This window comes from Miscanthus floridulus, chromosome 14, assembly GCF_019320115.1.
Source record: "Miscanthus floridulus cultivar M001 chromosome 14, ASM1932011v1, whole genome shotgun sequence".
NCBI classification, from domain to species: domain Eukaryota; kingdom Viridiplantae; phylum Streptophyta; class Magnoliopsida; order Poales; family Poaceae; genus Miscanthus; species Miscanthus floridulus.
Window position 1 is genome coordinate 23,025,224 of NC_089593.1, and position 121,896 is coordinate 23,147,119.

Sequence of the window (121,896 nt, forward strand, 5' to 3'; positions counted from 1 at the left end):
GCGGCGCCAAGACTTTGCATGTACTAAAGAATCTTCGCCATCCTCCGCTGCTCGGCCTCCCGCTCGGCCTCCACCCTCTCCATCTTCGCCTGCATCTGCTCTCATATCCTCCTCTCTTGTTCTAGCTGGGCCTATAATATATTCACCCTAATGTTACAATAATGCAAAGGAAATGTATGAAAAAACCAATGAACGACGAATAAACCAGGAATAACCTCGAGTGCCTCCACCTGGTGGTGTGAAGTGTCCTGCCGAGGTCGTATGGCCGGGCTCCTGCTCGTGCTGCTTGCTCGAATCTGGGAGAGACTGGGAGAAGCGGCCGAGTCGATTGCGCCATCGCCAATCCAGTACTGTCCATGCTTCTTGCCTCCTCTCACCCTCATGACGACTTCTCCATCAAGGTCCTCGGTGCTCGGATAGTACTATGGCCCATGGACCTCCCTTGCCATCGATGTGTACTCACTGAGGTGGTTGTGGACGGTCGCATTGCTGTACGCCTCGGGCTCGTCCTCTAGGTTGTAGTCGACGTCGAACGTTGCCTTGCACTTGTGGGCCATAGCAAATGCCTTGAAGATGGAGCAAGGCTGGCCACCATGTGACGCCGACTGCGAGAAAAACAACAAGATGATTAGAAATCATGTAGAATTGAGCGTTAGAATAAATAAATGAATTCGCGTACCCATGTTTCTACGTATCCGCTGAGGTTGCGGCTGCCTTGATGGTGTGCTACACCTAGCATCATCAAACGCCGCTCCCAGCACAAGTTGTGCGTCTCCTCCCACTCGTGTGAGCACCACTTGTCCACCATATGTTCCCAGCACTGGGGATGCGCGGCGCACCAATAAGGAATCATCTACAGGCCATCAAGTACATGACATATCAGAAGATGAAATTAAGCCTACTTAATCTCAAAAGGAATCAGTGTTAATGTTCTATATTTACCTGCAGGTACTGGTCCCGGGTCAGCGTCATGGTTCTTGCGTCCCTTTTGGTGACCTTCGTTCCAAGGACGGTCCCGTGGTAAGTTACGATGGCCTGGATGCGCGCCTCGTAATTCATGTCCACGACGAGTTTTTTGCAGCATTTGGTAGCCACCGCATCCGCCCTGGCCTCATGTCCGTCCTGGCATCTAAAGAAATCCTGCATACAAACACGATGTATCCACTCATTATTTCAAGAATATCCAATGAATGCGATGTATTGAGCAATATAGTGCGAGGAAGACTTACCCATAGCTCTTGTTTCACCCGCTCCGCCTTGTTGTTGAATACCCTGCGGGCCCGATCTGCAGCATCAGGGGCGGCGGCGTAGTGATCAAACGAGTAGGCCGGCCCTGTCACTCTGGCGTACTCAACCAGGCCAGGGAAGTGCTCCTTGCACAGAAGACCGAGGATGCCATTGACTTGGCGTGTGTGACCACCTCCACTCGCCACAATCGTCCAGTTCCTACCCAAGAGATTAAGAAAAATTATTAGTTTCTATTTTAATTTTCAACATATCTATAAAGTAGTGATAACATCTAAAGTTACTTTTCCCCCTTGGGTTGAATCAGCGGGCGTCTCTCATGAGGTATCGATCGCTGAGGGAGGCTCGCGGGACCTCGCAAGTAGACGCTCGACGAACTAGAGGAAGCGGAACCCCCTGTTGTCGCCTCCTCCTCGTCGTCCTCCTGCGCGTCCTCCTACGCCTCCTCGGCGTCCTCCTGGGGCACCTGCTCCTCCTCCTCCTTGCGCGACGGGACGGCAGGCGACGGCTCCCTCCCGCGGCTGCTCCTCCTCCTACTCCCACCGCCCACCATCTTTTCTGTGGCTTATAAGTCGGCTGATGCTGTTTTATTATGAGAGAAAAACACTGTATCATGATTGATAAGCATGACTGATACGATCAAGCGAACATGGTGTATATATTCGAAACAGTATCAGAATGGGGAATGTTCGAACATAGTCATTAAATACTATGCTATAAATTGATTTGTTGAAATATATACATGGCTTGGCAAGAACTGTATTTTTTACTCTACAAAACAATTTCTATACTCGCTAATACTTTTTCTGTTCCCATGTCTATCCATAGAAGCACGGTCATGTTGCTATGATAAAATTTTGAATTTGCAAGAATATGACTAATATTAGGTTGAGGATTGTGGAATATCAAATAAGCACTCATACTAAATGGGATTTTACCATAAAATAGCATTCCTCTAATTACTTTTCTTAGGACATGGAAAATAGAATCAACCTGGGTGGACACTTGAATCGTAATTATCAGTAATTAGTTTTGGATATTAATTTAAACTTGTTGCACATCAAGTACTTTGTTTCTTTGATTCTTATCAGGCACTATGCTATTTTTTGTTATGTACAATGATGGAACAATTTTTTCTCTCCAACTAATTTTGAGTTTCAATACATATCAGTCAGAGAAAAATTACTAAAAGATTAAGTACCAGTTGTGCAATTAGAATTACAAACAATTTAAGCATAAAACATCAAGAAAATATAAGAAATTAGTTGAAAGTGGCTATTAAACAGCGTCGATGGCGGCGGGGCGGCGACGTACCAGTGGAAGGGCACCCCGCCAGACTCGATCCGCGCGACATCCACGATGAGCTGATGTTAGTGGCTGGGGCGTCTCCTCCTCCTCCTTCCTCCTTCCTCCTTCCTCCTCTCCTCCTCCTCCTCCTCCGGCGGTGCGGACGGCGGCGGCGGCGGCGCTGGCGCAGGCGGGCGCGGGAGGCGCGAGCGCGAGCGGCGCTGGCACGAGCGGCGGCGGCGGCGCTGGCGCGGTCTGCTTGCGTGCGTGTGTGCGTGTGTGCGGTGTGTGTGGGCCGGCTGGGCCGACGGAGTTAAATCCCCCCTTTGCCGAGTGCCCCCGATCTGGCACTGGGCAAACTATTTTTTTAATTTTTTTTAAATTCTTTGCCGAGTGCCACCCGGCCTGGCACTCGGCAAAGAGGGGTTTTTTTTAAAAAATTAAAAATTCTTTGCCGAATGCCCTACGTCCTGACACTCGGCAAAGTGGTGATTTGCCGAGTGTCATTTTTTTGACACTCGGCAAACCATATTTTTTCATTTTTGACCTTCAAATTTTTTCTGCAGTCCTCATACAATACCTGGTACTCCATGTTCCAATGTGGCATATTTCTCGGACTTTTTCTATATTTCTTTAATTTATTTCATTTAATTGAATTTTCTTGGATAATTCAAATTATAACCGCTAGTCATTCGAATAATGAAAAAATAATATTCATGTTATTTAGTATAATATGAGGCCGTATCCAGGAACAGACCACTAATTTTGAACATCTTGTTCACGAAATATGACCACGAACTTGCGGTCGAGTTTTTTTAAAATTCTATAAAAAGCAAACGAAGACCGAAAATCTTGAAACTTGTCGAGATGTCATGATATCATATGTGGAGGTTGTGATAAAAAATTGAAGGGTTTCGCGCAAGTTTGTCACGTACTATGCTTACCACCTCGTCGGCCTCTTCACGAAATCATGAAACTTCTTCGGAGATTCTTCGGTTTGCAAGCATCGTACGTGACAACTTGCGCGAAACCTTCTTAAATTTTTATCACAACCTACTCATATGATATCATGACATCTTAACAAGTTTCATGATTTTTGGATTTCGTTTGATTTTTATAGAATTTTAAAACAACTCGACCGCAAGTTCGTGGTCATGTTTCGTGAACAAGATGTTCGAAATTGGTGTTCTGTTACTGGATATGGCCTCACATTATACTAAATAACATGAATATCATTTTTCCATTCATTTTTTTCATTGTTCGAATGACTAGGAATTATAATTTGAATTATCCAAGAAAATTCAATTAAATGAAATAAATTAAAGAAATATAGAAAAAGTCCGAGAAATGTGTCATATTGGAACATGGAGTACCAGGTATTGTGTGAGGACTGCAGAAAAAGTTTGGAGGTCAAAAGTGAAAAAAAAATATGGTTTGCCGAGTGTCAAAAATGACACTCGGCAAATCACCACTTTGCCGAGTGTCGGGAGAACACACTCGGCAAAGGGTTAACGGTGGCTGTCGGCCGCTAACGGCGGTGGCCTTTTGTCGAGTGTTCTGGTTTGCTGAGTGCCCGACACTCGGCAAACCTGGTCTTTGCCGAGTGTTATTATTTGCTGAGTGCTCGGCACTCGGCAAACCACCTCTTTCCGAGTGCCAGTTGTTTGCTGAGTGCTTTCTCTCTGGCACTCGGTGAATAGACTCTTTGCCGAGCATCCGATAAAAAACACTCGGCAAAGTCTGGGACACTCGGCAAAGAAGACATCTCCGGTAGTGTATATGGGTTCACGGAAAAGTCCGATTGTATCTCATCATATCACACGAGCAGATCAAATGGAAAGGCTAGAAAAACTACAATTTTGATTCTTCTCCATGATTTCGTGCATCTTCACTTATTCACGAATCGTCAAATTGAAGGCGATACACATGGATCGAGATCGAGCACTTAATCAATACTTGATGAAGAGGTTGAACTCAATGGTGGCGTCGCCTCATCTGTCTTGAGGTCGAAGGTGTGCGTCCAGGCCTGCACGTACCAGCGCGCCGTCCTGAACACGCTGGTGCCGCCCACGACAGCCATCTCCCGGACGGCGTGGAACACTGCGTTTCGGCCATGATGGCGACGGTGTTGTCGTTGTACCCTTGAAATTTGTATGAGACGACTTAGAGTTATAGGGTTCAAAGGGGAGATAACCCCTGAAGTCATAGCTCATGATCGTGATCCTGAAGATCACAAGCGAGTCCTGAAGACCTAAGATGCATGAACTGGTCTAGAAGATCAGTTGGTCTTGAAGACATGATCCGAAGATCAACTCTTATACTCTTTTTCCCTTAATGAGTTTTCTCACTGGGTTTTCTCATGCAAGGTTTTTAATGAGACAACAGGTGCAACATAAGTAATGTATGTGATGTACTCTTTTCTAGTACCTTTCTTTCCACTGGATTTTGGGAGGAGGGAGTTATACATAGCATAAATTTTGGCAAGGGGGAGTGTTGTAAAATCAAAATAAAAAAAGCAATGTGAACAAAGACTTTGAATGGTGGCCAAACTAATGAGAGGGAGGTGAAAGTCAGGTTCACACCGTAAAAACCTGAGCTCAGTCTCCTTTTTCTATATATAAATAGGTGGTCACTTTCACCTTTGTAATACCCCCTCCGTCCCAAAAGGAATACAACTATGGGTTACGTGTTAGGTAAAGTGGGTCACGTTTGACCAAATTTCTAGTGAATGATATTCACATTATGACTCTAAATCAATTTAATATGAAAATACATTTCGTAACTAATCTAATGGTATTTATTTGATATCATAAATAATAATATTTTTTATCTATAATTGGTGAAACTTAAGATACTAGAACATGACACTGTGGTAGAATTGCATTTTTTTTTTGGGACGGAGGAAGTACAAGTAACAGAAGTGAATACAAAAGAGCTCTCACCTCTCTCTCACTTTGTGTTCTTGTTCTGGTGCATGTGTTCTTGTGCGTGATAAGAACTTACTTTCTAACATAACCATACATAAACATACATTATGACATTTTGCTACTTTTTTTTTAGCAAATGTGACATTTTGCTACTGTGATTGTAGCATTCATCTTAGGACATGTTTGATCCCAGCGTTAAAAATTAGCCCACCTTATAAAATAGATTAAATATGAGCTAATTATGAGCTACCAAGGGCTATGGACTCTAACCACCAATTAACCCTCATTAGCTCTTATTAGCCTAGAATTAGGTGGTGTTTGGATCCCGTGACTAAAATTTAGGAGGTGTGTCGGGAGGATGTTGCATGAGGTGTTCGGATACTAATAAAAAAACAAATTACATAATCCGTCATTACTCCACGTGACGAATTTTTTAAGCATAATTAATCCATCATTAGCACATGTTAATGTAGCACCACATTGTCAAATCATAGACTAATTAGGCTTAAAAGATTCGTCTCGCAAATTAGTCGCAAACTATACAATTAGTTTCATAATTAGTCTATATTTAGTACTCCATGCACGTGTCCAAACATTCGATGGGACAGCGACTAAAATTTAGGAGGGACAAAAAAAAACACCACCTTAGCTCATATTTAGGCTTTCTAGTTGGGCCTTGTTTAGATCACCTCCAAATTCCAAGTTTTTTCATTCTCTCTCCATCACATCAATTTTTAGCCACTTGCATGGAGCATTAAATGTAGGTAAAAAATAACTAATTGCACAGTTTAGTTGAAAATCACGAGATGAATCTTTTGAGCCTAGTTGGTCCACGATTGGACAATATTTACCAAATAAGACGAAAGTGCTACTATTCATCGGGTTAAAAATATTTGCAATCTAAACGTGGCCTTAGTATAAAAAAAACATGAGCTAATCATTAGCTCCAAACACCCCCTAGTCTCCTCGTACGGCCAATAGTCATACCATCTCCAACTCTGAACGCCTGATTTTCTTAGCCCTTGTTTAGTTTCACCCTAACTTCTAAAAAGTTGCTACAGTACCTGTCACATCGAATGTTTGCGGCCCGTGCATGGAGCATTAAATGTAGACGAAAAGAAAAACTAATTATACAGTTTGGTGAGAAATTGCGAGACGAACGTTTTGAGCCTAATTAGTCCATGTTTGAACACTATTTATCAAATAAAAACAAACGTGCTACAGTAGCCCCAAAATCTAAATTCCTGCAACACAGCCTTAGTTCGGTGAGAATAATGGCACCTACCCGCGCAGTGCTATACCGTACATCCGTACTGTACATCGACACAAGCGTGGGAACAGCTGGTCCTTCCCATCAAAACATCATGAGGTGAAATCATTATTCATTCCAGTTCATTCATTATATATCATTCCAATGCCAATAGTGCAGTGGTTACAACAAAAATTCTCTGTTCTTGACTCCCCGCCTAATACTAAGGGCCAGTTTAGTTCCAAAATTTTTGGCAAAATGGGCACTATAGCATTTTCGTTGTTATTTGGTAAATAGTGTTCAATCATAATCTAATTAGGCTTAAAAGATTCGTCTCGTGGATTTCGTCTAAACTGTGTAATTAGTTTTATTTTTTATTTATATTTAATACTTCATGCATGCGTCTAAAGATTCGATGTGACGGGGAATATGAAAAATTTTGCAAAATTTTTGGAAACTAAACTGGGCCTAAGATTTCACCGAAAGCAAAATACAAACAGGTTTGTCCATGAATTTGCATAACCGATTACCTGTAAAATTAAGTTTATATGCGGCTTCGCGGTAAGTCCACTTGTATCTAACACAAACAGATCAAGTGAAGAAGCTACAAAAACTACAGTTTTGATTATTCTTCATGCATGTTCATGTATTCACTAATCCTGAAATTAACGCCTGTATATGCACGGCGGATCGAGACCGAGCACTCGATGATCAGTGCTTGATGTAGAGGTTGTACTCGACGGTGGCGTCGCCGGTCTTGAGGTCGAAGGCGTGCGTCCGTGCCTGCGCGTAGCCGCGCGCCATCCTGAACACGCCGGTGCCGCCGACGACGGCCATCTCCCGGACGGCGTTGAACACGGCGTTCCGGCCCATGATAGCGACGGTGCTGCCGTTGTACTTTCCCGCCTGGAACACGAAGTTCATGTTCATCATGAGCGACACCTCGTCCTTGCCGGCGCCGATGTAAGTGCCCTGCGCGCGGCCCAGGGGCTTGGAGGACTTGAGGTCGGGGCCCTCGGTGAGCGGGTCGTCGATCACCACCACGGCGCCGAAGCCCGTCTTGGAGGTGTTGGTCACCGCGGCCCGCGCCACCGGCACCGCCGTCGGGCTCGGCCCGCTCACCACGTCGTGCCAGTATAGCTTGATGTGCGTGCTCTTCTCGCCGCTGCTGGACGCCGCCGACGCGGCTGGTGCGGCGGTGGCTACCAGGATTGGCAGTAGCAGGAGGAGCACGGCGGCGGCCATGGCGTCCGGGCTGAGACTGAGACGTGTGTTCTTGGTGCTGTGCTCTGTTGTGTTGTGGAGGTGTGGTACGTGCTGATGGCGTCTGCGGAAGCGACTATTTATGCGCGCGCGAGATGGAGTGGCAGGTGCTAGAGAAGCTTTGGGAAGTTGACAGTTTGCTAAGTGGGCGGGGAGAATTATGTGCTTGGCGTGTTAGGGTGGTTGCTTTCGCTGAAATATCTGGTGAGATGCCATAATGCTGCTGGAGGATCCGGGAAGTTGGGATGCAAATGCCGCTGTGGAAGGTACACTAAAGGTCTTGCCATTCAGACGAGGCGTGCATAAATGTTATATTAGTCATGAGTGTAGTCAATTGTTTAATGAAGTGTTGATCGAACTAACCCACCAACAACCCCCTCCGTAGTTATTGATACAATGCACTACTACATTAATCCAACTTCACATATAAACAAAAGTGTTTAACAGAGGCAGGCATCACTGTCATCTCAGTCCCTTCATCAATGTAAATTATAGAAAACATAGACGGGCTATGATGCTTGTCTCTGTTAATAATTAAAAAACTAAAAAAAAATGAGGCACATCGTCCAAGCCCACTACTCAGGCCCGCTGGTTGAGCCTAAATAGGCCGCAGAGTCATAGCGGGCTCAAGCTTATTAACAAAGGTGGGTCATTTAAGAGGCCCACCTCTGAAAATGTTCTATGATTTACATAGGCGGTTGATTATATATTGGCCGCCTTCGAAAATAATTTGCCCACCTTTAGAAATAGTTGTGCATTTTAGGAGACACGCATGTTTTTACTGCCTCTACAAATTAAAGGGGCAGTCTCGCAAAATCTTTTTATAGTATCAGTTATACTTATTTGTTATAGCACCACCTCCGGTTGTCTTCAATATACATTTCCATGAAACCTTAGTTTAAATTATAGTGGTTTTTATTGTAGCTCTTACTCATAACATAATGATCTAGATTTCGAGTTTTAAATTCTGGTCGTCGTGTAATATTACTAGTTGCTATAAATTTTTCATCCTTAAACTAAATTAGAACTTATTGTACCTATAATGGCATAGGTGGGTAATCTTGATGCCGATTTAGAGGTTAGCGCATATTGTTTGTATAATGACGGTATCGGGTAACTTTAAAAAAAACACACCTACTAAGGCTATTATTATCAATGCAGATTATAGTGGACTAGATTATAATCTCCATAATTTTTGCAAGAATTTCTAGAATTTGTTTCATTGTCTTCTAGCTAATATCATGAAGGTTAAAATGGAAAGTCTGATTGGGATCTCCAACTAGTTACAGTAAGATAGTCAACGGATGTAAACACATGAGTACAGATCAAGCGGATGAAAAAAAAACTGAGTTTCAGTATACAGTTTGCAAAAATCTGAGTACATATACATGCATAGACCTTGTAATATAAACTGAGAATTGCTCCATATACACACACACACACATGTGGCCGTGTGGCCATAATGAGCCAAGAACAGAGCGATATTTGGACACTGTGTCCTCGTGGTAACGTGAAGTTACAGGCAGGCAGGCAGCTGAATGCATGGTGTGCCGCACCGACCCGGGCCACCACATGTTTTTTTCCCCTGTTTTTCAGCGTGTTGCTGGGGGTTGCTTGGTTTGGTGGCCGCGCAGGTCGCTGGAGACTGGCTGGTCGCCGGTTATTAGTGGCAAGACCATGCTGTACTGATCACAGGCCAGGCCTTGCAGGAACGTGGCAGAGACGACCGGCGTCGTCGTCAATAAAACCCGTCCCGGACGGTAGGCGTATGTGCTCAGCAAATCCAGGCCGTGTTTAGTTGGAGGCCGCTGTTCATGCACTGTAGCGTTTGTTTTTATTTGGTAATAATTATTCAATCGTTGACTAATTAGGCTCAAAACGTTCGTCTCGTAGAGTGTAACCAAACTGTGCAATTAGTTTTTGATTTCGTCAATATTTAGTACTCCATGCATGTACCACAAGTTTGATGTGATGGGGAATCTTCTTTTTATATAGTGCCAAATTCTGGAAAATGGGGGAACTAAACATGCATGGTAAAACCCGGCAGAGTTTTTACATCACGTGGATTGAATTGAAATTCGAGCTGTTTAAAGTTTGTTGAAGAAGAAGAAGAAGAAGAAAAAAGTAAGGATGGGAATGGGACGGCAGCTGCAAGTCAGACAGGCAGGCGTGTAGCACGGATATGCAGGATCCTGTTTGTTTTTTGTGTGCCTGTCAAATCAAGAAGTACATGGCGCTTGTTGACATAACTGATCGAGAGTACATGGCGCTTGTTGACATAATTGTTTAGATTGCAAGTTTTTTTACTCTTTCTTCATCGCATCAAATTTTTGACATATGTATGGAGTATTAAATGTAGATAAAAAAATAACTAATTACACAGTTTGATTGTAAATTACGAGACGAATCTTTTGAGCCTATTTAGGCCATGATTGGACAATAATTGTCAAATACAAACAAAAATAATACAGTGCCAAATACTGATTCCTAGACCTGCTGGCTGCTGTAGTCCTGTAGATACGGCCGACCACAGCTTCCAACACGCATGTTCGATGCTTGCCGGCCAATCGATCCAACACCATCCCCGGCGTGCTTGCGTTGTTCCCACGTCATTTGGGAGCTAAACATGTATTGGTTACGCCCTCCTCATGCATATATTAACATTCCGTTCAAAACAACCGAGCTCGAATTAAGCGCAAGCATGCTGAGTATAGGAATACATGTATAGAACATAGGATCGAAAAACATAGGAATTTAATGAGTATGGTTGTTTGGATGACCAACAGGAAAACACAGGGGTTTCTAGATACGAGTGAAGTCAATGGTAGATCACTTCTGTTATTAATCAATCATCTGCAAGGATCAAGCAACCTGGGCCCCACCTATCATATCTCATTTGGGAGGCTGACACATCCTATGTAGGATCTCTTGCAAGGACGACAGAGTTGTTTGCCTCGATCCTACGCGCAGGAGCAAAAAATGAGGTTGAATTGAATGGATCGTTTCCTGTGTTTTCATTATAGAATCAGCCATATAGGATTTTTTCCCCTCTATTTTTCCTATGGAGCATTCCTATGAGCCAAATGCTGCTACAGTACTTCAATCCTAAAGAATCTCAATCCTGTGTTTTTCCTTTGTTTCACCTCCATTCCAAAGGAGCCCTTAGTTGTTGTCCCGTTTGGCTATTCAGTTTTGGAATTTATACGTGGTTGTAATGACAGATCAAATACTGTTAGGGAGCTCTCGATGCTGAAAATGTGAGATGTCCTTTCTAATTTACAAAGGACTATAAATGATAACGAGATGAATCAGTGGCTTGAAGTAGTTCAGTTAGCTTCCACCATTATGTTTATCGAAGAGCCAGACTCACTAATTTGTCAGTTTAATTCAAACAGGGTATGCTCTTCCCGGCTGGTCACTAGGCACATTTACTGACCGGCTCGCGGTAATGCTATGAACCGGACGTTCGTCAGCCTGGACGCTCTGTTGCTGGGTCATGACGCCAACCCAACAACCCACGCTCCTTCGTTTTCAAAAAAGATGTTCATCCACTTATTCATATCCACTCGTTTCTCTTCTTATCGCTCTTATCTGCTCGCCTGCTACCTCCGAGTGCACGACCACTGCGTAGCACGCGACCGCCTCCGAGGCGCACCGCCCAGCCGTTGGCCTTGCCAGGCATGGCGCGCAGCCGCCTCCGAGTCGCGGCGCTTGGCTGCCGGTCCTGACAAGCACAGGGCACTGCAACCCTCTCCAAGTCATACGGCCACGGCCTCCCCGCCGCTCGTGCGGCCGATGCCTCCCTTCCACGACATGCAGCCACTGTCGCTGACCCGCCGCCTACAAGCACCACTGGGCCACTGCCTCCGGTGAACACCACACACCGACGAGCCTCCATTCTGCTGAGCAGCAAGGAGATGTTGCGTTGAAGGCACATGTAGCAAGAGTATGTTTTAATTGTTTCAGAGGTATGTTGCAAGTTATGGATGTTGCAAAAAATTGATCATGATGTTGCACATGTTGCAATTGTTGTACACGTATGTTGCAAGCATCTGTTCCAATGTTTCATCTGCTTTTTCAGATGTATGTTGTAAGTGTGCTTATTTTGATGTTGCATCTATTTTACACCTATGTTGCAAGAATATGTTCGAAATGTTTCAGCTATTTTAGTCTTTATGTTGCAATAAGTGTTTTCATGTTGCAAGTTGCAAGTGTTTTATCTGGATGTTGCATATGTTTCACACATATGTTGCAAGTATGTGTTCCAAATGTTTCATTTGCTTCATACTTATATTGTATTCAAGTGTTTCATGTTGCAAGTGTTTCGTGTGTTGAGAGGTATGTTCACGGAGTCATGGGAGCACGGCCCGGGTGCTGGGGAAGGGGCGTGGCGAGCCAAGGGCCGGCAGATGGGGGGCGCAGCATTCCTGGGGTCCTGCGGACAGGGCGTGCTTGTCCTTATCCCGTGTCTCGGGTCCCGCCCGCATGGAGAGAGGAGGGGGTCAGGGGGAAGGAGCGGCGGCCGCAGGGCGGGGCGAGACGGGCGGTGGCAGGGCACACGTGCATGGAGGGACGAGGCAGATGAGGAAGGACTGCAACGATACGGTGGGTGTGCGACTTGTTTCTGCTGGGCTGTTCGGTACCATCCAATGGAACCTATCCCATCGGACGTCCCGACGCCAGCAATTCCCCTCCGCAAATGGTTAGACGGCCTCCACGCAAATGGCCACCTCTAAAAATCGCTATTGACAATGGCAGGCATTCTAAGGGTCTACCTCTTAAAAAATTGATTAACAGATGAAGACATCTTAAGAGACCTGCTTTTAGAAATAGTTGCATGCAAAAATAATTCATAAATTTTTCATATGAATTTATATGAAGACAAACTTTATATTAAACTTATAAATCTGGACACAATCTACAACTCTGTAGCTGAGATGTTTATTGTTTGATACTTTTCAGAGTCCAAAAATATTGTTTTAGGTTCTTAGATTTTGAAATATAGAATTTAAAATTTTCAAACAATCTAAGGTGTTGATATGGTATATACAAAAGTTGTATTTTTCGATACAATCTCCAAATTTATATTGGAAAGAGTCCCAAATTTATGTTTTAAATTCTTATATTTAAAATTTAAAAATTTAGAATTTTCAAACAATCTTGAATTTTCCGTTCAAAAGTAATCTTGAATGTTCACATGGTTAGTACCAAACAACATATGTTTCTGGCATTTGACTCATGTTTAGTTCTCAAAAGAAAACGTTTGGCTCATGTCTGAGTGGCGCATTTCGTTATGCAAGCTTGCCTTTCCGAAATCTAGGATTGTTGCGCAGGAACCTTTTTGAGATTAGGATAGATCCGTCGTATGATGAAAAATTAAAAATTACAGCCCAGTCCATTCATGCAGCAGGAAACCAAAAGTTGGCATCATATCAAAAGGACTAGAAATGCTATGGTCGTTGATCGTGCAAGAAAAGGCAGAGAGGTAGTCTACCACTACCCAATGTATTTTCCCAGGCGTGCTAGCTGCATCGCCACTTCACCAGCAGTCAAAATAAGCCACTTTGGCACGTCCAGGCACTACAATATTTTCCTCGTTTGACTTATTAGTAGTACAGTTGACAGCATAAGCACTCTTTCGTACCTGATTAGTGAAAACGACGCATCACACTCATCAGCACGTCGTCATAGATGTGTAATAACCGAGACCTGGCCTGACGAGACCGATAATTTCCTGGAAGAATGTTTTGACTGTTGTATGAATATATATATATATATATATATATATATATATATATATATATATATATATATATATATATATATATACACACACAGTAAGACTATTCTGCAGCTGGTCATAGAATAACTTATTCTATAGCCACCTTGATTTACGATAATAACAATACACATTTACGATACATGGGTTACTATAATTCAAGATGATACTTACCATAATGTTATAGTAAATCACTTATGAGGGAGTTACCATAATCTTGTAAATTAGTATAGTAATTATCGTAACTCAAAGTGACCACAGAATAACTTATTATGTAGCCAGTTACAGAACATATATATCCTCATGTAGCTGGCTACAAAATAACTTATTATGTAGTCACTTTGAGTTACGATAATTACTATGTTAATTTATGAGATTATAGTAACTCCTTACTAAGTGATTTACTATAACATTATGATAAATATCCTCATGTGTTATAGTAACCAAACTATCGTAAATATGTATTGACATTATCGTAAATTAGTATATAAAACTATCGTAAATGGATGTGGCTACAGAATAACTTATTTTGTAGCTGGCTACTTAATATACTCTCCCTATATATATAGTCTCTAGATTGTGCCAGCTGTATCACCATATATTGCATATATACTAGTTGTTACCACCATATATTGCATATACTAGTTGTTAGTTGAAACAATAAAGAATGTTACAAGAGCAATCAAATAAGAGGCCAAAATTAAATAATTATAAAATATTGGTAAAAGGTGACCTGTGTCTTACTATTGCTCCTCAAGGCATCCGCACTGGTATAAGCTAGTTATTAGATCTAAGCCAACTTCTTCGATAGTGCTAACTTTTAGCATATAGCTCATAACATGAATGACCTCACATGACACTCTCACGTGATCTTATAATGTGTGTATGAGCCTAACTTTTGATCAAGAGCTAACTTTTCTCCTTCTGCTAAAATATGAAAAAAATGATTAAAGCTAGCTTATGAGTCACCCATTGCAGGTGCCGTTAGGTGAATGAAAAGATAAAAACAAACATCATTAGTAGGTACTCCCTCCATCCCTCCACCCCAAAAAAATGAATTCCTAAAATCACACGAAGGCAAACTATCTTAACTTACAATAATATCTATGGCATTAAATAAGTACATTATAAAAATATGTTCCATGATGTATCTAAAGATACTAATCTGATGTCATAAGTATTATTGATCTTTTCTATAAATTTAGTCAAATCTAAAATAGTTTGACTTATAGGAACTCTAGAAGTTGATTTGATTTGAGATGGAGAGAGGTAGAATTGAAATAATTTAGAGAAAAAAATTGGACCAAACTTTTGTTTGGGCCTCATATGGACAGCTTGAATTGTTCAAGTAGTAAAATAGATTTTTATACTTATACACCTACAGGAATCGTGGTTTGTCTATTTCTTGAGAGGGTGCGCACACACACGTGATACACAGAAACTAGTGAACCAGCCTGCCAGAACAAGAACGAGAACCCAAGGACGAGGAGCCCGTGCCCCGTGGTCCAGGAGGAATGTCCCCATCTTTACCACCTACTACTCTTGGTCCGTTGTTGCATGGATGGGCCGATTTTTATGCAAGTAGACACGATCAATCCAGTTTATAGCCCAGTTAGACTTTGTTTGTATGCCATGGTTTAAAGTTTAGTTTGCCTAATAAATTTTAGACTATTTTTAGCACTTGTGTGGTCCAATGAACTAATAATATTTTTTAAAAAAAGTTTAGTTGGCTAATAAATTTTAGACTATTTTAGCACACTTGTGTGGTATAATGAACTAATGATATTTTTTGTGGGGTTTGCTAAACTTTTATTAGACAACAATTTAGACTATCTCTAAATTTAGTGGCTAAATAAAGCCTTTTTTGGAAGAAAAAAAAACCTAGTTTATGTAAAAGGGGAAAAAGAAATCTCAGTAACCTGATTTATATGGCCTATTTTTGGGATTCAATCACATTAAAAACAAGGCATTGGTCCAATAATGTTACAAAGAGGTAGCTACAGCTACAAAACCAACTCACAATAATTCTAAGCATATCGTGGAAAAGAGTCTGATATTATAAATACACGATTATTCATGGGAGGCAAAAAAAAAAGCATACCCTCTCCGGTTCCCTAAAGGAAGTCGTTTTAGATAACGACACGGTCTCCAAAGCATGCCTTTGACTTCTATTTTTCTATAAAAATATTTATCGGAAAGTGACATATGCATATTTGTATAAAAGTATTTTTCAAGACAAATATAATTATATGGTTTTCATATTTTAAAACTCAACAACTTAAAAGTTATCCATAATTTATATTTCTAATATTTAACCCAAGGCTCGTCCAAAACAACCTCTCTGTCCTACTAGAGGGAGTAGCTAAGTTTCGAAGGACTAAACTCTGCTGCTGATCCTCCTGTTGCTGCCAGTGCCAGACCTACATTGCATTTAACCAGCCAGGGCGGTTTGGTTTTCTTGGTACAGTACTACAGTGATCCAGGTATACGCATTGTATAGGCTTCACACGGCGTGTCTACGGTCTATTTGGTCATACTCGGGCAGTAGGTGGAATTTCTTTTTCCCATGTCAATGGAGATCTGTATCGTCATTTATTTATTTATAGTTTGGACAAAATCCACGAGTAGGGAAAGTGCTCCCTTCATTTTCAGAATACGTTGTTTGACTACCCAATAAAAATCATGGTTTCGTTAATAATGAGTCCATTAATATTTAAATTATCTCAAGCCTACCGGTCATCTCCACCCCTCACTGGTTGTCGTCCATAGTTGGCCACGTACTGCAGGTTGTTGCTAGGTTGGTGAGCGTGGCCACTGGCCAGTCACACAGCAGTAGTCCCAGTCCCTCTGACACTGCAGCGGCTATGCATGTCTCCGTGGCAGTGCTTGGTCAAAGCATTTCACAGTCAGACGACTAGCCAGGACGTGTTCGGACGCAGCTCGGGGCCATCCAATTCCAGAAACAGGAGCCGTCCGATCTCAACGCATAATAACATAAAAAACGAGCGCACATGTCCCTCCCCCACGTAACGGAATAGAAGGAACACGTGCCCGCGTGTACTCGCGGTGGCCTGTCCCCCACCGCGCCTCCATCCCAAGCCACGCCGTCAGCATCGAGAAGAAGGGGAGGGGGCGGCGCCCGCCTACGCCTCTGGTTCGGATGCCCAACCGGCGCCGAGAAAAGGTGGAGACACCGAGGCGAGGCAGCCGAAGACGAGGAGGGAGCGAGATGCACTAAATCTACTTTTGAACATCCAGATACAATACTTGCAACATACGTCTAAAGACAGATGAAAGACTTAAACATACACCGCGGCGCAATGCGTGGGATGGAGGCGCCACGCGTAGTGGAACGAGCGGACGAGGATTATTTTGCAGAAGCACGTCCGAACCGAAGTCACGAGACGAACGTCCTCGTGGTATCGTTATCGTTTTACAATGTGCGGGTGTGTATTTTGGATTCGCTATGGTCCATGAGGATTGGCGCTGTGGTGACTGCCCATGCTTGCCACTAGGCATGATCGCTGCAATAGCGACAACCTATAGTCGGTGACCAAGTATGGATGGCAGCCTTTGAGATGGTGTTCGGAGCAAAGACTACAAAAACAATTTTTAGATATGAGAGGTTTTTTTAAGAGGCAAGTCAGCCGCCTCTACAGCAACCTCTAAAATGAGCCGCCTCTAAATCCAGTCATGTCTAAAAATGTCCCTGTTTTTAGATGTGGTTTTATTTTTAACCGTCTTTAAAACTAAAAGATACGTAGTAAATTCAAATTTCAAAACAATCTTGGATGGAGAAACCACCAAAATAAAAGTTGTAGATCTCGAAAAAGTATGCAACTTTATAGTTGAGAACTTTTTCATTTGAATTCATCTATGCATTGAAAATTATGTTTGAATTTTTTCGTATTTAAAATTTGAATTGGCCTCGAATAGAGAAACGGTCAAAATGAAAGTTGCAGATATCGAAAAGTTAAACAACTTCGTAGTTGATATTTTTTTTCGTTTCAAATCATTTATGCATGGAAAATTATATTTAAATTTCTTCACGTTTGAGATTCGAATTTTTTAAATGACCTTAGATGGAGAAAACGACCAAAACGAAAGTCGTAGATCTCAAAAAGTTAAACAACTTTGTAATTATAGAACGAAGGGAGTACGGTTTAATTTTGTTGGAACAGTTCACCCTGTCAATGATAGTTCATCGGGGGGTACCATGTGGAAGGAGACGACGGGCACATGGACACGCCCCACCCTTTCTGCCGGCCGGACCTGTCTTCCCTTGACCACTTGCGAGATACTAGTAGATCGCCCTCTCATCAGGAGCACGCATGCAGCCAGCAGCCATCATGATGCTGATGCAGTGATGCAGCCCGGCCGGCGGACGGCCAAGTAGCAGCATCAGCCAACAGCAACAGGCGTGCATGTAGTACAAATGATCATTACATACATGGTGGACAACGTACTACTGCAGGCTTAAGGCTGGACCCATTACGAAACTCAAATCTAAAATGGGTCTTCAACACAATATCTATGTCCTTCAATAGAGTATCTATGTGGAAGACTAACTCAAATTTGAGTATTCTCTCTCTCCTGAAGACCCATTTGCAGAAAGAGTTGTCTTTTAGATCTTATTGTTAGAAAAGACCAAAAATAGATATTGAATTCTTTGTTTGTGACGCTAACTAAAGAATGAATAGATCTTGTATTTTTGGTGGGTCGCGGTGAGTGAGACGAGACGGCGGCCATGCATTATTCATGGTACAGTGCGCGCCAAATCTGTTGCTGAGTTTATGGGGTGACATATGTATATGGCACCTACTGCTACTGCTGAAGTCGATGGTAGGAACAAGCTAGGGCCTGTTTAGTTCCACCGAAATCCCAAATTTTACACTATGCAAAAAGAAGATTTCTCGTCACATCAAACTTGCGGTACATGCATAGAGTACTAAATGTTGACGAAATCAAAAACTAATTGCACAGTTTGGTTGTACTTTACGAGACGAACGTTTTAAGCCTAATTAGTCAACGTTTGGACAATTATTACCAAATAAAAACAAAACGGCACTGTATCTACAGTGCCGCTACAGTGTTCCTGCCGGCGCCAATTCGGCGGAACTAAACGAGCGCCTAGCTAGGGACGCCATTATTCCATTCTTTTGTACTATGCCAGCTCTGAGTTTATGGGGTGACATATGTATATGGCACCTACTGCTACTGCTGAAGTCGATGGTAGGAACAAGCTAGCTAGGGACGCCATTATTCCATTCTTTTGTACAATGCCAGCTCTGAGTTTATGGGGTGACAAATGTATATGGCACCTACTGCTACTGCTGAAGTCGGGACGCCATTATTCCATTCTTTTGTACAATGCCAGCTTGTGCTCTGTTTTCGCATGGCATGGTGCATGTCATCACATCTGCTGCGTGGTGATGTTTGGTGCCTGTATGCATGGCGGGCAGTTTGGCACCTAGCACAACAACCTCATAGACATGTTTCTGCTCTTATATATAAAATCAAATTATTAACAAACGAAGATCAAAACAAGCAGATGCTCGATCGATCTGAAAATGACCAAAACTTTGGTAGCACACCTCCCCTTACAGAATTATTAAATCAGGTACTTACAAAGGAGCAGCAGCAACATGAAGGTTGATCATTCATTCATTCATCAAGCACAAAGCTCAAATTTAGAGAACGAAACACACTAATCTTACATAGCTTGTGGCGTCTGAATGTCTGATCATATATGTTTCAGTGTTCCCAATGCAAGAACGTCAACGGAGCAATTATATTAACACTGTTCAGACGATGATGGAGGTGATCCGAGTCCGATTCCTCCATCAGTACAAGAGCATTACCCAATCCTTTCCACCTCATGATGCATATATATCTACACCTTAATTAATAGTACAATTATATAAGGTTTCATCAGATTGACACCTCTGTTACTTTACTTATCTTGAGGTTCCCCGGACGACCGGCGGCCTGGGATCTGCAGCAGCGACGAGCCGGCGGGGGTGGAAGGCGCCGTCAGCGACAATATCCACGGCGCTCTTGCACCCGTGCATGTCGAGGAAGGCCACGAGCCCGCCGCCGGCGGCGGCGATCCACCACCGGCGCTCCGCGCGGCCGGACGATACTACTGCTGGCTTTACCGGCAGCACCGGCACCGGCCACAGCTTGTTCTTGGTGTCGTCCTCGGCATCCTCCGCGGTGTAGTCGTCCTCCCTGGTGCACTCGGCGAAGGCGGCGACGAAGGGGTCGTCGTCCCTGGCGTCGGAGGACGACGACGCGGCAGGGGGCTTCGCGCGCTGGCGCCGGTGCCGGCGTCGAGGGGCCGGGCGGAGCAGCGGCGGCGGAAGCGGGAGCGGGAGCGGGGTGCCTGCTGTGGGGGAGCCGAGCCCGCCGCGGAACGAGTTCTTGGGCACGCCCGGGTGGCGCTCCCACGAGAATGGCACGAGCGAGGTGGTGGTGCTGGCGCGCGGGGACGGCGACGGGCAGAAGAAGGTCGACGCGCTGGAGATGGAGGAAGAGGACGAGGAGGAGGAGGAGGAGGAGGAGTGGGAGCTGCGGTGGCGCCCGCGACGAGGTGCCGCGGGCGGCGACGGGAGAGACAGCGGAGGCGGCGGCAGCGGCAGTGGCTGCGGTGGTGCGTGGTGCTGAGATGCTCGCATGGCTTGGCTTGTGTTGGGGAATCGGAGGATGGTGGTGTAGCGAGGAGCGTTTGCTGTAGTTTCCATCCGGCGGGCAGTTGGGGGCCGGTCAGCTGTGCCTGTGCGTGTGGATAAATACTGTTGGAGTATTTGCAGCAAGGCCCCTTAGATTTGCATCCATATAATTTTTATAAGATTTTCGATTCACGGCTTTGGTTAAAACTTTTACAAAAATAGCTAATCTTTCTTTCTTATAAACTATTTGCTCTCGGCTCATTTTCCTTTTTTGGTGGAAATTTGATGCCAGTGCTGAAATTCAATAAAGTTGCGGTTGCGGGGTATAAATGAAGAGAACGGTGGCCTGGTGTGAGAATTTATTTACTTTCGAACTAAAATTCATCATAATAAATTTTTATTAGTTTTCATAAGTGTCCTAGTTTTGTCTACTACTAACTCTTAGCCACATGCAAAAGGAAAAGGATTCATATAGGACCATACTTGGCCATGCAGCCCGAGCCCGTCAGCCCGGCCCGAGGCCCGTTTTTTTTTTTTTTGCCCGACCCAAGCCCAGCGGCTAGCGGGCCCGGGCTGGCACGGCCCGGAGGAGCTGGCCGTGCCTGGGCCGGCACGGCACGGCCCGCTCCGGAACCGGCGGCCCGCTGGAGACCCGGCCTGCCGCCTCCCCGCGCCCCACATATATAAGCGGGGACTCCCCGCTCGCAGTCCCTTCCCCCTCCCCGCTGCCCCGCGTAGTCCCCTCCCCACGCGGCCGCGCCGCACTCACTCCTCTGCACCGGCAGTGCTGCACTCCGCCCTCCTCCGCGAACCCTCCCCCGCGACTTTGCTCCCCCGTCCTCCGGTCACCGGCAAGTGGCGCCGCCGGCTCCTTCCCTCCTTGCGGCCGTGCCTCGGGTGCGCTACAGCGGCCTGTGAGGCCGCCGGATCTGGCTCAAGCAGCAGCCTGCCTGCCTGCCTCGCTTTCCCCGCTCTCTCTCTCTCTCTCGTCTCTGCGGCCTCCTCCATGCACCGTCGTCGGCCTCGAGCGTGGCAGACGGCTTCGGGCGACCGGATCTAACGTCCCGTCGCTTGCTTCGACGGTTGACGCTGTGGATCTTCCTCGAGGTCAGGACGAGCGCGCCGGCGTCGACCGACACCACCGCGCTCCCGTGCTACCCCTCGCCCCTACTGCCCCTCCGATTCTTCCCTTTCCTCTCTCTGATGCCGCCGACGTGGCCGGCGGCCTCCTCGACCTCGACGATGTCATTGCCTGTTGAAGCGGGCCTTGGGCTGGCCCGGCCTCCCTGACAGGTCGTGCTTACCGGGCCGGCCCGACATGAAAAACAGCCCAACAGGCCATGCCTGGGCCGTCGGCCAGGCACGAAGCCCAGCTCGGCACGACCCGGGAGGCACGACGTGCCGTGCCGACTCGAACCCCATCGGCCCGTGCCGGGCCGGCCCGTTGGACATCTATATATAGGACTCAGTGGCACCTCTCACCAAGGGTTTATGAATGAAAATGGTTGGTTCCATCGATGAGAAAAAAAACTAACTCTAAAATATAATACTAGAGCAGTGAAATGGTGGTATATGAAAATGGATTGAAAGTAGTTTAAAAATAGAGAAAATATTGCACCTAGGTCATCGCACTAGACAACCCCCAAGGCTGCAAGCCACATAATTTTCCGTTTGCATGCATTTTGTCGGATTTGAAAATTTCATTCATCTCTCTCAATGTGTATAACCCTTACCACATCGCCACAAAATCACTTCTTCACTAGATGAGGGATTATTACTTTGACCTAACCTCTTCAAATCTTGTGTTGCATATATGGCATTATCAACACACTTAAATTAAAAAGTTGTCACCTACAAAGTTTTAGACCTCATCAAGCAGTACAACTTTGATGTGAGCATGTCTCCATCCGTGGTTATTTGAAAAAATTCAAATAGATCTGAGAACTTTTAATGAATTATGGGGCATTTAAAAGTGCATCTAGGCCCTCTAGTGGGTTTTGGTGGTTGAATGACAAAGCAGTTAAAGGACTAATGAGTTTTGGATAGATCTTATTGCAAATGATCCATTCGCAAAAAAAATTATTGCAAATGGTCATATCACACTAATGTCATATCTCAAATTGAAGAAAGGGCAAGCAAAATGAAAAAGACGAAAGACACAAGGTTGTAGTGACTATTATTTGCTCTCAATGGTAGCTTGGTTTCATGAGCAAGAAGATATTGGTATTTGTGAAGATTGAAGTATGAGTAAAGAAAAAATGTAGGGTTTTAAATGATCATATATCCATGGCGTTTTCAGATTAGTGTAGCAGATATTTCCTAAAATATAGGGTTTTCTTCTCCTTTGGAAATTGATGGTTGGCTATGTTTTTGGTTGCTAATTTGTTGACACACTTGTTGAGGAATATCCAAGTTTCAAAGACCTGCTGAGTAATTAAGAAATAAAAAATGTAAATAATAACAATACATAACCTCAACCACTTAAGAAAAAATTAAAATAAAATTAAGTAAAACTTTGGGTGCTATAGCAAAACAACACTAGAAATAAATATTCTGAATACTCTCTCAGTTGTTACAAAATAATGTACTCCCTCCATACTCAAAAATAAAGTCGTTTTGGACATCGACACGGTCTCCAAAGTATAACTTTGACTTCTTGTTTTTATAAAAATATTTAACGAAAAGTGATATATGTATATTTTTATGAAAGTATTTTTCAAGACAAATCTATTCATATGGTTTTCACGTTTGCAAACTCAACAACTTAAAAGTTATTCATGATTTATATTCCCAATATATTTGACCAAAGCCTTGTCCAACCGACTTCATTTTTTAGCATGAAGGGAGTATAGTCCAAAGCTTCTAAGAAACAAGGTAGGTCCGCCTATATAACATCTACATCATCAAATTACCTTAATTAAATCCACCATGGAGGGATTTATGTCTATATATATCTTAATGATGCATTTATATGCATGGGGCATCACAGATGTTAACATGTTTTCTGTTGTTGCCGCTCGCTCGCCGCAGCAGCACGAGGGGGTTGTTCTGCTCTGTATCGCCAGCAGCACGTGGGTGGATCGGGACTAAGGATGGCAACGGGGATATACCCGTCGGGTATCGCCGAAACGTTCTCTTCCTCGCTACGGAGAATTCATCCCGTCCCCGTCCCCGTTAACTGTCTCGGGTATAGATTCTTGTCCATCCCCGTACCCATCGGGCATCGGTCGGGTAACAGATACCCGACGGGTACTGCATACCTGATAAACAAGGACACTTGGGGTCGCGGCTTTGCAATCGGAGATGTTTCTTCTTCACCCGGGTATAAGTGCAGGAGTCTCGGAGATGCCGAGGAGAAGGAGCGAGGTTGCGAGGAGGACGAGCAAAGGTGGCAGAGAGACCGAACTGAGGAAGCAAGGGGCACGAGCGCTCGTGAGGCAGGCGTGCTTGTGCTGCTGGCGGAGATAGTGAGGAAAAATTGAACTAGGGTTCCTAGAACACATAAACTATATATATGATTGTTCAGATTTGGGCCAAAATATCTATGTTGAGCTTCTTTGGGCCTAATACTCGCATGACAGCTCATATACTCGGTTTCCCCAACGGGTAACGGGGACGGATAAACAGGGAACGTTCCCGTACCCGCTATACCCATCGAGGATAGATTCTTGCCTATTTAGATGCCGGCGGATAAAGATAGAATCTCATCCCCATTCCCTAATGGATTAAATACCCGTCGGGTATCAGGTATCGGGGCCGTTGTCATCTTTAACCGGGACTGGCGGTCGTTGGACCCGTCGTCGACGTCCATGGCGTGGCGGTTGCGCATCGTCTTCTTTGCACGCGCATGCACGCACGTCTCTCGGCACTTCTCCGTTCCATGATTCGTCCGATCCGTTACCAACTTACCATGCACCCTTCCTTTCTGACAAAAGTCTTGTACAAAGGCAGCATGCAATGACAGATCGCCAAGGTTGGTGGATGGAGAGACGTCTCTCTCTCCATTCGGTTCATGTGGGCGCATGTTACTACTTGACTTGGCAGGTAAGAATGATTGCATATATAGAATTATATATATGCCGGTCAGTTCCTCCATAGCTTTGCAAAATAGTTGGTGTTTGAAATATTTGAGATGCTGAACGAATGTGCCAAGTAGTTTGAAAGCCATGCATGGTATTGTTAAAGTTAGTTTTGTTTTTAATAAAGCACTATAGATATATATAAGCATATATCAGGGTAATAAGATTACTCGATCACATATGACATCCCGTTGGGACATCAGAAACGACGGCGTCGTCACTATCCAATAATATATGCAACCGATTCCCATCCCTTGCATTATCGTCATATCATATGTACCAACAGTTTTCAACTCATGTTGCTCTTTCGTTTCGACACATGCTGCCCTCTGCTGGCCCACATAGTTAGCATTTTGTGATTTGTGTGACAAACAAGCCACAGTACAAGACAATACGTGCTAACATGGGTGGGCAACAAGCCGGCCGGCCAATGCAAGAGCACGTACTGACAACAAAGAATGAACAATTAAATAAAGGTTCCAAATGTCCCACGTACATCGTCTCAACTAATGGTCCTATTCGTTTTTCTTATAATTCATACTTTTCCGCTTGTTTTTTCAGCCGGAACAGTATTTTCTCTCACAACAAATCAGATGTGTTTCGGTTTGTTTTTTTCAACTAAGCTAACAGGGCCAATATATCTTTTTTACTAACTTCGCCAGCTTTTCCCTCTCTATAATGCTATATGCTCCTAACCAACGCCACCTTTTCTGAATGGTCCTATACATACATACTCCTATGCATGGGTGATCAGCTAGCCACATGATCCCATCATTGCTCAGCTTGAGGCCACTACTTCTCAATTTCCACCCGCGGCCTGCACGGACTCCTGCCTGCGCCCCCTATCGCCACCGACAACCAGATCTGCCTTCCCGGCCAGCCGAAATCAGCTTGTCGACCTCGTGCGCCTCTCCCTCTGTTTCCTGTTTCCTTACTAGATTTGTGCTGCTATCTGGATCTGTACCTACACCCATGCATCTCCTCCACCTCTGGTCTCCCCTGAGCTCGAACTCTGGCTAGACAACTCTTGTTTGTGTTGAGCTTGGAAAAGTAAGTGGACTTGAATCATGTCCACATGGTGTCCAAATTAATTAAGTTCTCGACACATTCCAACGCGCGTTGGATGGTCGTTTAGCAACCTAGATTGTTGCATCGGGAACAACAAATTAACACCAATAAAAAATGCTGGTCTTGTAGTTAAGACTTTTTGGTCACGTCTGATTCGATCAAAAAGGCTTGTCTCTTGCCTTGATGACTTAATTTGTTTAGCCAAATGTCAAGAGGCTAATGGTGATATGGATAAGCCTGAGAAATGATTCTATCCTATCCGACTTTCCCAGGACGATGAAATCTTGGCACTCAGAATTAATCACGACCAGCATATATATCGTTAAGTTACGTCAAGGCCAGAATCAAGGCGATGAGGAATGAAGACGAAGGGGGTATATATGTAGCCTACGATGGCCGACTGGAACAGCTTACAGCTGCCACGGCTTTTGTCGCGGAATAAGGCTTAGTTCGGCTGTCATTATAAGCCGGCTTATCAGTCATGGTACAATATTTTTCTCTCCCAACAAATCAGCACAAACGGTTTTATAGACCAGACGAACATAGCCTAAGATTTCGCCGCTGTCTCTACATACATACACTGTCTTCATACGCCGCCTATATATGGGCCCGTCGTCATATCGGTGCAAGCAAAGGAGAGAGGGGTGTAGTGTGCTGCGACCCGCCTGCTGCAGACCTTCTCATGGGCCATGGCCCAAAGAGAAGGCGGCCCAGGGTACTTTGGGCTTGAAGGATTCGGAAGGCCCAGGGGACCGCCAAAAGCACCCACGTTGTTTTGTTCCCGGCACAGGTGCACAGGGGGCAACGGAGTGGGAGTGGGAGTGGGAGTGGTGGTGGTCTTTGCCGGTTCCCATGTGGCTGCGGGTTAGTTGCCCATGATCCGAAAAAATAAGTTATCCGCATGATCCGAAAATATAAGTTATGAAAGACTTATTTTATTATCCTTTTATCTCTGTTTCCTCTTTATAATCTGGCTTCTGCGATCGCACGCAACCAAGTCTTACAATGTTGTTAGCTTATTTGGTGACAAAAAAAAAAATTGTTTGTTTTTTCTCAAAAACAAAGTCATTACGAGTACACCAAATTGTCCAAATAATAGCACCAGCCCCCACAAAATCTGTCTTTTATATATCATCCACAATGGCTAATGGCTAGGTATCTGATTATTGCAGCATTAAATGCTCGTTAAGTATACCCTTTTCCTCAACATTGTGGATGTCCTAAGCTAGAGTGGTGTGATCGACAAAGAAACTAGGCAATGGATCATGATATGTTAGTTCTTTAGTTTGGATGGGTTCCCAGCAGGGGCAGAGCCAGGGCCGCTGGAGCACCGGCCTTGTCTCTAGAACCTCATATAATGCACTAATGCTAGGAAAAAAATATTCCTCTAAAATCAAAATGTAATCTAGTTTCAATTAGCTTTCTTTTGTCTGAAACTGGAGGGGCTTGAACCCCTACTGGTAGTTTCAATTACTTTACCCTCCCTTGTCTAGTTCAGCGCCTCCTTTGTATCCTTTTCTGGCTCCGCCACTGGTTTCGAGTAATCCCTTCGTTCTCAGATAACCGCAGATAAAGCGGGGACCGGAGTGAGATCTTAAAGATGAGACGTTAGGATATGATGAATGTGACGGGAGGGAGGGAGCATCAGCAGGCCAGCACCTACTATTACAACAAAAATAAATATCATGACGAGCCGGCTAAAGGAGGATGAAATCAGATGGCGTGCCCATGTCCGCGATCGACCCCTTCTCCTCTGCAAGAAAAGCAAGAAGATCCCAAGACGGCGACGCGTCAAATTTAAAGGCCGGAGGGGCATCGAGCAAACAAGGAAAAGCCCAACCGTCTGCCACAAGCAACGCCTTCCCTTCCCCTGGTTCAAGTGAAGAAAGCTTTGCCGCTACTCGGCTTCGATTCGAACCCCTCACAGGGCACAAGCCAAGAAAAAAAAAATCTCTACTTTCATTTCATCCGTGCAAGCAAAGCAACAAGCCTCGGGTACGTCGTCGTCGGTTTTCTTCCGGCCGGGAAGGAAGGATTGGAGACGGATCGGATGGGCGGCGCCGGGGCCGGGTCGCCGCCGACGGCGTCGTCGTGGCGGGCGGTGGCCGCGGCCGCTGTGGCGCTGTGGTTGGTCCCGGCGGTCCTGGCGCTGGCGGTCCTCTGGCTGCCGCTGCTCTGCTGCGCCGTGGCCGCCGTCCGCTTCCTCAGGGTCAGGAGGAAGCTGGTGGTGGCCGGCAGGAGATCATCGCGTGGCTGCTGCGACGGCGATGACCGCGGGCCGGAGGAGGCGACTGTGGTGGACGCCGACGGAGGCCGGCTCCGGCTCCTGTTGCTGCACCAGTACCTCGACGACCAGATGGAGCTCGTCGGAGGAGGCCACGAGGAGCAGCAACAAGGAACCCCCGCTTCTTGATGTTGATCCGACGGCGAAACAGTAGTAGTGTGCTAACTGTTAAGAAGAGACGGAGAAACTGAAACCCAAAGCTTTCCGTTTTTTTCATTTCGGTTTGCAGACTTGCAGTTCGTAGCCTGTAAAACAGGGGAAGTTAGCAAAATGAGTTCGCAATTTCTTCCTCGATTGTTGACTTGCAGCTCTTCCCGCTGACATGATGTAAATGTACCCGTGTTAGACCTTTCGCTGTCAGTGTCATACTAACTGCATAATTCGGCGAAATTTTGGGATCCGGTATCGAATTGTAATAGTGTCTCAAACTTTATTTTTCGCTGTCAGTGTCATACTACCTACAGCCCCCAAGTCCATGGAGCTTATGGCGAGTTACGCATTTACGCAGCGGCGCGGCGCTTGTGGCTGTGCGGCCCTACAGGAGTTAGCTGCTGGCCGTAAGGACACGGCCTGTCCAAAAGTACAGCCGAGGCCCTCGCACACTCCCTCCACTTGATCATCGTTCATGGGATCTCCAAGAAGATCGCAGCGGCTGCTCACAAATGGAGCAACAAGCAGCATTGGCCTTTCCTAAAAAAAAAATTCTGTCATGACTGTGTTGAGAACGTTGAGAAGCAGTCTAAGCAGGGGCTCTGAATCCCGTCAGGAGGTTGAGGACGGCGGCGCTTCAGCAACAGGTCATGGGCCAACCCTTTCTCTACTCAATCGACCGAAATTCCAGCCCAATAAGATCCGGTTTCCAAGGCCCAACAGGTCACAAACTTATGGCAGCTGTCTAAGTGTGTATCAGAGGAAGGCTCATGAGGCGGTGGCGGCGGCAACTATCGATCCATCACATATTCTGAATTTATTATATTCAGTTATCACATATGATGATATATGAGCATGTTCTTCATTTGATTATTTCTCTAATATAAGTACGACCTTATTTTATTTGGCTAATAAAGCTGTCTTTGTTTGTATCTAAGCACACCGTTTTGACCTTCATTTGCTGTAGTACCTTTCAAATCTTGCTCCTAGTAGCAGCCAAAAAAAAACCTTGAGTTTATTTCATGCTCAATCTACCACCTAGCGCCTTTTAAATTCTCCGGGACATGTGAAATACAGCTATTTTATTTATGCATATATACAAATGGATATTGGTTGTTGCTACAGTATAAAATATCGATCGGATGCTTGCTTCAGAATTGTAACAAGCACAGTCGTGCATTCGTTAAACGTTGAACTTGAGCCCCCTAAACATCCATCCTAATCCGTCCCTGATCACTGTGTCAGTGCGGTATGGCGGTATCTCTTGCAGTGTGCCTACTTTTCATGCTGTTAACACTGGATTTTGGTCAATTCTGGAAGATGACAGGTAGGCCCACATGCGGGGAGAAGGGTGTTCGGCAAACAACGCAAGCGGTCGGCTAAATGCTTGTGCGGTCGGTTATTCTGGAAGGCGGTAACTCCATTCGGGAAAACAGAAGATGGCAGGCAAGACCGATCGGAAAGATGAGAGTTGTATTAATAAAGGAATTTATAAGTTTAGGGTAAGGAATCGTAAGTTTCCAAGTTTGTTTAGAAGTTCCTTTGTAGATCGTAGTCCTTTGGGACTCACATTTTGTCTAGGGTATAAATATTGACCCTCGACCATTGTAATAAGAGAACACAATCAAATCAATACAACCGGCCCCGTGCCAACTTTCGAGTCCTCTTGTCGTGTCGTCGAGTTCTTCGAGAGGAGTCATCGATCCGTCGACCTCCGTAAGTTCCGACAACCTTGTTATCATGTTTAGTATCATGCGGTGGATTTAGACATGGTGCAAGTAGTCTTGTTTGCTTTCAATGGTCGTGCGGCGGATCTTTGCTTGACAATCAAGAAGTCTTTGCTTATGCTTTGTTTATGAGTGGATACCGTGCGGCAGGCGTTTACTCACATGCTTAGTGAAAGCGAGATAGTTATCGGCTCTATATTAGATATGGCAAATCTAAATAGATTCATTAAGTTATCCAGTGTTGCATGTTCTAAACTTCTTATATATTTGTAACACACTTCTGCCCAATCTAGATTGATATTGTTCGGCCTTCTTTCTCTTGTGGTTTTATTCGTGCTTCAACGATCATTGTTTATCTTTATATTACCCTTGCAAAATAGATAACATGCTCATAGTGGCTGAATTGTCTTAATCTAGGTTGTCACATGTTGCGGGTTCATGCATGTTAATCACGTTTAAGCTTTAACGAAACTAGGTGTCGTGCGGCAGATGCAGGTTTTAGTTTAGTTTAATCGCTTTTATTTGTATGTTCCTTCTTCATGGATCCCAATTCGGCTGGATTGCCGAGTTTGGTTATGCGTTAACTCATAATTAATTTCACTTGTTCAAACATGTCTTCCCATGCACATGCATTCGGCAATTAGGTCTTTACGTGCATTTACCCTACGATTCGCTGAATGGTTTATGAACTTGTTGGCAGACAGCTCTCTATAGCCGTATGTCGTTGTAAGTGGCTTCAGGGCCGTATATGTGGAACTGTCCGGTATTACCTGACATGTTCCGGTTTGACATTTAATTGTTTTATCTCTTGTTAGTTTTTAGGTCAAACTGACTGGCACGCTTCCGGATCACGAAACACCCGGGAACCCGATTGAAGCTACGCTTTTCGGCTTGCTGTGTGTGAGACACAGTGCGTCACATTTTGTGTCAACACACTTTTTGGCACGCCCGGTGGGACCATCTGCTAGTTCAAGATGGCATCTGAGATCAACAATGATCATGTTCTGGATGTAAGCATGGCAGAATTGCCAGATAATTACAAGGAGTTAGTGCTACAAGCATGTGAGCAATACCAACGGAAGTGCTTGATGTCTTTTTCCAAAAACAAGAGCAATAAAGTATTTCAAAAGCAATCAATGCCAAGAGTTCTTCTTCCGCATCAAACTGATTACACTGAAGAGGAGGATGCTCAGAAGATGGCAGCCCTGGTTTATAAAGCTATGGGAGAAACCATGACAAACCATCACACAGCTTTTCTGAATACCTTTCGGGCAATCATGATCAGTACTTTTGGCCCAATGGTTGATAAATACTTCGAGGAAAATGTTGGACCACTCAGTGGGCCGACGCTTTTCAATGTTCCAAAGCATCAAGAGAAGCCTGTTGGAAAAGAAGTAGCGTCGCCTTCAAATATAGGTGGATTGACTCACACTGAAAAGCAATCACATCCCACCTATGGCCAGGTGACATTTGGTACCACAGGAGAAGTGCCACTTTCAGCTTATAGAGTTTCTCCAGCATCAAACAGATTGCAGAAGAATATGTATGGAGATGGATATCAAGAATTTACTGATTACAGTGCTATCAATGCTGTGCCAAATCCAGGGTATAGAAGTGTTTCAGGATTGCCTTCTGGAGTGCAAGTGCAAGGAAATCAGGATCCAGGCATTGATGTTTTGATGCACAGGATGGCTGATATGATGCAAAATCAGTTCGGCTTGAAGCCAAAGAATCAATCCTATTCATACAAATCTCCTTATCCAGAATGGTACAACAGAGTGGCATTGCCTCCAAGGGTGAAGCCTCCAACAGATTTGACCAAGTTTTCTGGTCAAGATGATACTAGTACCATAGAGCATGTCAGTCGGTACTTAATGCAGCTTGGAGAAGCTGCTTCAGATGAAGCATGGAGGATTCGATATTTTCCTTTGTCTCTTACAGGACCGGCTTTCACGTGGTTCACATCTCTACCAGCTCATTCCATTGGTACGTGGGCAGAACTAGAGCAGAAGTTTCATTCATATTTCTATACGGGTACTAATGAGAAGAAATTGGTTGATCTCATGAGTCTGAGGATGAGAACAAATGAAACACCATTGGAGTATCTTCGTAGATTTAGAGAGACCAAGAATATGTGTTATTCTCTAAATTTACCAGATGATCAACTACCTGGGATTGCTATAGCAGGAATGCTGCCGAATATCAGGGAGAAGTTGTTCGGTTTAGAGTTTGATGATCTTGGTCAACTTGCACAGCGTTTAGCAGCTATGAGTAATCAAGCCCAAGGATTCAGGAGAGATAATCGCTTTCAGAAGAACAATGCCACTAATGAAGTGTATCAGGGCTTCCTGGATGAAGCGACTGAGTATATTGATGAAGATGAGATAGCTGCAGCTGAGTTAAATTGGGCAAAGGAACCCACTCAAGTTAGTCAACGATGGTTGAAACAACAAAAGGGAACCTATGATTTTGATGTTACTAAGGCAGATAGACTTTTTGCATTGTTGATAAAGGAAGGACGCATCAAGCTACCAGAAGGACATCCTATGTTACGTCCTGAAGGAGTGAAAGATAAAAAGTATTGTGGTTTCCATAACACTAATTCTCACTCTATCAATGATTGCCGAGTGTTCAGGATACGGATCCAGAAAGCTATCCAAGAGGGACATTGAGGTTTGATGGCAAGATGAAAATTGATGATCAGCCTTTTCCACAAAATATGATTTCTTTCTCTGTGAATATGGTCTCTGCCAATGATCTCAAAGGTAAAGGCAAGGTGAAAGTGTTGACTTCCGATAGAGCAAAAGAAAGTGGTGCTGTTGACCCGGATCGGCAAATCACCAGTAGAGAGCTGCAAGCATCGAGTTCGGTTTCAGAATAGCCGAACCGAGAAAGGTCAAACTTCCAAACCCAGAGTCACATCACATATCTTGCTAAACAAGTGGCAGAGAGAACAAGAGAAAGAATACTGTAAGAAGCAATGGTTTATGGAAGAATGCCGGAGGTATGAAGAAGAAGTATACCGAAGGGAACGAGAAGAATACATGACAGAACAGGAGCAGTCTCATTGGGGTTGTTCGTTCTTTAGGCATTGTTGGAATGAAGGTTTGAGGTTGCCTGCAAGAAATAATTGTCCGGAGTGTAGTGCTCAGTACTCCGAGTATAGGCAATCTCGAGTCAACCGCCGTCCCGTCTATGAAAGACTTGGAACGAAGGTTCCTGAAGATGATCGGCGCTTAAAAATAGGTGGCTTTGAGAATCAGCAAAGGAAAAGAGTTGCAGGTTCAGGTTGGATTCATGATAGAGTGCATGATGAAGAAGCTAACTTCTGTGAATACGTGTGGCAAAAAGGACAGTGGTGTCCTCCAGGCCTAAGGAAAAGCCAGAAAAGAAGAGTACAACGATTGAGGAATAGGGAGTTGGGACAAGAAGTTACCGAAACAAAACAAATTTGGCGTCCTAAAAAGAAGCCTGATGGATGTGGTCCTTCGGCTAATACTTGCATGGCTTTCTTCCTCCCATCAGAATTTATAGCTCCCGAAAGCCAAGATGTCCAAGAGGAGGTGTACTCTGATTTTGATGAAAGTGAATGTCAGGATTTGATGGCTCAGCTTGTATTAACACAGCAGGCTGTTTTTGATAAACCAATCAAGAATCGTCACTTGAGGCCACTCTATTTAAAGGGATATGTCGATGGCAAGCCTTTAACTAAGATGTTTGTCGATGGAGGGGCTGCTATCAATATCATGCCTTATACTACCTTCAGGAAACTTGGGATGACTAATGAAGAATTGTTGAAAACTGACATGGTGCTCAGGGACTTTGCTGGCAATCCTTCTGATACCCGAGGTGCTGTCCATGTCGAGTTGACTATTGGATCAAAAACTCTGATTACCACCTTTTTTGTCATTGATGGCAAGGGGGCATATAGTCTACTCTTGGGCAGAGATTGGATCCATGCTAATTGTTGCATTCCTTCAACTATGCATCAAATTCTCATTCAATGGATTGGAGATGATGTTGAAGTTGTACATGCTGATAATTCGGTGAGTGTTGCTGCCACAGAGTCTACCTATTGGGAATATGAAGGCGTTGATTGTTTCTCCGGAAAAGTGTGGAAAGAAGGTCCTGTGAATGTTTTCAGCAAGGACCAACAGCCGATCCAAGCAGTCGGCTCTCATAGTAATTTTTAATGGGAAATCCTGTCGATGGCAACAAAGGAAAGTTGGGACGTGGTTTCATGTCGGCTGATAAATTGGAAGAAATTGATGTTGGTGATGATTCTAAGCCAAGGCCGATGTATATTAGTGCGAAGTTAGACCCAGAATATAAATCAAAGTTGATAAACCTGTTGAAAGAATTTAAAGATTGTTTTGCTTGGGATTACACGGAAATGCCTGGATTGGATCGTTCCATTGTTGAGCATCGATTACCCATTAAACCTGGATTTCGTCCTTACAAACAACCTCCACGGAAGATATACAAAGAGGAGGTATTGGCCGATGTAAAGAAGGAGGTTGAAAGATTAATAGAAGCAAACTTTATTCGGCCTTGCAAATATGCAGAATGGATTTCAAATATAGTACCGGTATACAAGAAAAATGGAAAAATGAGGGTTTGTATAGATTTCAGAAATCTTAATAAGGCAACTCCCATGGATGGTTACCCAATGCCAGTTGCCGATTTACTAGTAGATGCATCGGCAGGATATGAAGTCATTAGTTTTATGGATGGTAATGCTGGCTATAATCAAATTTTTATGGCAATAGAAGATATTTCTAAAACAGCTTTCAGATGTCCTGGTCATATTGGTTTGTTTGAATGGATAGTCATGACGTTTGGATTAAAGAATGCCGGTGCAACTTATCAAAGAGCTATGAATTATATTTTTCATGAGCTGATCGGCAAGATTGTAGAAATATACATCGATGATGTAGTAGTCAAGTCTAGAGATCATGAAAGACATTTAGCCGATTTAAGAAAAACTCTGGAGTGCACAAGAACGCATGGTTTGAAGATGAATCCAAACAAATGTGCCTTTGGAGTTTCGGCTGGTGAGTTTTTGGGATTTTTAGTTCATAAAGGGGGAATTGAAGTTGGAAAGAAGAGCATGGAAGCAATAGACAAAGTTGTGCCGCCAACGAATCTCACAGAATTACAATCATTGTTAGGCAAAATCAACTTTGTAAGAAGATTCATATCCAATCTATCAGAGAGAGTTTTACCCTTTTCTCCGCTATTAAAGCTCAAGAAAGATCAAAAATTTATATGGAGCGACGTGCAACAAAAGGCTTTTGATGAGATCAAGCAATATATGAAGGCACCACCTGTACTGGTACCTCCACAACTTGACAAGCCTTTTAAGTTGTATGTGGCGGCCGACAGCCTAACAATAGGATCGGCCCTTATGCAAGAGTTTGAAGGAAAAGAAAGAGTCATAGCTTATCTTAGCCGAAAGCTGCTAGACCCGGAGACAAGGTATTCGGCTATAGAAAAACTTTGCTTGTGCGTGTATTATTCATGTGTCAAATCTCGGCACTATTTATTGAATGCCGAATGCGTGGTAGTTTCTGGTTTTGATGTGATCAAACATATGCTATCAATGCCAATTTTGAATGGAAGAATTGGTAAATGGATTTTAGCATTGTCAGAATTTAATTTGAGATACGAATCGGCTAAGGCGGTAAAGGGTCAAATTATTGCCGATTTTATTACCCAACATCGGGATCTTTCTGTTGAGGCGATAAGCATTGTGCCTTGGGCCTTGTTCTTTGATGGATCATCTTGTAACAAAGGTGGTGGTGCTGGTATTCTCTTGATTTCCCCACAAGGAAAGACTTTTGAGTATGCGGTTCCTATTGACTTTCATGTTACTAATAATCAGGCAGAGTATGAAGCGTTGCTTAGAGGGCTTCGGTTTCTTATAGAAGTAAAGGCCGATGCTGTTGAAATTTTTGGAGATTCTGAGTTAGTGATTAATCAACTGAATGGTCAGTATGAATGCAAGAACAATGTATTAAGAGAATATTATGAGGAGTGTAGAGAACTGTTGAAGAATTTTCTGGTAGTGACCTTGCATCATATCCCTAGAGAGTGCAATGAAGAAGCAAATAAGTTAGCTCAAGCTGCTTCTGGATATCGAGAGAGTCGGGAAATTTTTGCTATAGAAGAATGTGTTTTAAATACTGATCAAGTGGATGGTGATTGGAGATACGAAGTTACCAATTATCTGAAAGATCCATCTCAAAAGGTTTCCCGAAAACTCAGGTATAAAGCTCTCAAATTTGTGTTTCTTGATGATCAGTTATATTACAAGTCCATCGATGGAGTATTGCTCAAATGTTTAAGTCAAGAAGAGGCCAAGAAAGTGATGTATGAGGTTCATGAAGGATTGTGTGGTGCACATCAGTCGGCTTATCGGATGAAATGGATAATTAGGAGAACTGGTTATTTTTGGCCAACTATGCTGGAAGATTGTTTTGAATATTACAAAGGGTGTCACAATTGTCAAAAATTCGGCAATATTCAAAAAGTTCCAGCGTCTGCTATGAATCCTATAATCAAGCCTTGGCCGTTCAGAGGATGGGGTATGGATTTAATTGGTCAGATCAATCCTCCTTCTAGTAAGGGACACAAATTTGTACTCTTGGCCACGGATTATTTCACCAAGTGGGTTGAAGCTATCCCTTTGAAGAAGGTAACGTCAGAGAATATGATCAGTTTTGTTAAGGAACATATAGTTCACAGATTCGGGATTCCTCAGACTATAACAACTGATCAAGGAACTCAGTTTACTTCTTCAGAATTTTGTGACTTTGCCAAAAGTATGGGGATTAAGTTGTATAATTCTTCTCCTTATTATGCACAAGCTAATGGTCAGGCAGAAGCATCAAATAAGATTATGATTAAAATTATCCAGAAGAAAATTGATGAAAAACCAAGGAAATGGCACTTGGTTCTTAATGAAGCATTGTGGGCTTACCGAATGGCTTGTCATGGGTCCACTCAAACATCTCCCTATGAACTGGTTTATGGACATCATGCTGTGTTACCATGGGAACTACGGTCAGGATCAAGGCGAATTATTTTACAAAAAGAATTGGCAGAAGAAGACTATAAGAATCTGATGATGGATGAATTGGAAGATTTACATTTGATTCGTCTTAAGGCATTAGAAAATATTGAGAAAAATAAATTACGCGTCGCCAAGTATTACAACAAAAGGGTTAGGCTGAAGCAATTCGCAGAAGGAGATTTGGTTTGGAAAACTGTATTGCCGGTTGGAACAAAGGATAGAGCGTTCGGCAAATGGTCTCCAAATTGGGAAGGTCCTTTCCGAATAGTAAAGTGTGTACCTGGCAATGCATATATATTGAAGACCTTATTTGGGGAGGAATTTACCAGAGCTATCAATGGAAGATTTATTAAGAAATATTACCCCAGTGTTGAGGTTGGTTCATGAATGTAAATCAGAAAAACCGACAAAGAGAAAATCGCCTTTAGCCTAAAGATTGGATACAAGACTGAGAATAGCCGATATTGTTCATATCGCCTTTAGCCTAAAAATCAGATACAAGACTGAGAATAGCCGATATCATTCATATCGCCTTTAGCACAAAATAGCCGATGCAGTTTGCATCGCCTCTAGCACGAGAATGTTTATCCGAAAATGGGTTGTTTTCGGCATTTTTACAATCGCAAGTGGGATTTTACCGAAAAGAATCAAAGAAGTAAATGTCATTCCAAAGGATGAGATTATTTATAAAAGTTTATCCTAATACAAACTACTCCTCAAATAACTTATTGAGGACGGATTGGGGGTTTGTGATTTCGGCAAGGACCGCGGCATGATTGTCGTAGGCCTCCAGACGCTCATCGATGTCGTCGACTTCATCCGGGCGTCCTCCAACAAAACCAACTGGATGGGAGGAGTAGTCCTCGTTGGTTTGGGAGGTCATTGCCGCCAGCCCGAGAGATGCGCCGAGGTGCACACCTTGGATGACGGCCTGATCAATGCGGCCGTCCACAGCATCAAGGCGTGCCTCGGATGTCTCCCCCTGAGCATTCACCTTGTCGGCAATCTTGTTCGCCGCCGTCTTCAAGCGGTCATTCTCCGCGGAAAGAGCTGGGCATGAAAGAAGAAATGAGTCGGCAAGCAAAGGAAGTCAGGATGATAAAACTAAATGAAGATATCAAACCGGTAATGGCGTCGCAGAATTGTTTCCGCTGATCCTCCCATTCGGCTTGATCGATGCCGAACTTCTTGGAGACGTCGCCTAGCTCCTCCCGGGCTTCGTCCCTCTCCTGACGAAACTTGAGCGCCTCCTCGTGGGAGTATGGATGGTGTGCATCTGCTGGCTCTGCCGAACCCCAAGGGTTGGAATGATAAGAGCTTGAGGAGCTGGAAGACCCGGAGGAGCCGGATGGTGGAGTTCCCGGTTGAGCTGCCGACACCGGAGGAAGGAGATGATATTGGCTGGAGCTGATGACTCTTATCCTGATGAATGAGGAAGGAGAAATCGGAATTAAGGGATGAACGAGGAAATTGCAAAGGGGGCAAAGAACCGAATCATACCCACGACGCCGGCAGCGCGATGCTCTGCTTCCTTCAGCCTCTCCGTCGGCGGGACGCTTGCCACGGTTGCCGCTGTTCGTCATTTGCTTTGATGGAGGTTAGGGTTTCCTTCTGGAATGAATCGAACGGAGGAAGTAGAAGAGACGGATGTGAGAACGCTGAGGCAGAGATAGTGATGAAGGCCGGTGAAAAGGTCTATTTATAAGCCGAAGCGAAAGACCGTGGCGAATTCCACGGGGTCGTGGGACGAGAATCCCGAACGGCGGAGTAGGTTTGTTCCCTTTCGAATGGGCCGTTACTGGATTGGGCCAGGCCTGAGTTAAGTCGAACGCCGCTTGAATATCTCCATGATTTATTGGAGCCAATATCGTTCGGCTATACCCTCACAGTATTTGGATTGGATTCGTTCGGCTATCGGAAGGATGGAGACAATCGGCTACATTCTAATCGAGTAATTTAAGGGGAAATGGCCGATTACTTTTTTCCGAACGAATGAAAATAAATGAACATAAGGTTGTTTAATCAAGGACAAAGGGTATCACACTTAAAGTTTATTACAAGCCTAATGTCTACTGGTTCAGAAGATGATTGATTGCTTCTATGGCCTCGGTCCTGATTCGGCTAACATTATCTAGCACTTTTTGATCTTCATCTTCAGAACTCTGGATGCTGGATAACTTGTGTTTGATCTGCTGGTCTTCTTTGATGGTCGAAGCTATCTTTAGTGAAGTTGCTTCTATGTTCTTCGGCAGATTGGCTATATGTGCCCTGTGAGATTGAATTTTGGCATTCAGTTCGGCTAGTTGAGCTTCTAGTCTGATTTTTTCATCCTCCATGGATCTCAGTTCAGGCTCCAAGGTTGCCAAAGAATTTCTCGTAGTCTGGATATGAGAATGAAGATCTTTAATCTCCAGTTTTTTCAAGGATCTATCCTTCTGCAGAGCAGCCCTCGAAGATATGTTCTTGGTTGCCCTTCTCACCATAGCGAAGTGATCATCAAGATGGGCTACAGATTCTAGGGGAGCCTTGAGAGCAGAAGGAATATCTTGATCAATGAGTTCAAGGAGGTCTTTTATCTGGTCTGCATCCTGAACCAGACTAATGGTATCCTTATTCAGCAGAATAATCACTTCTTTTAGCCGAGCCTGATTCTCCAGTGACAAAGTTTGATGAGAAGTGATCTCTTCACCTTTCTCAATAATGTAGTCCTCAATAGAGAAGGAGTAACTGGTGGTCGGCTTAGTGATGTTCTTCTAGACAAAGAGGAAGAAAAAAGGTGTTAGCCGATTGGGTAATTTTGCTAAAATATAGTATGAGACAAGGCATTACCTGTTGGGCTGATTGGTCATCAGGATGGGTTATACCCTGGCTTGCTGGAGGACTTGATTGAAGGTTCAGAGGAGATGGATCTGGAGATTGATCAGGAGAAGTTTCCCTTGCTAGTTCATCTAAGATCTCATCTATTCTCAGTAAAGTAAATGATAAAGTGCATAAGGGATAGATGTTGTTGAAAAAGAAAGGGAAGGAGAATTGGTTGAACAATGTTACCTATAGTCTCATCAGGTTTATGAGCCTTTAAACCTTCAGCCTCATGAGTCTCTGAAATTTCTCTATCATGAATTTCTTCATCTTCAGTAGAGACTTCAGGGGTTGGTTCTGCAGGTGCTGAGGTATTGCCCAGTGTTGGAATTTCAACTTGTGGCTGCAATGGAAGTAATGGATATAAAGGTAGTCAGGCTTACTACTAAGTGAAATTGTTGACCTGATATAAAAATAAAAGATTCATACCTTAGGAGGTAATCTGGCTTTCTTGGTCCTTGGTTTCTTGGGTAAGAGGAAACTTTCAGGTGTTTTCCTTTTGCTTTTTCCTCTTGAAGATGCAGCAGCTGAAGTAGTAGGAGTTTTCATGAATACCTTTAAAGGTGCTGAATCCAAAGTTACAGGAGTTTTCATGAATTCCTTTAAGTCTGGAGCATCAAACCCCAGAGCAGGTTTGGGACCAGCCGGATAATACTGAATTGCTTTGGCAGGGGGAGTGAATTCAAGATCCTGTGCATGACCAGATGTTAAAATAAGAAGTGGATTCAAGAACAAGAAATGATGAGCATAATAAAATTACCTCACTGTCAGAAGTAAAATCGGGTTGCAAGTTTTTGCATAGAGAATGAGCTGATATATTGAAGATATGAGCATGCCATTCTTGCCACCAAGAGACAAAGAGGGGATGAGCAGCATCTATTAGCCCAAATGGAGATGGTTCATATATGGGTAATTCCCATCCTAGTTCAAAGACCTTCTTGGCTTCCATTCCTTCTGTTATTACTTTCCTTGATTTTATGATTGTTGAGAAGAGGAATTTTGGAGGCAGTTGGCCGCACCCTAATTGTCTGGCCACCATGTTTGGATAATAAAATTCATAGGTGGACTGTACTAATCTCCCATGATGAAATTCGGCTGGCAAAGTGCAAGGTTTGATAAAAGAATTGAAGATCTCTGTGGATTCTTGGCCTGAACAACCAATTTCATAGCTAAACTTGCAGGGTAGAGTCAGATCTTCATTTTCTCTGTAAGGAAACCAGAGCACATTGCCGAATCCTTTGAAAAATAGCTTGAAGAGATGACCAATGTCTATATCAATGCTTATAGATGCTGCTGCTTCCCCATAAGTCTGGCAAGCCTTAACCTTTGCTGTGCTGCCTTCAGCATAGTTAACTGAGGGGAAACTTAGGTTGATGAGGCTCACAGGGGTTATCTGATGCATATATAATTGGAGCCACATTTGAATTAGCCACCAGGGACCATTCACACAAGAAATTTCTCCACTTTGGCGCATCTGAAGGGTGATTTGATGCATCATATGATAGGCCGACCCTAAAAGATATTTGCCTAATGGGATCTGGGTGCCTGCAGCTAGGTCTTCAGCCATTACCATGTGATTCAGGGTTGGTTCATTGGATTTTCCACAGAAGATGAATCTGCATAACCACATGTTCATGAAGGCTTTCAACTCTTTGTCAGAAACGGTGCCGGATGCATTCATATAGTTCTGGATATGTTTGACCCATCCACATCCAGAACTGACGGCTCTTTGATTACTCTTGCTCTTGTACTTATGAGGATATACTGGCAATGACACATTCAAACCAGTCATCATGAATATGTCGGCTAAAGTGATGGTCATAATACCATGACCAAAGATGAAGGCATTGGTAGCGTCAGACCAAAAATGAGAAGCTGCTATCAGAAGGGAATCATTCCTGGGTGTTTCAGCTAAAGATAACTCCAGACAATGGCTGATGTCCTGACTTTCCCAGTGGCTGCTGCTCTTCTCCAACATTCTCCTGTACCAGTTGCGCCATCCGGTGATTGGGGGAAATGGCCAATTCTTGAATGTGTTTGGCCATCGGTTTGGTGAAGTAATCCCAGACTTGAAAAGAATCCTTTGGGTTTCCTTCTCAATGATCTCGGAGGGGTCAGGATTTCCCATTGGGCCGAGGAAATAAGAATCGGGATTGGCAGCATAAGGGATCAAAATCTGGCTCTTGTACTCCTGTAGAAGATGATTAAAATCAGAAGGGAGTAAATCAAGAAAGGAGCGGAAGAATGAAATGAAAAATTGCCGAATATAAATAAGGTTTACCTCTGGGATTTCATCCTGGGTCGCCATTGAAGATTTGAGGAAGGTCCGAAGTTGCGCTGAAAGCTTTTCTTGGGCAGCGACTGCGATTTTGAACGGTGATGACCTAAGAGGATGAAAGAGCTTGTGGTCAATTTCAGAATAAAACAACTTTTATCCCGAAATTGAGGGGGCATGTGTTAACACTGGATTTTGGTCAATTCTGGAAGATGACAGGTAGGCCCACATGCGGGGAGAAGGGTGTTCGGCAAACAACGCAAGCGGTCGGCTAAATGCTTGTGCGGTCGGTTATTCTGGAAGGCGGTAACTCCATTCGGGAAAACAGAAGATGGCAGGCAAGACCGATCGGAAAGATGAGAGTTGTATTAATAAAGGAATTTATAAGTTTAGGGTAAGGAATCGTAAGTTTCCAAGTTTGTTTAGAAGTTCCTTTGTAGATCGTAGTCCTTTGGGACTCACATTTTGTCTAGGGTATAAATATTGACCCTCGACCATTGTAATAAGAGAACACAATCAAATCAATACAACCGGCCCCGTGCCAACTTTCGAGTCCTCTTGTCGTGTCGTCGAGTTCTTCGAGAGGAGTCATCGATCCGTCGACCTCCGTAAGTTCCGACAACCTTGTTATCATGTTTAGTATCATGCGGTGGATTTAGACATGGTGCAAGTAGTCTTGTTTGCTTTCAATGGTCGTGCGGCGGATCTTTGCTTGACAATCAAGAAGTCTTTGCTTATGCTTTGTTTATGAGTGGATACCGTGCGGCAGGCGTTTACTCACATGCTTAGTGAAAGCGAGATAGTTATCGGCTCTATATTAGATATGGCAAATCTAAATAGATTCATTAAGTTATCCAGTGTTGCATGTTCTAAACTTCTTATATATTTGTAACACACTTCTGCCCAATCTAGATTGATATTGTTCGGCCTTCTTTCTCTTGTGGTTTTATTCGTGCTTCAACGATCATTGTTTATCTTTATATTACCCTTGCAAAATAGATAACATGCTCATAGTGGCTGAATTGTCTTAATCTAGGTTGTCACATGTTGCGGGTTCATGCATGTTAATCACGTTTAAGCTTTAACGAAACTAGGTGTCGTGCGGCAGATGCAGGTTTTAGTTTAGTTTAATCGCTTTTATTTGTATGTTCCTTCTTCATGGATCCCAATTCGGCTGGATTGCCGAGTTTGGTTATGCGTTAACTCATAATTAATTTCACTTGTTCAAACATGTCTTCCCATGCACATGCATTCGGCAATTAGGTCTTTACGTGCATTTACCCTACGATTCGCTGAATGGTTTATGAACTTGTTGGCAGACAGCTCTCTATAGCCGTATGTCGTTGTAAGTGGCTTCAGGGCCGTATATGTGGAACTGTCCGGTATTACCTGACATGTTCCGGTTTGACATTTAATTGTTTTATCTCTTGTTAGTTTTTAGGTCAAACTGACTGGCACGCTTCCGGATCACGAAACACCCGGGAACCCGATTGAAGCTACGCTTTTCGGCTTGCTGTGTGTGAGACACAGTGCGTCACATTTTGTGTCAACACATGCATTCCGGGTCACGCTGCGCACAATAATCAACCTACAAAAGTGGGCGGTGCGGAGGAGAGGAGCAACGCGGCGCCAACTGATTCCAAACCATGCATGCATTTTGTTTTGTCACATCAGTGTTCACATTCATTCATCAAAGCCTCCAAAGGTGGCCACCGATCGACTGACGACGGACCTCTAGTCCTTTGCCAACCGGCCAGCCAGCAACCACACTGTCTGAAAGTGATGAAGCACTACTTCGCCGCGTTGAATTTTGGTATTCTTTCTTCACGCTGCGCCTTTAATTTGCGCCCTTATCTTTTTTCTTGTATGTGAAAATTAAAACGCAGCTGTGCCATGTTTTACGTAATGATGCGTTGAAAATGTCAGGACTTACACCGAAGCGGCCATGTTAGCTTTAAGGAGAGCGAAAGTACATAATACATATATGCATCATATATCCGGACTGAAACTCTGAAAGCTGCTAAACACTTGTACAGTACAGAGCCCGTATATATGATGAAAGTGAAATACGGGCAACAAATATTAAACACTTATGACCCGCTACTGGTATGGATGCATGCATCCAATGGTCCTTGAACAGTTGAGAGAGGGACCATCGTTACTCTTGAGAAGCAAAACACTTTTTTTTTTTTTTTGTATCCAGTGTCCTTGAACAGTTGAGAGAGGCTCTTCCCTCTCGGTCTCCAGTGATCAGCGAGTGAGGGACCGCATTGAGAAGGCTATCTTTGGACACTATCGATCTCGACACGGTCTTTACGATTTTGCGTCAAGAAAAGCCCGAAGAAGTCTCTCTTCATAATGGGAGTTTGATTTTATTCAGGATTTTGAGGTAATCAAATTGTCACGATCTGGGGATGCAAGGAGAGGTTGCCGGCGTATACACACGGCGAGGAGCACGGCAGCGCCGCCTCAGAACTGGTCAGCACCGGAAGGAAGAGGAAGGATTAGGAAATTAGGTTTTTCTCATTGCTGGCCTTCCAACCGCCCACACAGCAAGTTTTTAGTCCGAGTACCAAAACGATATTGGGCCAAGCCCATGAAATACACCCCTGCGACATACAAGTCGTCTTACGGGCCCATTAGCTAGTGCAGCCCAACACTATGCATGGCATAAGGCCCATTCCGTGACAATCCCTCTCCTTAAGTTGCAGCGCGTCCTCGCGATGCCGTAGTCGCCGTGGCCAGTGCCCTAGGGATGAGGTCAGAGATGGTAGCAGCTGGTTCCCAGGTCGCCCAATGCATCGGACAGGACTCCCGCTGCACAAGCAAAGAAGGAGTAACATGACGCCCAACCAGACTTAGACGTTCAGCCAATACCTGGGAGGGTGGTAGAGTGTCCATAGTGAACAGCAACGGCAGTTCAGCATCCGTGGACAGAGACACATCTGGAGGCAAGGCCTTCTTCAGTTGAGATACATGCAAGACCGGATGAATCTGACTGGTGGCTAGAAGTTGGATCTTATAAGCAACCTTGCCAACAGTTTGTAAAATCAGATAAGGGCCAAAATATTTATAGCTGAGTTTGTGATTGGATCTTTGCAAAACTGAGTGTTGAATATGAGGTTGCAGTTTAACATAAACCCAGTCACCCACAGAAAATGTTCTTTCTTGGCGATGCTTATCTGCCTGATGTTGCATGCGCTGCTGTGCCCGAGCTAGATTCTGTTGGATGTGCTGCATCATAGTATTTCTGGACGGAAGCCAGTCATCTAGATCAGAAACTGTGCAAGTGTCGGTGGCTGTGATGCCGAAGTGTTTGGGGGGATGGCCATACAAGGCTTCAAAGGGTGTGTGCCCATGTGCCGAATGATAGGTCGTGTTATACCAAAACTCAGCCAATGGAATCCATTGTGCCCACTTCTGGGGACAGGAATGCACCATGCAGCGGAGATAGGTTTCAAGGCACTGATTCAATCATTCGGTTTGACCGTCGGTTTGTGGATGGTAGGCAGAACTCATATTGAGTGTTGTTTCTATGAGCCTAAATAGTTCTTGTCAAAGGGCACTAGTGAAAATTTTATCTCTATCAGAGATGATGATGGAAGGCAAGCCATGCAGTTTGTACACATTGGCCAAGAAGGCTTGGGCTACAGATAAGGCAGTATAGGGGTGGGCTAAACAAATAAAGTGTGTATATTTTGTGAGTTTGTCAATGACAACTAGGATAGTGTCAAAGCTTTTGGATTTAGGCAAGCCCTCAATGAAATCCAAACTAATGGTGTGCCAAGTATGGGTAGGAACAAGCAGTGGTTACAATAAACCAGGTAATTTATAGTGTTCAGGTTTAGCTTGGGCACATACCTCACAAGCATTAATGTAATCCGTGATAGACTGCTTCATATGTGGCCAGGCAAACAGTGACTTCACCTTGTGATATGTGGTTGTAATGCCACTGGGTCCTCCCAAGCCACTAGAGTGAAGAGCCAATAAAATAGCTTGTTGTGCTTCCTTATGGTTTCCCAACCAGATTCTATTTTTGTACTTGATCAAACCATCACTAAGAGTAAAGACCTTTGTCATTGGATCTAGTAATACTGAGCTCAGTGAGCAACTGTTTGGTTTGGTCATCTTGCTGATAACCCTCCAAAATGATCTCCAACCACTTTGGAGTGCTTGCAGTGATAGCAGTCAAAGAGACAGGCTTAGCTTGTCTGGATAGAGCATCTACAGCTTTGTTTTCCAAACCCTTCTTATACAGAATTTTGTATTGTAAGCCCAACAGCTTGATAAAAGCTTTTTGTTGCATACCCTCATGTAGCTTCTACTCCCCTAGGTGAATGAGGCTCTTGTGATCAGTGACAATGGTGAATTCCTTGTGCTGGAGGTAAGGCTTCCACTTGGTGATTGCCAAAATGAGTGCCATGCACTCCTTCTCATATGTTGAGAGTGCTTGAGCTTTGGGGCCAAGGGCCTTACTGAGGTAAGCCACTAGGTGTGTGTCTTGGGATAACACTGCACCAATACCAGTGGATGAAGCATTGGTCTCAACTGTGAAGGCTTTGTTGAAGTTTGGTAATGCTAGCACAGGTGCTGAAATGAGAGCTTGTTTCAAGGTGTCAAAACATGTTTGCAGTTGTGGTGTCCAATGAAATAGAACATCCTTTTTCAATAGGTCAGTAAGAGGTCGACTTAGGATGCCATAATTCTTGATGAACTTCCTATAATAGCCGGATAGACTGAGAAATCCTCTCAACTGCCTGGTGTCTGATGGTGGGGGCCAATTAGCCATAGCCTCAATTTTCTTAGGATCTGTTGCCACACCATGTCGACTAATGATATGACCCATATATTCTAACTGTTGCTAAGAAAAAGAACATTTAGACCTCTTAAGCAAGAACTGATGATCATTTAGAATGTTGAAGACTTGCTGCAGATGATCCAAGTGAGTCTCCAATGTTGGACTGTAAATAAGTATGTCATCAACAAAGACCAGGACACATTTCCTCAACAGTGGCTAGGAAGATATTCTTCATCAAGGCTTGAAAGGTAACTGGGGCATTTGTGAGTCCAAACGGCATGACTCAGAATTCCCAATGCCCACTGTGAGTACGGAAGGCTATTGTTGGCCTCATCTTAGGGGCCAACCAAATTTGATGATAGCCTGATCGCATATCTAACTTGGTGAACCAAGTTGCTCCATTCAACTCGTCCAAAAGTTCATCGACCACTGGTAATGGATACTTGTTTTTGACAGTTATGTTGTTGAGTTGCCGATAATCAACACAAAAACGCCAATTGTCGTCTTTCTTCTTGACTAAGATCACTGGGGAAGCAAAAGGACTTTGGCTTGGCCGAATGATGCCATTGGAGAGCATTTCTTTGATCTAACGCTCAATCTCATCTTTCTGTGTCGGTGAGTATCTGTATGGCTTGACATTTATAGGCTTCACACCAGGTAACAGAGGAATTTGATGATCAAACTCCCTAGAGGGCGGCAAGGAATCTGGGTCCTTGAAAAGATGAGCCTGACTATCCACTAACTACTGTATTGGCATAGGAATAGTGTCTGGAGGCAAACGTGGTGTTACTTGACACAAGTGAATCATCTGAGCTATGCCACCTTTCCTGATAAGGCCTTGTAATTTCCTAACTTTCACTTTGGGACAACTGGATAAGGTATCTTTGACGCCCTTTAAGCTGATTCTACTGCCCTGATAAGAGAACCTCAACAACTTCCTTTTCTAGTGTATCCACATGGGACTGTGTTGTTCTAACTAGTCCATACCTAACACCATATCATAGTACTGCAAGGGCAACACAAGAGCATCAGTTGTGAATGTGTGCCCCTGAGACCACCAGCTGAAGTTGAGGACCTGATGGTTGCTCTAAAGTTTATCACCATTTGCCACAGCTACTTGAATGGGAGGAGCAGGCATCAGGACACAGTTGAGTGCGGTAGCCATTTTAGTGCTAATGAATGTGCAGGTGCTGCCCGAATCAATGAGGATGAGCAGTTCTTGATCTTTGATGCATACTGTCATCTGAAAGCAGCTCCATGAACTCTTCCAAGACGTGCAGAGCTACTTTATCAGGGCACTTATGGTTGCGACCCCATTTCTCGCCACACTTCATGCATAGGCCTTGTGCACGCTGCTGAGCTCGTAATGTTGCAAGCTTGTCTTCCCACTTTGGCTTTGTGTCGACGGCTGGTGGGGCTCCCAGAACACCAGGTGTTGCGGCTGGCGGTGGTTTGCCGGGATACTTGTTGTAGTCGCGATAATTGCGCTTGACAAAATACTTGGGTTCAAATTCCAACACATCGGCCTGCATAAAAGCCAATGACAAGGCCACATCAACTGTTCTCGGCTTATGTAAAACAATAGCAGCGCGGATGTCAGGATGCAAGCCTTGAAGAAATTTACTAACAAAAAACGCATCATCTAAATGATTGTTATGCACCAGCACTTTATGCATGACAGTTTGAAATCTATCATAATAATCCTGAACATCAGAGATTTGCTTAATGCTCAGTAATTCTTGCATGGAGTTATGATAGAGGTCTTTCCTAAATTTAGATTCAATAGCAATGCAGAGATCAACCCAGTTATCCACCCCATGTTGTGCCTCATAGGTTTGTAACCATAAGGCAGCATGCCCTTTGAAATGTAGGGTACCATACTGAGCCCAGCGATGGACCGAGACATTGAACATATCAAAGTATTTTTCTGCTTTTTCTTTCCAGACTTTTGGATGAGACCCATCAAATTTGGGAAACTGGGCCTTAGGTAAACGAGATTCATTGTGTGTAGACGCAGTAGGATAATGAACTGGGGAGGTGAAGGAGGATAACTGACCATTGGCCAGGGGATGAGTGAGGATCAGAGTCCCCCCTTCATTCCCCTAGGGTGATGTGGCGACGCCTGGCCCATGGCCCGCCCCTCTTCCTCGCGCTTCGGGGCCGATGGCGGAGCGTTGTTCGCTTCCAATGCCTCCACGCGCGATGTGAGAGTCCGGATCTCCTTGGTTAACTCGTTGGAGAAGTTATCAACCTCAGGACGCCAGCGATTGAAGGTCTCCATGAGTAGGAGCATGGACTTCATCTGGGCACCGAGCGAGTCGAGCTCTTCCTTAGCTGTCGCCATGCGGGAGGTGAGGGTTGGTGGTTTGGGTTTGCGTGCCAGCGAGTGAGGTGACGGAAATGGAGGTGGTGGTGGATCGACAGGAAATTAGGGATCGATCGAAAGCGGTGGTGGGGAAGTGATTGGGGTGGAAGGAACACTGGTGGCATAGTGGAATCGATGATGGTGGAGGTAGGGGAAGGAGGTGGTGGACAAACTGAACGGCGACAAGGATGAATCGGGCAGCTGCGGCGATGAAAAAATCTGGTGTATGACCACGCGACAACTCTGGATCCAACCATTGGCGATGGGATTTTATGGATCTAGTATCGACGATGGATCGAGAGGCTCTGGTACCAAATGTCCTGATCTAGAGATGCAAGGAGGGTTTGCTGGCGTATACACACAGCGAGGAGCACGGCAACGCCACCTCAGAACTGGTCAGCACCAAAAGGAAGAGGAAGGATCGGGAAATTAGGTTTTCTCATTTCTGACTGCCCAACCGCCCACACAGCAAGTTTTTAGTCCAAGTACCAAAACGATATTGGGCCAAGCCCATGAAATACACCCCTGCGACATACAAGTCATCTTACGGCCCATTAGCTAGTGCAGCCCAACACTATGCATGGCATAAGGCCCATTCCGTGACACAAATTAGTGTAATTTTCTTGTTCTTCTAGTCATTGTATGTTTCCTGATATTGTCATTGCTCATCAATTAACTCCTCTGTATATATATATATATACCTTTATACAATTGCATATTAGAACATATATAATTATAAACATATATGTAGCCATAAGGGACCATTGTCAAGTTCGCCCTAAGGCCTGGCCCCTCCTCCAAGCTGCACAAAAGTTGGAACTTGTAAAGCAAAACATTGGTGGGCTTTAGTATAGGACAATGTCGAGCAAATGTTGAATGCAGTCCCGGTTTCATATTGGTATCTCAAAACTGTCCGACGTGATGGACATTTTTGTTGTCAGTGGTGCCACGATGGCTAATGGCTTGGCATTTGATTATTGCAGCATTAAATGCTTATAACTTTTTATTAACATTGTGGGTGTCCTAAGGGCCTATTTAGATACCCTAGGGCTAAACTTTAGCCCTGTCACATTAGATGTTTGATACTAATTAGGAGTACTAAATATAGGCTACTTGCAAAACTAATTTTATAAATGGAGGCTAATTTATGAGACGAATCCATTAAGCCTAATTATTAGTCCATGATTTGCTCATGTGATTCTACAGTAGACATGTGTTAATCATGAATTAATTAGGCTTAATAAAATTTGTCTCACGAATTAACCACGGTTTATGCAATTTGTTTTATAATTAGATCATGTTTAGTCCTTCTAATTGACATCCAAACATCCCATGTGATCCGGACTAAACTTCAGCTAAAGATCCAAACCAGGTCTAAGGCTCCGTTTAGATCCAAATTTTTTTGGATTTTGGCTACTATAGCACTTTCGTTTGTATTTAGCAATTAGTGTCTAACTATAGACTAATTAGGTTCAAAAGTTTCATCTCATGATTTCTCACCCAACTGTACAATTAGTTTTTTTTTCATCTACATTTAGTATTCCATACATGTGCCGCAAGATTCGATGTGACGGATACTATGCAAAATTTTTTGGAATCTAAACATGCCCTAAGCTAAGCGGTGCGATCGACAAAGAAGCAAACTGGCGATAGGTCGTGGTACGTTAGTCTAGATGGGTTCCAAGCAAGAGCGGAGCCGGGCGGTGATGCTAAGGCTGCAGCACCGGCCTTGTCTCTAGAACCTCATGTAATGCTAAAAAAAATAATCCCTTAAATCAAAATGTAACCTAGTTTCAATTATTTTAGCCTCCCTTTTTCTAGTTTAGCACCTCCTTTGTATCCTTTCCGGCTCCGCCACTGGTTTCGAGAGATATGAATATCAATTACTTTAGCTACAACCCGGACCGGAGTGACATTAGAGCTCTACAAAATATGGATGTGGAGCATAAATAAATATCATGACGGCCGGCTAAAGGAGGCTGAAATCAGATGGCGTGCCCATGTCCGCGATCGATCCCTTCTCCTCTGCAAGAAAAGCAAGAAGATCCCAAGACGGCGACGCGTCAAATTTAAAGGCGGGAGGGAGGGGCATCGAGCAAACAAGGAAAAGCCCAATCATCTCCGTCTCGCCGTCTGCCACAAGCAACACCGCCTTCGATCTGCTCGCCTGCGAGAGAAAAGAAAGCTTTGCCGCTACTCGACTTCGATTCGAACCCTCACAGGGCAGCCACAAGGGAAAAGCCCAGAAAGGAAAAAAAAATCTCTACTCAGAAGCAAAGCCCAGGGCTGTGGCTGTCCATTCCATTATATTCCATCCGTGCAAGCAAAGCAACAAGCCTCGATCGGTTCGTCGATCGTCGGTTTTCTTCCGGCCGGGAAGGAGCTGAGAAGGATGGGCGGCGCCGGGCCGCGGACGTCGTCGTGGCGGGCGGTGGGAGAGGCCGCTGTGGCGCTGTGGCTGGTCCCGGCGGTGCTGGCGCTGGCGGTCCTCTGGCTGCCGCTGCTCTGCTGCGCCGTGGCCACCGTCCGCTTCCTCAGGGTCAGGAGGAAGCTGGTGGCCACCAGCAGGAGATCGTCGCGTGGCTGCTGGGACGGTGACGAAGGCGGCGACCGCGGGACGGAGGAGATCACGATGGTGGACGCCACCGGCGGAGGCCGGCTCAGGCTGCTGCAGCAGTACCTCGACGACCAGATGGAGCTGCTCGTCGGAGGAGGAGCAGGCCACGAGGAGCAGGAAGAAGGAGGAGCCTCCGCTTCTTGTTGATCCGACGTCGAAAACTGTAGTAGTGGGTAGTGCTAACTCCTAAGAAAGACGAGAGAGACTGAAACCCAAAGCTTTTGTTTTCGTTTCGGTTTGCAGCAGTTCGTAGCCTGTAAAACAGGGGGAGTTAGCAGAATGTGTCTGCAATCTCTTGCTCGGTTGTTGACTTGCAGCTCCTCCCTCGAACATGGTGTAAATGTAACCGTGTTATGCCATTCACTGCCATAGCAACCTGTCAGTTAACGAAGCACCCAACATTCCACATTCACCCTTGTAGTTAACTAACTGTGTATCGTTCGGCGCAAATTTTCTATCCGGTATCAAATTGTAATACAGTCTCAAACTTTCAGTTTAAAAAGCTAACCAGCCTGCTGGTGTAACAGAAGCAATGAGAATGTGAGATATGATGGGCTTCCGCCGGCCATTTCTTTCTCGTTATGCTTTTGAGAAGCCTGCATGCATCTTTGTGTTGGAACAGTGCATTGCACTGTATCCATGGGCGGACCTACAGTTGTGCCCGGGTATTCCCGGGCATACCCTACATTTTTGGGCAAAATTTTAATAGTTTTTAGAGGTATATGTATGTATAATATAGTTAAGGTGTTAAAATTGTGTTTCTTTGCCATTTTATTGCTGTAATTCACGTGTAAATGAAAGCAGCCCACAGGTCATGCCTATCTGGACGGCCCATGGCCCATCTAGCCTTTCCACTCACTTCCCCACTCCCCCAAATCCACTGTAGGGGTAGGGCAGCCGCCAGCAGCTTCGTGCTTTGACCGATTCCGCGAATCGACGGACGTAGAATCGCGTCGCGCCACTCGCCCACGCTGCCGCTCGCGCCGCCGCTTGCCACTGCGCTCGCCGCCAGGCCACCCGCTCCACTGGCCCACGCGGCCACACCTCCGGCCTCCCCCCGCTGCCCGCGCGGACGCTCGCATCGCCGGCGTGCCCCACGCGGCAACGCCGCCCCGCTCCCCGCTGCGGGCTGCGGCCGGCGGCACCCGCTCCCCCCGACAGCTGCGGAGCTAGAGCTGCTCGCCGTCGCTCGGAGGTAATCAAAAATCAAATCCCTTTGTTGTATGCGTTGGCAGACTAGTATTGCAATCTTCTAGTATTTTTTGTAAGACCTTATATTACAACTAAAGAATTTGTATTGTTATTTATGCAAATTTCAAACTTATTTGTTAGGCATACCCTGGATTTAAATCCTGGTCCGCCACTGACTGTATCTTATACTTATTATGTTACTGTTGCCACAGAGAAGCCTGCATGCCCCTCGCGCCACAGCCCACTGTAGCACGTCGGCCGGGAGTTCATATATTAGACCCGGACCTTCCTAAGATTGCAGCACATTCAAATCTTCGACAACAATACTTGGAACCACTCGAGAGATGTCGTCTTGTCTACGGCAAACGCAGGACGGTGTGCCGAATCTGCGTCGTGTGCCTCCTTTTCATGCACTCCGGGTCACTCCTGTTTTACACATGAGACGAGTCCAGATCGACCTGTCTCTTTGGTGGTCTCTTATACTAGTATATATATATATATATATATATATATATATATGCGTTGAAAATAATGTCAGAATTTATCAGCCGGCTTATCAATTAGAATTACAGTATTTTTCTCTCACAACAAAACAGCTTCAGCAGCTTATCAACCTGCTTTAATACCAGTTGAACAGGCCACGAGAGGCGAAAGCACATGATACATATACATTGTATATCCGTGCTGAAACTTTGAAAGCTATGGAAGAAGATGAAAATGAAATACGGGGCAACAAATACTAAACACTTCACGACCCGCCACTGGTATGCATGCACGCGTCCAGTGGTCCTTGAACGGTTGAGAGAAACAAAACACAAGATTTCTTTTCCAAGCAAAATGCTTGATCAAGTGCAAGAACAAGTAAATCGGAAAAGCCGCTGAGCTGGCAGCGACTGAGGCAATGGGACATGGGCTCAACTGAACCACCACCACCTTCTTCTTGTAGCAGCAGAGTAAATATACTACCTGATCCTATATCTATTGGGCCTTGTTTAGATACCATCCAAATTCCAAGTTTTTTCACTCTCTCTCCATCACATCAATTTTTAACCGCTTGCATGGAGTTTTAAATGTAGGTAAAAAAAATAACTAATTATACAGTTTAGTTGAAAATCACGAGATGAATCTTTTGAGCCTAGTTGGTCCACGATTGGACAATATTTGTCAAATAAGACGAAAATGGTATTATTCATCGGGTTGAAAAAAGTTGCAATCTAAACATGGCCTTGATGTTGGATTGGGAGCACATGGAGATGGAGGGTTCTCCTCCTCCAGATCTGACTCCTGGCAGGCATTGAATTGCACTTGCTGCACCCATGAGGAGCAGCAACTGCTGCAGCTCTGCAAGTCAAGGTGTGGATGGACACAGATTGCATTGGGCCTCGTCGTCGTCGCGGCAGCCGGCAGCTGATCATGGTTGGCTGATCGCAGCTCCAGAGCCTCCCAACTCCTTTGAAAGCAGAACAAAGAAACGAGATTTGATGAACTGTCAACACTTGGAATTCGCATTAAGGTAGAGGAGATAAAAATGAAAACATGGTGAACTTGAGATCCGTCTCCCCTGGTCTGAACCCTGTTCTGCGAAAAGGGTGGTTGGACTTGGACGGAACGAGGAGGGTCAGTGAGTTCGGCCGCACATCTCGTCGTGGACTCTACTGCTGTGTATTGTCATATCATTCATCTATTGCGCTCGCGGATCATTTTTAGTTTTGACGTTTTGTGCTAAACCAAACTCGTTGAAGCTTTCAAACTTCTACATTTGTATTAGATTTTCCACCTCTCATCTTGGTATGTTTCTGTTGTTCTTAAAAAAAATGGCATATGAGATGTGTTGCCGGTTCCCGTGTCTTCAGATTGAAGGAAATTCTACGGCCTGTATGTACTTTCGGTTCAAATTGAGTGCAGATGGCAGCTCTTATGGCCTCAAAGTGTTTGAATTTACATCAGACGGGATAAACGTAATATGTCTGCGGAGTGCAGGGGGAAGACGATGTCATTCAGAGAAAAGACAGTTTGTTTCCTCCCCCTCCTCTATTGAATTGATACCTATGGCTATATATAAGAAGTGGAGGGGAAACCTCAGAATTTTCATAACGAAAATTCATCCACTTGTCTCAAAACTAGGAAGCAGCAGTACAATACAGAATCCTGTACCGTGAAATATAACAACAATTACTCAAGTTAATATGATGAGCCGTTGCCCAAGAGCAGCATCTGCCAAGATTCCAGGAACAAGATGAAGTGTAATGTAAGAATAAGTAAATTCCATGGTATATTATATCAGTAAGTTTTTGTTTAAGGGCGGGCCTGGTGCAAGCGGTAGAGTCTTACCGCCTGTGACTGGAAGGTTCCGGGTTCGAGTCGCAGTCTCCTCGCATTGCACAGGCGAGGGTAAAGCTTGCCACTAACACCCTTCTCCAGACCCCGCACAGAGCGGGAGCTCTCTGCACTAGGTACGCCCTTTTTTTTTAGTTAGGCGTCCCCTTTACATATACAATCAAGAAGGTCTCACTTTGTCAGAAGCCCTCTCTCAAGTCAAGTGTGCTGGAATTTAACATCCACGGCCCAACCCAACCCCCAACTGTATCTCCTCTACAGACCACCCTAGAATAGTGGAACCAACATGAATCAGCGAATCCCTGGTCAATCTTGCTAGCATATGGTGACACTACCTACAGGTTATGAATGTACAAGATACCTGCCTACGCCAACCTATCTGTGTGGTATTAGTCTCAAAACCAAAACACAAAAGGATTTGCCTCGTATTTATGCTGTCAGGCCTATATCATCCCATCTTGCTGACACATGCAATCAGGCATTGGGAATGTGTACACCGAATCGTTTGGTTTCCTGAATGCAATGCTCTTCATGTCGCTGTGATGCAGTATTTCCTGCATGTTCTGCTCGAACTAATCCCATCTGAAATTTCAAAAGGATTTAAAAAAACATTTAAATAAAACGCTTCTAAACAAATTATGCCACAACAAAGATCACCTATCAAGCCATAAAATTGAAGGCCAAATCAGAGGTACACTACAATTTGTTGACTGGACTATACATTCAGAAAAGTATGTAAGGGTGGGTGGAAAGATATATTCATTAAAGCAGTTGTTAGGTAATAACAGGAACAACAGACTAATTGGACCATTGGTCAAAACATATTGTTTTAAGCAGTTGCTTTAGTAAAGAATTATTATCTGAATGGAATCAAAGATGAAAATTATTCTGTGTGATTTGACTGTAACTAGCAACAAGTGACAGACTGACTGCTTTACAGTTACTGATAACGTGTATGATTGCATACAGTTACTAAATAAATTTAAGATAACTGCTCAAACTGACCTGATATTGCGATCATCAAAAGATAAGACCAGCTTCCGCTTGTCTGGTTTTATTGTCTTCGCATTCCCCCCAAACAGGTAGCGCCTGTGCCCCCATCAGAAAGCGAGGGAAGTTCCCCCCTTGAGTTGTCACAAACACTTCGCTCTGAACGCAGACAGTGTAATCTAATGCTGCTAGCTGAGACGAGTGCCCCTATAGAGAATTGGTAGGTGAGTTGGATCACATAATTCATCAAATAAAACAGCAGTATTTAATCTACCTTCTGTCTCAACCAAAACAGATACTTTTGAACATCAAATGGTTTCAAATTTATATTAGTAAATGTAACACCATCATACATGCATATTTTGTTCAATATTAAAAGGACTTCAGAGTGCTGGTGCAAGAAATACCTTGAACTGAGCAAGTTCTTCAGGCGAAGCAAGAGAATCCTTCGTCGTTAAAAGAGGGAACATCTGGCGAAGAGGAGCCATATATTTTTCAGAGTTGTATATTTTACCGGAAGCAACATATAGGGAGGTTGTATCGTCAAATCCCATGCCCCGTAGCATCATGCCAACCTGCATAAATTCATTTAGTGAGGACATATATCATCTCCAGTAAACCCCTTTTACATATTGAAATGTTTTTTAAAAGGCAACTTCCACAGTGATAACCTGAAGCTTAACCAACTAAACTGACTTGTTAACTGAATACAAAAAAGCAGGGGGAAATGCAGTAACCAAGGCTATAACAATTTTAAAGGAATAACTTTGAAATACTAACTGCATGATTCAGTGCATACGAAGCAACTGTCTGTCCAACATAAAAAATGCTTGACTCCCATGAGCTGATGTACTATGGCTGTACAGCCTCAGAGGCCTAGACTCAAAATGTGTTTGTAGTAGACAAAGACAAATACAAAAAGGAAATAGGAGGTGCTAACCTCTAAAGGAGTAAGAGGACACTTTCCATCCCTTCTGTTTGCCTCAGGATTTATCACTCGACCATGCCGACGAAACTTCCCTCTCCAGCTCCTTTCACGAGCATTGTCCATTTCAGTTTTCTTTCTCCCTCCAGCCACCATCATATTGTCACCGTTCCTCACCTGGGCCGTCCCCAAGAGGCCCAACAGCCAAAGAGGAGTATCCAAGGCCGCCAGAAGAATGCCAGGTTCCAGGGCCCAGAATGGGCGTGTGTCTGTTGTGTTATGAGGGTAGAGTAGATAAGAGAAGCAGGAGAGAGACGCAAGGGTTATCATCCAAATTGTAAGAACAAACTGAGATAATTGAGAAGGAACTGGGACCTCGTCGGTCCGTGGCGGCAGAGTTGCCGGAGTAATCTGAGTCGAAGTCGTCGGAGAGAGAGTGGGTTGTTAACATACTTGGTATCAGAGACAGGGTTCCTTGCGTTGCGGCGTCCTGGATTCTGCGCCGCCCACCCATCCCCACTTCACCCGCCTCCAGCGCTCGCGAGGAGTGATGGATCCCCTTTGCAAGTCGGCGTTCGACGATCTGATCTCGCGATTCGAGGCGATGGATGCGCGCTCCGCCGACCGCTGGGAGCGGATCGACCGCCGCCTTCAGGACGCGGCCTCCGCGCTCGAGCAGCGCGACATTGTCGTCGAGTCCCGCCTGGAGTCGCTGGAGGAGTTCGCCTCCTCTCAGTATACCGCCGCCGTGGTAGCGGACAACTGGGGAGGCCACTTCGAGTCGCGCGTCTCCGACCTCGAGCACCGAATCTTCGACCTTGAGTGCATCCGCATCGTCGAGTGCGGCGACGAACGCGACGAGCGCGTGGCCGATCTCGAGAAGGTGGTGGAGGAGCTCCAAGCCGGCCAGCCCGAGATCTACGCCCACCTCGACGATGTGCGCTTCGACCTCCGCGCCCTGAAGCACCACGATAACCAGCGCCCGCCGCCTCCTTGGATGGCGGCGCCCCACGAGTTGACCGCCGCACGCCCACCTGCCGGATCCACGGTCGACTGGCCCAGCGGGCACCACGTCGAGATGACTACACGGGTGAGGAACTACGGTTCGGCAACGACCGTAGCTCCGACCCCGGCCAATGGTATGTTTGCCGCTCCTCACCACGATCCCCATTATTCTCTGCATTTTCCGCCTCCCAATCCACCCCCGCCAGCCCCAAACCCACGCAATTCCAGTACACATCACCCAGATCTCGGCCATCTACCGAAAATGCATTTTCCCCAATTCAACGGCGACGATCCTCAATATTGGATGACCTGCGCACAAAATTATTTCGATATGTATGGCGTTCACCCATCGATGTGGATCAAGTGTTCCACTATGCAATTTACCGGTCCTGCGCGTCGCTAGTTTCAGTCCGTGGAGCGCAATCTCGTCGGAGTGGACTGGCCCTCCTTCTGCCGTATGATCCGCGAGCGCTTCTGCCGCGATCAGCAAGAGCTTCTCCTCCGCAATTATCTCCACATTCGCCAAACCACCACAGTTCAGGACTATGTGGATCGTTTCGTCGACCTCATAGAACAACTCTCTGCTTACACACCAAACCCGGATCATATTGCATATGTCACTCGCTTTGTCGATGGGCTTCGTGACGACATCCGCGCTGTTGTATTCGTTCAACGCCCCAAGGATTTGGATTCTGCCTGCATTTTGGCTTTGTTGCAGGAGGAGGCGACAGAACCGCGTTGGCGTCGTGAGGGGCGCCAGCTACATGCTCCGCCGTTCGTCAAGCAGCAAGTGCAAAGGGGCGCTCTCCCACTGCCCCCTCCACCTGCTCGTGTCAGTCCCCCACCTCAGGGTACTGCGGGGCTGCCGGCCCAACCTCGTCGTCCTCAAGATGATCACAAGACCCCTCCTCGGCCGCTCGAAGAACGTTTCCAGTCTCTTCGCGACTATCGCAAATCAAGAGGCCTCTGTGTCCGTTGCGGGGAGCGTTGGCAGCCGGGCCACAGATGTGCCCCTCAAGTTCAACTTCATGCCTTGCAGGAACTCTAGGATGTTCGTCAGGATGAGTTCGAGGCACCTGGAAGCTCAGCAACTACTGATGTTACAGAACCAACAGATGCAGTCCCAGCCCAGGCCTTCATGTTGTCTGCCACAGTTCATTCTGGGATCGCTACTAGGAAAACAATGCAGTTCCAAGGCTCTCTTCAGGGTCATCTGATCTTGATTTTGCTGGATTCAGGCAGTACAAACTCATTCGTCAGTTCTTCTCTGTCTACTAGGCTGCATGGTATTTCTGATCTGAGGAACCCAATCACTGTACATGTTGCTGATGGTAATTCTGTTATGTGCACTCAAGAGATTCCTATGGCAGCATGGTCGGTACAGGGCTACGAGTTCCATTCTAATCTCAAGGTTCTCTCTCTAGGATCCTATGATATGATTATAGGCATGGATTGGTTAGAGGCCTTCTCTCCTATGAAAGTTCACTGGCTGCAGAAGTGGATTTGCATCCCATATGGCTCAATTTAGGTCTTGCTCAGGGGTCAGCATCCTCATTCGGCAGCAGATTCTTTAGTCCAAGTATATCACATTGCAAGTGATGCGTCTGACAGTCCTCAGTCTGACATTATGCTAGAAGTACAGCTCATATTGGACGACTTTGCTTCTGTGTTCGCTGAACCGTCTGGTCTGCCTCCACGCAGAGCTTGCGATCACCAGATACCACTTGTTACAGGGGCACAACCAGTGTCAGTTCGCCCTTATCGCTATGCTCCTGCACTTAAGTCTGAGATCAAGCGGCAAGTAACTGAGATGCTGCATTCTGGATTGATTCGCCCCAATACCAGTGCATTTTCCTCTCCAGTCCTTCTGGTATGTAAAAAAACTGGGGATTGGCGACTCTGTGTCGATTACCGTATGCTCAACGCCCTGACAGTAAAGTCTAAGTTTCACATACCCGTCATTGATGAATTGCTCGACGAACTAGCTCATGCCGAGTGGTTTTCTGTGCTGGATTTGAGAGCTGGTTTCAATCAGATCAGGCTGGCGCCCGGAGAAGAGTACAAAACGGCATTCCAGACTCATTGGGGTCAATTTGAATACTATGTCATGTCATTTGGTCTCACCGGCGCACCAAACACGTTTTAGGGCGCCATGAACACTACCCTGAGGCCTCTGCTGCGTAAATGTGTGCTAGTCTTCTTCGATGATATCCTGGTATTCAGCTCCTCACTCGTAGACCATCTATGTCATATCCGGCAGGTGCTGGACCTGCTTTCTCGGGATCAATGGCAGGTCAAATTATCAAAATGCAGATTTGCTTAGCAAAGCATAGCTTACTTGGGTCATGTCATTAGTGCCATGGGAGTTGCAACGGATCCTAGCAAAGTCGAATCAATCCGCAAGTGGCCGATGCCAACTGACAACAAGCAATTGCGCAGCTTTCTAGGCCTAGCTGGCTACTACAGGAAGTTCGTGCGTCACTTTGCTATATTAGCACGACCATTGACAAATTTACTCAAAAAGGGCACTCTGTTCATATGGACTACAGATCATGATGCGGCATTCTTCACCCTGCAGCAGGCACTCATATCAGCTCTAGTGCTAGCCTTGCTAGATTTCTCCAAGCAGTTTCAGATCCACACAGATGCCAATGATGCTGGGGTCGGTGCAGTGTTAATTCAGGAGGCTCACCCGATTGCGTTTGTCAGTAAAGCTCTCGGCCCTCGCACTCGTGGCCTCTCCACTTACGAAAAAGAGTATTTGGCAGTTCTTGTGGTAGTGGAGCAATGGCGATCATATATTCAACATGCTGCGTTCATTATCTATATAGACCAACATAGTCTTGTCCATCTTACTAACCAGAGATTACACACCCCATGGCAACTCAAGCTGTACACCAAGTTGGCAGGCTTACAGTACACAATTATTTATAAGCCGGGCACTATGAATCAAGCAGCTGATGCTCTCTCTCGTCATCCCTCTCCACCAGCTCAACTAAATGCCGTCTCCTCATCAACACCGGTATGGCTGGCTGCGGTGGTGTTAGGCTATGACAAAGATCCCGCTGCTACTCAATTGATTCAAGAACTACTCTTGGCCCCAGAAGCTCATCCCCCTTTCTCTCTGTCTAATGGCATCTTACGCAAGAAAGGGCGCATCTGGGTGGGTCATAACCCTGGTCTTCAGCAACAGTTGATCTCTGCCCTGCATTCCAGCGCGGTGGGCGGACACTCTGGTTTCCCAGTTACTTTCAGCAAGGTCAAGAAACTGTTTGCCTGGCGTGGGATGAAGGCTGATGTAAAGGATTATGTCCAGTCTTGCACTACATGTGCCCAGGCCAAGCCGGATCGTGCTAAGTACCCGGGTCTGCTGGCCCCGCTCCCAGTTCCCTCCGAGTCTTAGCAAGTCATATCTATGGACTTCATAGAAGGTCTACCTCGGTCTGGTTCTACTAATTGTCTGCTAGTGGTGGTGGACCGGTTCAGCAAATATGCGCATTTCATACCGCTATCCCACCCATTCAGTGCTCCTCAAGTTGCCCAGGCATTCTTCGATAACATATATCGCCTACACGGGTTACCAACTCACATCATCAGCGACCGCGACAAGATCTTCACAAGCTTATTTTGGTGAGAGCTGTTCCACCTCTCCCATACAACACTTGCTATGAGTTCGGCATACCACCCACAGACGGAAGGCCAGACCGAACGTGTAAACTAGTGCTTGGAAACGTTCCTGCGCTGTTTCGTCAGCTCATGTCCACGGAAATGGATCAAATATGTTACTTTGGCAGAGTTCTGGTACAACATCAGCCATCATTCTTCCATCAATATGTCTCCGTTCGAGGTATTGTATGGACATCCTCCTCACCATTTCGGTCTTTCTGTTGATTCGGTATCAGCTTCTACCGAAGTGGATGCCCTACTGGGCGACCGTGCCACGATGCTGTCTTCGGTGCGTCAACACCTTCTCCGAGCCCAGCAACGCATGAAGCAACAGGCCGACAAGCGACGTTCTGAGCGGTCGTTCCAGATCGGCGACTACGTCTACCTCAAGCTCCAGCCGTACGTGCAGTCGTCGCTGGCACCTCGCGCTCACCAGAAGCTGTCCTTCCACTATTTCGGCCCATACCAGGTGATTGACAAGATCGGCTCTATCGCATACAAGCTCAAGCTACCTTCTTCGTCGATAATCCATCCGGTCTTCCACGTGTCGCTGCTCAAGCCTGCTCCCTCAAGCAAGTACATGGTGTTTCCTTCACTCCCCGACGTCGACGACGAACGCCAGGTGCCAGAAGCTGTGCTCCAACGTCGTCTTCACTCAAGGCATGATGGTGAGGTTCCACAAGTGCTCATCAAGTGGTCTGGCTTCGACACCAAGCTGGCCACGTGGGAGGACGAAGCAGCTCTCCGCCAACAGTTTCCGGCGGCGCCGGCGTGGGGACACGCCGGAACTCAAGGGGAGGGGGATGTCACCGTTCCTCACCTGGGCCGTCCCCAAGAGGCCCAACAGCCAAAGAGGAGTATCCGAGGCCGCCGCAAGAATGCTAGGTTCCAGGGCCCAGAATGGGTGTGTGTCTGTTGTGTTATGAGGGTAGAGTAGATAAGAGAAGCAGGAGAGAGAAGCAAGGGTTATCATCCAAATTGTAAGAACGAACTGAGATAATTGAGAAGGAACCGGGACCTCGTCGGTCCGTGGCGGCAGAGTTGCTGGAGTAATCTGAGTCGAAGTCGTCGGAGAGAGAGTGGGTTGTTAACACATATGTACAACATGAAAAGGCTACCATATCCTGAAACATACACCGTATTAGTAGGATGGAAAAAAATGTCATAATTGTGAATGCATAAGAGAGACTTGAAACCTCTTCAAAGCGAAGATGCACTAAGACATACTTCCCAACATTCAACAAACTCTTTTCTGTCTTTCGACCAACCAAGTCATCTGAGAGAGTTCTTATGGGTTCAGCAAATCTTAATGCATGGTAGTTTACCAAACACTTCAAGGCCTGGATGTTCAATGGAACTGACTGGGCTAATCTATTTGAGAATGAGGCTATGCGCACAACCCTGCAAAGAACAGAAAATAAAATGAAACTCATGCTTTGGCTTTGCCCCAGCTAAATCAAGCTCTCTTTATTTTTTTCCAGGTTGGGTACGGGGTGTTTTTCGTACCCTAACTCCAGCAGTTTTGGAAGAACATTTTGCACATAGTGGTTTGGAGATGAGTAGGCTTTAGTTCTCATATTTGGTATGCTGCTGATATTATGATTGAAGCGCAGCAAAACATCTTCAGGAAGTTTCTTCACAACCCTTACATGTTCTTTGAGAGTCTGAATGAAATGATCTTCATCAAATATATGACCAAATTTGCTGAAAGAAATACATCAGGTCAGATGACAACATCTATATCCTCATGAAACTGTTTGATAAGAAGTGCAGAAGCAATACCAATGATCATTCTCAAATCAGAATGTTAAAAATTCCAATTTAATGTTTAGAACCGAGACAAATTGCTTCAGACAAAAAAGACAGGAATCATAAATTACAAGGGTGTTCAATCATTGCAAGGAAACAAAGTAATAATCAGACAAATAATTACCTAGGATCACGCCAGACGCTGTTCGGATGAAATGCAACAGCATCACAGATCTACATTAAAAAGCCTGAGTTAATTATTCAAGAGTAAAATGCACCAGAGGTCCATTAACTTTCATTGGGGTATCATCTAGGTCCATCAACTTTGAAACTGCATTTTTGGATCTATGAACTTTTAAAATGGTTCACTGCAGGTCCATACCCATTTATTTAACCTTAAATCCAACGTACATTTGCAGAAACCCCCCTACCTATCTTTATCTTCCACGTGCTCACACCCTTCCTGCTCAACGCACCCTGCTCAGCGCACCCAAGAAGTGAAGAATGCGTCCTCGTCCCCAGTGAACGCTCACCACGACCTGCTCCTCGGCGGGCTCCTCTCGCCAGACTTCGACACAGCGACGTGCCTCAGCCGGTACGAGGCGTCCAAGCGATGGAAGACGCCGTCGCCGTTCCCGGTCTCCCCTTACCTCATCCAGAAGCTGAGGCAGTACGAGTCAAACCATCAGCGGTGCGGGCTACCGCGAGGCCATGGCGCAGCTCACATCCGACCACAACGGTGATCGCGCCGAGTGCAGGTACGTGGTGTGGTTCCCCATCTAGGGCATGGGCAACCGGATGCTCAGCGTCGTCTCCACCTTCCTCTACGTGCTGCTCACCGGCCGCGTCCTCCTCATCTACGAACCCCCCAAGATGGAGGGGCTATTCTACGAACCGTTCCCGAGGACCTCGTGAATCCTGCCGCCGGACTTCCCCTACAAGGATGGCTTCTGGGTCAGCTCTGTTAGTTAATCTCCACCAATAGGCCCAATGGCCTATTGGGCCCTTGTATCTGCTCCCTGATCGGGGGAGCCCAACCCTAATATGGTTGGTGGATCCCTGTCACACAGCACATATAAAAGAGAGGTGGGGATCATGGCTTGGGTTACGAGGTTCAATGGAGCCGCCGCCATCCCACCCACAGTAAACCTAAACCGATCAAAGTAGTGCTGCCAACGACAGGAAGCCCATCAACCTCACCGTCGCCACTGCAGCGCCATTGGACTTCATCTTCATCGCGCAGGATGCCTACTACACCGTGGCACCGGCGTCCACGTCGCTGCGGTGAAGCTCCAAAGGGCAAATGAGCCTTACTACGGATCTACGGTTACACAGAAAGGTACACCCATGATCCTAACATTGGTACTAGAGCCAGGTTGTTAGTGTGTAACCCTAACCCTAATCGGGTAAAAGAAACAGAAAAGGGACCGGGGGTGGCGGACGTCACTAGAACCCCAGTCGCCACCGCCACCGTGCGGGGAAAAGTGCCGGTGCGGCAAGAAAAGAAAAGAGTTCCTTACGGATCTGAACAGAGAAGGGGTTCACTTACCCTAAACCCGTAAAAGCCTTCAATGGGAAGAGAAATAGTAGAAAGAAGAAGAAGAGTGGGTTCGGATTTGGCCGAACCCTAAGACCTAACCCTAATTTTAACCCCATCCCAAATCGGGTTGATCCCAAAAGAAGAAGGGGAAGGGGGAAGAAGGGGAAAGAATCAGTCTCGGGGAAGAACAGTGAACCCTAGCATCTCGATCTCAAATCAAAACAAATCGGGTTCAACCGAACCCAAACCCTAACTCGCATGGAGAAAGGGAAAAGGGGAAAGCCATTCGGATGAACTCCAAAAAGAAAAAGAAATCAAAAGAAAATGACACCTACCCCAATCGGTTGAATCCGTAGAAAGAAGCAGATTCAAAAAGAAAAGAAAGAAGATTCAAAAGCAAATCAAAGAAGGGGAAGGTCGGATTCCGAACCCTAACCCTAGAACAAACCCTAATCCTCATCACCGGTTTGGATAGGAGAAAAGAAATCCAAATTGGAGAAGGGGAAAAGAGGAATGGACCTACCTCACCGTGCGTCGGGATGGCCCTTCGCCGGTGCGGGAGAAGAAGAGCCGAGCCAGGGGCAGCTGCTCGCTAGGCTCGGCCAAGGGGGTGCCACGGCCAGGCCGCTCGACGGCGGCATGCTCACCCGTTGGGGAGCACACGCGCCGGCGAGGGGGCCGACGACGGCGCCATGGTCGCTCCACCGCCATAGTTGCTCGGTCGCCGCTCGGTGCTCGCTGCGCTGAGAGAGGAGAGAGCGGCGAAGACAGAACGAAGAGAGAGAAGCAGACAGAGCAAATGAGGCTAGGGTTTCTAGCTGTCGCGGCCGAGCGTGGTTTTGACCCCGTGAAGCCTGCGGGTGACCGTCAGATGCGATCCGACGGCGGAGCATGATCGGGCCGACCTGCAGCCTAGGCGGGCGAGCGCACCGACGCGGCTTTGCCGGCCTAGGCCCAGGTTGCGGCCTGGGTGCGGCAGCGCGCGCGGAGAGTAGCTGGGCCGGGCTGTTTTGCTGGCCGGGCCGAAAGAACAGTGATCAATTTGAGTCATTTTTTGTTTTGTTCATTTTCCCGTAAAGGTTTTATTTCCTGGAAATTGATTAATGGCTTAAATAAAATAGAAAAAGTAATTTTTCCCTGTGAGTAAAATTCAAGCAATTGAGTAAGAGTTTTTTCGCTGCCAAAGAAATTGTTTATCCTCTAGTTAATTTATACCAACGTGATATTTAATTGGAGAAAAAGAAAGTTTTTCCGCTGCTAAAGAAAATGTTTATTCTCCAGTTTTTTGAACCAATGTGATATTTAATTGGAGAAAAAGAGATTTGACATGATTATGATGTTGTTATTTTTTGACCAACGTTGTTAATAACAATATCGTAATTTTAATGATTTATATATTAATTCTATTTCTGCCCAACGGTGATGTAGAATTAGTGTGTAAGAACAGTTGTAAATTTTAATGATTTATGCATTAATTCTATTTCTTCCCAACGGTGATGTAGAATTAGTGTGTAAGAAAGTTGTGAAAGTTAATGTTTTGATTTTGACTAACGTTGAAATCAAGGTATGCAAATGGTGTTATTTATATGTTAAAAAAAGGTTTGACCTGGTTTTCATCTTGGCTAAGATGGACTAGGTAGTCACCTCACCGTGTCCCACTGATTCTGTGGCACCGGTGAGGAAGACAAAGAGAATGATGCCGATTAGGCAACTAAAGAAAGGGATTTTGAATCCCAAAAGATGTCATATGACTTTGAGCATAGGATGTGGGTCACTGTCAACATGAAATGTTTGGCTGTGATAAAGAACACAATTGAGCCTACAATTGTGGGCTCAATCCCAGAGTGTGACACGGTCACTGAATACCTCGATAGAATAAAGAGTCAGTTCACTAGCTCTTCAAAGACATATGCTACCCAGCTGATAAAGCAACTAGTGATAGAGAGTCACTCTGGAAATGGTGGCATAAGAGAGCTCACGATGCATCGTCGAAATTATGGCACTGTCGTTTAGGCTATATTTTGAGGGAGAGAATAGAAAGACAAGTTAAGAATGATATTCTTTCTCCATTATAGCTCTCAGATTTAAAATAATGCAGAGAATGCATAAAAGGAAAGTAAATAAAGAAAAGTAAGAAAGATGACAAACGAAGCGTAGTAATTTTATAGATTATTCATACAGACATCTGTGGTAATTTTCCTATAAAGCGTGTGGATGGTTATGATTCGTTTATAACATTCACAGATGATTACTCCCGTTATGTCTACATTTATCCAATCAAAGAAAGAACAGAAGCATTGGATAAATGTAGATATTTAAGGCAAAAGTTGAAATCCAACGCAATTTAAAGGTAAAGATAGTCAGGTCTGACCGTGGGGAATACTACGGGCAGCATACCCCATATGGCCAAGTTCTTGGACCTTATGTAGGGTTCTTACAAGAGAATGGCAAAGTAGCCCAATATTCTATACCGGGCGAACCTTAGAAGAATGGAGTAGCTGAAAGACGCAATCGTACAATGAATGGATATGGTGCGCAGTATGATAAGTTACTCCACCTTACAGTTGAGCCTGTGAATGGTGGCGTTAAAATCACCATTCATATTCTCAATAGAGTATCAAGAAAGTCAGTACCCAAAACACTATATGAGTTGTGGACAGAAAGAGTACCCTCACTAAACCACTTGCGTGTGTGTGGGGGAGCCCTGCTGAGGCTAAAGTATTTTAACCCAAACATTGGGAAGTTAGATCCCAAAATAGTAAGTTGTCATTTGTTTGGCTACCTAGAAAAGTCAAAAGGTTTTTGTTTTCTACTGTCTAGAGAGACATACAAAGTTTATGGAAATGAGACACGCTGTCTTCCTAGAGGATGAATTGATGAGGGGGAGCATGGTAGCTCGAGAAATTGACCTTGAAGTGAAGCGGGTATATGCGCCCACTCCAATGATTCATGAGCTATTTTGCTCACTACCTGCTGTCGCTGCACCGATAGTGCAAGACACTATGATGCCAGCACCTGTTGTTATCCCACCTGTGGCAGCAATGAATGACGATGAGGAACCTGTTCTTCAGGATCCTATAGAACCTATTGCCACACATGAGGGGGAGCAACAACAGCCTCAAACAGAACATGTGCCAAATGTGAAGGCCCTTAGAAGGTCTCAAAGAGTTAGAAAATCAGCTATTCCTGCTGATTATGAAGTGTATAACACTGAGAAATTTCAAATGGAGGATGATCCCACCTCATTTGAAGAAGCCATGAGAAGTAATCATTCATCAAAGTGGCTTGAGGCCATAGAAGATGAAATGAAATCAATGAATGCAAATAAAGTTTGGGATTTGGAAATAATTCCTAAAGGAGCCAAAATAGTAGGCTGTAAATGGGTCTACAGAACAAAACTTGACTCTGAAGGGAATATAGAGACATATAAAGCGTGACTTGTGGCAAAAGACTTTATGCAAAGAGAAGGGATTGATTACAATGAGACCTTTCTCTAGTCTCATGTAAAGTTTCCTTCAGAATCATAATGGCATTAATGGCACATTACGATTTAGAATTACATCAGATGGATGTAAAGACGACATTCCTCAATGGGGACTTAGAGGAAAATATTTACATGGCACAACCAAAAAGTTTTGTCATAGAAGGAAAAAAAAACGAATGGGATGTCGCCTAAAGAAATCCATTTATGGATTAAAACAAGCTTCAAGACAGTAATGCTTGGAGTTTGATCAGATAATAAAAAAATTTTGGGTTTAAAAAAAATATAGAGGATAATTGTGTCTATACAAAGTTTAAGAATGGAAAGTTTATCTTCCTTGTCCTGTATGTGGATGATATCTTACTTGCTAGTAGTGATGTCAGTCTACTACTAGAAACAAAGAAGTTTTTTCCTCAAAATTTGATATGAAAGATCTTGGTGAACCTTCGTTTGTTCTAGGGATCGAGATTCACCGAGATAAAAGTAAAGGGGTATTAGGACTGTCACAAAAGGCATACATAGAAAGAATCTTAAAGAAATTCAGTATGCACAAATATAGTCCCTCACCTGCTCCTATAGTCAAGGGCGACAGATATGGGGATTTGCAATGCCTTAGGAACCAATATGAGCTCAATCAAATGAAAGTGGTTCCATATGCTTCAGCTATCGGAAGCTTGCAACATGCTCAAGTATGTACGCGCCCTGACTTGGCATTTGTTACCGGATTTTACTTGGCAGATTCCAGAGCAATTCTGGAATAGAACACTAAAATTGATAAAGAAAGTCTTGCGTTATTTGCAAGGAACGAAAGGCCTCATGATAACGTATAGAAGATCTGATTCACTCCACATAGTAGGAAATTCATATTCTGATTATGCGAGAGATGATAGAAAATCCATGACGGGATAGTATTCACTCTCGAAAAGGGGAGCTATTTCATGGAAAAGCTCAAATGCAAACCGTCACTACATCGTCCACAATGTATGATAGTTTATAGCGTGATATGAGGCAACGGGGCAGGTGAACTAACTAAAGAAGTTCATACCCGGTTTGAAGGTGGTTGACGACATCTATAGACCACTTAAGTTATACTGCGATTATAATCTAGCAGTACAGTATGCTCACAACATAAGTCAAGTGGTGCTGCCAAACACATTGACATATAGTATTATATTGTGATAGATAAAGTCTGGGATCAAGTCATAAGTCTTGAGCATATAAGTACAGAAAAGATGCTCGCGGATCCGCTTACAAAAGGCTTACCACCCAACGTGTTCAGAGAACATGGTGTTCAGAGAACATGTAGCTAGCATGGGTTTAAGGAAAAGCCTAAAATTTCTGGACAAAAGAAGGCCCAAAGATAAGTATCTATTTCCAAACAGAGTAGTGTGTTGTAGTTGTTAAGTCTATCGGCAATGGACCGTGACGATGAGACATGCTCTATGCGCTAATCTGTAATGGAATGAACAAAAGTAAATGAAATTGAAAGATGGTAGTGAGATCAAGGGAGAGAATGTTAGTTGATCTCCACCAATAGGCCCAACGGCCTATTGGGCCCTTGTCTCTGCTCCCTGATCGGGGGAGCCCAACTCTAATATGGTTGGTGGGCCCCTGTTCCACAGCACATATAAAAGAGAGATGGGGATCATGGCTTGGGTTACGAGGTTCAACGAAGCCGCCGCCATCCCACCTATAGTAAACCTAAACCGATCAAAGTAGTGCTACCAGTGACGGGAAGCCCATCAACCTCACCGTCGTCACTGCAGCACCACTGGACTTCATCTTCATCGCGCAGGACACCTACTACACCGCGGCACCGGCGTCCACGTCACTATGGTGAAGCTCCGAAGGGCAAAGGAGCCTTACTACGGATCTACGGTTACACAGAAAGGTACACCCACGATCCTAACAGGCTCAAGTGACAGCTACCTGCACATGCTTGAGAACAACGTCGTCCGCTACGACGATAGCGGTGGCGGCGACGACGCCAGCACGCTGCCGTCCTATGTCTACTTCCACCTGGAGCAAATACAGCTCCGGCTCTAGAATCACACATTCTGCGAGGAGGACCACCGTGTGCTCGATAGGTTCAAGAGACTTTTCCCTGTGTGCCCTTATAAAAGATCGTAATCCCCTGTGTGCCCCTGAAAAAATTCAGCGGTCTTCAGCGCCACTACTCCAACTTTTTCGTGTCATCCATGCCACTTCCGTCAGTTTGGGCTCTAACGCCGTTAACCTGCAGGTGTGAAAAGACGAAAATGCCCTTAAGTTCAAATATGTTATTAATTTTTTTTGAGCATCTTAACGACTTCAAATGAAAAAACTCAAAACTAGAAAGTTGTAGATCTCGTCGAGATCTATAATTTTCATATAAATTTTTTTTTCATTTAATTTCGCAAAAAAAATAATATGATTTTTCTAAGATATATTAATCATATCAAATCATATTTTTTTTTGTGAAATTAAATGAAAAAAAATTTATATGAAAATTATAGATCTCGACGAGATCTACAACTTTCTAGTTTTGAGTTTTTTCATTTGAAGTCGTTAAGATGCTCAAAAAAAATTAATAACATATTTGAACTTAAGGGCATTTTCGTCTTTTCACACCTGCAGTTTAACGGCGTTAGAGCCCCAAACTGACGGAAGTGGCATGGATGACACGAAAAAGTTGGAGTAGTGGCGCTGAAGACCGCTGAATTTTTTCAGGGGCACACAGGGGATTACGATCTTTTATAAGGGCACACAGGGAAAAGTCTCATCCATCTACCTGTTTCATGGCCAGCTTCTGAAGAAACTTCTGCCAGATTGCCAGTTGCCTAGAACTATTTATTAGTTTAGTGAAGCAAAACTTATTAAGTCCTCAGTTCAAGTAAACTCAAGCTGATGAGCTGGTTGCCTCCAATATAGCACAGCATAACCTAACAATGCTGCGCATGGCTTGAGGGTACCCTTACCCTCATCCTCCACCCCATATGTAAGCCGCTAAAAAATGTAGAGCTTCACAAGATATTGGTGCGTGCCTTGAGTTCTGAGGCAGAACCACACTCAACTTCTTTGACCAGATCTTCAACGTCTTTCTCATCGATGCACACCTGAGAAAATTCGCTCCCTGTATCTGCAATTCACTCCCTGCAGTTGCAATTATGCATACATCATACATGTCAACCTGACAAGCTTCATCTAAAATATCCAACAACCAAACCTACACACACTTCAACAAATTACATAACTTCACGCAGCAAAAACTTGAAAAAGAAAAGGGATTCCATAATATAAAGATCCATTCGATACATATAGCACGGCAGCCTTAATATATAAAGATCCATTCGATATACAAATAGTAAACTAGGTTCTTCGACCAGTAAATTCTGCTTTTGCCATTAAGGAGTGAAACCTTCCGTTTAGCTACTGGGCACCACAAAATGTTTTTGCCATGCACACCGAGGCAGGCCTTTCCCAGACAGAAGCCAACGGAATTTCATCACTCTTTGATGGCAAAAGCAAAATTTAGACCTTTTTATATGTTACAGCCACAAGGACAAGCAAGCAGCCGCATGATGAAGCAAAAGGAGGACCACTTTAAACGGTTCAGATCCTAGTACTAGACCTAATAACCTATAATCTAATTTGCTTGCAGCTTCACGGTTCTAAATTCAGTGTTGCATCTGCATTTGCCTCGATTTCCTTCTTGCTCCTGACCTTGCATCTCTTCTTTGTTCCCTCATCAAGAAGTCCCAGGTCTTCCACGACCCCAATATGGGCATACAGCACCTTCTCCAGGCTCTCAGTAGAGGCAGCCTTCTTACCTTTGCTGCCTCTCATCAGCTGGAACTCTTCCTTGCCATGGTTTCTGCTTGAGAAATGGGTATGCACTCTCATGGCTTCCTGAAACCCGGATATCGTCGGCTGGAACTTCACCAGGAACACGCTCTGATTGGCTGGTATTCCATGGCTAACCCTCGCCATCTCAGGCGGTACCCCAATGTCTGGATGAGTTAGACAACGTAAACAAATTTTATACTAGTAATAACAAAATATAGCATGAGGATACTTCTAAGAATTATTCTCCACCACAAAATTGTAACAATAATAGACAAAAACATTCATTTTGCTCTGCAAAAATACTACCAGAATTGCAAAGGAACAAACTGAGTATGCCTACATTAGGCTGCTGAATAAGTTGATCTCATTACAACATATCTTAAGGAAATATAACAGAAGACAACATGAGCACATATTTATCCACTATCCTAAGTTGCCATACAGACAAACAAAATGTTAACTAGGTGCTGCACAGATAGGTTCTTTTTAGTCTCAGTGAAAACTAACCTGCCAATACACCTTCAATTTCTTCTATGGAGACAATCTTTGCACCAGTATCCTTTGCCTCATTACCAGTCGAGCTGTTATGTATCACGACAACTGAAGGCCACAGCATGAGGTCTCCCCTCATGGCATTTACTTCCTCAGATGGAATGGAGTGATGGGCTTTAGATGTGTCTGGAGCAACATGCCAATTCCACCCCATCAGAACACAGAGTGCTTTGTGAAACCCCAAGTGTTTTGTCTTCAAACCGGCCTTGCATGTATCATAAGCATGTGATAGCAGTGCATCAAGGTCTGGAAACTTCCTCGCAACACTGTTGTAGGAAGTAAACAAAGAAGCAAAATAAACAGAGTGCATGTATCAAAAGAAATGTTGGCCCCATTCGCTTGGAGGAATTCTGGAGTAATTGAGGAATCTGAATGAATCTGGAGGAATTTGTGAGAGAAAAACACTGTTCCGGATGAAAAAAGAAGCGGATAAGCCGGGTTTAAGGGCACGCGAACGGGGCCGTTATGTGGTGGTCTTTGGACAACATAAAGTCCCATCAAAGTATGTGACCCTCATCAAGGACATGTACAACAATGTTGTGACTAGTGTTCGAACAAACGATGGTAACACAGATTACTTCCCGATTAAAATTGGACTTCATCAAGGGTCAGCCTTAAGCCCGTATCTCTTTATCTTGGTAATGGATGAGGTTACCAGGAACATACAAGGGGGTATCTCTTGGCTTATGTTGTTCGCTGATGATGTAATGTTAGTGGACGAAAGCCAGGCGGGAGTAAATAGGAAACTAGAGTTATGGCGGCAGACCCTTGAGGGGTAGAATGGGCACTAAAGCTACATAACATTCTGCCAATTTCCTAGAGAGAAATATCAATTATAACTCGGTATGTTAACCTAAACTATAGGGTTAAATTATAAAGCTTATCTACTGTATGAGGTGCATTTTAATGTTACTACAGAAGACATCACTTTTCCTTGGATTTCTCCATTCCAGTCACCATACCCAGCAAGTAGGCAACTGCTAACGAAGTTATAGGAGGAACTGTTTAGTTCGCAGGCAAAGCAAGACAAACCTGCGACAGACACAGCAAGACAAAGATCCTTTTGATGCCTCACGGTATTTCTTCTGCGTAGCTGGACTCTCATTTAATATCTTTGCGTACTTAAGAAATGCTTCCTCAACCTGTTTACTGAACTCCTCTGAACCTTCTGGTGGATCTTTCTGCAGAGGAGGATCCTCGTACTCTGGAGCATCTTCATGCTTTACTTCAGAACCATCAGGTTCATCTTTTGCTGACTTTGAAAATTTATTTGGCCTAACAAATTCATTCTATCTAATGGGTAATGAGGAGCAGTTCTCAGTCTCTTTTTTGCACTCTTAGTCAATCCTCCTCTTCCTAATCCTCTTCCTCTTCCTCTTCCATGCATGGGAGCTTCCCCAAATTGTGAGTGAGAATTGGGTCTAGACAGCCTCTGATACATAGGTACGTGTTTTGAATACCCATAACCCAAGATGTCAGAGTGAGGATGGTTCCCCCGATCCATATCAGTCCATTCCCCATTGGTTTCATGTGGCAAAGCAAGCCTTGAGAAAACATCACCATTAGTTGGCACATCATGTCTTGCATCATATTCATCATCAACAAACTCAAACATGTCATATCGTGACATTCTTGGTGGGGGTAGATCATATTCATCAATATCATCATCATAGTGCTCATGTCCTGCAAACCCATGATCAGCTTGATACACATCTATCTCATGATCATGATATTCAGGACTTCTGCATCTTTTCCTAGAAACCATAAGGGAAGCTTCTTGGTCACTTGAGTAACCAAAGGAATCAAACTCATGCTGACGGGCTGCCCGCCTCACAATTCCAATAGGTTCAGTTCCAGGGGAGTGGGAGTAGCGATCATCACCACCCCTTGCTGTTGGGTACTGTACAGAAGCACCGCCGTCATAAGGATGTTGAATTAAGTGATCTGTGTCCTGATGCATGGCTTCAAAGCTACCCTTGTCTTCTTTAGTCCTATGGGATAACCTCAGATTGTCGTTAATCCTTTCATCCCTGAGACCTCTCAAAGATGTTGAGCCCGATATGTGCCTTGAATTCAGTGGGACATTCCCACGTATATTCTCTGATGCAGTATATGTATCATGTCCATCATACTCCAAGGATGCAGCTCTTGGTCTATGCCTAGAGTGTGCCTGCCTTGCAATATCCAGTAATGTTTCATCACCATGACCACTGCCATGCTCTAATGGACTTCCTGATAACCTATGAGGATGACCACTCCCATACCCCAGTGAGTCATGAGAAGACCTGCCAAGGCCATCCATGTTGTATCCGTTGCTTGTCTCGTAGCCAGGTTCAGTGCACATCCTGTATGGATGGTGGTCCTTGGCAGGCAAGGATGAGGAAGGATCACCAAGAACCAGGTCAGACTCCAGCATACCCCTACTAGAGTAAAGCCTCTCCATTTCTCTAATCCTCCCAGCAGGCACATCATCAGCAGAATAAAACCTTTCTGCACCTCCACCTTTCTCAACAACTAAGTCCCTACTGCCAGAATAATGCCTCTCAGTATCTCTACTCCTCTCAATGTATGGGACATTCTTGTAGTACTTAAAATTGCCATCATCATGCAGCCGCTGGGTGCTTCCCGCACCATGAATATCACTGGCCTTCATGGCAGATCCTCCTGTCAAGAATCCAGTCTCGTGCGGCACAGAGGGATACAGAGGTGGTGGAGGCGACAACCTGCGGTCCTGGGAGTACATGGCTCTTGTCCTTCCCATTTCAGTTGCACTTATTCTGAGAGTCACACCACCGTTGCCAAGGAACTCGTTCTCCTTTCCGATGTTCCGTGTACCAGGGCTGCCCCCAAGGTAGTCGTCCTTGAGAAGGCTACGGTCGCCAGAGCCGCCAAAATAGTCGCTTTCCTTCCTCCCGGCGCGCAGGGATGCCGGACGTCCGAGGTCGGAAGGGTGGTCAGGGAGCATGTAGGCCGGCGGGGAGTCGTGGCCGAGATCGGCAACGCGGCCAGGGCGGTCGTGCCTGTCGCGCTCCTCGCGGTAGGGCGCCCTTTCGTAGTCCCTGGCCCCGCGGGGCGAGACGCGGCTATCGCCGTATTCCCTGCGCCCGCGGGGAGAGGCGTGGCGGTCGCCGCCCGGCGGGCCGAAGGCATCCTTGTGCGGCGCATGCCCACGGCGGGGCGACGCATAGCGGTCGCCGTAGCCCGCGCGCTCGCGCCGGGGCGGGCTACGGCCGCCGCGGGGCGGGCTACGGTCGCCGTAGCCGGTGCGGCCGCCGCGGGGCGGGCTACGGTCGCGGTCGTTGTCCTCGCCCCTGGGGCGGCGCGGGCGGCGGGAGCTGTAGTCGGAGCGCCTACCACGGTCGTCGCGGTAGGAGGCACCGCCGTGGCGCGCGTCCCTGCGGCCGGAGCCCGCTCCACCTCCTCCAGCTCCTCGCCCTACTTTACCTCCACTTCCCCTGCCTCCGCCTCCGCGTCGCATGGCGCCGGCGAGGTCGCAGCTACGGCCTGAGAGTGGGGGTCGCTACCGTGACGGTGGAGCGGCGGTGGGTGACTGGCTGTGGGATCGAGGCGGGCTTCAGATCCAAGCCTCAGATCAGAATCTCATACGCGTCAAGGTGGCGGCGGTTGTGGCAATAGTCGTCGCCGTAGTGATGGGCGATGGGGTTCGGAGGCGGCGGGCGGCGGGGGAATGGAATGGGGATCGCGGTGGGTTCAGGTGCGGGCGGTTAGGGGTTGCCGTTTTATGCTGCTGATGTGGTGGTGGGCCTGCATTACTTGGTTGGGCCTGTGGAGCCCATGTCCGAAAGCAAAAGAAAGTTAATCAAAGGCCTCTAAAAAAAAGTTAATCAGTTGCTCAAAAAAAAGTTCATCAATGGCAATCCACAAAAAAAAAATTAATCGATTTTCAAAAAAAAAGTTAATCAAAGGAAAGGGAAAGGCCAAAGAAGAAAAAAATGAAAAAAAGATATGAAGTTTTGGATATGCTTTGCCTTTTGCCGGTAGTTATTGGATATACTTTACCTTGCATACAATGGTAGTGAAAGGAATATACAGTATGCAAGGTGCACTCTTTTCTTACACCCTCGATGCTTAGTTGATTTTGAGCCTTTCTATATTAAATTGTAGAAAATATCACGAAGTTAACGCGTGACTTTGTGAAAATTTTCAGAAATTCAATAAGGAATCTTACTTGTAACAAAAAATTCAGAGGAAATACATATTGGATCTAGTTTACCGTATCTTTTACCGATTATACAACGTATGATATACTTTGGTTTGTCATTATGGTACACTTTTCATTCATATTTTTTATTATACCAACAAATATGCATGTGCATTGCAACAGGATATAACTATTATTACACGGTCATTTGGACGACTTTAGTTTCGAGGTTTATTAATAATCGCATCATGGGTTAGGATTCATCTTGAAACTGGATTTCATATTGCCTCCTCAACGTACATTAGCTACTCTAATTTACATGAGCACGAGAGATTTAAAGATTTATTATCTAACGATCACGTTATTGTTCATATTCATTATAGGATTGTATACTTCGCACTGCATCATGGCTAGTTAGACGTGCTGCTCTAACTTATATAGACATGTGAGAGAGTGACGTACCAATATAAAATGATCTATGCTTTTTAAATAATATAAGCATATATAAATATAGATTTATTTATTTTTGGATAGACTGAAACATGGTCAATTGATTTAAATGGATTGTAGTCGGATGGACATGCCATAAATCTAATTTAACCCATATATAACTTTGACTGGTTTTTTTTCGAATAACTTTGATGTTGAGTTTGTTTGGATGAAGGTGCATGCGGATGTACACAAGTCGACTTGTACCTGTTGTCTAGGACGACCATACAAACTCGCGTCGATTGTAGATTAGAGTGAAACCGAGTAGTTTTCATGTGCATGTTTTTTTTCAAAAGCAAATACACTGGTCGAAACGGACGTGAAAATGGCTCGCTAATTAATAGAACTGAGAAGAGAAACGCGGGATGGACAGACTATGACCAAGATCACTCATGGTGGAGATATAATAAAATTAAAAAAATTGGCTTTGTTCAATTTATACTTGCCCAATTTCTGTTTTTATCCTTTTCTATTTCAATTTGGATTCCTATTCAAACTACTCATGACTATTTGCCCAATTTCTATTTTTATCCTTTTCTATTTAGATTTAGATTCCTATTCAAGCTACTCATGACAAAAAGCCTCGCATGTTTGGTAATATCAAACAGAAATCTATTTAGATTAGAATTCCTATTCAAATTATCTCAAGAAGTCCCGCTAGACAGGATAGTTTCCACATTCGGAATTAGTTAGGGGAGAGCCGGACAAAAAAATGGGTGGAGAGAAATTTTGCCTCTTTAATATTAGGTATAGATATAGATATATATGATGATTAGATTATCAAAATATGCCAAAGGAATTAATCCATTTTGAATCTCGTGCTTTGGTTTTTCCTCTTTCCATGGACAACGCCTCATGGGTAGGATTATCATTATCATTAGACTATCATTTCTCATGGGTAGGATTATCGTTATCCCCCCCCCCCCTACCCATCAAGGCATCAAGTTGATTGTCCTCGTACGAACCAATTCGTAACGAATTTGCGTATGAAAGACATGATGCGAATAAATTTTAGATTTCCCATATAAATGCTATTATTTTTTAGAATAAGAGAGGTCAAGCCAGACCTTTTATATTCAAAATCACTAAATAGTGTTAGGACTTATGGTTGTGAATTGTTGTTTACATTAAGTTTAGCATGCATTAGATCGACCTTGTGCAGTTGTGCAACACAATCTAAGTCAATGTCTTGGTGCAATATTTGGTGTTTGCAAAGAGCTCTAGAGACAGTTGCATTTGGTAAAATTATGTTTGATTACTTATATTGTGTGACATGTAGTCACATCCATATGGTAGAGAGAGAGAGGTGAGAACATTTCATTTTATGTGCTCTATTAAGGGTGTGTTTGGATGACTAGAGCTAGCTACTAATCAGGGCCAAAAATTAGCTCAACTTAACTAAAGTTTTTTTTTATAAAAGCTTCATTAAGACTTAGGAGCATCTTACATTCAGGAGCTCAATAGGGCTCCAAAAAACATGAGGAAAGCCATGTCTAACAGGACATTGGAGAACACTAGGTTCGTGTCCGTGCTTTGCCATAAGAACCAAAAAGAAGATCATAGTAATTAAATGTTCCATATGTACTTAACTTGACAAAAAATATGATGTATTGCACGCACCATGTAGCTCTCTTCGTTGGGTTCTCGTGACCAGGATGATGGTGTGGTAGTTGAGCTAATATTGCACCATTAGCGAATATGTCGCTATCTATTGAGAAATATTAGTTTTAGCATATCCTAGCCAACGATGGTGTTGAAAAGTACGCTGGAAAAACACAAAAATCGGAGCGAGGTTAGCGCATCATCGCCGCATCGGAGAGGCAGGCGACTGTCAATAGATGGGAGAGGAAGCCAACTGGGCCCTACCTGTCGGTGTGGCTGTTTGGTCGTAGAATGGGAGCACCACAGCGTGGAGGCTCCACTCAAAAAAAAAAACACAGCATGGAGACCCACACGGGTGTTGACGTCGCCCGTTGGGGCGTTTTGGCAGTAGAGATGAGAGGAGTGGGTACAAGAGAAGCTTGTTGGGATGCTAAGACGTGCGTTGTAGAATTTAGACTCCTATGGATCTTCCTGACTTGGTAAGCATTGTTGTAATTGAGATTTATGAATCCTTCTGTAGCTGGCTTAATAATCCACAGAGGTTCAGATATCACTCCATGAGAGTTGAGGTAGGAGACCATGCTCTGGTTGTCAGAGAGATAGGTGACCTTGTGGCAATTAAGTTTGGCAATGATGCTTGCTGCTAGAAGAAGAGCCATAGCCTCAACTTCAATTACACAGTGAGCTTCACACCATCTGGCTTTCACAAATACAGAGTTCATAGTTTGCCCCAAAGGGATCACAATGAACACTCCTGTAAGGAAAATGGACCCTTGGCCCATTTACTTTGGATTTTGGTGTTTGATGACCAACACAACCAAATTGGACTAATGAATTTGCAAGTGTTTGTGTTGTAGTCCAACAGGGTGCAAGACGTGACTTGGACGAAGGCGACGTGATGATCCGATGATCAACACCTTAAGCAAGACCTTAGGAGCACAAGAAAAGACCCAAGAGATCAAGCAAAGTCCAAGCATGAAGATAGGAACCAAGTCATACGCAAGATCACGAAGAAACGAGCTCGCAGACGCGACCGGACGCAAGGACCGGACGCTGGAAGCGCGACCGGACGCTGGACCGGTGGCTCGGCAAACAGGCGACCGGACGCAAGGACCGGACGCAGGCGGCAACCGACCGGACGCATGGCATCAGCGTCCGATCGAGTACAGAGAGGTTCCAGGCGCGCGAAACTGCGACCGGACGCGTCCGGTGGCAGGCGACCGGACGCTGGCAGCGTCCGATCGGTGGTTCGCGGCTGCAACGGTCGGGACGACCGGACGCGTCCGGTCAGGACGATTCCGCGTCCGGTCAGTAGCAGAATTGCGGGAGTTCGACCCCAACGGCTACTTTCTCAGTGGGGCTTATAAATACAACCCCCAACCGGCCATTTGAGTGTGTGGAGCTGAGGAAACATACCAAGGGTGTTGATACACCATTTTAGTGATCTCCACATGCATAGTGCTTAGTGTTTTATTAGGTGATTAGCATAAGTGCTTTGCGAAGTGCTTAGGTTGATTAGACCACCGCTTATGCGCTTGCTCTAGGTGTTTGCCTAGTGTTTAGTGAGGTTTGCATACTTCTTGCCACCCCGTGCTTGCGAGCACAAGTGTTGTACATCGGAGGGGCTTGAAGTCTTGCGAGATCACACCAACCGCGGTTGTGGTGTGGCCGCCACCGTGTACCGGAGGGAACAAGGCCCGCGGCATTTTGGCCGGAAGCTTGATAGTGAAGACGGCGGAAAGCATCCGGGAGAGGCTTGCCGTGAGGCACATCGGAGACCCACTTGCGCGTGGGGAAGGCCCGAGGCTATCCACGGAGTCACCCGACTGGGAGCTTGGCCCTTGCGAGGGATTCCTTGCGAGGGGCTCCAACGAGGACTAGGGGGAAGCTTGCGCGCTTCTCGATACCTCGGTAAAAATACCAGAGTCGTCGACGGGAGTTTGCATATCTCTACCTTGCTCTTTAGCTTCCGCACTTACATTGATTACTTTACTACGTTTGCGGTAGAGATAGCAACACACTAGCAAAACTATAGTTGCACATCTAGATAGCTTATCTATTGCATAGGTTTTGCTAGGGTTAGAAAATGAGGCCATAGTTTAGAGTTAGAATTTTAAGTTGCCTAATTCACCCCCCCCCCCCTCTTAGGCGTCATGGTCCCTTCAATTGGTATCAGAGCTGGTTGGCTCATATTTGGACCTTTGGCTTAACCGCCGTTGAGCCGACGCTATTGTAGAGTGGTTGGGATGGATACCGCTAGGCCTCCACAATTTGATGGAACTAACTTCCTTTACTATAAAGCAAGAATGGCTTGCCACCTTGAGGCGGTTGATTTAGGTGTATGGAGAGTCACTCGTGACGGGATAAAACCCATAAAGAATCCCGAAAAGCCCACAAAGAGTGACGAAAAAGAAATGCATTTCAATGCTAGAGCTAAGAATTGCTTGTTTGAATCTTTTAGCATGGATGTGTTTAACCAAGTGTTCACCTTAAATACGGCACATGAAATTTGGTTAAAACTCCAAGAGTTACATGACGGCACAAGTAATGTCCGTGAGCAAAAACATTGTCTAGCCAAGCAAAATTATGATTCCTTTGCTATGAATGATGATGAGCTTGTTCGTGATATGTATTCTCGATTGAATCTAATCATCAATGAGCTCCATTCAATCGGATTATTAAAGCTAGATGATGTGGACATCGTGAGGAAGATCATTTCCGTCCTACCACAAAAGAAATATGCAAGCATCATCACCATCCTTCACAACATAGAGAACTTGAGCACCATGACCCCGGGCATTGTCATTGGCAAGCTAGTGGCATTTGAAATGTCACGTAAGATGGGGCAAGAAGAAGCTTCTTCATCAAGCAAAGGCAAAGCTCTCGTTTGTAGCAAGAAGAAAAAGATGAAGGGCAAGAAAGTTGAGTCAAGCTCAAGCTCAAGCTCCTCAAGTGAAGAAGAAGAAGATGAGGATGATGATGATGATGATAAAGATTCAAGTGATGATGATCAATCTTCCTCCTCCACCTCCGACCTTGATGAAGAATCAATCAAACTTATCAAAAAGGTGGAGAAGATGATCGTTAGGCTCAATATCAAGGGTGTGCCCATCCAAATTCAAGACCTCGTTTTCACTAATCAAAGAAACGAGCAAAGAAAGAGGGGATGCTATGGATGCGGCGAGTTGGGGCACTTTGTGGAAGTTTATCCAAACAAGCCCACACCCAAGACAAAGAAGAAGGCGTGCAAGAACAAAGCCCTCACAACAATAAGGTCATGGGATGATTCTTCAAGTGAAGAAGAAAACCATCACAAGAGGCGAGGGCGCAAGCACTCATCATCAAGCTCTTCCCGTGTGTGCCTTATGGCACGAGGTAATGAAAGCTCATCCTCTAGTGAGAGCGATAGTGATGATGATTTGCCTTCTTATAATACAATTGTGCAACAAAATCTTAAATATGCTAAAGTTTGCACTAGTCAACAAAAGAAGCTCAAAAATTTAAAAGAAGAGCTAGGTAGTTCACAAGAAGCATACAAAAATTTGCTTGAACAATATGAAAACTTTGCAAATCTCAATGTTGAACTATCTACTAAAATTGAGCAACTTGAGGCTAGTGCAACAACAAATGCATGCACAATCAAGGATGAGCAACTTTTAAAGAAAAATGAAAAATTAAAAGAAAAGTTAGCTAGCTCACAAAATGATTATCAAAGTTTGCTTGCTAAAATGGAAATCATGTGCAAACATTGTGATGAGCTAACAAATAAAGTTGCTAATCTTGAGGCCGTCAAAAATACCCCCACCAAGGCATCTAAAAAGAAAAGTTCGATCATTAAAAAGGATGCCTCTACTTCTTGCAATGATTTATGTTTAGACTCACCTTTGTGCAACCAAGTTTGTGTTGAGAAAGTTATTGTAGACACATGCACACAAGAGGTTGCAAAGGAGAATGAGCAACTCAAGCAAGAAGTAGCTCGCCTCACCAAGGACTTGACTCAAGTGAAAGGCAAGGCAAAGCAAACCCAACTTCATCAAGATAACACCGTCAAGGGAGTGAAGAAGCTTGATGAAGGACAAACCGTGGTTTGTTACGTGTGCCACAAGGAAGGTCACAAGTCCTATGAGTGCAAGGTGAAGAATGGGGGAGGAGCAAAGAAGAAGGAGAAAAAGCAAACAAGCAAGCTCTTCAACACCTACACCAACAAGGTGGACAAGAAGGCCTCCACACCTTATCTCTTGAAGAAGAAGAAAAATGACAAGGTGGTGGCCATCAAGGTGAACAAGCAAGCCAACAATGGGGTCAAACGCTTTTGGGTGCCAAAAGAAATCATTTCAAACATGAAGAGCACCAAGAAAGTTTGGATCCTGAAAGGGAAGTGAGAAGTCCGTCGGAATTCGGGGAATTTGGAGACTTGGCAAAGTATGGGTACATTTAATGGGGTGCATCATGATGGACAAAGTCATTGCTAAGTAGGTTAGTGAATACTATGGACCCAAATTCCCCTTCCCATGTTAGATAACTAGATGTCATTACTTCCAATTAGTATTCATTTCAAATGGCTTTGTCTTTCAATTGGTATACTCTTAAAGCATCTAGTTATCTTTCATGCCTAATGTTTGCATTTACATGCTCACATCTTTTGTTATGCATTCAATAGGTATATCATGTGGTAGGCTTGCTCGGTTACATTATCAACCCTTGGAGCAAACCTACATGGTTTAAAATTGTTTAGGAGCACGGCACATAGCTTGTTTTACAATTAATTATCTAATATGTGCCAAAGTCCAAATTGTAGATAATCTCTTCCAAATATCATCTTTCAAATGGTATTTTGATACTTAAATCAATGTGCACAAATGTCACAAGTATTCAACACTTGTGTGCACAAATTTAGGGGGAGCTTAATCTACAAGTTGGATGCCTTGAGACTAACACTTGTTCAAATGATATCAAATTTTTTTAAAACTATCATATTTGTAGTAGTCTCATTGTAAGGAAATTGGAGTCCCCGGAGTTAAGCATCATTCTTTAATTGGATTCATCATGTTGATTTCATTTCATATTTACATGATTTCTCCATGCATTATATAGATTAAACTCTCTTGAACAATAAATTGCTAACTATGCATATGCTTTGTTTTCTATCATATGTATGCATATATTTAGGGGGAGCTTATTCTATATAATATGAGAGTCAAATTTTTGTGATCCATTTCACTCTACATACAAAGGATCATGAATTTTGACCCTCCCTTGTGCTACTAATGTCTTCCTTTTCGGTGTTTGATGCCAAAGGGGGGGAATTTGAAGGACCAAAGGCAAGCATCAAGTTGATGTCTACAAGTGGTAATGGTCTGAGAAAGGGAGGAACGTGACTTATGGATTAGTCTAAGTAGTGGGAGAATTTTTTTTAGAAAGCTAGGCTTTAAATCCATAATATCATATGGGGACATTTACAAGGGCAAGACAAGCTTTTAAGTAAAATTTCAATTGGTATCTATCAATTAATATCATATAACCTTGCCCTTTGCATTGTATCCTAGCAAATAGGTAGTTTTTAACTTCCAAATTCTTATTATTTGCTTGCTTTGGTCGTGTTGGCATCAATCACCAAAAAGGGGGAGATTGTAAGGAAAATGGACCCTTGGCCCATTTACTTTGGATTTTGGTGTTTGATGACCAACACAACCAAATTGGACTAATGAATTTGCAAGTGTTTGTGTTGTAGTCCAACAGGGTGCAAGACGTGACTTGGACGAAGGCGACGTGATGATCCGATGATCAACACCTTAAGCAAGACCTTAGGAGCACAAGAAAAGACCCAAGAGATCAAGCAAAGTCCAAGCATAAAGATAGGAACCAAGCCATACGCAAGATCACGAAGAAACGAGCTCGCAGACGCGACCGGACGCAAGGACCGGACGCTGGACCGGTGGCTCGGCAAACAGGCGACCGGACGCAAGGACCGGACGCTGGCGGCAACCGACCGGACGCATGGCATCAGCGTCCGATCGAGTACAGAGAGGTTCCAGGCGCGCGAAACTGCGACCGGACGCGTCCGGTGGCAGGCGACCGGACGCTGGCAGCGTCCGATCGGTGGTTCGCGGCTGCAACGGTCGGGACGACCGGACGCGTCCGGTCAGGACGATTCCGCGTCCGGTTAGTAGCAGAATTGCGGGAGTTCGACCCCAACGGCTACTTTCTCAGTGGGGCTTATAAATACAACCCCCAACCGGCCATTTGAGTGTGTGGAGCTGAGGAAACATACCAAGGGTGTTGATACACCATTTTAGTGATCTCCATATGCATAGTGCTTAGTGTTTTATTAGGTGATTAGCATAAGTGCTTTGCGAAGTGCTTAGGTTGATTAGACCACCGCTTATGCGCTTGCTCTAGGTGTTTGCCTAGTGTTTAGTGAGGTTTGCATACCTCTTGCCACCCCGTGCTTGCGAGCACAAGTGTTGTACATCGGAGGGGCTTGAAGTCTTGCGAGATCACACCAACCGCGGTTGTAGTGTGGCCGCCACCGTGTACCGGAGGGAACAAGGCCCGCGGCATTTCGGCCGGAAGCTTGATAGTGAAGACGGCGGGGAGCATCCGGGAGAGGCTTGCCGTGAGGCACATCGGAGACCCACTTGCGCGTGGGGAAGGCCCGAGGCTATCCACGGAGTCACCCGACCGGGAGCTTGGCCCTTGCGAGGGATTCCTTGCGAGGGGCTCCAACGAGGACTAGGGGGAAGCTTGCGCGCTTCTCGATACCTCGGTAAAAATACCGGAGTCGTCGACGGGAGTTTGCATATCTCTACCTTGCTCTTTAGCTTCCGCACTTACATTGATTACTTTACTACGTTTGCGGTAGAGATAGCAACACACTAGTAAAACCATAGTTGCACATCTAGATAGCTTATCTATTGCATAGGTTTTGCTAGGGTTAGAAAATGAGGCCATAGTTTAGAGTTAGAATTTTAAGTTGCCTAATTCACCCCCCTCTTAGGCGTCACGGTCCCTTTAACTCCAATGCCTTGGCTAGCTAGTTGGCTAATAGGGTTTGACTAAAAAATTAGTCCACCTATTAGACCATGTTCGCTTGTCTTATAATCCGTACTTTTCAGCTTGTTTTTTTTCAACCGAAACAGTATTTTTCTCTCGCAACAAATCATTCGGAACAGTGTTTCGGCTTCTTTTTTTTTACAGCGAAGCGAACGGGGCCTAATATTTGGATGTGTTTAATTTTGGCTAGTTCTCTTGTATCCAAACAGGTCCTACCTCATGCAAATTCACACTATCTAAGACGATAAATCCTGGTGTACTAACTAATGTGCTAAACTTTTCAAAATATGTTCTGGTTCTGGTCATATGTTTTCACTTGTCAGTATACTTCATCCAACCCCACACCTCTTTGTGATGAAAGAGGAGAGGAGAGAATATCGAAACTCTTGAGAACACCTGCTCCGACTACTTAATTAAGGGTTCGCTTCAACTTTTTTGCAGCCAAAAACAGCCATTCCACAGTGCTAGCAGAAAGACATTACAGCTGCTCCGGCTGCAAATAAGCTGCAATACTGGCAGCCAAACAGTATTTTCCGGTTCCTCTGCGCACTGTAGCAAAGAGCCAAGACCATTCTAAACGGGGCCTAAGCATCACAAATCAATCACACGTCAACGTCAAATAAAAACATTATACAAGTATGGTGATGGTTTTCCACTATAATAATTGACAAAATGCAGAAAGAATTTAACACAACTTACAGTTAAGACTGAAGCATTCCTCAGATATTACGATTCATAATTACAAGCCTCCTAGAAGTAACAAAGCCTAAGGATACCATATCCACCAGCTTAAGTGGATACATGGTCGTCCAATCATCTTTTGGTGGGTATTGAATACTATGGAACGGACACAGTGAATTTATACAATTTTATGTGTCTGTACAAGAGCATATCCCATTATTCTTTCGTGCCACAAAACCAGCAACACTGGCCCTGCTTCCTGGGAACATCTACAAAAAAAATGCTCACCCTCAATACTTGCAGCCTCCACTTGAAGTTTCACGCCCATCAATCATGGAATAAGTAAGATCCATGTCCACTGATGCCACGTTATGCAGAAATACCCGCAAGAATCATCCCGTTGATTCGTCATGCAACAAGAACAGACGACGGCTTCTTGAAGCTGGAGCTACTTGCTTTATTGGAAGATGTGATCGCCCTATCCTTTGAAACAGGGCCTAAAACAAATTCTGAAGAATTTGATTGTTGATTGTTTTCGCTCTGGTCTGGTCGAACCCAGATTTTGGTGAGGCCCTCACGGCAGATGGTGAGGATTGATTCATTGGTGAACACCAGACCAGATAGGGGATCGGCATGTACTCGGTGGGCAACAAGGGGCGAGAGTTTGGGGACATCTCGCATTCTAGGAGAAGGTTGAAGAACACCTGTTGGAGGACATGCATTGTCCCAGTGCGCGGAAGGGCTCCCGCTGCTAAACGTCGGTGAGGCACTTGAAGGATGCCGTAGCGGGACAACAATCTCATCCAGTGCCAGGTCCCATAGAAGTAGTTGGGTGTCCTACAATCATGTAACAACGAAAATTTACGCCGGCAATAAATCATGTTGCAAGCAAAATGCCAACTTGCAATTTAAAGCTTGTCATGTGGTTATATTTAAACATATATTAGTATGCTCAAGAAGTTCTAGGCAAATAACTCCATGCCAAACAGGAATACAAGGAAAATGGCCGTCCAATACTTATGTTTACTTACATAAACATAAATTATTTTCAAAAAAATCATGAGAAAATAACCTCATCAGTACTGAAAAAAAGTAGTAACTCTCTTATCCCTGGTCTCGAAAAAATAAAGCAAATTGATCAGTTCCATCCATTTCAACAGTGGACTGAGAAATCTGCCCACAGCTCCATTAATATTAGGTCTCAAAATAAACCAGCAAGACAAGAAAATGGAAAGGCCGGTCTTCCAATTTCAGGTGTCATTATTATTTTTATTAACAAAGTATCTTCACCTTCTATAATATAGTTAGGATTAGAGCTTGCAACAATTCCCATATGTTTTGAACATACATAGGCTGTGCTGTAATATTTCAAAATTCAAATTACAGTTCTAGCTATATAAACTAGGCATACCTGACCAACAGAACCAAAGCGATAGACATTTTCTCCATTTCCATCAGAACTTGGTGGGGACCAATATGAATCAAAAGCAACTCCACTAACCTGCCACCAGAAGAAAAATAGCCTCATTCTCAATCAACAAGATTTGACAAAAGACACTAAGAAAATTTAAGGCAGGCGAAACTATTACCCATGAATTATGTCCTTCACCCCAAGCAACTATCTTTCTATCATCCATGCCCCATACCTGAACAAGATCATCTTCACCACCTGTTAATAGATATTTTCCATCTGAGCTGTAGACAAAACAATAAATAGGTTAGAGGCTGAAATGTTATTTTGTGTGACAAACCCATATGACAGTGATAAAACATTTGCAGATACAAAGATCAGCGACATATTGATGTAGAGATCAAATGAATGGGGCAATGCAACATTACTGAAACACTGAAACTGGGATATTAAACCATGGTGCTGAGCCAAAAAAAAAAAGAATTGCATGAACAAACCATGCTACAAAGTGTTGTGAATCACATGACTAAAAAAGACACCTGTTAAGCATGAACAACCAAGGGCAGATGGAAGCCAACCAGTGATCAATAGAAGTTTAGTAGAATAGTAGCAACATATTTTAAGCTTTGAGAATTGAGGCTGATCAGGCAGCCAGCAAACTTAGTTGCCAAGCAGCACAAGCATGAGTCATGACTAGCAAGTACCACAAAACATAAAATACGTGGATAGGAGATAGAGAGCATAACAAGGGAAACACATAGGTGGGTATATTTCCCAAACAAATCAAACTACACAAGCCATTCACATTTACCTCCAAGTGCAACACAACAGTGCACCATAATAACTTCTTCCACCAAATATTAGTTGTTCCTTTGAAAAATCGAAAACTCTCAAATAACCTGCATATTGTTTATCAATGTTAGATGTTAGTTTAAGAAGAAAGAAAATCAGTGGACCCTATTGTTGTGGCTTAGGGACCGAAGACTGTAGGAGTGGAAGGTGCGGGGCCTCGGCTTGAAGCCTCGACGATGAACTGGCGGCGCCGTGCTCGGCGCCTGGCTGAAGACTTGCGGCAAGAGGTGGACCGTGAACAGTAACGCCCAGGAACCAAGGTGAGATAAACTCAACCCTAGGCTGCTCTTTATTGATCTATAGAGTTTGATACATATAGGACTCAACCTAACCAACTATCCCTATCTTTTAGGACTCTTTAATCTCAACTAACCAACCCCTAATGACTATGAATCCCAACTAACCCAACCCTGTGCGCATCCTGGTGATCCCCCCCAGCTCAGCACACGGTTGAGTCTAGCCACTACGGCGTCTATATACTTTGCCGCACATAACATCACTCCCCCCCTCGGCGAACAGCTTGTCCTCAAGCTGAAAGGTGGGGAATTCGGCGCGGAAATCCTCGAGCGGTTCCCATGTTGCTTCAGCTTGCGTAAGACCTGCCCACTTGATGAGCACATGCCAGACCCCGCGACGCAGCTGTGCACGCAAGACCTGCTCTGGCTGGAGCAGTCGACGTCCCTGGTGAAGTGGAGGCAGTGCCGGCGTCGTAGATGGAGGAGGACCGCGGAATGGCTTCAACACCCCGACATGGAATACATCGTGAATCCTGGCTCCAGCTGGCAGCAACAATCGGTAGGCTACCTCTCCGATGCGTTCGACGATCTGGTACGGCCCGGCGAACCGCGGACTGAGCTTGCCGCGACGCCCCGGCAGCAAAGTCTGTGTAGGACGATGCAGGATGCGGAGCCAAACCCAGTCCCCCACCTGAAACTCCAAAGCACGATGAGTGCGGTCATATTGGCGCTTGGCATACTCCTGAGCCTGGAGCAGCCTGGCACGCACATCAGTGAGGAAGTCATCACGGTTCTGCAGGAGGCCATCAACAGCATCTGTGCGGGAGGAACCAGCAGTATACGGCAGCAAGGCTGGTGGCGGTCGACCGTAAACAACTTGGAACGGCGATGTGCGGAGGGCCGAATGATAAGACGTGTTGTAGCAATACTCCACCCAAGGAAGCCACTCAAGCCATGCGCGCGGGCGGTCACCCGTGATGCACCGGAGATACATAGCTATAGTCTTGTTGACCGCCTCCGACTGACCATCCGTCTGCAGATGGAATGCTGTACTGAGCCGTAGCGTGACACCGGCAAGCTTGAAGAGATCACGCCAAATGTGTCCTGTAAATACCGGGTCCCGATCACTGACAATGGAATTGGGAAACCCATGGAGACGAACTATGCCGTCAAAGAACGCCTTGGCCACTGACATAGCTGTGTATGGGTGGCTGAGGGGTATAAAATGAGCATGTTTCGAAAATCTATCAACAACAGTCAATATGACACTCTTTCCATGGACCCGCGGAAGCCCTTCAATGAAGTCGAGAGCTATGTCTGCCCACACCTGCGACGGTACCTCCAATGGCTGCAAGAGACCGGCTGGCCGGAGAGAGTCCACCTTGTTCTGCTGACACACGGCGCAAGAGCGGACAAAGTCACGGACCAGCCCCCTGTCATGGTTGATAAAGAATTCGGAACGAAGCCGCTGCAAAGTCTTTTGGAACCCTTCATGGCCTGCTGAATGAGCAAGGTCCAGTACCATGGGCACAAGCGACGATCCATCTGGGATGAACACCCTGTTCCCGTACAGTATCAGTCCATCCACCACCCGCCAGGGCGTTCCCCACTGGGCGACACCCGTGTCCCGGAGGTCGCGTAAACCCGGGTCTTCCTGCACCTCCCGTCGTAGCTCAGTAAACAACTCAAATGACGGACCAGAGATCGCATGAGCAGCAGCGTCGTCATCGTGTCGGCGGGAAAGAGCATCTGCCACAGTGTTGAATGTACCTGGCCTAAACTCCACTGTGAAGTCATAACCGAAGAGCTTGGTTACCCAATGATGTTGCGGCGGCGTCGACAAGCGCTGATCCAGTAAAAACTTTAATGCGTAGTGGTCGGTCCGTACCACAAAATTGCGCCCCCACAAGTATGGTCTCCAGTGTCGCACAGCCTGCACGAGACCGATCAGTTCACGCTCATAAGCCGCCAATTTCATATGTCGCTGCGCAAAGGGCCTGCTGAAAAATGCAATTGCACCGGTGCCCTGATGAAGAACAGCGCCGAATCCCGTTCCTGACGCATCACAGTCCACCGTAAAGGGCCGGTCAGATGCCGGCAGCTGCAGCACCGGCGCTGTAGACAGTGCTCGTTTGAGGGAGTCAAACGCGAGACTAGCCTCATCCGACCAGGAGAACGCGTCGCGGCGAAGCAGCCTGGTTAGGGGTGCTGCGATGGCGCCGTAATCCTTGATAAACCTGCGGTAGTAGCCGGCCAACCCGAGGAATCCGCGTATGCCGCGCGCCGATTTTGGTTGCGGCCATGTTACTACGGCCTCCACCTTGGTGACGTCCATGGCCACACCTTCAGCTGAGATCACATGCCCGAGATAGGCCACCGAGGACTCGGCGAAGGAGCATTTGCTGCGCTTAAGCCGCAGCTGGTGCTCACGAATCGCTAACAGTACCGCCTTTACCTGCTGGAGATGTGTTGTCCACGAGGGGCTGTAGATCAAGATATCATCGAAGAAAACCAAGACAAACTTACGTAGGAACGGCTGTAGGACTGCATTCATTAGGCTCTGAAATGTTGCCGGCGCATTGGTGAGGCCGAATGGCATGACCAGAAACTCGAAGTGTCCATGGTGTGTTCTGAACGCCGTCTTCTCGATGTCCTCTTGATGCATTCGGACCTGGTGGTAACCGGAACGAAGATCCAACTTTGTAAAGAACCGTGCGCCGCCCAGTTCGTCGAGCAACTCCTCCACAACTGGGATGGGGAACTTGTCCTTAACTGTGCGCGCGTTCAGAGCCCGGTAGTCAACACAGAGGCGCCAGGATGCGTCTGGCTTCTTGATCAACAGCACCGGAGCCGAAAACGCCGAAGTTGACGGCCGGATAATCCCCTGCTGTAGCATGGCAGCACACTGGGTCTCCAGCTCGTCCTTCTGAAGTTGCGGGTATCTGTACGGCCGGACTGCTACAGGGGCTGTGTTGGGCAATAAATGGATGTGGTGATCACAACGTCGAGCCGGCGGCAGTCCTTTTGGCTCCACAAAGATGTCGTTGAACTCCTGCAGTAGTGTCTGTAATAGGGCCGGCCCGTCCGGTTGTACAGCATGGAGGCGCGTCGACTGAACGTCATATCGTGTGGATCCGATCCCTCTCCAGAAGACACGTCGACCTGCCCTTGTGAAAGCCAGGCATAGGTCGTCGAAATCCCACAAAAGGGGCCCCAATGTATGAAGGAACTTGATGCCGAGGACCATGTCGTAGCCATCCAGCGGAATAGAATAGCAGTCCACCGTGAACGTTTCATCGGCAATCCTGATGGCGACTTCTGTGGCTAGGCCGCTGCATGCGACGCGGTCTCCGTTCGCGACGAGGACGCTTGCACCGGGGCATGGCTGGAAGTAGAGGCCAATGCGGCGCGTGATGTCCGCGCGCACGAAGTTATGCGTAGACCCGGAATCCAGGAGAGCGACAAGCTGTGCATTCCCGACCTGGACATAGAGCTGCATAGTTGTTGCTGTTCGAATGCCGGTGATGGCATTAAGGGAGATCCGCGGAGCTTCGGTGTTGATCGGGGGGGTTTCTGCTGTTGCTGTTGTGGACTGAACTGACTCATCGCTGTCCTCCGGCTCCTCCACAAGGTAGTCCGAGGCCTCCAAATAGAATAGGCGGGCACACTTATGACCACGGACATACTGCTCATCACAATTTGTCGGATACAGTGACAAGGGGTACCCTAAGCAAGAACCAAGAAACGACTGCTTAGACTTCGTAAAAGTCGAAACCAGCTAAACACCGCTGGCCTCGGCCGATTCTCCGACTCGCCCGAGGCCCCCTCACCGCTGGCCTCGAGCGACCCCCCACCAAGGGCCTCGGCCGGGCCGCTGACTCTCCGTCTCGCGCGAGGCAGGCTCGGCTGCGCTCCGCTGCCTCTTCCTTCACCCGCCCCTCTGACAAAACGTCGTGTCACATTAACTCAGCCAACTGCTGCCCCTGACATCGGCCGCATGCTCGGCACAGTACAGCAGAATGGCCGACGGGACAGGAGGCAGGACTGGGCAGAGGTTACCCGCCACTGTGCTAACCACTAAGCACATGGTTGACGCCCATGCCTCACTATGCTGCCAACTCCTGCTCCGAGAACGACGCAGCGTGGGGAGCCACGTCTGAGATACTGTGGCCTCGGAATCAGTACCCAGGACCAATAATTCCCCCCAAGGCCTCGGCGGTTTGCTTCAGGGGCTCGGCAGCTTGAGGATCCATGTCCGCCGAACCCCCCACGATGGCTCGGCCTCGCCGTCTGCGGAGCCACAGCTCCCTACGTCATCGCACGATGACCAGCACGACGCCCGCCATGCCCTGCATCAAGCTGTACTGGAGCCCCACGACGCACAAGATCAAGTACGACCGGCGCGTCACTTCTACACGACAAGGACGGGGCCACTCCATCGACCATACCACAACAGTGGCCGGCTGCAGGGCTCGGACACGCCGCCCCCATTTATAGAGCAGAAGGTCTCGGCATCCTGACGCCAACTCCGTATCACGCGAGGCCTCTCGCGCGAGGCGAGGGGCCTGATCTCCGTCTCGCGCGAGGCCTCATTCTCTGTGTCGCTCGGGGCCGGCTCGTCCGTGGTCCGTCGCCCCCCGCCTCGGTCGACCCTCCCGACAACGCGTCACGTCTCATTAATACTCTCAACCACTCCCGCAATCTCCGCCGGACAGCGGCTCAACGTCACAGAATGGCCGATGCGACCCGAAGTCGCATCAGCGCCATACCGGCTGGGACAGGGCACGGCGGGGGTTACCGGCAACTGTGACCCAGCACTGTGTCCACGATCAGCGCCTGGGACAGAGTATGACGGGGGTTACCGGCAACTGTGTCCCGGCACTGTGTCCACGATCAGCACCTGGGACAGAGCGTGACGGGGGTTACCAGCCACTGTGTCCTAACGCTGCACCCGCGACCCGCCGCCCGCTCAAGGCCTCGGCACTGTACACCGGGGCCTCGGCAATCTCGGGGTTCGTGCCCGCCGAGACCCCCACCGCAGTACAAGCCTCGGCACCAACCAGGCCTCGGCCTCGCGCACAATCTGTCCACCAGGGCTTGCACGTTCGCCGTCACATCCGCTCCGAGACATTCCCGGGGCTCCCACGACGCACAGGGCCTGATGGGACAACCACGCCGCTCCAGTATTCCAAGGACGGATCGCTCCTACGGCCACGCCGCCACCAGAACGGGCCACAGGGTTCGGACGTGCCACTTCTATTGACACTACGTCGCATAGTGATACATGTACTACCTTCGTCCTCCCTTCAACTATAAAAGGAGAGGACTTGGGCCTCGTAGGGAAAAAAAAGAGAGGGGAGACGAACACACCGATAGAACGACACACTTCTACGCTGCTCGAGAACAACGCCTCAAGCAGCCCGCACCACCCTCGCCGAGACCTGGGGCTAGCTCCCTCTCTCACCTAGCTTGTAATCCCCTACTACGAGCACTCCGGTGCAAGGAACATAAGATCGATCTCTCAGACTGGACGTAGGGCCTCGATTGCCTGAACCAGTATAAACCTTGTGTCTCTTTGCATTACCATCCGGGATTAGGGGCACGCAGCACAAATTCACTCGTTGGTTGAGGGACCCCCGGTTCCAAAACACCGACACAATTGTAACAGAGGCCTTGCTTGCGGCGCTCCGTCATCTCCTCCGGGGATAACTTCTTGAATGCCCGCATAGATGGCCCTGAGGTGGTCGGCACCACGGCTGATACTGAGGGCGACGTCGTGGCGGTAGTGAAGGCACGGCGGGCAGGGCGCGCCGGTGGCGCCGGTAGAGCCAGCTGTTGAGGCCCGTTCCGGCGTTCATAAGCGCGTGCCAAGCGCATCGCCTGCTGCAGGTCTTGCGGATCGTGGAGCTCGACATCTACACGGATATGGTCCGACAGTCCACCGGTGAATAGCTGTGCTTGCTGGTACGGCGAGAGGCGGCCTGCATGCGCCAATCTGGCCTGGAAAGCGTCCAGATAAGCTTCAACATTCGACGAGAACGGCAGCCGTGCCAAATCAGCGAGATGGTTGGTGCTGAGGGGAGGGCCGAACCGCTGCTGACAAAGCCGACGGAAATCATCCCATGTCGGTCGCCCGGCGTCCCGCTCGAGGACGGTATACCACAGCTGGGCCTTGCCCGTCATGTGGAAGGATGCGAGCCACACCCAATCGACGGCCCGGGTCTGCTGTCCTCTAAAGAATTGCTCGCACTTGAGCAACCATCCCAACGGATCTTCCGCCCCATCATAGCACGGGAACATCAGCTTGTGGTAGCGCGGCACCGCTGACTGGTCAGGGTCTGAAGGCCGGTGATGCCCTGATGTTGGCGACTGCATTGGTGCATGTGATCCCGACCCTTGCAAGATCTGGGACAGGGAAGGTACTGGCGAGGGGGACGGCGGAAAGGAGATCTCTGTGATCGGCACGCCTTGTGACGTCGGTGGCGCCGCCATCCGGCCCGGGCTGGCACTGGTCGCCATCTGTGTTGTCAGGGTGATCTGAGGAGCCGGTGACGAGAACGGCAGCTCCCGCACCGGTCTCTGTGGAGGGAGACCACCATAGCCTGGCAGCCCGTACTGAAACGTGGAGGCGGAGGGCGGGCTTTCAATTGCAGACACGCGCAGCGACAACTCCGCGACTTGGCGCTGCAACGCCCCCATGGCAGCGGTCATCCCGTTGAACGCCTGGGCAAGATCTGCCGGGGAGAAATCCGGCTGTAGCCCGGGCACCGTCGCCGAGACAATGGGCGCTGTCATGGTAACAATGGCGGCGGAGGTGACGGCCGTGGTGACTGATGGGTTGGCGGCGACGGAGGAGGGCGGTGTGGGCGCGGAAGCCGCAGGAACAGACATGGCTGATACCAGGTTGTTGTGGCTTAGGGACCGAAGACTGTAGGAGTGGAAGGTGCGGGGCCTCGGCTTGAAGCCTCGACGATGAACTGGCGGCGCCGTGCTCGGCGCCTGGCTGAAGACTTGCGGCAAGAGGTGGACCATGAACAGTAACGCCCAGGAACCAAGGTGAGATAAACTCAACCCTAGGCTGCTCTTTATTGATCTATAGAGTTTGATACATATAGGACTCAACCTAACCAACTATCCCTATCTTTTAGGACTCTTTAATCTCAACTAACCAACCCCTAATGACTATGAATCCCAACTAACCCAACCCTGTGCGCATCCTGGTGATCCCCCCCAGCTCAGCACACGGTTGAGTCTAGCCACTACGGCGTCTATATACTTTGCCGCACATAACACCTATGATGAAGTAAAAAAGCATGAGATGCCTAGGGCAAAGCAAGTACCATCTCTCCCAACAGTCGCCAAGTATGCGCCATCAGGTGAAAAGGAAATTGCATTGATCGAACCTTGACATATATGCCATCTAGCGACTGGGTTGCTCTGCAATGTTATTCATGACATAAATCCCAGTTAATTATGTTGCCACATTTTCAAGGACAATCATGTTCTATACCTTGATCAAAACTCTTCTAGTCAAATGTCAAGCAGGAATATTTACAAGACACATAACAAGTAAACTCACAGAACCATAAAGTTCTTGTAGCACAATAGATTCTACATCTAGTTGTCAAAACCAATAACACTGCCCAGGTGGAGGTAGTACAAAAGTATAGTGTTCAAGACAGACAGCATGCTACCAGAAATGTTGCTGAATGCTAGGAGCAAAGACTGAAATGCAAGCATAAATCAATTAAGTAAACAATTAACGGTTCTGAAGGATAACTTCTATATTTTAGTTCAGTCACTTAAGCATAGGTACTCTGCACCTGGAATCAATTTAATGGAGTGCTCTCTTAAATACTTGAGATTTGTGTCATTATGTGCAACTTTGACAGGAAAAGTAATACAGTAGTAATCACTGTTTAGTATCTAACATAATGCTGCGTAGAGCTGAAGGGTTGAGCCATTCTCTAATACCAATACCAACAACCAAAAAGAGCACATGTTATAATGTTAACTAATGCTAATGGCTAAAGCATCTTGCTTCACCAAAGTAATGCACTTTAGGAAAGCAGTCACGGAAGAACCTAGAATACCTTACTCGACTTTGCATGTGCAACCATAAACTGGGATTGATCCTTCACAGCTGGAAACATACAGTCTGTGTTCCCATCCTTGTTCTGAAAACAACAAAAGATAGAACATCAATTCAAAATCAACCAAAGGTCGAGTAAGGTATTTTTGGTAGCATGCTGTCTGTCTTCCCATCCTTGTTTAAAAAAAAATCAACCAAAAGACCAAAATAAAGTCTACCAAATTATTATCAAACTCTATAACTAGCAGCTGCTCACTTTATCATACACGTACAAATTTCCATCAGAATGGCTAACAACGAAAATGCTTTCACGCTCTGGTACCCATGCGACAGAAGTGCACCGACTGCAAAACATTAATATCCAAATCTTGATTAGAGAACTAAGTTAAATAAATGGAATAAGATAGGCATCCACATGGACTATAACAAAACAACATTATGCTTATATTGCACCGATATCAAGCTTTAGATAGCTTGGGTGCCACTGAAAGAAGTTCCAGAGAAGCCAGTTAAGAAAACTATCCCTTTAATTTCACTAGCAAACAAGTTTAAGGATTCAAAGGCATGCAAGCAGCTGCTTTTTGTCACAAGATGATGAGCGTGCAAAGAATTAAATTATCCAAACTTCAAAATAAGATTGCTTCAGGCAACAAAAGCAAGTTTGGGCTTCGAAAGTGCTCCTTGAAAGCACAGTCGAGGAATACATATATAGACATAGAACCCATAGCTTTACCACAATGCTGTGAAGGACAAGAAGAACTGGCTCCACTAAGATTAGATTCATAGCATTGCTTTAGTACACATTTATGTTAGAACTCTAGAGTAGAAAGCTAAAAAAGACTGAGAATCATGGTGGATGCAGGTAACTTTGCTAGCTACTAAACTTAGCCTCATATCTGAATTCTGAATTTCTGAACTTAAAACCAAATAAGAATAATGGGTTCATGTATCCATATTAACAGACATTCACCTATGCTAACCTTGATCATGCCTGAATCTGATATGTTAAATCACAGAACAGTAATATAAAAAACATGTAATCTAAAATATTTATGAACAATATCGATAAATTCAAAAGATCATATGTATCAGGTATTTCATTCAAATTAATAATGAAAAATTCAATCATACCTTCCATTGGGTGAGACATCTTTATCACCCTTATTGTAATGTAGAGCTGCCACGGGTTTTCTTCCAGGATCTTGTAACTGTTGCCTCAGCGACATTGAATAGACTGCACAACAGCCCATAAAAGAAACGAAAATGAATGTCTCAGACTTATGCACAGTCCAGTTTGAAGCATAATGGGGCTCAACTAATCATCTCCACTAACCATCCCCTGATCCCATCCCAATGATCAGGTCATGCCCCTCTTTGGCCTCTGGGTCAAATGCATGGCACAGTGGGTTTGAGTTGCTGAAATGGATGGACTTTAGTGGATCCTAGTGCAAGTAAACAGATGATCAGAAAAGAGCAAGACACCAAAAACTGTGTGTAGCTTGCATCCAGTAAAACGACTGAATACCTTCTCCTGAGAATTGAGATCACTGATGAATAGTGTATCAGCAGCATTGAATACAATATATATACCCTTTCCATTATAATTTGTGGCCCCTTGTGATCCACCAAGGCTTGTAGATGTACCAAGGCCGCCTCCTCCTATACGGCTGCTTCCAGCAACAGCCCGGTTCGCGCCATTGCCGCCGCCAAAGCTAAGTGCCTTGCTTCCGTTCCCAGTGCCCAGCAGCCTTGCTGCCGCAGACCGCATCCCACTGCTGGAGCTTGGTGTCGATGGCTGGGAGCCCTGGCTAGCAGGCTTCTCCTTGAGGTATGCCACTGTCAACTGTGATAAAAAAAATGCAAAGCAATGGCCATGGTAAATCATTTCCCAATCAGAACATAAACTTATTATCAAACTGTAGAAGTCCAAAACGTATGGCAGAATAGAGAAATAAACCAACAAAGGTCTTCACTAACATAAAGCTTCCATTTATTTACACTGAAACCAAACAGAACCACAACTTCACTGATGAAGCGTCCAACGAACCAACAGCTAAACTAAACCGTCCAAAATGCCTAAGATAACTCTATTCTGTAGTACCAAGTACATAATTCTACAATCACTGCCGTAAATTTGCCTCAAACGGATGCTGCATCCCAATTAAAATCCTATTAGCAGTGATGAAAAGCCTACCAAAAGCATCCATCCTCCGCAGCAGCCCGCGTAGATCCCCTACCAGAAGCACACTTCCCACTCGTACCTGCGAGACGGTCTTGCCGCCGTGGCTGTAGTGCAGCACCGCGGAGTGCGTCTTCTCGTACTGCAGCTTGTACCTCCCCTCGGGCGTCTTGAAGTAGGTCTTGAGCCCCGCCGCGGCGCCGCCGCCCCCAGCCCCCGCCCCCGCGCCCGGCCCGACCCCGGGCGCCCCCGCCATGCCAGGCGCCACCGCTGCCCGCCCTTTCTCTCTCCCCGCAATCAATTCCCAGCCGCAACCCTACCGCCGCTAACTCCGCCGGCTCGGCCCTGGTCCACGGGGACTAGGTGAGCGCGGGTAAGGCTTCCTGATGGCGGAGACGGATCTAGGCGGCAGCGGCGGTGAAGTGGAGGGGGGCGAAGAGCGGTGGCTGCTGGCTGGCCCGATTTGGGAGAAGACAACTGCTTTGGTGTACTAGTTTGGAGGCGGAAAAATAATTAAAAAAGCGATGTTGGTGTTTATTTTGCGCTATAAATAAAATTAAATGGCAGCAGAAAAGAAAAAGGCGGAGCCCACCAGTCAGCAAGATTGCCGCCCGCGGCGCGAAGGGGCGTTCCGTGACGTCACCGAGACTCATCGGGCCTGTTTGTTCCTGTCTCCATTGAAGCCCGGCTATGACTAAAGTCTAGGCAGGTGGGCTTGCCTGGTCCCATCAAGCCAACGTATACTTATTTTGGTTGCATAGAGTATCTAAGCGTGGTTTATAATTGGTGTGTTTGGTTCCCTCACTTGAGTTAGATAGAATCACCTTATCTACTACCCGGTAACTTCACCCCTATAGCACATTCTATCAAGTTTGAATTCAGTTTTCAGTTTGTTTTTCCTGTTTTCAAAACTTAGAATCTTTGAAACCAACAAGTTTTTTATGTTGGTCCTTTAATCAATGTTAGAGATCTTAGATCGATTAACAACTTTGCTTAAAGACGATCGTCAAGTTGTTTTGCAAAATCGAGAGAACGAGAGAGAGGAAGATGTGTTGTCAGTCGCTACAGTAGCACCTTCTGCTTCACCGCCGGCAATCTCCACACGCCGGAGAAATTCGTCGTCGCAACGCCACCTCCGCCGGATTCCTCTTGCACGCAGCTTCGCCTCGCCCTTGCGCACCACCCTGGCCTGCTCGCGTCGCCTATAGCCGCCGTAATCATCCCCAGTGCCGGTTGCCGCCATGGCCGCCGTCGGCAGTAGCACGGCAATGGACGACCTCCTCGCCGTGGCCGCCACAAGCAGGCGCCCAGCAGCTCTCCCATGGCGGTGCCCAAGGCCCCCGCGAGCCCTCCCCCGGTGATGCCACTCCTAACACTAGCACCCGGTCGCCGACCCCGGCCTCCAGGATCTGCGAGATCCATGGGCGAGGTTGCCGAGGGTGGCGCGACCATGCGTGGGACCACCGGGGGTAGCGCGGACGTGCATGGGTGCAGCGTCGGAGATGGCTTACGCTCGCGGCCATGGTTGGGGAGGGCGTGTTCGTGGTGGAGGGGCAGGGCACTAGGCGCGCGACTCGCGAGGGCCGGCAGTGGGCGCGAACGGCGGCAGCACGGGCGCGGAGGACCGGAGGTGGAGCAAGGCGCTCGTGACGACGAGGTAGGGCAGTGCTCGTTGCCGACGGTGGAGAAGGCACAGCACCGGAGGAAGCGAAGAGGACACGAAGGGAGGTGACGGGAGCGGAACCTGCACCTGGCTAAGCCTGGCTCCAGGAAAACGGATCGAGATTTCATTCTTTGGGAGCTAGGTCAAGTGACGCACGGTGGCTAGCTTTAGCCAGGCTAAAGCCCAACTACAGGCAACCAAACAAGCCTAAGTTGGCTCCAGCTGGCCAGGCCAAGGGTTGGGCACCCAACCAACACAGGCCCATCCTGCTTTCTTGCCACTCCCGCCGACTTCCCTTCCTTGTCTCCTAGTGCCACCCAACAAGGTTCTTGACGAGCCCGGGAGGCTTCTCGCTACCTGATCCCACCAGTCTCTTCACGCTGTGAACTAAACAACTCTATAGGCTTGGTTGGTTGATGGCGGTGTCTATCTGCTTGGGTAGTTAGGATCGCTTGCTTGGCGAAACATGCTCTGTTCGCTTGAACTTATCAGCCATGGCGTAGTATATATATATATGATGTTCTACGATGTATGTTATGATGTTTATATATTATATATGTAATGTTCTATGATTTATGTTATGATGTTTTTATAATATACATGTGATGCTCTATGATGTATACACGAGTTCTTCCTTTTATCTTTTTTCCTTGATTTGTTTTCCCCGTTACTTAGCTTTTTTCATGTTTCATGAAATTTCCTGTGGCGTATTTTAGTATGGATATAGAATATTATTCTTGTGATGGTTGTATTTTTTTTTGAAATGGTTGTATATATATTTTTTATTGGACTTTTAAATGGTGTGATGTATTTAATAACGAAACTATTTCACACCTAAGGGTAGTCCCAATGAAAGAAACTAGTAGTTTCTATAACATAGGATACCGCACAAAAAAAAGTACTGCTTTCCAACCCATGGTTTCTATGAGTAATAATTATTTTCTCTTTCTCTCTTCCAACTCTATCTTCTTCCTCCAATGGGAGTGCGGTACGAGCCTGCTAGAAACTGATGGTTTCTCCCCAATAGCGATTTCGTGGTTTATTGGTGCATTAGGTCAAGAGAAGACCTGATTTCTTCATGAGAAAACCATTTCTATGATTTTTGCTCTCTTTCTTTATTAATTACGTTGTCATGTCAGTGTTTTGCCTACGTGACAAGTCATTTAATAATGATAGAAATCATCATCGATATACCATTAGAATTACCCTAACACAAACATCTACATGAGTATCACCTGTGAATTCAACAGGTCCTGTGTTCGAATTCTGACATGGACTCTTACGCTTTTATTTTTCTTTTTGCATTTACGTGCAAGCTGGGCTGAAGCGTGCAGGCCGTGCAATCTGGGCGGACGGGAACGTGGGCCAGTTCGCTGGATGGTGATTTGGGCTGGAAGCGCGCACGCAGTCGTTGGCCCAATTTCTCGCGCGCGGGCGACGAGAACAATTCGCGTTTAGGGCATGTTTGTAATGCGGGATTTTTTTCCTATTTTTATGTTTTTTCTATGAAATTGAACTGATTTCTGTGAAATTCCTGCGTTTCAAATAGGCAAGGGCTTGGTTACTGTAGCACCTTCGTTTGTATTTGGTGATTTGTATCTAATTATGGACTAATTAGGTTCGAAAGTTTCGTCTCGCGATTTCTCACCTAACAGTATAATTAGTTTTTTTTTTGTCTATATTTAGTACTCCATGTATGTGCCGCAAAATTCAATGTGACACTTCGTTGATTTGACTTGCCGCTTGCGCATGTATACGCAGTGTCCTACACGACCCGATTTCCATTGCTACGAGACGCTCAGCTCGACGGCTCTGCTGCTGCACGGTAAAGACTTTTTTTTTCCTTTTTTGGTTACAAAGACGGGTAAGAGTGAACTTTGGTCTTTAAAGTTTAAAGGCAGTACGCTGTACACTAAAAAGTGGCAGTAAAAGAAAGATCTCGGTCACGCGCATTGCACACACGAGTAGGAGGGTGCGTACGTGCGAGCCAAGCGGCGCAGAGCTGGAAGCCTCGAGCTTGCATGCAGGCGCAGGCCGCACGGTCACGTGCGTCACTTTATCCACATCACCCGCGTGATTTGGATTTCACCGTAAAGAGACTGATGAGTGAATGGCAGAAGGGGACGGATGTCTTTTGCATGTATGCCCAACTTGCGTTGCAGGAGGATATACATAAAATAAAATAAAATAAAAATAGTAAAAATATTCCAGAGTCTCAGATAGAGAGAGAAAAGCTAGTAGTGCAAGGTTGACCACAGGCCATGCAGGGCTCTGCTTTGACCGGCTGGCCTCTCTGCATGGGAACCGCCACCGGACCGACCAACTGGTCGGGGTGGAGCACCAGTACGTGCAGTAAGAGCAAGTATAATAGCAGGCTGTAAGCCGACTAAATACTGAGGTGAAAGAGAAAGGGGAAGAGAGAGAAGAAGTGGGCTGTAAGCTTACAGCTGGCTTAGGCACAAGAACCAAAAAAGTTTATGAGAGAGACAAGTAGGCCATGTATTAACTGTAAAGAGCTAACTACTGTATGAGTGGGCTGAGAAAAGGCTACAAAGAACCTTACAGCCAGCAAACCGGCTGTATTATTAGCCTTGCTCTAACTCTGTACCAGCGCACGGTTAATCTCTCTCTCTCCGTCTAGTACGTGCACGAGAAATGATGGATCCCACGAGTGTGGAACGTGGCAGCTTGCCTGCCTGGATAACCACCTTCCCATTCATTACTTTAAATATCACTGCCCGCTTTTTTCACTCTTGTTACCCTCGCTCGTCTTCTGCTGACCACGGAACGGACTTGGGTGCAACGTGGAAGTGAAGCCCTAAAAGTCATGACTAAAAATATTTTTCGCTAATTTACTGGGATGAAAAAGATCGTTGGTTCGCTGAAACAGCAAGCTCGTGGACATGAGTCCTCGCGCTCGTCGCACTGTACCACCCGTGGGCGGGGCGGTCCCCTTGCTGGTGCTCCTTGTTTAATGCGGTCTGCTGTGGGCCAGGCTGGAGTTGACTGGCAGGAGAACCCAATTCCCCACTACCAACCAGGGCCACCGCCGCATGCTCGCTCCGGTTAGTCGTTTTAAGGTCGTCTTAAGTGAAATATTTTAAATTTTGAGTATAAATAATTTTTTTCGGATTGAGTTTAAAAGTATGAAAGTGATGTAAGTAGATTTATTTCGAAATATAGTTTTATAAAGATATATATTGACTATATTTTATAAACATTTTATAGTAAAAAATAGCGATTAAGGCTATTTCTTAAAGACCGTACCGATGTTCAAAACGACTCGCTTTAGAAAGGTGGAAGAGAGTATTCGTTTATCTGCCTGCCTCGTCATCGGCGCCGCAAACGGTAGACATTTTCCAGCACTCATTTCGTTTTCTTTATTATTAATTATCCCCCGCCGTGTTATGCGCAGGTAAAAGACATTCCGCGCGATCAGCTTGTTTAATTATTCATCCATCCGTCGGCATCATGCTTAGCTTACGCACGTAATAATAAACTACTCACAGGTAAGGCAGATATTCTTTGGCACCTTGGCCTCGTTGCACCGTACTTTTTTTCTTTCTGGTTGTTGTTAGGATAACAAAATATTTTCTTTATTTACATGCTTTTATATGCGTGTGCGCGGTCAGTTATAAGCAATCACGTACCCATGTGCCACTTAAAAATCTAATACTACAGTAAAAATATCCGGTGATCCATGCTGCTGTCGGTAGTACATCGGGTAGATGAGACAGGAGATGGATGGAGGTCTGCAGTTGTGCTGTTGCGGGATGAGCTGTCAGCAGCATTAGATGCTCCCCAGTCTGACACCCCGCACCTGCAGTGTCTCCCGTCCCTGCTCCCGGCCCGGACCCCGACCCCGCACCTACAGTTCAAAAAAAAAAAAAAAAGCTAAGTAGCCATCACATCAAATTTTATGATACTACGAACATTTTAAATCTAATTAATTTATAATTGAACAATAATTACTAAATAAAAAAAAAAGTGCTACAATATCCTACTTCCCAAAATTCGTATCACTCCTCGTCCTCTCCTGGGTGAGGACGTGAGGTGCTGCTGACTGCTGAGCAGCTGAGGTGCCACTCATTGCCTCGTAATAATCCAGAGCGTAAAGTTTTCCGCGTAGAGGTGTTATTAAAGAGAGACTTTGTTGATCACGTAGAGGTGAGATGAATTTATTAAGTTTAATTAATTCATCATTAGCACATATGTGTACTGTAGCACCGTATTGTCAAATCATGGAATGACGAGGTTTAAAAGATTCATCTCATAAATTAGTCATAGCTTGTATAATTAGTTATTTTTTAGTCTATATTTAATATTCTATGTATGTGTCTAAATATTTGATGGGACGTGAAGTAAACTTTAGCAAACGGAGGCCTGCCTTTGCAAACATGCTCCAGCCAGCCAGTTACGCACCAAGGCCTTGTTTAGATTGTAAATTTTTGTAATTTGAACACCGTAGCACGTTTTGTTTGTATTTGACAAACTTTGTTCGATCATGGACTAACTAGACTCAAAAGATTCATCTCGTGATTTACAACCAAACTGTGTAATTAGTTATTTTTTTTACCTACATTTAATGCTCCATGCATGCGTCCAAATATTAATGTGGTCAAGAAAAAGTGAAAAAACTTAGAATTTTGAGGCAATCTAAACCAGGCCCAAAGCAACCAACCACTTTTCTTTTCTTCCATCTATCGGCCTTCATTTCAAACCTCCTCCATGTGGAAAACTGTTTTCCCTCGTGAAAACGAGAACCACATGCAGGAGTTGTTTGTTTACTGCTTTTACCATCGGCGGGGACGGACGGGACAGAGGTCGTGAAAAAAGCGACGGTCGGCATCGACCGACGACCGACGACAGTGTAGCCGCGCAATGGACACAACACAAGGTACTGTAGGGTTGAGCCGGGAGCCCCCATGTGGAAAACATTCCAAACTGTCAAAATCCGGCACAATTCATTCATCCGTTCCTGCCTGATGATGCGCTCGCCGCTGCTGCCGTGGTGCTTGCTCTTTGTCCCGTGCGAGATTACCAGCATGCTTTGCTTACATGGAAGGGATCAGACTAGCAGAGCACCAGTATCAGACTGCTGCTCATCCATTATCAGACTGTGTGCTAGGATCTGGGAAAAAAAAAAAGAGAGAGGAAGATCGCATGTGGGGCTCGTGCGGCAGAGAGACAGGCACGCACAGAGAGGCTTTTGGCCGTGCCTGGCGCAAAGGCCGGAAAGGAGGCAGGCAGGGAGAGCCAGGAGGCCATCCCACCACCTCACCCTCCCTGCTCATCATGCATTCCGAGGCCCCACGGGTGGCCTACCTACGCTAAACACCTTCTTCTCTTTCCCGCCACCGCTCCCGCCTTCCCTTCCCTCCAAAACAAATTAAAAAGGACCCTGCGGAAAGCAGCAGCGCAGCACAAAAAGAGGGAAAAAGGTCTTTTGCCTTTTGTTTACAGGAGAATTCCACTCCGGTGAATCGGCCATGGGCCTCGGGAAATTCTGCCCTATCACCACCACCGACTTTTGGGGGAACCATCATGTTAAGAATATGCCTCGCAACTCAGCATTTGATGACTCGACTTATATTATTTGATTTGATTTGAGTGCTGTTCGCTCCTGTCCAATTATAGTCTGCACTCTACTTCAGTTTTGTTCTAAGCTGACTTTTCTCTAACTTTGATAATGCTTATATAAAATTCGAACCAACATCTATGAGAAAAATGTCTCGACATTGCACCTATTTCAACTTATATAAGTTAATAAGTATATTTTCCTAACAAAATTGATTAAAGTTGGAGAAATTTGACTTTCTACAAAACTAAAGTGACATGTAATTTTGAATGAAGGGAGCACTACTACGTTCGGGAAAAAAACCGAACGTTCATATAACAAAAACGAGCAAGACACAAAGGCTATATTCCTCTTCTCTAAAACGTCATAGTAAACAAGCAAGACAAATGCTTATCCTGGTCCTTGACTTGTTTTCTAAGACGTACCTTGTGGGTCAAACGAGTCCTAGGATGATCGACATAAAACGTCATATAGTCGGGGCTATTAGGCAGGCCAACACGTAAGAGCTATCCCGTCCTGTGTGTCTAGTCTATCGACGGTTAGGTGCCACCGCTGCCTTTTCCCGTCTTTTGCTCTTACAGTTCGTTGCGTGAAGCCACAAGAGATAACTATGGATCTAAAGTAGATGTACGAGACCAAGAGAAGGTAACCACTTAGCTTTGTGTCGGAACTAACAAAAAAACTGTAAAATAGGAAAAGAAGGAAAAACTCATCCTAAAAGCCGCATCAACAACATTTGGTTTCTCAGGTCTCGTCTTGTTTGATTTGCTTATTTTCAGGTGATCTTTGGGGGTTTTTAGGTGGTTTGATCAAGCAAAGTTTTTTCGAGCCCTAGTAAAAGTTGTTTTTAGGTGGGCAACACATGTAAAATGTTAGACGAGAGCGATTCAAATGCAGTGTCACATTTCGAGTTTGCGACAAAATTGTTATCGCAATCAACGGCTTTATAACTGCAATGGTCGTTGCACGGTAACAAAAGTCCCATCATATTCATTCATGACAATGGCAAAAAAATGATTCATTGTGTACAGTTTTCACATCCATGATGACATGTGAGTCTCTTATGTTACCATAAATACCATCTTAATACTAATATTGATTTTAATTGCTATGTGTGGTATCTATTGAAAGAAATACTATAATTGATATAGTAACGAACCAATGCATTCCGTGTGTGCCATATTTTCTTCTCTAGAAAACCAATTCACCCCACTTTTGAGAAACGAAACTCGAACATGCTTATCCACCCATCAAAATGGAGCGGAAGTGGGAATGTGAAAACAAGAGGAGACACTCCATCATATGCTCTACATGGGTTTGATGGAATAGAGAATCACCGAAAAGGCTATAACATAAATAAGAATTTGGTTTTTTGAAACCTTTTTGCCCTGTTTTCTGTTTGTGGGATAGCAAAAGTTGTCTTATGTTTTGTCTTGATCCTTGGATTGTTTTGTAAACGTGACAAATTGACGGTAACAAGGTTTCAAAATATATCTTGTGGTTCAAATCGGTTCTAGGACTGACATGAAACTCTATGTAGCTAGTGTCATTTGGCGAACCAACACGTAAGAACTGGCTCGTTTTGCGTGTTTCATCTATTGGCAGTCGGGTGCGTTTATTGGATTTTGTGTGTTTTGTGCTTAGTCCATAACCTGGAGCCAAAAGATATGATCGCATATATAAAGTAGTTGTATGAGACTAGAAGAAGGTAACGATTTATCTTCGCGCTAAAGTTTGATTAAAAAATGCATATAGAGTAGGAAAAAGGTGTAATAACCATAATATTAGAACCAACACGTAAGAACTGACTCATTTTGCATGTTTCATCTATTGGCGGTTGGGTGCATCTATTGGCTTTTGCATGTTTTGTGCTTATAGTCCCTGAAGCCAAAAGATATAATCGTGGATATGAAATAGTCATATGAAACTAGAAGAAGGTAACCTTCTAGCTTCACACTACAGTTGATTAAAAAAGCCACATATAGAGTAGGGAAAAAAAGATGTAGTAAAAAATCATATCCATAATATTAGAACCAACACATAAGAACTGGCTCATTTTGCATGCTTCATCTATTGGCGGTTTGGTGCGTCTTCGCTTTTGCATGTTTTTGCGCTTATAGTCCCTGAAGCCAAAAGATATAATCGTGGATATAAAATAGTTATATGAGACCAGAAGAAGGTAACCGTCTAGCTTCACACTAGAGTTTGATTAAAAAAACCACATATAGAGTAGGGAAAAACGATATAGTAAAAAATCATATCCATAATATCTGAACCAAGACGTAAGAACTGGCTTATTTTGCGTGTTTCATCTATTGTTGATTGAGTGCGGCTATTTGGCTTTTGCGTGTTTTGCGCTTATAGTCCATATCCTGAAGCCAAAAGATATAATCGTGGATATAAAATAGTTATATGAGACTAGAATAAGGTAACCGTGTAGCTTCACGCTAGAGTTTGATTAAAAATCCCACATATAGAGTAGGGAAAAACGATATAGTAAAAAATCATATCCATAATATGAGATTCAACAAGTAAGAATTGGCTTATTTTGCATGTTTCATCTTTTGGCAGTTGAGTGTGGCTATTATATTGGCTTTTGTGTGTTTTGCGCTTATAGCCTATAGCCTGAAGCCAAAAGATATTACCGTGGATATAAAATAGTTGTATGAGACTAAAAGAAGGTAACCGTGTAGCTTCACGCTAGAGTAGGAAAAAAGATATAGTAAAAAATCATATCAATAATATTAGAACCAACACGTAAGAACTAGCTCGTTTTGCCGTTTCATTTATTGGCGGTCGGGTGCATCTATTGGCTTTTGCGTGTTATGCGCTAATAGTCCATAGCCGGAAGCCAAAAGATATGATCGTGGATATAAAGTAGTTGTACGAGACTAGAAGAGTGTAACCGTTTAGCTTCGCACTAAAGTTTGATTAAAAAGAAAACCGAGTAGATAAAATGGTGTAGTAAAATATCATATCAACAATATTATGTTCCTGGAGGTCTTGTCGTCATCTGTTTTCTTATTTTCGGGTGAGTTCCAAGGTTTAGATGGGCGACAACCTAAAATGATGACGGAAGCGATTCTGTCATGTTACCATACATGCCATCTTAATACTAATATTAATCCTAATCTCTGTTGGAACACTACAATTGACAGTAATAAACATGGTGCAACCGTGCAATTTCATGCGTGTACCACATTTTTTTTCTTTATTAGAGACAAACCACCTCAGCCCACTTTTGATGAGCGAATTTGGGAGTCGGCTGTCCACCAATCAAAACGCAACCAAAGTGGGAATGTGAAAACGAGAGGAGACGCCACTCAAGGGTTTTATAGGAGAATTGCCGAAAAGGCGGCAGCATAAACGAGAGAGTACTCCAGGCTCCAGCAAAGGCCCGCGCCGCAGAGCCCCACCCGGCTGTCCCTCTCTCTCTCTCTCCATCCGCCCCCGCTCCCCACTTGGCTCCTCCCTCCCTCTCTTCCCTCCCAACCCCACCCGCGCCCCACCCAACCCCGCGCCGCCTCTCCTCCCTCCCCCACCGTGCGTGCCCTGCACGTGCTCCCTTCCCCCCCACCCCCTCTCCTCCGCGCTACCTCCGGCCGCCGCCGCCACACCGCGTCCGGAAGCAGCGAAAGGCGCCGCCTTTCCGTCCGGCTTCCTCCCTGTAAAGGAAGGGTCTTCGGCGCTTCCTTTGTGTGCCGAGCCCGGGAGGCGGGCGTCTCGGGCGGGAGCATGGACCACGGCGGCGGGGGAGGAGGAGGGGGCGGGGCGCCGTCGAGCAGCAACAGCGGCGGGGCGGCAAACGCCGCCGCTGGCGGCGGCGACCACCACCCGTTCTACTACGCCGGCCCGGGGGCGTCCAACTCCGGAGTGCCGCAGCCCCAGCAGCAGCAGCAGGCGTCGGCGTTCACGGGCGCGCTAGCTATCACGCCCGTCCCGGAGCAGCCGCAGACGTCGTCTGCCGCGGGCGGCGCCGACGACAAGAAGGCGCTGGTGCCGGTGGCGGCCCCCAGGGCGGCGGCGAAGCGTCCGTCCAAGGACCGGCACACCAAGGTCGACGGGCGGGGGCGGCGGATTCGGATGCCGGCGCTGTGCGCGGCGCGGGTGTTCCAGCTCACCCGCGAGCTCGGCCACAAGTCGGACGGCGAGACCATCGAGTGGCTGCTGCAGCAGGCGGAGCCGGCCATCCTGGCGGCCACGGGCACCGGCACCATCCCGGCCAACTACTCCTCGCTCAACATCTCCATCCGCTCCGGCGCCGCCAACCCCGCCGCCGCCCGCGCCGCGCCGTTCCCGGCGCTCGCGCTCCACCCGCACCACCACCACCACGCTGGCCCCGCGCAGCACGACATGTCCGCCATGATGGCCGGGTACCACCACCACCTCCTCCCTCCGCCGCCGCCGCAGCAGCAGGACCCCAACGCCGGCGGAGACGCCTACATGCGGAAGCGCTACCGCGAGGACCTGTTCAAGGAGGACGACGACCGCCAAGATCCGAGCGCGCCCAAGGCGCGCGAGCAGCAGCAGGCGGCGACGCCGCCGCCGCCGCCTTCCGCCGCAATGTGGGCCGTGGCACCCAACGCCGCGGCCCCATCTGGTGGGTTCTGGATGCTGCCCGTGTCCGCGAGCTCGGCCGCCGCCGCGCGGCCCGCCGAGCAGCCCATGTGGTCCTTCAGTGGCGGCGGCACGGGCACCGTGCAGGCACCGCTCCAGTTCATGTCCAGGGCCAGCTACCCCAGCGGCGCTGCAGGAGGAGGAGCCATGTCGGACACCAACCTTGGCATGCTCGCCGCGCTGAATGCGTACAATCGCGGCGGCAGCGAGGAGCAGCACCAGCAGCCCGAGGGGGAGCAGCAGCAGCACGGCGGCGACGGCGGCGGGGGCAACGACGGCGACGACAGCGCTGAAGAGAACAACGGCAACGACAGCTCACAGTAAGCTCGCTGGCGATGACGATGAGGGAATTCGCCCGCCACCATGATCGCATCTTTCTGGTAGCAAAGCATCCGCATCGGATAGGTGTCTTAGCGCTAAGAATTTTGGTGTCTTGTTGGCGTGAGGATCGCCCTGAGCTGTCGCCGGAGTGTGGTTTGGATGATTGGACGGAGGAGGAAACCAACCGTGGGATCCAATCATGGAGGAAGAAAAAAAATGGTGCGCTAGCTTTTGTGCAGGAAGCAAGTGAAGTGAAGCAAGCCAAGCGAATGCAGGAGCAAAGCTTCTTGCTAGTTCATTAGTTTTTTTTTTCCTCTCTCTTTGAATTTGTTTCTGTTGATTTTTTTTTTATTGTTCTATGAATGATTGCGTTGTTGAGACCGGGTGTGATGGTGATGATGATTAGTGGGTCCGAATTAGGAGGGTCAGCCAAGGACAGGAGTCGGAGTCTGAGTCTGAGGTCCTGTTTGATTTGCATAAGTGAGGTGACTTATTAAGTCATTAAGTCAGATGACCGAAAATCAGCTTATAAGTTATGTCTGTTTGGTCACAGATGACTTATAAGCTTATGTTTGATAAGTGAAAGGTGTGGGTCCCATGTGAAAAAGGGTGACTTATAAGTTTTAAGCAGGATGGACCATCTTATTTTTTATAAACAGAGTGATTTATAAGTTGGTGGTGTTTAACAAAATTAGTTATTTATTTTACTTTTTAACTTATAAGTAGGTGATTTATTTGGAACCGGACCCGTGTCTGAGTTTGAGAGGACGGAGCGCTTTATTTATAAATATAAAAAATCAGACAGGGAGGGCGACCGCGACGGGATGAATTTGAATTGGGCTGTTTGGTTCTTTAGCCACCTCCTAACATTTTTATTACATCGAATATTAAGACCTCCTAACATTTTTATTACATCGAATATTAAGACGTATATATGGAGTATTAAATATAGATTAATTACAAAACTAATTATATAACTTACGACTAATTTGCGAGACGAATCTTTTAAGCTTAATTAGTCCATGATTTGACAACGTGGTGCTAGAATAACATATGCTAATGATAAATTAATTAGGCTTAAAAAATTCGTCTCGAAAATTAGCCTCCATTTATATAATTAGTTTTATAATCAATCTATATTTAATATTCATTATTAATATATAAACATTCTATGTGACATAAATTTTAGCAGCCTGTCACCGTAACAAAACCAAACGCAGGCGTCGTTATCCCCGACGGGTGGTGAAACAAGTTGGGATCATCCCTTTAATAATTGCCCGTCGCGTCAGCGCTAACAGCGAGGCTCCGCTCCGGCCGTGGCTGTGCTGTGTACGAGGCTATGTACGCATGAACTTATCAGTTAGTTATTTTTCTGAAGCAAAAAAACATCTTAAGTCGGCTTATCAGCTTAGCGTTATTATCCACTCTACTACTGGAGCACGTACATGTACTACGACGAGCAGTAGACGTCGCTGCTGTCAGCGAAAGGAGACAGCGGGAAAGTGACGGCAGCACACCATGGGCGTTTGATTTTCTCCGAAAATAATAATAGGGTCGCTGTACTGTACCTGTGGGACGTTGAGTGGTCTTAAAAGATAAAAAAAAATGTTTGGGTTTCCTCCTCTCGGAGACGCACATGTTTGAAATTGGAATGTTTGAGTTTCCCTGAAAAAGACTGAAACCCATGCCCTGCCAATCCAAACAAATCAGAAATTCAGAAGACTAGCTAGCTGTGTTTAGTTCCTGAATTTTGGGAATTTGGCTACTGTAGCACTTTTATTTTTATTTGGCAATTAATGTTCAATCATAGACTAATTAGGCTCAAAATGTTCGTCTCGCGATTTTCAACCACACTGTGCAATTAGTTTTTTTCGTCTACATTTAATGCTTCATGCACGTATCGATTCGATGTGATGGTTACTGTAGCACTTTCTGGGAAAGTTTTTTATTTGAACTAAACACACTCCTACAGTACTGTATATGGTTGGAAAAGACACCTCTGTGCTGTGGGAAATGCTGCTGACACGAGACTGCAGCCGTGTCCGTGTAGACGCGGTCGAACCATCACCATTCACCGCGGAAAGTGATTTTGATTCCAGGGCAGGGCGTGGCCCCCAGACGGTGGATTTCACTCGTGGCCCTGCCGCTGCCGATGATCATTTACGTGCTTTATAAGGAGCCATTAGTTCCTTCCATTTTGTAAATTTTTTCAAGATTCTTCATCACATCAAATTTTTGGACGCATGCATGAAGCATTAAATATAAATAAAAAATAAAATTAATTACACAGTTTAGACGAAATTCATAAGACGAATCTTTTAAGCCTAATTAGACTATGATGGGACACTAATTGCCAAATAACAACGAAAGTGCTACAATACCATTTTCCAAAAATTTTCGCGAACTAAACAAGACCTAAGTCGACCGATGCTGTTTTGTGGTGAAAAAAAAAACTGTATCTTGGCTCCGGCGAACAGGGTGGCCGCTGTGCGGCCCTGCGTCGATCACTCGCCCTGCTTCCTCTTGTTGCTGGTTCCCTCTCCCTCTCCCTCTCCCTCTCCCTTCTCCACAGGAGTAGCCACCCAACGCGCAACAAAGGGGGGCAGCAGAAAGTCTTCGCGTCCATTTCAACACGGAAGCACGCCAAAGCTTTGCGCACGGCAAGCAAGACTGTCTGGTCTGGTCCATTGACCGCCGCGCCGGCAACGGTGCACCATGCCGTTGCCATGCATGCATCAATGTAGAACGCCAGGCGACGACGGGATAGGGATAGCCCTGTGTAGTGTAGCGTAGCGTACGTAGGTTTCAGCACTTATCAGTTTTAGCCAGCAGCCCAGCACTTCTCATCTTTTGCAATCCTCCTAGGCTCGGCTCCACGCTAGAGCTAGAGTAACGGGCGGAGACAGAGTTAAAAGAAGCCAGCTTCATCGCCCGAGTGGTAGAAAAACTGCTTCATAAAACACTGCAGTGTGCTCGTGTTGGAAATGGGAGCGGCAGCTGTGAAGACCTTTCTCAAATGGGGCCTTCATCATCGTTATCGTTACTCTCTTTGCATATTTGTATTTGTGCTTATGACCTCACGGTAGACATTTACCACGTATGATACCTATATTTATATTATACTAGATGAGTGCCCGTACGTTGCAACGGGTGCAACATAAATTGAATAAGATATTTATTAGCCAAGTCAAAATAAAAAATATATCAATTCAATTTTTCACGTGTATTATACCATGATAATGTCTAGAAATACATTCATTATCGTAATGAATCTACAATAAAAGCTAGGCTTGGAGCTCGTTGTTTGAAAGTTACGACAAACATCAGTTGCCTCAAAGGCTGAAAATTTATTGCTAGGCATCGAATTGAATTTATCCATGCTCTGCCTTGCCAAAACATGTATACTCGGACTTACAAATATCCTAGCCCGCATGAGGCATGACAATAATTAATTTTTTGGGGAAAAAATATTTGTTGTCAACACGCAACGTGAAGGACGACGAACGAGATTTGGACCACGATCATGATCATTGCGTGGTGATATTACAATAAATTCCTTTCTCTTCCCACAATTCTCTTTCTGTTTTATTACATTTTATTTACTTGCCTTCCAGTGTCTTCATGCGGTGATTATTTGCCTGCCGGTGATTCCGTGAGTTTTATTATATTTTATTTACTTGCTTTCCGGTGTCTCCATGCAGTGATTATTTGCCTGTCGGATATGGATCGCATGAGATGCGGTGATTATTTGCCTGCCGGATATGGATCGTATGAGTGTTTTGGTCCTATAGAGTAGATGTTGACAATCCGTATGTTTTAGTTGTAGAGATTTAGTATTGAAGATAGACAAATTCTTTCTTTCGTCTCTCACTCCGTCGGTGCGAAAAGTGACCAACAAGTAAATATTTGTAGTTTTATCGTACATTGTGATCGGATGTGGCCTAGCACTCAATGACACAGGATTTATACTGGTTCAAAAAACCTGCCCTACGCCCATTTTCAGTCGGTCGGTGACTTTATTCCTGAACCTAGGTACTCGAAGTTTGCTGTGGGGTTACAAACGAGTAGGAATGAGAAGGGGGATGTTAGAGGTCTAGTCGGACTCCGATCCGAGTGGCCGAGAGTGACGGATGCTCTAACGGCCCTGTTCGCTGGTCTGAAACTTGGCTGAAACTGGCTGAAAATACTGTTCCGGCTGAATTGTTATGAGAGAAAAACATTGTTCCGGCTGAAAAAAGAAGCCAAACAAACCGAATATGGGGTAAGCCGAACAGGGCCAACGTGCGTTGAATATTGGAGCGTATGCTCTGTGTAGCTGTCGAGTTCTAGAGCTATTGAGCTATTCGAGTCCTTAGGTCGTCGAGTCCTCGAGTTGTCTAGCCCTTTCTTTTTTCTCTCTCTAGAGAGCTTTTAGGAGAGAGCTCATGTAACACCCTCGGTGTTACACTGTAAATCATTTACTAAAACACTACATGAGCATCATATTTTTGTGTTAATGTATGTAATATAGTGGGTGAATCAATTTACGTAACTTAAAACGACCAACGGAAACGCATAACGAAAGGTCGTTCGTGACGTATAAAATTACCAAGTACGGATGTTCGCGAATTTTTATTTAACGAAAACACTATAGAACGTATATACGAAACTTTAGTAAAGTTAGAAGTACAAACTTTGTAGATGGTGATGAAATACCTATAGTCGAATGATGAATTCACTAGCTAACTGGTCTAATAGGTTGGAAATTGAAATTAACGCGAATCCGATCAAGACTTAGTCTATTTCGTAAGTCTGAAAAGTGGTTTGACAGAGCAAGGTTTGGTAATTTTTGTAGAAGAATCGGGTTAAGAAGTGGTATGGTTTTAGGGCTTGTTTTAGTAGCCTAACATGCCCTCTAGAGTATAGAAAAGGTGGTTTGGTGTTTGAATCAATGAATTGGATTTTTGGGACGCTTTAAAAAGCGTGGATGTCACGTTTTGGGTCGAGTTCCTCGCGTTGACGCGATCATCGTGCTCATGTGCCATCGTCGGCGTGCCGGCTACGCGCGCGCGTGTCTGGCCGCACTCAATTGGTCACGGTGGCCGGCTGCCCGGGCGTGCAGTTGCTCCTCCCCACTACCGCGATGTGCGCTGCCGCTGACGTCACTGCTGGTGCCCTTAGGGTCGCCCGCGTCGCTCCGTTGCCGGCTCTGCTCCGCCAGACGCCGTCGCCATTCCGCTCGGGTGTAGTAGCATCCTAGGGCCACAGCCATCATTGCCAGCATGCGCACGTTCCCTCTACGTTGTGTTGTCACATCGCGTGCACCCACGCCGCTTGCGTCGGGTCGTCACTGCCGCTGCTGCGCGCGCCTGTTGCGCCAGCACATGGTCATGTTGCCGTCGGCTTGCCAATTAAGGCGCTGCGGCCACACGAGCTGTGCCGACCCCATACACACACATGTAGTCTCCTCTGTGTGCCCTTGTCCTCTTCTATTGAGTGGCAAGCGCCACGCTACGCTCCCCATCCACCTCCGCCTTTAATGGCATTGCGCCGGCGTCACCGAGCCACGCTTGAGCCACCTCGCAGCACCGGTCCAATCCAAGTAATTGCGCACACAAGTATCTTGAAGGGGAGCCTAGCTACGCGCCAAGCCTACCCACTGCTACAGTCGTACCATGCCGAGTCTCAATTTGAAGCTTCCCCCGCCGTCAGCCACCTTTAGACCGAACAGCGATGCCTATCCAATTTGTCTCGCACCGCCACCTCCATCCAATTTCGAGGCACTGTGTCTTCGCCTTGATCTCCTCCACCCTGTGCGCACCCCACTTGCACTGCTACTGCCTTCCTGGTGCCGCTGACACAGTCACGCCACCGTAGTCCGTCGCGGAGCTTGTCGTGTGCGTGTGGCTGGACCCACCTGGCCTGTCCCCAGTCAAGCCAGCATCCTAGGTAGCTTTGGGGTGAGTTGCTGATGCCCATCCTTTGGTTCGTTCACTTTGTTTGTGCCTTGGCTCACGGGAACATGGCTATCGCCGTTGTGGAGGGAGCTTTTGACCGCGACTCTGTTCATCGCTTCACCGCCCACCGCTTCGTGTTTGCATCTAGGTGAGCATCGGCTCCTTAGGGGGGGAAGGGCCCGGTTGGCTGGCGTGACCACTTAGTGCCGTCGCCGCCGTGCTGGTGCACGTGGGGGTGCCCGAGGACCTGGCCGTGGTAAAGACGGATTGTTTCGAGGGCTAGATTGCTTAAGTCCAGAGTATAGGAATAGTGCTATGGACTGCGGATTGATTCAGTATTTAAACAGGGATGTTTTCACAAATGTACCGAAGCATGTGGGCCTTCCTGTCATGGGCCGTTGCTGCACGGTTGGGCCGCGCCCCGCGTGGGCCATGCCGACGGGTCACGCGTGCGCGCGCGTGGGCCGAGCCGCGATGGACCGCGCTGGGCGGTTTCGCCCTTTTCTTTGCTAAGGAATTAGTTAATGCTTTTCTAATTTAAATGGTGAACTGATCTTTGATAATTAGTATAAAATTATGTAATTGTCCAAAAATTGTGAAGTAAATTTTGTTAGGTTCCTAAATTTATGATCTAGCTTTTAGTGTATTTAGTTCATACAGTTCTATGGTATCTTTAGGGTTACTTTATTTGTTGTAATATGCTTGTTGTTATGATAATTTAGAGAATGAATTTTTGTGATGAAATGGTAGAAGTGCTAGCTCTAAAAATTTTATAGTCGACTCATAACATTATTAGGCACTCACTGTAAATTTTGTAGCCTTGGAATATATTGAGAAACATGGTAGCTAAGTATTCCTTGTTGTAGTATATATATTAAATCGATAATAAGAATAGGGACGCCGTTAGTTGCTAAGATAATACATGCAATGTTTCATACCTGTTTAGTGGTAGTAATAGGTAACTTAGCATCTTAGTCGGTAGAACTGGCTTAGTAGCTTGATAGATGTATTCTTATTTTAACAGTTGCTGTTGCCGTATTATTAAGTGTTGCATCATTATTTCATGCATGTAGATAACGAGTTGGTAGAGTTTGTGCCTGTGGGCGAGCAGGAGTACGAGGAGGAGATTCTCGTATAGGAGGGAGCCCTAGAGCCATTAGTTGCTGACTTTGCTGACACCCCATCTGCCCAAGGCAAGCCCCGGTGCATAACCCTTATTTTGAATGATCACTGAATATATATATGATGTGCATTTAAGTTACAGACATTTTATAGAAACTACATGCATAGATATACCTACCTATGAGTCCTACTAGCATAGGGCAAGTAGTTGCTATGCCCAGGATTTCGGTAGCGTGAGTAACCTGCCTTTATTCAGAATAGGTGATTATTATTATCACTCATGATAAAAATGGTGAAATGAAAATGGAGACCGGGCAGAGATATGGTTCAGGTATTGGTGGGTGTAAGAGGTTGTGTCCTGTAGCCAATAGGGCATAGCTTGGTTACACTATTTCCCTGTCTGTGTTGGTTAAGGACCGGCCATTGCATTGGGTTCTAGGCAAGTCACAGACTTATTATCCTGAGCACATACTTGTGTATGGGCGTAGGGAAGGCTTGTTGCTCTCTTATCGTGGGTTCTAGCTCTTTTTGGACTGACTGATTGGAAGCGGGGATGGTGGAGGTCTAAGCATCGCACTAAGTCTATGACTCAGGAGTAGGGGCTTGGATCCAAGTTTGGACGGGGACCTAGATTCTGTGATAGGAGAGTGGTGGGTTGGTCCTGCTTGTGCCTAAGGTACAAACGGGGCGTGTGTTTTGGGGTACCCAGCTGGGCACATTGATTCATGAATCGCCGGCGATTCAGTACGGCTTGTCTACAGTCTAGCACTGTAGTAAGAACTGAAAGATGGAAAGGGGTGAAATGGAACCGCTTGCTCAACTCTTGCTTGAAAGTAGAACATGTGCTTACATAGAATGGCTAGATAATGAAATAATCATGACTGCTAATAATAAACAGACATAAGGATGCATTATTAGTATTGCTTTCTGCAAAAAAAAGAACCCAGCAAACCATAAAGCTTATCATATCCCTTAGAGTCGGGAAATTATTCCCACTAGTCAGATAAGTCTTGTGAATACATTGTGTACTCAGGGTTTATTTACCCCTGTTGCAAGTGCAGCTTGAGGAGTTGCCGTTGTGTGAAGGATTCTTCTGGTGGGCACAAACGAATCGTTGTATATTATCGATAGATGTTTCTTTTCATTCCGCTGTTTAATTTCTGCACACTAAACTTGGTACTATAATAATGTATTTCTAAGAACTCTGGATGTATAAAATGGACTAAGTAATGTAAACTCGTTCTCATTATTGGATCCTAAGGGAAATTGTGGATTATTCGGGCTCTCCCTTGGGGTGTGCTCGACGGAATCCGCCCGATGCAGCTCGCTCTTGGGGTGCTTATTGTATAGTGGAAGACAAGCGCCTCCGTAAGTGCGTTATTTCGGGCGGTTCTACAACAGTTGGTACGAGAGCCAATAATGAGTCTACGAGTTTCATCACTCTTTTCCAAAACCTCAAATTTGACCAACAAAAGTTTTAAGAAAAGTAGGATGCGATAAAATTATGTAAATAAGTATAAGCCCTAGTAATATGGTCTATCTAAGATAGCGGGACTGATTTTATCTAATCAGTTTTCTGTAGGTACACTAGTTTTTGGGCGGTTTTGCCACAGTTCATCCCCTTTTATAGTTTGAAGGGGATGGCCTTACAACTTAGAGAAAGAGAGAGAGAGTATATACATATGCCATGAAGGTGAAAATGGTTTGGAGATGTTGCAAAGCTCACACATGTGATGATGAAGGAGCTTATTGCACATGAGACATGACATTGAGTCATGTAATCAAGGTGGAGAAGATCAAGACAAGACTTGGCTTGATGGACCGGTTGCAAGCGTGAAGGGCAAGTCGGAGGCTTTGGAGCGATGGACCGCATGGCGGTGAAGCTTGAGCAAGACTTAGCGCCGATGGACGAAGGCAACAGTGAAAAGCAAGTGAAGTCAAGATCGATGAACCAATATGATCACGTGATGATATGAAGTGGATCATATCATTGTTGATCATGTTGGTGCATGTGTTGCATCGACATTGGAGGAGATGGAATGAAATGTGCAAGGCAAAGGTATAACCTAGGGCATTTTATTTCACCAGTCATAGGTGTGCAGAGAAGTTGATGACCGGGTTTAGGATAGATGACCGTACTATCAAGAGGGGCAAACTTGTTTGCATATCGGTCATCTAGTGCCACTCGAGTGATGTAACTTTGCATCATCGATAGGATCGAGTGGCGTGGCAAGTTGAGTGGCTAATTCTTTGGAAAATGTTTGTGAAAAGCTAACACACATACACATGGTGGTGCACACTTGGTGGTGTTGGCACATTTGCAAAGGAGAAGTTAGAGTTGTCGTGAATCAACATAGAGAAGAGAAAAAGTTTTTTTGGTGTACTCCAAACTATAGGATGGTCTTTGGATTGGAATACTGTTTTTATCCATTGTGATTTGGATCAAGTATGCATGTGGGATATCTAGCCCTTTGAGTAAGCTTTCCAAAATGTCCAAGATCATTGAAATCAGAGTTCAGAGCTAAGAGTTATAGCCGTTTTAGCGCTGAAAGGTCTGTGATCGGAGGCTGGCGTGAAAAACGACCGGATGCTGGGGTCTAGCGTTCGGTCAGCACCTGCGAGTCTGGTCAGTGTTTTTAGCGTGTCTAGAAGCGATCGGATGCTGGGAGAGTCCGATCAGTGACGACTAGACGCGTTCGATCGCTGAAAAATGTCGCTGGAACCTCTCTGTAAGTGACTGGACGCTGGGTTTCAGCGTCCGGTCATTATGACCTGCGCATCCAGTTAGTACGCGCTTTGCCCAATGAAGGGGTAACGGCTATTTTAGCCCTTGGGGCTATAAAAGAAGTGTGTGGCCGGCCTTGGGCTGGTTGCTTAGCACCATCACACCTATGTGGCTTGTGTAGGAGTGCTTGGATGCCGT

The 121,896-nt window shown here is 45.7% G+C and overlaps 6 protein-coding genes and 2 pseudogenes across 6 annotated transcripts; 3 read left to right on the forward strand and 5 right to left on the reverse strand.

The window, feature by feature from the left end:
• Window positions 1-7,234: 7,234 nt before the first annotated feature.
• On the reverse strand, window positions 7,235-8,005 carry LOC136505733 (dirigent protein 22-like). Its single transcript, XM_066500874.1, has one exon. The coding sequence runs from the start codon at window positions 7,951-7,953 to the stop codon at window positions 7,420-7,422; it is 534 nt and encodes a 177-aa protein (XP_066356971.1). The 5' UTR covers window positions 7,954-8,005; the 3' UTR covers window positions 7,235-7,419.
• An 11,391-nt stretch (window positions 8,006-19,396) lies between these two features.
• Window positions 19,397-20,504, reverse strand: LOC136505856 (uncharacterized). Its single transcript, XM_066500992.1, has one exon. The coding sequence runs from the start codon at window positions 20,491-20,493 to the stop codon at window positions 19,708-19,710; it is 786 nt and encodes a 261-aa protein (XP_066357089.1). The 5' UTR covers window positions 20,494-20,504; the 3' UTR covers window positions 19,397-19,707.
• Window positions 20,505-27,294: 6,790 nt separating this feature from the next.
• Window positions 27,295-28,248, forward strand: LOC136506067 (uncharacterized). The gene has a single exon (XM_066501191.1). The coding sequence runs from the start codon at window positions 27,619-27,621 to the stop codon at window positions 27,979-27,981; it is 363 nt and encodes a 120-aa protein (XP_066357288.1). The 5' UTR covers window positions 27,295-27,618; the 3' UTR covers window positions 27,982-28,248.
• A 22,894-nt stretch (window positions 28,249-51,142) lies between these two features.
• On the forward strand, window positions 51,143-52,089 carry LOC136502705 (uncharacterized). Its single transcript, XM_066497944.1, has one exon. It carries the CDS (start codon window positions 51,494-51,496, stop codon window positions 51,863-51,865), a length of 372 nt encoding a protein of 123 aa, XP_066354041.1. The 5' UTR covers window positions 51,143-51,493; the 3' UTR covers window positions 51,866-52,089.
• Window positions 52,090-55,689: 3,600 nt separating this feature from the next.
• On the reverse strand, window positions 55,690-63,880 carry LOC136503186 (O-fucosyltransferase 9-like; annotated as a pseudogene).
• Window positions 63,881-71,851: 7,971 nt separating this feature from the next.
• Window positions 71,852-76,686, reverse strand: LOC136505216 (uncharacterized; annotated as a pseudogene).
• A 10,236-nt stretch (window positions 76,687-86,922) lies between these two features.
• Window positions 86,923-100,221, reverse strand: LOC136504155 (probable catabolite repression protein creC). The gene is made up of 11 exons (XM_066499021.1): window positions 99,819-100,221; window positions 99,083-99,400; window positions 98,891-98,999; window positions 98,689-98,791; window positions 97,814-97,901; window positions 97,559-97,642; window positions 96,806-96,902; window positions 89,189-89,276; window positions 88,556-88,661; window positions 88,378-88,467; window positions 86,923-87,803 (listed from the first exon to the last, which is right to left on the reverse strand). The coding sequence occupies exons 1-11, from the start codon at window positions 99,990-99,992 to the stop codon at window positions 87,375-87,377; spliced, it is 1,686 nt and encodes a 561-aa protein (XP_066355118.1). The 5' UTR covers window positions 99,993-100,221; the 3' UTR covers window positions 86,923-87,374.
• A 10,218-nt stretch (window positions 100,222-110,439) lies between these two features.
• LOC136504754 (transcription factor PCF3-like) lies at window positions 110,440-112,548 on the forward strand. The gene has a single exon (XM_066499742.1). It carries the CDS (start codon window positions 110,713-110,715, stop codon window positions 111,916-111,918), a length of 1,206 nt encoding a protein of 401 aa, XP_066355839.1. The 5' UTR covers window positions 110,440-110,712; the 3' UTR covers window positions 111,919-112,548.
• The last annotated feature ends 9,348 nt before the right edge of the window (window positions 112,549-121,896 follow it).

Coding starts and splice junctions, on each gene's coding strand:
- LOC136504155 (XM_066499021.1), bottom strand. CDS start 99,992: ATGGCGGGGGCGCCCGGGGTCGGGCCGGGCGCGGGGGCGGGGGCTGGG. Junction 88,662..89,188: donor CTGTTGTGTTGCACTTGGAG/GTAAATGTGAAT, acceptor TTTTGTCTACAG/CTCAGATGGAAAATATCTAT. Junction 87,804..88,377: donor GCTTTGGTTCTGTTGGTCAG/GTATGCCTAGTT, acceptor ACATGATTGTAG/GACACCCAACTACTTCTATG.
- LOC136504754 (XM_066499742.1), top strand. CDS start 110,713: ATGGACCACGGCGGCGGGGGAGGAGGAGGGGGCGGGGCGCCGTCGAGC.
- LOC136502705 (XM_066497944.1), top strand. CDS start 51,494: ATGGGCGGCGCCGGGCCGCGGACGTCGTCGTGGCGGGCGGTGGGAGAG.
- LOC136506067 (XM_066501191.1), top strand. CDS start 27,619: ATGGGCGGCGCCGGGGCCGGGTCGCCGCCGACGGCGTCGTCGTGGCGG.
- LOC136505856 (XM_066500992.1), bottom strand. CDS start 20,493: ATGGAAACTACAGCAAACGCTCCTCGCTACACCACCATCCTCCGATTC.
- LOC136505733 (XM_066500874.1), bottom strand. CDS start 7,953: ATGGCCGCCGCCGTGCTCCTCCTGCTACTGCCAATCCTGGTAGCCACC.